Source organism: Ruditapes philippinarum, unplaced genomic scaffold (genome assembly GCF_026571515.1).
Source record: "Ruditapes philippinarum isolate M1 unplaced genomic scaffold, ASM2657151v2 ctg531_1_1_1_1, whole genome shotgun sequence".
In the NCBI taxonomy this organism is placed as follows: Eukaryota; Metazoa; Mollusca; class Bivalvia; order Venerida; family Veneridae; genus Ruditapes; species Ruditapes philippinarum.
In genome coordinates, this window is record NW_026852123.1 from 448,535 (window position 1) to 559,093 (window position 110,559).

Consider the following 110,559-nt stretch of genomic DNA (forward strand, 5'->3'; position numbering starts at 1 on the left):
TAAAATGTTTAATTCTGCATAAGCCTTAGCTAGAGGCCATGGAAGGCAGCTTGCACTTTCCAGTACCATCAATGAAAGGCTCAAGCAAACCGAGTTTGCAAATTTTCAATATTTGCCGATTTGGGCATTTTTAAGGATTCATAAATTTACAATTTTATGACATAACGCCCATAATTTGATATACTTTGTGGTGGACTGCATTTTGATGATTTTGAATCTTTACAATATTTAAATATCAGCGAATGAAACACATGTTCATGAAATAGCCAACTTAAAAATTTGAAAGGTTGCGCAACAAATCAAATTTGACTGTGTTTCATGCTTTTTTCCAATGTGGCTGTCGACAGATAGCAGGTAAGTACACGAGGTATCATGCATTAACGAGAAAAAATAAAGTTAGGAAAGAAACAATACATGTATTTAAATTTGTGAGTGGATCAAAGTTATCACACACATATGGCATATAAAAAACATTAATGAGACAATGAAATAGTCGAAATGACCTTTAAGATCGCATTTCTGGTTTGATTATGATGTGCATGAACGGCTGTGGCAATTTCAACTTTTCGGCCATTTCCGTCAGTCTTCAGGTAAGGACCCCGAACACAATACAGTAGTATGAATACACAGAACGGACGCGGTATTTTACGGAATGCCGTTAGGGCCATTGCCTATGAATGTGTTGATCTGAAACGCGATAGTCGATAGTACGAAGGTGAAAACGCGAAATCACGAAACTACGATGGTGAAAATGCGAAAGCACGATTATGAAAACGCGAAAGTACGATGATGAAAGCGCGACAGTACGATACTACGATGATGAAAGCGCGATAAACTGTCGTGTTTTCACCATCGTACTGTCGCGTTTTCACCATCGTAGTTTCGTGATTTCGCGTTTTCATCATCGTACTGTCGTGTTTTCATCATCGTACTATCGCGTTTTCACCATCGTACTATCGCGTTTTCACCATCGTACTTTCGCGTTTTCATCATCGTACTGTCGTGTTTTCATCATCGTACTATCGCATTTTCACCATCGTACTGTCGTGATTTCATCATCGTACTATCGCGTTTTCATCATCGTACTATCGCGTTTTCACCATCGTAGTTTCGTGATTTCGTGTTTTCACCATCGTACTATCGACTATCGCGTTTCAGATTAACACATTCATAGGCGATGGCCCTAACGGCATTCCGGAATGCCGTTAGGGCCATCGCCTATGAATGGTTTGATCTGAAACGCGATACTCGACAGTACGATGATGAAAACGCGAAATCACGAAACTACGATAGTGAAAACGCGACAGTACGATGGTGAAAACACGATAGTTTATCGCGTTTTCATCATCGTAGTATCGTACTGTCGCGATTTCATCATCGTACTATCGCGTTTTCATCATCGTGCTTTCGCGTTTTCACCATCGTAGTTTCGTGATTTCGCGTTTTCACCATCGTACTATCGACTATCGCGTTTTAGATCAACACATTCATAGGCGATGGCCCTAACGGCATTCCGTAGTATTTTGGTCTAACCTACGCTAAGAAACAAAACATGTAAACATATAGTAATTTAATACTGGGAGTTGTTGACAAGTTTTTATCCATTATGTCAAGTAAATATCAGCCTAAAATAAGTAAATTCATTGATATAAAAGTAAACAATACATTATTCATATACTTATTATTATGATGGTAGAAATCAAAACCCATTATCTTAAGATATTCTTAAATTATTAAATATCGCAACATGTATTTATCAAAAAAACAAAAAAAATTGTTTTAAAACCAAGTTAACATTTACTTAAAAAAAAACATAAAAATTAATTGATGGTGCACTTAATAATTTGCACGTCATAAACATGATGGGCAACCATCATTTGAGGTTCTTTTTGTTGTACAAATGGAATAATGGGACAGAAATGATAATAAGCAAGTTGTCAGCCCAGGTGTGAATATGAATTGTCATAAAGGAAGCAAAGCTTAACAAAATGGTATTTTACTTCCATAACAAATACAATACATACTTTACTTCACTAATTGCCAGAAAACAAAAAAGTTGAAAAACTCAATACTTAACTAATTGCTTAAAAGGGCATATATTGCTAATGAGTACTTTTATGGAAAGTTACTGAGGAATACAAATAATAGCATTTTCTGACCAAATGGACCTATAATTGTAAAACAAAGGCTACTGTTTTTTCCAATGATCACTTACCTATACACACTTTAAAAATTGAACTTAATAGCTCTTTGAAGTTATACTTTTCCTGATATTTATAAGAATGCTTTAGTTTTACAATCCTTATCAACGCTTCTTAAGCACTCGATGTCAACTGTTTTTTCTTAAGAACTCAAAATGACCTTCAATGTTGTTATATTTGTCTGGGTCATTGGGATCATTAGTTCCAGCATATTAAGTGTTTCAAGATTGAATATCGCTTAAGCCGGTGCAGGGGGGGCGTGAGGGATATTACACTTTTACATGATCTCTCATGATAAAATTCAAATAAACCGAGTTTGCAATGTTGACGTAAACGTGTTGTCTGGATGGCTGATGAAGGATCACCCCTTTTCCAGTTTTTTGTTTGTGTTCGCAGTTTAATTAACCCTTTCCCCCATGAGCATATTGTGGAAAATTGCCGTTTTCACTGAAAAGCCTCCTGTTACAAGTTCAAACTGCTATGAAACTATGAAAAATGCTTCAATACTAATCAAACTTGGCACAAATGTTGACTGGACCATTGCCTTTGTAACGACATGCTCAGTCTTAAATTTCATGTTACCATGGCAACGAGGGGGCATCTCAAAATTGCCCAAAATCACTATTTTGCCTCGATTTTTTCCATCAAAATTTATTTCAAAGTGCTGCAACTTCTCAAGGGATTGAGATAGAGTCAAAGGCTTTTCAGCGTTGGTTACACGTTACATTATGATCGACCTGGGGTCATTTTTAGCCTCTCACAAGTCCAAAATTTTCTTGGCGATGAGGGGGACTCCGCTCCCCTTCAAACCCCCCCCCCTAACAGAAGGGGGCACATCCCCCTTCTGGCAACCCCCTGATGTATCTTTTGGATGGGGGCGGCGCCGAAAAAGTGCTCAATTTTTTTAGCAACATTTTTCAAACGAAAACATGTGTTTGGGGCCCGAATAGGACATTTTTTCACTCTTTGGGGTCAAAAAAAGGGGGGGGGGGTCGAAAGTGCGTTGTTTCGCGTATATATGGGGTAAAGGGTTAATCTTTTAGGAAACATAATTTTAGAGCTGCCTTACAGGAAGTGTATCAGTAAGAATTTAGATATGGAGGCTAATAAAAAAAACTTTATCTTTTTATACTGGATTTAATAATTGTATTAACAATTGTGTAAACATTTAAAAAATAGATTTTATGGTAATAGTTATGATATATCAATATGACCGGAAAATTCCCTTGTTACACGTCATTTGTGTACACTTTTAATATATCCACTCAATGTAACATGTTTTAATTGTTGTTTTTTTTATTCTCAATGAGCTCTGATGGATGCACAAATCAAATCACAAATGGCTGCATTTGTATGAATTCACTTTTTTTTATTCTTCGGTTCGCTAATTATTATGGAATACAACTGGTTTACTATTGACGTCGATGATATTGTGATGACGTCCTAATGCTACATCACCAGTAATTATTTGAAATTGATATTTATTTCTTGAAGTGAATAAATAGAGCACCGCACGCTTCACAACATGGCTCCAAGCAACAGCTCATGCAGGTCTTGGTAACCTTGGTGAACACAGCACAGTTGATCTCGCAAATTCTCAAGATTGGTGTGATGTACCAGACGTGGTAAAAAGCAATGGAGGCAAATTCGCAACCCCACTCGGCGGCAATACAGACTCCGTAGAAGAGGGTCAAAAGTTTGTAGCAAAGTCCAAGCCAGCAGTTAAAACATGTGTAAGAAAGCTTCCAGACGCAGTCGATACTACGGGCTCCTTCGGGTTCAGCCAAGACATCTTCAAATTGAACCTGGAATTTTTAATAGCCGTTATGTTAAAATACATAGATATGAATCGCCTTCCTGTCATAATTTCTCAATCTAAAAGTTACGAGTAATAACTAAGTCAACTGTGTTGTTATGTGTAAGGGAAAGTCATTCGAGTCCAATATATGACCAGACTATTTAACAAAGGTTCAAAAATGTTATTCTATTGATAATTGCCTTTTTTGATATTTTCTTCCTTTTGAAATCTTAGTCTATAAATAAAATTGTAAAGTTTTATGTTAGAAAGATTAAAAACTAATTCCGATTTCAAATAGATAAATGAATAAATAAAAATTAAAATTAATAAATAAATCGGGCTTACGTCAAAAAAAAAAGTAGCATAGAATAACAGAATACAAAAAAATGATACCTTTAAATGTTCGTTAAGACCATTGGGATCTCTGTTGACAAGATCTACTTCCATGGTGGTTGCCTTGTTGTCTTGAAACGAGAAGCGAAATAAACAAAGTCCAGGGTAATACTGTGGCCAGCAACGAAACTGAACTTCTTTTTAAGGCGATTACTCGGGTTGTTTATGACATTCACCAATGTTTATACCAAGATATACAGTGTCTTCAAAATGTTTAGCAAAAGCTTTTTATGTTTAATACAACTTAATTCTTATTTTCACTGCGCCAATTGTTAACAACAAAAGATAAACCGATTTTTGCTTTGTATTGATATTAAAGAAATACAAATTCATTTTAGTACTTATTGTATTACTTCTCGTTAGTTAGATAGAAGAAATTCAAATTTTTGATCATCATTCCAATTGTGAAACTCATGATTAATTTTAACAAACTACTTCTTATGGTTTGATATGTAGAACATTCTAGTAAGACATGTTTTTTTTTCCCCATTTCATCTGCATTTTTGCAAAAAGGACATAGTATAGCATTAACAGGCATATTATCATATTGCCCCGTCGTTGCTAAACGTATAGGCGCAGCACCGCATCTGAATTTAGCCAGAGCGGATCTGTGTTTAGCAGGAATATAATTTGTAGAGACATACATTTCTGTTTCATAATCTTGTTTGAAACCTCTATATGATCTAAGTTTATTACGACCATTTCTACTTGGACCAGTCACGTTATTAATACTTTTATTCCAACTAATTATATAATAGTGTTCATAGTTTTATCTTCTACAGTGTTACAAAACATTTTAGATGACATATTTCTGCAATTTATTAACATTCACTAAGATCTAAACCAGACATGTGAGTGTTATACATGAATTGCCAGTTTTTAAATCTAGAATTACTCTTATTACTACATGCCATAAAAATATTCGAGTTCGGCCGATTTGTGTCCATGGTGCAGAATTTATGCCACTGTTTGGAATCAGACCGCCATTGCTTTACATGCGAGGACCCCATGCAGTTTCACCTTACAAAGCTGCTGTGGGAGTGAATTTTCCAACTCCAAAGAAGAACATAATTAGCATTTATAAAGGTGTAAGATTTTATACCCTAATGTGATGCAGCATATGAAATCACAGGCAACACAGTGCTATCATATAATTTACTGAAAACATTATAAGGCATACCATCCATTTATTTTTTTTGCTTTAGCAATTAGCAGTCCTAATGTTCTGCTTGCACTTTGAGCAACAAATTTAGCATTCAAATCAAAGTAAAAAAATCATTTAACAATAAACCAAGTTATGTACAGAGACAACCACCTTTGGAAAGTGGTCTCCGCATTTAAAGTTCTGTTAACCGATGGTGGACGAAAATGCACAATATTACTTTTTCTGGGTTAACAATCATTGTATTTGGGAGAACACCAATCTACTAAAACATTTAACATATATTGAAAGCCTGCTTCTTTTACAGCAATGAGCACAATATCGTCACCATATAATAAAATACAAACTAATTCATTATCATTAATTCACCTTTACCGGTGTTTCTCATTTTTAGAACTAAATCATTGATGAAAATGTTAAAAAGAATAGGTGATAATAATCAGCCTTGACGAAGACCAGAGTTTGTTTGGAACCAGCCTGTATACAGACCATTTACTCGTTCCCTGGTTGACATGGATTTATTCATAGACATGTATGTACAAAATACAATCAATATCAATCATTATTTGAGCCGTGTCACGACAAAACCAACATAATGGGTTTGCGACCAGCATGGATCCAGACCAGCCTGCGTATCCGCGCAGTCTGATCAGGATCCATGCTGTTCGCTTACAAACACAAGTAGAGAAACTGAAAACGAATAGCATGGATCCTGATCAGACTGCGTGGATGCGCAGGCTGGTCTGGATCCATGCTGGTCGCAAACCCATTATGTTGGTTTTATCGTGACACGGCTCATTTGTAGCATGGTAGACCTTCTATTATTTACCAATTCACTTTAACTAGTAACTGATAAATCTTGCCAAAGATTCTGGTTGCAGTGACTGGACATTATATGTTTAATCATGCAATATAATATCAATATATATTTAAAAATCGATTTTTATCATAATTATTTTTGATATTTTGCATGAATTAAGAAGATGAAAGGCACATTATGCTTCAGAAATACATACATGTGTATTGGTTAATTAACATGTGTTTAAGTTATGTTTAAATAATGCTTACAGGGCATGTTAAATGTTTAATAACCTGTAAAATTAGCGCTGAAAATGCAGTTAAATGTATGTGTTGTAAAGGTAGCAAAATGTAAAGAAATTAGTATTTCTATCTCCATACACTAAATACTTATTCAATACAGATATACCAAAATAAACAAAAGATAGTTACTTATCTTGCAAAATAAGTTGCTTTTTTGGAAGCTGTAACAAAATTTTTAAAACATAAAAATACAGTAAAATTTCTGAGGCATAATGGGTCTTTAAACATATGAATAGTTTAGGTCAAATATAAATGCGACTAGAACCTGTGATTCTTACTAATAAAATGACAACGAAAATGTTTTTAAGGTTTTTTTCATCAATTTTAATATTTTTATATGAAAAATATTCACATATATAACAAGTTAATAACATGAAATTACATGCATCAATAAATATATAAATGAATATCGAGAAAAAATATCACAGTCGCTTGTAACGGGGTTTAGTTATGAAATTACTTAGACAAAACGTCATTGTCGACGCATGCGCACTAAACAGCTGCTTGCGTCTTCAGTTTATCTAAGAAATATCTTTTATATTTTCTTGTAAAATTAAGTCCATTATATATTTTACTAAAAGTTTATCCATTAATTACATCATCGCTCTCTTTTCTTTTTCGTCCTTTTTTAAGTTTATCAGTTCGAAATATTATTTTAACACAAAAAGAAAAGTTTGCGAAAACAATGAAGTTTATTTAATTTTAGCTGTCTATTTCTTGAAATGGACAAAGAGAGCACCGCAAGCTTCGCAACATGGCTCCATGCAACAACCCATGCAGGTCTTGGTAACCTTGGTGAACACAGCACAGTTGATCTCGCACATTCTCAAGATTGGTGTGATGTACCAGACGTGGTAGAAAGCAATCGAAGCGAATTCGCAACCCCACTCGGCGGCAATACAGATTCCGTAGCAGAGGGTCAGAAGTTTGTAGCAAAGTCCGAGCCAAAGATTGAAGCAGGTGTAAGACAGCTTCCAGACGCAGTCGATACTACGGGCTCCCTCGGGTTCCGCCAAGACATCTTCGAATTGGACCTGAAGTAAAAAATCGGAAAAACCATAAATACCATAAGTTATCTTTTTTTAAATAAAAATGTTTGCTTTCGCAGAAAATTGCTATTAAAAAGTATATTGTATTGTTAACCGCTTACTAAAAACCATGACAACTATCATGGTCATTGTCAAATAAGAAACTGCTTAAAAATCGAAAAAGGACTGAAAAAGAAAAAAAAACTCTTGCGCGGTCTTCTTTTTTCCAACTGAGATTTTAAAATGTTTTAAGACTTATCAGATACTGGTCGGGGACCATCAACCCGACGCTTTCTGAACATTTTCCGTACAGATTTCATAATTTTTAACCTAGAGCCCAGCGCAAATTTGACACAGTTCAGCTAGGTTCTTCTAACTAACAAACTATTTTGTTAAGACACTTATATCTGAGGCTTGACAAGGAGGGTTTCAAAATTACCTAAATTGTCTATACTACAGTACCATGTGTCCGGATAGATATGTACATGACGTGATTTAATTCAGATAAAAGATTGGGGGATTTGAATTTTGATTTTTAAAATGATATACAATATTTCAGCAACAAATGCTGAAGTTTTGGATATTCTATTGTTTACTCTGCAAATGATTATAGCTGGTATATGAGGATCCCCAAATGCCAACGTCAACATTCTTGAAACAGACATTAAAATATTACCATTTACGGAGGGTGAAATAAATTTATTTGCTTAATTTTAGAAGAAACATGCATTTGCTGTTCAGAAAAAAAAAGTGACTGACTACCACCGAACGATTTTTTTTACTAAATTAAGCATTTTCGGGGCCGTCTGGGTTTGGTGGTTGTCCGGTTTTGGTGGTCCCCAACCAGTACGATCATGGAAAAACATATACAGGTATATATGTGTGTACATGTAGCAGTTTTAAAGAAGTTACAGGGACACTGTAAAGCTCACATTGTAACATTCCACCTGTACTTGGTGACAGAGTTGGTTCCCATTGAACCAACCAACTCCTCGTGAACTAAGTAACTGTATACTAGTATCATCCACATATGATTCTCCTTAACTAACTGTATATCATCCACATATGACAGAAAGTCCCGTAGTAGCGATAAAAAAAGCCAGTGACTGTAGTCAATGACCTTTACAAGTCAACAACGAACGTCATTGGGCCAGAAATATCACTGTTTTACAAATACATATATCAAAATTTAATAAAAAATAACAATTTTCTATAATAATATATTTACCTTCAAATGGGTGTTAAGCCCGTTGGGATCTCTGTTGACAAGATCTACATCCATGGCTGGGAACAAGTGTTTGCTTCGAGGAGAAGGAAATAACTAATGGTCCACCGTTAAAGCGACTGGTACAATGAAAGTGGCAAGGCAAGCCGAATAATTTTTATACACCACTCTTGGCAACTTTATTTAATAAACATTGCTGTGGCGACATATAGTATTAATTATTGTTATATTTCATTTAGAAAAAGGCCAAGACTAAATATCGTGTTGGGTTTATGTACATAACGTATCTTTTCGCTATTCTTTTAAAACTTTATGAAAAGGGGTCGACGGGTTCCAATTCCATGTTTTGTGAAAAGAATAATATAAAGCACATATTGATATAAAAACGTTTGAAATGGGATGTTGATTAAAAAGACAATAATGGACTGCACCGATGAAATACAAAAAAATATCTTCATTAAATACAGTACAAAAAGACACCATTTAGCAATTGAAACGGTGTTTCAATTTACATATTTTTTTTGCTGAAATTCAGTAAAACTTGAGATAATTTGATAATTATGAAAGAGATTTCACACTATAAACATATGAGTCAATATGTAAAATTGACAACCCTGGAACTGTTGGTTTAAGCCCTACTAAGAAGACGACTATGGTTAACCTCATATGAGACCAGTCAGTACTAGTTAGTCCTATGAAGCTGATTCGAGATAATTTTCAAGATCTAAATGGAATGATAATGATACATTACACAAATATTCTCCTCCATTGCCTATATTAAAAGAGTCGATGTGGGCCTCTTAGGGGTAAAATATTGACCGCCTGATAGGGCACTCTACATGCACTATGTTTTTATCGGACCGCTAAATTTTGTGGTATATTACTGCGAGGAAGATTTTACTTGCACATATAAAAGGAAGATTTTAGAAAAAAAAATAAATTAACAAAAAACAAGCGCTATATACAATCTGACTGCCAAAAATTTCAATACAATTTAATACAAATATTTTTTTTCCTTTTTTAAAAACAAAACAAAACAATATGGTTTCTTTTCTTGTACCTTTACGATTTTGTTCTTGTAAATTGTGGTATATTATATGAAAAAATACACATTACTTCAGACCACATAACATTATATTATCCTCAGAGTAAGTTCCAAACATTTAACTTTGCAGGCTGACGGATCGATCACTAAAATGCTACGAGGTCCTCATTGTTGTGTACTGTTTCTGGGCTCTTTAGCTTTTTGCATTGCAAAGAAATGTTGTTTTTTTTTGTTGGTTTTTTTGTTGTTGTTTTTTTAATAGACAAAACGTTGAAAGCTAAAGAAAAGCGTTTTCCAATACGGAAATAAGAACCCAATAATAAATTGTGTTCAAGTATTTGTAACGGTTTATGACGGATTTAGAAGATTAAGGAATTGTTTTTCATATGGGAGCTATTGTTGCTAACATCTTATGAAAATACATGGCCACGACAATTCATTTACTATAATCCGATTATAAGATTATTTGACTTAATTTTCGTCTTAATTTTCAAAAGCAATCAATTTTGACCTGATATAGTAATTCATAGACATGTCGGTTGTAGGTTTATTTGTACGTTATTCCCGAACACACTTGTTCAAATGGTGTTCTATACCCGTATAATTGATAAAGATAAACAAAAATATTAAAATCTATACATAAATTGTATAATATATATTCATCTAAACCTGGGTGACTGATGGGTGACGTATGAGTATTTCAGTCTGAAGATACGATATGGTATAGTCTTTGTTATGCTTTAAAAAAGTTTTTCAGGCTAGTTCCAAATAACACTGCATCATTTACGTAGTATATCTTGCGCCTAAAGCACGCTGCAATAATTGGCAATTCTGGCTGTACTGTATACTGGTGGCATATATAACTTATTATGTCCACGAGTAAGAAAACTAAAATATTACAATTACTTTCACAAGGATGAAAGCTACAAACATTTCAGCTAATTTAATATCGATCTCAACTCGACACAGCTGTCGCTATGCTTTAATTCAATTTAGGTAACTTGCCACTGGTATTTAAGTTTGCTATTTCTATTTTTAAATTGCCTTTTTTTATATTGATGGTTATGATAAAGTATTGTTGAAATCAATCCAGCAGTAGCAAAGAAATAGAAATATTGCTCTATAATATAATGCATACTACATAACTAATCAAGGGCCATAACTTTATGTTGAAGGGTCGGACCAGAACAAGCCGACGATATGCGCATGTCGTATTGGTATTGATGGTTCCCATAGAGTTTCATTGAATTCCAGCCAGTTGTTGCAGAGAACTAGATCTGAAACAAAATTCGGACGGACCGATGGACAACACCAATTCAATATCCTCCTCCCGGTTCCGTTAGTGGGGGATAACTAAAAAATAACAATCATAACAATCAGCATTACTGGAAAATGATTTATTCAAAAAGGATAAAACAGGCTTATAAATCTTAACAAATACTATTTTATTTATACAGTCTCTACTATAAATATTTTAACTTTAAACACATAAAACCCATTAATTTAACAGAAAACATTTTAATAAAAAAAACTCTAAAATCATTTACAACACGTCAATTTTTCTTTTTCATCAATTGACATAAAAGTAGGAAAATCGTATTTAGAAAACCTTAAATATTGAAAAAAATCATTTATAATATATATAATAATATAATTAACTTTTCCTGCATTTTGATTATACAAAAATAATTTAAAAAAAAAACCTTGCTTATATACTTGAAATCAACTCTTTAATTCATAAAATCTACTGTATATCAAATTCTACAACTTTTAAACATTTCGTAAATAAAAAAATCGTGTTTCGGATTACTAAACAAAGCAATGGGTCCGGATTATCTAAATTTTATACAACATATGATCATCTTGTTTGCATTTGATACAAACACAAAAAAATCCATTTATTGTAACATCTCCTGCATGTGAAAAAAATGCAGAAATATTCTTCAAGAAAATTCACTTAAACATGCATGTATAATATTAACACTATACATGTATATATAACGATTTAAATGATATTCTAGGGAAGTAACAACAAACTACTATTGCACTGCAAAAAAAAAACATGATGAAATAATCTACATTTATATATAAATACATATATTTAATTTCTAAAACATAAAAATCAATAATGAAATGATATTGTATAATGAGAACTTTGAAAACGGGAAAATTGATAATAAGAAAAATGGGATGGGTGAAGATAATGAAAATGTGAAAATGATAATTTAGGAAAAACTGGGGAAAGTGATAAAAAATGTGAAAAATGACAATAATGAAAAGGCAGGGGGAAATGATAAAAAAACGGGAAAAGTGATTATAATGAAAAAGGGGGAAATGATAATTATGATATAATGAAAAAATTTGTAGACCTACATGTAAAAATGAAAAAAAAACTGAGATGATGAATAGGTGTAAAATGGGGGAGGGGGTAAAATGATATGGATATGAGGAAATATTAATAAATAACACTGCTGGAAAAATATGAACAACCATTTAGTGAAAACATTGAGACATTAAACAGTCAAACATGCAGAGGTAAATGTTTTAATTTTTATAATTTTTTCCAATTTTTTTTTCAAATCCTTACTGTAAGCAAATATCAATGAGATTTCATTTTCATGTTTAGCAATATGAAACCTGTATTAAAATTCATCATTAATGTTAATACTTTACAGACAAACCTGTCATAAAAGCCAACAAAATACAGACAAACCTGTCATAAAATACGATTCTTTTTTATAATTGTGAATCTCAACTGAAAAATTTCAAGACAAAATTCATGTGCTTCTTCAGACAAAATGATTATGAATTTTTCAGGATTTTATGTGACTCCATGGATGGCCTATAAAAACATGGTATACTGTATTTGTATTATATAAAAAAGATCTCAATCAATATACCATTAATATTGCACTTTACTTGAAAAAAACTTTTCTTGTGCAAATAGCAAGTAATTTTTCAACAAAAAGAATGAAAATAATAAACAGTATAATAACATTCCCATTTTGATAAACACAACTTACTGACTAGTCAAACCATGTATGTTATACAGTTGTATCTAGGTCACTTAAATCCTGGATTTTATGGATTTCTTGCATGTATAAATTCAAGAAGGTAACAATATATATTTCTTTCCAACCTTAAATCTTAGCATTTGATATAAATATAACAAACTATATTTACAATTTGTTTTCAAAATACATATTTCATATAGATTGCATTCATTGTAAACAAACAAATTTAAGTCAACTAAATTATTAATAGCATCACAGAGAAAGTTAATTCAGGTATTTCGAATGAGAAAAAAAAGCACACCACTTTCTAGGCCTTGTTTGCATATTCATCAAATAAATACATTTGAGCCGCTTACAGACCCTATAACAAGAAGAGAAACTGATACCTAACAGCATGGATCCTGATCAGACTGTGTGGAATCCCAGGCTGGTCTGGATCCATGCTGGTCGCAAACCCATTATGTTGGTTTTGTCATGGCACGGCTCAAATATCTTTTGCAACATTTCAATTTTCTGCAACATACAATATAGTAACAAAAGAGTTGTCCTTAATTTCTTTTTAAAAGAATTGTATCAAATTTCAATGAAAGTCAAAAAAATCTATGACATATAAAAAAGGGTCATAGAGAAATCACACCTACAAACACTGACATGGATGAAAAAACAAACCCAAAACAAAAACAACAAATTTCTGGCACTGCAACATTATGCTTATCACACATAAGCTATTCATAAATAATTTATCCTCATCTTTTGGCAACTTTTTTGAAATTAGGCTCAATATTCATCTTTGGTTTCTATTTATAACACTTTACACCACATAACAGAATTTATTCGATACCTTATGTTACATAATGTATCATCCAAGATATCATAAACAATAAAAACAATACATTTGTTATAGGACTATCATTATCTGGAACATCTACATGCTATTAACTCTAGTCGATTTTTCTAGGATACAATCTCGCGTGGCGCCAGGCAAGTAGCGCCAAGTGGGAGTAGTCTTAATAAATCCACAAAACCCAAATACGAAATATCAAGACACTCCTAAAATAATTCTGTTATCATAAACCTTGTCAATTTAAAACTATATATTCAACCATAACATAATTGGCAAAGTTATTGGTATAGCGCGAGCATCTCATTGAGCATTACAAAATCATTTTTGTTGTGTCTTATTTGTGCATGTGCTACAAGTATTAAATGCAGAAAAATATTTACAGGTATATAATAAATAAAATTACACACTGACCTCACGAAACAATATAAACTATACTTTGTGATATTTTCCCCAAAAAAAGAATCAACATAACATTCCAAAGTCTGTACATGTGCATTGACTTGAACATACATACCAGGGTGAAAAGGCGATGAAATTAACATATCACTTCATCCTCAACCTATCGCATGGTATGGAAACAGTTATGTTCCTAAATTGACAATGTTCAACAAGGCAATATGACATCCGATGCACTCTACGGTTAAATTATGTGAATATTGGTATGTGAATGTTGGTCTGTTATTAGGTTAGTATGTGGAAGTTTGCATGTCAATGTTGGTATGTGTATGTTGGTATATGAAAGTTTGCATGTGAAAGCTGGTCTGTCTAAGTATGCATGTTGTAGTTGGTTGTGAAAAATTTGTATGTTGAGATTGGTATGTAAAAAATTTGTATGTTGAAATTAGTATGTGAAAAATCTGTATGTTTAGATTGCTTTATTAAAGTTTGTATGTTGAGGTTGGTATGTGAAATTTTGCATTCTGAGGTTGGTATGTTATTTTTTTTGTGAATGTTAGTATAATGAAGGTTGAAAATGGAGGTTGGTATGATAAAGTTAATACGTGAAGGTTGGTAAGGTAGTAGTATGGTATGTGAAATTTTGCATGTGTATGTTGGTATGTGAAAGTTTGCATTCTGTGGTTAACCATCAATGTTTTATTACATCTAAACAGTTTTTGTTACAATATGAAAAGCTATGTGTACATTTCGTTACACATCTTATTTTTTTTAAATATATATATACGAGGGATGATCAAAAATTAACCGGACTTTGTAAATGATTCTTAACCTGTTAAATGAATTTACATAACAATACACGGAAAATAAATCGGAATCTATCCCCTAAATGATACAAAAAATACCAACAAGAAATATTAACAAAGAAAAAAGTTATGCTGTTATTGGCATGCACATGTAAAGCAATGCGGCGCACGGTATAACTTTAAAATTGACGTTAACGACGTCACAAGCGTATTGTCCTTAATGGAGCAGATTTTTACTCATTCACGGAGTAGGCCAATATGTGGTACAGTCATGCTATTGATGCGGCGGTTCCCCTGCCTATATATATTTCTGTACAAGTGGGTATCATATTGTAGTGTTGTAGAATGAATGGTGATAAAGAGCTCCTGTAATGACGCAAACTCCGTTATTTCCATATGTAACTTGATTGTTGAAAAAATCGCACATGCAATTAACTATATTATGTATTACAAATAATGTAAAATAATGTTGCTGAATGATAATGTATCATACATACGAAAAAAATAACAGAATAATACAACTATGATCAAAATTGTCATTATTTTAAAATGAATAAAACGCATAGCCAATTTGAACAGTGGCTGTTAAATTGTTGACACAATTTCTCCATAAGACTACTGCGTAAAATAAGAAAATAATTGATACAATTGTAAACCAAGAATACAATACATGTAATTAATGCGTTAACTATTATCATTTTAATATCCTCAGAGTTGACTGCACCGTCCCGTAGTTACTGTCGAACATCGTTGACAATGTCCGCAGTCAATCGACTGTCATTTTTCAACGTCTTGGCGATTGACGTCACCAACGTCCTTGAAAATGTCTTATTTCTGTCTCTCCCTTACTTGTTTCTATTTCTCTATTATCCTTTCTTAATCTTTTAAGCTAATCAAAAAAAATGCTGTGGCTTTCTGGAACTTGTCCCTTGATAGCCATAATCTTTTTCTACGTTTTAAACAGTTTCTCGTCTTACATTTGACAAATCTTTCCTATTGATCGATTTTCGAGACATTCCGACGACATAATTTTAACGCGAGTATTTCATTAACATGTGACGTTTGAATTGTGATTGTAAATATAAATATGGTTTAAATGAAGCCATATTTACTGACAACGTCAAAGATATGGTACATGACGTTTTGACGTATTTTGAAATCTAAATTTGCCATATTGTAAAATACACGCAGCATAAAGCGTCTCACGTCAAGGCGAATTTACGCACTGCGCCGGGTGTGCGTTACCATGGTTTTTGAATTCGCTGTTACGGACAAGCTATTTGCGTTATCAGGTTAGATATAGTATCAGTTTACAGGTATTGTTTTCCGATTAAGTGTGATATATAACAATAAGTGATAGGATGAAAATTCTTCAATTGCCAGTCACAGTCCGGTTTATTTTTGATCATCCCTCGTATATTTATATATTTTAACATATATTTAGCAAAAACCCAACAAAACTGATACCATCAAATCAACACTTCATTAATTTAGGGAAAAATTTATCTACAAAGATTTTTCAAAATTAAATCAGGACTGTTATATGTTTCAAAATAATGAGCATAAAGGACTATGCAGCCTGTTTTATAAACACTATATACACAAGGCAGGGCGTTTGAGGGAGCACCACATATCCAGAGGGGGGAAAAGAAAACAGTTAATATATGTGTAATATACTCTATAATAAATATTCAACTTATACAAACATCTATCGCAATATTTCACAACTATTTTAACACAATCTGTTGTAGATTTTTAAAGCTTTAACACAAAATGGTGACTAATAATAAACATATGACATCATATGAAAACATATTTCAACAAACATGAACGAGCCCAATGTTGCATATATACCCAACAAAATAATCTTTACTTTACCTGGCTGAGAATGTAAAATGGCCACGCCTAATTTTAAATATCAAACCCTATAATATTACTACACATCATATAATGTATTTCACGGGAATCCACTCAATTTTTTGTCATGAAGGGACTGGAAATATATTATCATATTTGTGTACCATTTGATGTATGTCTAGACCAATAACTTTTGTGCAAATTTTCAGATCATTCCCTCTCCCAGTATTTCCAGAATCATTTTTTTTTTTTTTTTTTGTGAAATTTTACCCAAAAATGAAAATGTTGCCTCACTTTTCACTCAAATCAGGCTAAAGTTCACACAAAAATTTTTTTTTTTAAATTTAATTCTGAGCATATTTCTTTATTATTCTTGCAAATAATTCCAATTTAAGTGTCTCACTTAATCTATGTAAGAATTTATGTTAGAATTTTAAATTTTATGTTTTTTTAGGTTTTTTGACCTCAGTGGAGCTCCTTTAAGCAGCATGTGAGCAATATGCACATATTATGGTAAAACTACATAACTAGGTAGGCTTATCTGGGCTCCCATCATTTAACCCATTTTTGTTAAATGTTTTTCTGATTTCTTAAATGACAACAATTTTTATAAGTTTTCCTCTTAAAACATAATGTATATAAAATTTAAGTTTGGCTGAAGTATTTTTTTTTTGCTTTGTTTATACACTATAACACACTATAAACACAAATCACCAATATTGCATTTTTGGCACTTTCTTACTTTTGTGTTTTTCTTATTCAAAATATAACATTAATTCATTGTAGATATAAAACAGAACTCAAAAACAAAACAGACCTATCATATATTCTACTCCAACAAAAGATTTTTTCTCAAACAATGAAGTTCTTATATAAAAGAAAATCTGTTGACCTTTACCACTCAAGGTCACTGTTCAAGGTCAAAGGCTGTAATCAAGGTCAGGTGGAAAATCGTTGCTTCTGAATGAAAAATATAACTAAGAACAGGAATGTGTGGCTATTCTTAAGTCTTATTTCACCATCACCGGTTGTTAAGTAGAATGATTGCCATTGAAACAAGGAAAATTATCACCATGGAAACAGGATGAGCTAAAGATGCTGAACATTTATCTGTATTCTCCTGTAAATTATGAAAAAAAGAAAAGAAACTAAAAATTAGTACTGATAAATTGAAAGCAATTAAGTTACATATACTCACATACAGTTCATGAAAAATTCAATAATTATTTATTTTTAATTTTTTTTATTTTTTTACTTTATTTCCTGATTTCACATAAATGTATAAACATTATAACAAATTTTGAAATTCATAAAGACATACAATACAGCATTTTATGAATTTGTATAAACAAACAGTAAAATTTACTAAGAAAAAATGAAAAGAAATAAAATTTGTCATTGAACTAATAATAGTTAAGAACTGAAAAATATAGCATGACAATACTTGGAATCATGATCTATAACATATTAAGCTTTAATATTTTCCCTTATTTCTATTTTTTTAGCCTTAATTTTTGGATAAAGAAAGAAAAGCTCAGTGCTTATTAACTTCTAACAGTGTAAGGGAGGCAACTCTAACAAATGTCAAATATTCTGCTTATTATTTGAATAAACAAAACTTCCTAAAATGTACAATGTATAAATGACAATAGTATACTTATTATAATCAGGGATAAGAAAATTTCGTAATACACTCATCACGAATAATCTATTTATAAATATTTAAAGCAACTTACTGCTGGATGGCTATCATAACAGTTGCTTGTAGATTTCCTGTAGCGTGGTTTCATGTGACAAAACTCATTATCAACTGAAATATATAAATACTAAACATTACTCTATAGCCAATTTCTGTAGAAATTTTGGAATATTATTTTTTGGTATATTAGCATTGTATATTGTTCTCTTCTAAAGAAGGAGTACAATAAATGCACCTGTTCCCACTTCAATGAATTGTTATTTTCCCCAAAATGGTGTCAACTTTCACAATTTGGCAGATTTACTTTACTAGGTATGGACCCATTTTTGTTTTTTTCTAAAAATTCTAACTTGTTTGGACCAATACCAATGCCTAAAAGGTTAAGAAAAAACAAAACACTTCTGACATGAATAAAGGCTAAAGATGTTTTTCACTTAACATGTATTACTTCCTCCGGTCACAATTTTGTTGGTCATTCCTAATATATTCTATGGTAAGAATTTTTTTAAAAATTTGCTCACAATTCTATCTCCTCCATGTTATCCTGATATTGATCCTACTATATCATTCTTCATACATATATATATACAGTAGAACTTCGGTAAGTCGAAGTTGAAGGGACTTGCGTAAAAACTTCGACACATCGGGACTTCGACTCATGAATCGCTCTCAATTCCTGACAAAATTTCGACCCGTGACTAGTCCTAATTATAAGCTCTATAACGAAACATATTTCATGTTTTTCCATCATTAATCTTATCTTTAAATTTTACAATGATAAATATAGCATGTCAAATTACATTTTTCACGACTACCCAAAGAGTTACAAAAGGCGTATGATTACGAAAGGGCGATAACTAAACCAGCTTATAGTAAATATTTCGCGTGTTATTCTCACGCGACACCGGGTCAAGGATGTTTTCAAATGAAAGTAGTGAAGTAGTTCTTACTGTTTACTTTCAAATACCACTACGGCAATTAAAAAAGTTACGATTAAAGCATTTTATCACACATTTTATCGCAAACAAAGGCTGTTTGAACACACGGCTGTGTTATTAACACCTATCACACAAGTTGATTGGAAATCGTCTTCGCAGCCAGATAAGGTGTGAAAAATGTCTCGAGGTCAAAGGTGTCAAAAACAATCCAACGACTTCGACTTATTTGTGGTAAATTGCACTAGATTTACTTTATACGGACCACGAAAAAACCTCGACACATCGAAAAATTCGACACATAAAATTTCGACTCATAAATAGGTTTTTATAAGGAATATATAGGGGGGAAAGTCGGGACTTTCATTTTTATTCGACACATCGAGAAAATCGACTAATCGAAGTTCGACTCATAGAAGTTCTACTGTATATATGAAAGAATTTGACAATTCAACTAAATCAGCTGTTTATATGCTTCTTTCATATTTTTTTTTTAATTATAATAAATAGAAAATTGACCATCAATAGAGGGTGGCCACTTCTGGCAAAGGAGCAAATATTGTAGAATCAGGAACTATCTATACAAAAACTGAAAGCTAAGTATTACTGGAAAAAAACAACACAAAAAAACCCAACAACTTAGTCTATATCAGTTTCAACACTCCAATCACATTTGTCTTTAAGTTAAGCCAAAGTAAAAGAGTATTCCATTACATTACCAAATAGGCACACCATTGATAAATTGTCTATCAAAGACTGATTTTCTAACAAGAAAAGTGTCAATAGGACACAAGTGCCTCCAAATTCCAGTGTTTTCTCAGTCTACAGACAAACTGCATGAAACATGGAACAAGGGCAAATCTATATTCTGTCCATGGGCCCATTAAAACCAATAAATGTACAAAAATTGGTTCTTAAAAATAGAAAGTGTGAACTTAAGTTGTATACCCTACCTTCCCTAGCAGAGGGTTCTATAGGCTCCTGTATAAGATCTTTTGGATTGACAGATTTACGACACTTGTCACAACCGTCTTTTTCCGCATCAGTGATCACCATCACAAGGTTTGTATCCATAACACGATGAACCACAAACTCTCTGAAATAAGGTATTTATTAAATGGTTAATCAGCAGTGGCAAAATCAATTAGCCTTATTGTCAAGCTTTTTCCATACGGACAAGTGAAAATTTTCAGAATTCACTTCGTAAGTTTAATATGGACAAGTAAAGAAATGCTTCTGGTAATATTTTCAGGTAGTTAAAAGAAGATTTGCTTGCAATGGTTACATTAAGTCAACAAAACATTTAATGTGTATGGCTTATTCACCCTCACCAAAAGAAATAAATCATATGGGCGAGCATATCAACAAAGTCAAACTATAATAGATTACACCTATATACATACATGCATAATACAAATATAATATAATATAAACATGTTGAAATTGACATCAAAACTAAACAAACAGATGGAACCACTTTATCATAAGAAATAATCTAATGTTCATGATGGGATTCTAAAAACCACATCAGTGATGGGGCAAGTAATTGAAAGTCAACGACCCAACCCATTCTGCCATACAGAACCCCTAGAACAAACTTACCTTGAGCAGTTGATATTTCTAACTTCACAATCAGTCTGACCTTCAAGATACTCTAGGTCAGAGAAGAAATACTGTGCCTGTTTCTTCACACATTCTCTTGTCTTAGCCATGTTGAACAGCTCATCTTCTAGACCTGTAATTCATATAACCCCAAGTTTCAAATCAAAGTAAAATTAAAATCTAGTCTATGGTTTTAATTACAGACTGAACATGGTTTGAACATTTTTCGAAAAACCTATTAAATTTAAGAATTATATATTTATCTACTTTCATAAGGTTTCAGACACAAACCTTTCTTCCAACAAAGCTTAGCTCTTTTTCAATGCTTTATCTTAATTAAAGGTCAGCTAGTACAGATTATGCTGTGAATCAAAATCATCATAAAACAAGTTTCATAATTGTTTTACCATGTGAAAAAAGCTTAAAGCATATTCAAATTACCCTCAAGCCTACTTCCTGGAACAAATCAGTTCTAGTCACATATTAATTATTATGAAGAAACACAACTGCAACTACTAGTATAATAAGGCCTAGGTCGAGTGACAAGACACCTTAACCACTTGGGCACCTTTTCTCTTATATAGCATTTAGTTTATCTTAACGATATACATATGTCTGTACTCAAAATTAAGAAAACTTGTATCTGTATTATATTTTGAACTTTAGAATACAGTGTTACCTCTTTACAGCAGCACTTTTCAGAAAATAAAAAAAATAGCTGATGAAGAGAGGGGTTTCTCAACAGAGGTTAAAATTAGCGTGAGTGATGATTTTGTTTGTTTGTTTGTTTAGGGTTTAACGTCACATCGACACAGTATAGGTCATATCGCGACGTTCCAGCTTTACTGGTGGAGGAAGACCTCAGGTGCCCTTCCGTGCATTATTTCAGGCACAAACGGGCACCTGAGTAGAACCACAAGGGTTCCGTAAGCTAGCTGGATAGCTTCCTCACATGAAAGAATCCAAAGTCCCTGTTGGGATTCGAACCCACAGCAGTGAGGGGCAAGTGGTTTGAAGTCAACGACCTTACCCACTCGGCCACAGGCGCCCCATATGAGTGATGATTACTTTTAGATGAATTTATAATGTTGTTGATGAAAAGGTTTTTGCTCTACAGACGAACCCTTTCTAGAGGTCACACTGTGACCGCTTTGTCGATGTCAGACTGTATTAAATAAAATATAACAATACATACCATATGCAGGTTCTGTATACATCATACTGAAAACAGAAAATTTAACTGTTTACTTTACTAGTTTTTACTACAAAGAACTACAAAGAAAAATATCTGCTCAACTCTAATTTCAACAGTATTTTAGTCATGTATTTCTCTTCCCTTCTGTTCTCACACTCCTGGAATCTGTACATATTTATGAATTGTATATAGTTTGAAGTGACTTATAGGCCCAATGTAGCAGGGTGTTAAAATATGTCGCTCTAATATGAATTACTTACTTACTTATTAGCTGTTAACATCAAAAATACTAAATTTTCACTTGACTGTGATGAAAGTATGAAGTTCATTTGAATCAGTCTTAAGTCTGCTTCCTAGTCTAACCAGTACTGTTGTCGCTTCAGTGTAGCTTGAACCAATTATTGCTCATTTGACAGGCAAACACCTAAACCACTTGGCAACTGCCCCTAAACCAACTTATTTCTCAACAAACAACTTACTTCTCCATATTCGAGGTATAAATCTTCAATAAATAATATTTTATGTGACAAAAAAGACAAATTTTTAAATGATTCAAAATATTTATGGAAAAAGCACAATTATCTCTAATGCCTTGAGAAAGAAACTGCTGAAGCTTAATTCAACACTCCCTGAGAAGATGGACAGAAACCCTTGCAATTATTCCGTTGCTCCAAATTAAAAAGCTAACCATATTCTATGTTGTTACAAATCAATGGGTTATCTTTTTTCATTAATAACATTTAAGACATATGTATGTTAAATATAACAGTTTAACACTTACTTGTAAATGTTGAAGTTCGTAATGGTCCTGAAAAATACAAAGAAAGTTATATATTTGTCAACAGGCTAAATAACTTGCTTAATTGATACCTAAAGTGAAGGTTAATTTATGTTCCTAGTCTAGACAGAGCTAAGAAATACCTGCATTTGGAGACATTATACCTCCAAAACCAATGTACATTCACCTATATTACAACATTTGCTTACCCCTTAAACTACTGACTTCAATAAATGGATTTGTCGAGCATTTTGGAAACTATCCATTATCAATTTGTAGGATATCAAGATGATAACTCAAAGTAACACAGCCAACAGTATAGAGTTACTGGAGTGGCGGCATGGCCAAAAGGTTAACGCTTCGGACTAGTAATCTAATGATCGCTAGCTGCATGGGTTCAAAACCCTGACAGGGGCCAGTTGTTGTTTCCTTTAGCAAGAAACTTTACACTCATTGCTCAGTACTGGTTGGTTCAAGGAATGGATTTGAAAGTGTGTTAATAAGCTAATAGCTTCCTACACAATCAAACTAAAATAAATTCTGTATAAACTAACAGTATAGAGCCTGGTCAGACTGCACAGAAAATCAGGCTGGCCTGGCTCTATACTGGTGGCAAAGGTTAATCAATTTTAGTTCCAGCAGGTTTAAGGGTTGATTGAAAGATTGTGCCAATAATTTAGCAAAGAAGAGGTCATGGGATCTCCCAGCCCATGTTACACTGACGCATTGATGTGTCAGATTGAAAAATGCCTGATGTCACACCAACAAGAGAAATAAAGGTGTATTACATTGTCATTCATCATACTTCAAAAGTAATTTGTATTATTCTGACTTTTTTTGTATACTTTCTTAGAATTATAATTAAATTTATTATCTCTAATTGTTCCTTATTGAAAAAATATACTTTTTTAAAAATAAGTAAAACAGATATATACTTACCATGTCATAATACTTGACCACCAGTTGAAAGTAAGGAATTCGTAAAACAGGGCAACAAATGGCTGAAAAATAAAATGTTAGTTTAAATAATTAATACAAAATAATTTTACCTTAAGAAATTTGTGAAAAAATAACAATATTGATGTCCAGATAAAATGTATGGGTTTTTAGTTTTATTTTTGTTATTTTTTTTAATTATTACTTTCCTATTTACTAAATGCCTTTATCATTGGTGCTGAAGGTTCAAGGGCAATCCTTTCAGCACTTTATAACATTATATTTATCAACGCATGCACTGTGGATGACAAAAGAAAACAAGAAAATCATTTTTAAAAAGTACATGTATGAGTGAAGAAACATATAAAAACAAGCATTTGATAGTATTGCGGGCAATACAGTAGTCCCCTACCGGTCCCTCAAAAAAGTTCTTTAATTGTCATACACTCCTATGGCAATAATTGCCATTTATAATAATATTATAAATTATGTTTATACAACCTTGTCATATTATTACGATGTGGGATTTTAAAGTAAATCCTATAAGGAATGAAGAAGTTGAAGTGAAAATACCAGTTTCTCGAAAAAAATCTAAGTTCAAGGGGGACATAATTCTGGAAATAGTCTTGCTGGAGTATTTAACCTTCTCAAAAATGTCGAGTGATAATAAGAAACATATATATGAAGTTTGAAGTAGATACATTAGGAAATAAAGAAGTTATTTAAAAAAGACAACATTTTTTCCCCTAAAAAATCTAAGTTCAAGGGAGGTAATACTGATATTTTTGTGCTAGAGTTATAAACCTTGTCACTTATGATGTGGTTGATGACCAGAAACTTATATTAAAGTTTGAAGTAAACACCTTAAGAAATAAAGAACATATAGTGAAAAAGCTGAAAAATTTAAATCAGAAATCTTGAAATTCAGGCTATTTGTTGCCATAGCAACCAGAATTTTCAACATAGGAAGAAAAGAAAAGGTTTGCATAATCTCCAGGCTGCCATCTACCCATATTTCAAGTTTCATAAAAATATTTTCAGTACTTTTGAGTTATCACTGGATCCAGTTTATGTGTTAAATTTGCCATTATTTTCTAGTCTATTTGTTGCCATAGCAACCAGAATTTTCAACATAGGAAGAAAAAAAAAAGACGTGCATAATCTCCATACTGCCATCTATCAATATATCAAGTTTCATAAAAATATTTTCAGTACTTTTTGCGTTATCACGGGATCCAGTTTTGTGGACGGACGGAATGACGGACGGACAGACGGACACGGAGGGTAAACCTAAAGTCCCCTCCGGTAAACCGGTAGGGGAAAAAAAAAAAAAAAAAAAAAAAAAAAAAAAAACACTCACAGAATACAAATATTATTATGGTCGACAAAATGACTTACAATGTTAATATTTGCAGCACTAGTTTCATCATTGACAATGTTACATGTAGCTGTATAATCAAACTGATGTATTCTGAAACAATAAAACAAATTCAAAACTTAATTTCAATAGCTTAACCCATCACTTCATGAGCATTTTGTGAAAAATGGCTGTTTTCATTGAAAAGTCTCCCGTTACAAGTTCAAATTGCTATAAAACAATTAAAACTGCTTCAATACTTATAAAACTTGGCACAAATGTTGACTGGACCATTGCCTTTGTAACAACATGCTCAGGCTTCCATCAAAATTGATTTCAAAGTGCTGCAACTTCTCAATGGATTGAGATAGAGTCAAATGCTTTTCAGCGTTGGTTACACGTTACCTTATGATCGATCTGGGGTCATTTTTAGCCTCTCACAAGACTGCCGCCCCCCTTCAAATCCCCCAAACAGAAGGGGGCACATCCCCCTTCTGGCAACCCCCTGATGAATCATTTGGATGTGGGGCCATGCCGAAAAAGTGGTCACTTTTTTTAACAACATTATTTAAACAAACTAGAACTGTGTCCAAAGGACACGGATGCCCCCACTGACAACATATGTATGGTATATAGTGAAAAAATCAACAAAGGGCCATAATTCTGTTAAATTTGGTCGCAGCAAAAATTCCTTCCTTTACTACCATCTACACATTAAGGTTGTTCATCCCTGGAAGTTTAAGCAAAATCTACCATCCGGTTTAAGAGGAGTTGTGTTCACAAAATTTCTACATAGTATATAGTGAAAAAATCAACAAAGGGCCATAATTCTGTTAAATTTGGTCGCAGTGAAAATTCCTTCCTTTACTTCCATTTACACATTAAGGTTGTTCATCCCTGAAAGTAAAAGCAAAATCTGTCATCTGGTTTAAGACGAGTTGCGTTCACAAAATTTCTACATAGTATATAGTGAAAAAATCAACAACGGGCCATAATTCTGTTAAATTTGGTCGCAGCGAAAATTCCTTCCTTTACTATCATCTACATATTAAGGTTGTTCAACCCTGGAAGTTTAAGCAAAATCTGCCATCCGGTTTAAGAGGAGTTGCGTTCACAAAATTTCTATATGGTATATAGTGAAAAAATCAACAACGGGCCATAATTCTGTTAAATTTGGTCGCAGCAAAAATTCCTTCCTTTACTGCCATTTACACATTAAGGTTGTTCATCCCTGGAAGTTTAAGCAAAATCTGCCATCCGGTTTAAGAGGAGTTGCGTTCACAAAATTTCTATATGGTATATAGTGAAAAAATCAACAAAGGGCCATAATTCTGTTAAATTTGGTCGCAGCAAAAATTCCTTCCTTTACTGCCATCTTCACATTAAGGTTGTTCATCCCTGGAAGTTTAAGCAAAATCTGCCATCCGGTTTAAGAGGAGTTGGGTTCACAAAATTTCTACATAGTATATAGTGAAACAAGAGGGCCATGATGGCCCTAGATCGCTCACCTGAATTATCAAACTCATCCAAACAATTACCTAGACAAGCATTCTGACCAAGTCTCATGACAGGTGAGTCAAAAATGTGACCACTACAGTGTTAACAAGGATTATCCATATTTGAGCAGTGCGACCTAGTTTTTTACCCAGGTGACACATATTCAAACTTGACCTAGAAATCATCAAAACAAACTTTCAGACCAATTTCCAGGATACTTGGATCAAAACAGTAGCAACTAGAGTGTTAACAAGATTTTTCTATTTTTAGCTCCGGTGACCTAGTTTCACATGCGATTTCGAACTCATCCAAGCAATTACCTAGACAAACATCCTGACCAAGTTTGATGATAATTGAGTCGAAAATGTGACCACTAGAATGTTAACAAGGTTTTTCCATATTTGGCGGTGTGACCTAGTTTTTCATCCAAGATGACCCATGTTCGATCTTGACTTAGAAATCATCAAAACAAAACTTTCAGACCAATTAACAGAATATTTGGATCACAACAGTAGCCACTAGAGTGTTAACAAGATTTTTTCTATTTTTAGCTCCTGTGACCTAGTTTTTCATCCGAAATGTCCCATGTTCGATTTATTCCCAGCAATGACCTAGACAAGTTTCCTGACCAAGTTTTGATGACAATTGAGTCAAAATTGTGACCACTAGAGTGTTAACAAGGTTTTTCTATTTTTAGCTCCTGTGACCTAGTTTTTCATCCGAGATGACCCATGTTCGAACTCATCCGAGCTATCACCTTAACAAGCATCTTGATCAAGTTTGATGATGATTGATGCAAAAATGTGGACCGCTAAAGTGTTAACAAGGTTTTTCTATTTTTTAGCTCTGGTGACCTACTTTTTCATCCGAGATGACCCATGTTCGAACTCATCCAAGCTATCAACTAGATAAGCATCCTGACCAAGTTTGATGATGATTGATGCAAAAATGTGACCACTAGAGTGTTCACAAGGTTTTTCTATTTATAGCTCCGGTGACCTAGTTTTTCATCCGAGATGACCCATATTCGAACTCATCCGAGCTATTATCTAAACAAGCATCCTGACAAAGTTTGATGATGATTGGGTCAAAAATGTGACCACTAGAGTGTTCACAAGGTTTTTCTATTTTTAGCTCCTGTGACCTAGTTTTTCATCAGAGATGACCCATGTTCGAACTCATCCAAGCAATTGACTAGACAAGCATTCTGACCAAGTTTGATGATGATTGGTTCAAAAATGTGACCACTAGAGTGTTCACAAGGTTTTTCTATTTATAGCTCCTGTGACCTACGTTTTTCATCCGAGATGACCCATGTTCGAACTCATCCAAGCTATCACCTAGACAAACATCCTGACCAAGTTTGATGATGATTGGGTCAAAAATGTGACCTCTAGAGTGTTCACAAGGTTTTTCTATTTTTAGCTCTTGTGACCTAGTTTTTCATCCGAGATGACCCATGTTCGAACTCATCCGAGCTTTCAACTAGATAAGCATCCTGACCAAGTTTGATGATGATTGAGGCAAAAATGCGACCGCTAGAGTGTTCACAAGTAATTGTGGACGGCCGGACGGACGACGGACGACGGACATTCACCGATCCTAAAAGCTCACCCTGAGCAAGCTCAGGTGAGCTAAAAATCAACAAAGGGCCATAATTCTGTTAAATTTGGTCGCAGCAAAAATTCCTTCCTTTACTGCCATCTACATATTAAGGTTGTTCATCCCTGATAGTTTAAGCAAAATCTGCCATCCGGTTTAAGAGCAGTTGCATTCACAAGATTTCGGGACGTACGGACAGACGGACGGACGGCGTGACGGACGGACAAGTGCAGCGCTATATGCTCCCACTCTGTGGCGGCATAAAAACAGTATTTGGGGACTAAATAGGGCATTTTTTCACTGAGGCCTAAAAGAGGGGAAGGAGTCGAAAGTGCGTTGTTTTGCGTATATTTGAGCTAAAGGGTTAAATGCACATTTTGCCTTAGAACTGCATTGATTTTTATTTCTCAAAATCTTTTTAATTTTGGTGTTCTTTTGTGTTTATTGGCCAATTACAGAACAGAATTATCATTTTTTAGTTTGTAATAATGAAATAAATAACTAAAGCTATTGAAAGTGGTCCCTAGAAATAAATATGAATTCCGACTCCACCCAATTTCATACTAGTTTTTCTTATTTGCTTTTAACAAATGTGAAGTATACTTGACTGATATAGAATCATATTTCATGAGTAAAATCAAATAAACATTCAAATACCTATGAAAGAAGGAGCTATTGTAAAGTTGAAACATTACTTCAGGATCTACCTTTCCAAAGAAACGTCCAACCTAAAAACATAACAATATTAAAATCAACATTTCTTTGTATTTTGCTGCTTTCTTCCATATATATTTTGCTAAATAATCACTAAATACATCTTTACACTAAATTTTCTATTATTCATTAAATCTATGTACATGTATAATGTCAAAATACATCATAGATTTAAAAGAAACTTACATCATAACATGTGTCACAGAAACTGATATAAAATTTATGATTGTTTAAAAAAGTAATTGTTAATTAATGATTAATTTATTCCTTAACCCTTTGACCCTTAATTCAATATAATCAATTTGTCCTTGACATGGAATTTTGGACCAATCCACTGTTTATTAAAGGGTTTTCAAACATGGAAATGCTAAAATTTGTTAGTTACTAGTATCGTGTCTGAATTGACTGTACAAATGAGCCAGTGGCATTACCAAGTCATCAGTTCTGCTTCCACTAATTCTTATCCCACTGAATTTCTTAATATAAACTTGCCCAGCTTCAATTTTTGGAACTGTCCATTATCAATAGTAGAGATATCAAGATGAAAAATTTAAAAATAGCCAGCCAAAAGTATAGACATCAAAATGAAAATTTTCAATGCAGTGAAGAGCATGGTCGAAATTGCAAGAATTTGCATGCTGGACTGACTCTATGCTGGTGACAAAAGGTTAATCACTTGCAGTCTCAACAGAAAAAAGGCTTAAAATTTTAAACTTGCCAACATCGGGAAAACCAACATAGTTTCACTTACACTAGTTTCGTACTGTTCTTGATTAGTTGCTATAAGAAACGCCCCGTCATCAATCAGGTAACATGCCGTGGTTGACGGATCCCCGCAGTCACCTATACTTGTCTGGTTGGATACTTTAATCATGGTATCTCTGATGTGCTCGTGTGTGAATACCGCTCCCAGAACTAAAATTATATTTGATAAGTTTATTAAAAGCCCATTATGCCCAAGAAATACTTTATATTTAAATTTCTCAAAAGCTTTTTTTTTGTGTCCTATTATGGTTTCCAAAACGTTACTCATTGGTCATTTACCTGTTTGTTTGTTTCATTTTACGCCTTTTCCCAACAGTATTTCAGTCATAAAGGCGGGTAGTTTCCTAACCATCGTTCCTGGAGCATTACACCAATACTAGACTACCTTCCTCCGCGCTAAACTACCAAAGCATCTCCCAGCGATCGAACCCACGCCAGAGAGGTAACTGGATTAGAAGTCATTGACTCTAACCCCTCGACCACGGAGGGGGTTGTGGTCATTTACCTGAACCATTATTTGCTTGTTTTGCTTTTTTGAACTTAGTACAGTTATAATTATCTTGTATTTTGTATGAAAGTCAAAATACTACTTTATTTACATTATACCACCTTTAAGATAAATAATTTCACATTCACATTTACATCCTGTTGCTAAAAAGCATCTATTATGCTATACAACTATCATTTAATTATAATACTCACGTTTGCCCTATCTAATGTAGTAAAAAATCCCTCATTTCTGAGGCATAATGTGCCTTTAAAGACTTGGCTTGAGTGACATACACTGCAATTGCGATAAAACACTCATGTTGGGGTCCAGAGTCTCAGAACCATGTTATTACCAGGTTCTGATTTATAACGCTCATCAGGAAAATATCGCATTACCCCACCCACCCCTGATAGATATATAATACTCATGATCTTTTCCTTTCCAATCAACAAATATCAACAATTTTGTGTTTTTAAAACAATTTAATAATGTAAGGGATAACATACCTGCAGCTTTGTAGTTCAGACTTTGACCACCAAGGTTTGAGCCCATCTTGCTGTTGTTAATGGAAATAGACTTGACAACTGTTACTTCACCAAATGAATCATTGGCAGATATATTTTCCGGACTAACTGGATCTAAAATAATGACCACAAAACAATATATGAGCTGCGTCACGACAAAACCAACGTAATGGGTTTGCGACCAGCATGGATCCAGACCAGCCTGCGCATCCGCGCAGTCTGATCAGGATCCATGCTGTTCGCTTACCAACTCTATAACAAGTAGAGAAACTGATAGCGAACAGTATGGATCCTGATCAGACTGTGCAGACTGGTCTGGATCCATGCTCGTCACAAACGTGCTATGTTGGTTTTGTCATGACGCGGCTCATATATACATTTTCATAAGAGTGCATTATATATATATATTATATATAAGTCTGAAAGCAGTTTCAAGAAGACTTTTTCAGTTTTCTTACAAAACTTTTATGAATATTTTCCTGATACTTTAGTTCTTCAAACATTTCACTTCAAACATTTCACTTAACAACAGTTATTAAACTATAGAAGTTTAGAAAATCATTATGCATAGTATTTCAATCATTCAATGTCCAACTTTACCAAAGATATATAGGTCACTGAATATTCATATCAAATGCTGGGCATCAATGTTTAACTTGCCAAGAATATAAGGGGCTCTGAATACCTATAATAAAATGTGAGGCTATTGCCTTACAAACCAAGAATATATAGGACACCACCTAAATGTGGGGCATCAATGTACAACTTACCAAGAATATGGAGCACTGAATATTAAATGTGGGGCATCAATGTACAACTTACCAAGAATATATGGAGCACTGAATATTAAATGTGGGGCATCAATAGCTCTCTTGAAGTAGTTGGCTTTCCATGGATCTCTCTGATCAATAAACTGTTTGACCAAATCTTCCCTGAAATGACCAGAAAATTGTTCTTGTGATTCATACACATCTACAAAATATCAAATCATGCTTTACTATATTTATTACACTATTAAAATTAATGTTAGTCAATATGTTAACAAAAAATCTTATTTATCAAGATCTGTAAACAAATCTGTGAATTAAAAAAATTGAATTTGTTAGTGAAATTAAAGTTAGTATTTTAATATTTCTCTCTGAAATAGTGGCTAAAAGATGATGTGATTGTAAGAAGATGAATAACACTTGGCTGAAATAAAGTTCATCAAACATGCCATATGACATATATCATACATGTATCTACATAAGGTTGAAAAGAATAAAACTGATCCCTGATGGATCTTCATTGCTCACCAGAGCTTTTTTCCTTATATATAAAAATAAACCTTATGAAAGCTTTTTGGCTTAAAAAACACTCACCAGAGTTTCCAGCAAAAAGATTATTCAAAGACAGCTTAATATAATTACATTACTTCAGAGCTTATGATTTGACCCAGCTGTTATGACCTGACTGATCCAGCATTAATTATTTGACCCAACATTTATGATGATCCAGTTTTTCTAATGACTCATCTTATATGACTCCATCCACCTTTTATGATTTCACCCCGGTTTTATGATTTAACCCAATATTTATGACTTGATCCAACTTTTATTATTCAAACCAGCTTATATGACTTAAAACCATTTTTTTTAAACTTGACAACGCTCATAATTATGATATCATCAAACTTTAAGAATTGACCCATTCTACTTAACCCAGCACTATGACTTGACCCAGCTTTAATGACTTGACTTGATCCATATTTTATGACTTTACTTGACTTGATCCATATTTCATGACTTTACCCAGCTTTATTGACTTGACTTGATCCATATTTTATGACTCTACCCAGCTTTTTATCCCAGCTGATCCATCTTTGCTCTCAAGTTGTATTACATTTTGATTACTGTTAATACATTAAGTTGTGGCCTAAATTATATACTCTAGGCAAAAGCTATGCATTTATATAATTTGACCTACTGACCTAGATTTTTACTTCTCATTTCCTATTTTCAACATTGATAGACATATGATCAATGTATGTTATAATAATGTTTTTGTTTAAATAAAATTCGACAAAATTTATTACATCTGGTGGGTTAACTAATTCTCCTCGGTTTGACCTGGTAGCCTAGTTTTTGACTGAGTTATACAAGTTTTGAAGACATTGAATTTAAAACAAAAATTAATTTCTACAGCGTCCTCATTTTAATGACAAACAAGCTAGAGATGATGGAAACAGACATTTAGTGATCATAAAATATTTTCTTGATAATGTTGAATTACTTATATAATATGAAAACATATGCAAACATAAACATCTAAGATAATAATTATATATAAATTCATTCACTCTATATCATTCACACTTACTACGCTTTCTAGTTTCAAACAAGAATAATTAAGTATTCAGACAGGAAAAAAAAGAAAGAAAACCAAACAAGTCAAAATATATTGAATATATATTTGAAAATAAGAAGTGCTCCAAAATTAAAAAAACAATACATTTGTGTTCGAGTGTAGAAAATTTCGTAACTACTCATTGTAAAGCCATTTTCATTCATAGGTTTTGTCTTTTGTTATAGATATTGTTCTTTATAAATGGGTTTTTGTTGTTGTTGTTCCTTGTTGCTTCATCATACTAGGTATATTTATATGAGCCGCGTCACGACAAAACCAACATAGTGCGTTTGCGACCAGCATGGATCCAGACCAGCCTGCGCATCCGCGCAGTCTGATCAGGATCCATGCTGTTCGCTTACAAACCCTATAACAAGTAGAGATACTGATAGCGAACAGCATGGATCCTGATCAGATTGCACAGATGCGCAGGCTGGTCTGGATCCATGCTGGTTGCAAACCCATTATGTTGGTTTTGTCATGGCGCGGCTCAAATGTTAAAACCCATGTGTCAAAATGACTTTACCATGACCAATCATTACATGCAAATATTTTCAAATTATGGCATTATTCTATTATTTGAATTTATAACAATCAAATTTCTTATTATATCTATTTAAATCATGGCGTTATTCTATTATTAGAATTTATAATCAAATATCTAATCTAAATTGTAAAATATTGCAAACCATTGATCTTAGTAATTATATATCGTGCTATAAGAGTTAACACAAATTTGGCAAGTCAAAACTTTAATGAATCCTAGTTGCTAATGATGACCAAAATTTTTTCATCGTCAAACATTATTTCAGGCCAATATTAAGAGTAGATAACTGACAAGGTGTAAGTTTCTGATCGACAGGAAGAGAAATGAGGAATTAACAATTCTAGGAGGAACAGTGGCTATTTTTAGAAATTACTTTCTTCCCCAAAATAACAACCTACTTATAAATATTTAAAGAAAAACTGAATGGTTTCACGTCTATTCAATGGTGTATCTGATTATAAAAATCTTCATCTGTCAATCAAATAGATAAGAAATTTTTTTTAGAAAATATAACAGGATCTTCAAAATGGTCGTGAAAACTGAATAATTTTACAGTAATCTACGTTTACACACGTTCTATAGAAAGCAGACGAGAATAATGACAGTTAAGACAATAAGAACAGAGAGCTGATCTACTACATCGCGACACAAACCGCATACCTATCCGTCACATTACTACACTCAATATAACATTTTCTATCTCGAGGTCGCGGGCCCTCACACAAATTCCTCGTAGCAAGATGCTTGTATGTGCAGCTTGCAACACAAATAGGTAAAATTGTTACAACTATCGTATGTATCAAGTGATCTGATTGGTTTAAAATTATCTATAGTGCATCAAAGTGAGTCAAAAGTTCTGATTGGTTTATAACAATGCTTATTCAACTCAGGATCTCTTAACCAAAATCTGATTGGTTGAAATCTAAAATTAATCCAGTTCTCGGACTGCTTTGAATTATTCAACACATAATTTCATCGCATGATGTCACCTGCTTCGATGCACTATACTCCTTACACATTTCTCTATATCTCACACACTTTATATAACATAGCCCAAAAAATGGTGATTTTTAGAGTTGGCGTGGCCAAGTGTTCATATCAGACTAGTAATCTACAAATTGCTTGTGGCAAAGGCTTTTATCACTTTCCTTTTCAGCAGGAAACAACATCTAAAAATTTCTTTCAATAAAAATCTCTCCAATAATAATAACTTCAAACATGCACCAATGTCAAAAGACTGATTATAATTTATAACACCCATCACCAAATTAAATTCAGATAAAATTCATATATAATAACGATGTAAAATATATGTTCACACAAAAAAATGTAAAAATTTGATTAAATAACATGAATAAATTGAAAAATAACTTGCATAAATGAAAACACGTTAATTGAATTGTTGAATAAAATTGAATTAAATACGAAACTTATCAATGATAAATAAGGTCTTCTACAGTGAAAAAGAGTTCTGTCACAGGAGTGACAATACCACCATCATCTCTGACATAGGACTTTATTTCAGTTCATTTTTCATTAGTTTTCAAGGTGAACATTTGAGCTAAGTAAGAAGATAGACTTTTAAAGACTTTGTAATTTATAGTGCAGTCACAAATTTGTCCAATATCTAAAGTGACCTTGACCTTCAGCCAGCACAGTGAAAGTTAAATTTCTGCACATCTTTTTAATTAGGTGAACATTACAGCCAACTTTGAAGAAAATCCTTCAAGGTCAATAGGATCCATAATAAAGTGGACACAAAATTGTCTGACAATTGATAATTAAATATGACCTTGACCTTGAAGCAGAATAATTCTGCACATCATCTTGTTCAGGTAAACATTACAGCCAAGTTAGAAGAAAATCCTTCAAGGACAGTAGGATTATTTATATAGTGGGAACAAAATTGTCTGACAATTAATAATTAAATGACCTTGACCTTGAAGCAGAATAGCAGCAATATAGGTTCTGCACATCATCTTGTTCAGGTAAGCATAACAGCCAAGTTTGAAAGAAATCCTTTAAGGGGTTAACAATTGATAGAGCAGACGCAGTAGAGACAGACAGACGGACAGACCAACATGACAAAGTGATTCCAGTATAACCTCCACAATTATGTTATATGGTATGGGTATAATATTGGGAAAATGAAAGATGGGTTAAATTAAAACTTGTTAATACTTAATTAAACTTCTTAAATATTTAGAAAAACAAATTAAATAAAAACTTGTACATCTTCAGCGAATTATTGAGAGAGAAAAAAATTGAATTCAAAAATTTCTTGGTCAATGCTAAAAAATTTGTCCAGTGATTTACTGAAAACAAAAAATGAATTAAATTGTCAAAAAACATCTTCAGTGAAATATAGAAAGGAAAAAATAAATCAAATTTGAACTTATCGATGCCAAATTACATCTTTAGTGGAATGAAAACTTCATGAAAAAGTGATATGTTTGTGTCAATTCAATCATACACCTCACAAGAACATCTTTACTTACCTTTTAGGGTATATCTTAGTTAAACCTCCCATTGTCGCAATAAAGGCGCCAATCAACCTATTATAAAGTATAAAGCAGAAATTTACAGCAATCATGAGTGTTACTTTCAATACTTTGTTTGCTTTATTTCTGGTTTTTACACAGAATTTAACACATTTATGGCCATACCTCGCCACCTAACAGATTTTTCTGGATTACAAACCAGAAATTACAAATGTCTCTACTAGTGACCGACGACGAATCCCACATCAGGTCAATACTTTATTTGTTTTCTACGCAGACCGTAACACATTTTTGGTCATGTCTTGAACATCAATCCACCTAACGTGCTTTCCTGGATAACTAACCAGTAATTTACCAATTTCTCTCTGCAAGTGACCAACTACTAATCCCACATGATTTCTGAATCAGCGGTGAGAGACAAATGACCATTGGACTCAAATGTCCAAGAACAAATGTCACCGAGAAATTTTGCTTCACCTGATGACTGGACCAGTGACCCTTGAATAACAAATCCAATGCTCTCTCCATGAAACTGATTATTTGAATGTTGAAACAGTATTGCTTGTGTAAATCATGCAAACTGCACAATACCTGCATTACCATTAACATATCACATTGGTTTTACACATATAATATTGTCCTTAGTGTGATGCATAAAGAATAGACAATGCCATATAGATCCTTCTGTTTTCAAAAGTTGTATTTTACAATTTAAATGGCTACATTCAGCTGCACTAGTCTAGAAAAATCCTCCAGTTACAATTTTAGCATTTGAGCCGCGTCACGACAAAACCAACGTACTGCGTTTGCGACCAGCATGGATCCAGACCAGCCTGCGCATCCGCGCAGTCTGACTAGGATCTATGCTGTCCGCCTACAAACCCTATAACAAGTAGAGAAACTGATAGTGAACAGCATGGATCCTGATCAGACTGCGCGGATGTGCAGGCTGATCTTGATCCATGCTGGTCGCAACCCATTATGTTGGTTTGGTCATGGCGCAGCTCATTTTTTTTTTTCAATAAAAGTTATATCACACAAGTAGAATCCTCAACGTCTTTTATCTTTAAAACCAATCAAAAAGCTTCCTTGCATGACAAAATATAATTGTTCTCAGCAGATTTCTAGGTCACAGTTTTTAAATGTGTAAGTGACTCAAAGTCCACGACTATGATTTAATAGTAAATAAAATGTTATCAATCTTGATCACATGACTCACCCTTCTCCATCCGGATTGTTGTGTAGAAGCGGCCAGAATCCGTCTATAGTTGATGTTACGGAGAGATCAAACAATAAATGATTGATCAATTCATCGTCCCCTGTTAATTCATAAAACAAATCAATAATACTTAAAGAAATGAATGTAATAAATATTAATGAAAAATAAATGATCAAACTTAATTTGTCTCCGAAAATGAAAATAAATCTTTTTCATTCACACCATTATTCTTAACTGACCAATTTTTTTTCTAACATGTCAAACAAATACTGTCATATGGTGACTTTCCAGCTTTAGTTGTGACGACCTCAGCTGCTTCTCTGAATATTACTTCACGCAAAGACTGTAACTTAATCATCCCTATTAACATTCCATAAGCTAGCTGAATAACTTCCTCACATGAAAGAATCTGAAGTCCCTAGCGAGTCAGTAATACCTTCCATAGAAAATAAAACAAATAACGCCTCGGTTAGCGGTGTTCTTCTCGGGATGATAATTTACTGTTGCTCACAAACCTATGTGTTATTTATATAATATAACCAAACATAAACTAGAACTGCCACTATCATGGCGTGAATACCCCCGCATACCACTTTGTCAGAATCAACAGTGGCCATTTAGAGCTCAAGGACAACCTCCCTGCCAAATCTGAGGTTACTAAGCCAGTGCATTGCTAAGTTATGTATTCTACATGCTTCAAATGTCAAAATCAATACATTGCGGACAGGACATTCTTTAGCAATTGAGAAGAAAAGCTTTTTTTTTGTCAAGGTCCCTGTGACCTTGACCTTTGACGCAGTGACCTCAAAATGAATAGGGGTCACCTTATAGTCATGATCAACATCCATACCAAATATGAAGACTGTGGGTCAAAGGAATCTTAAGTTAATGGGTGGACAAACTTTTTGAAGTCAAAGTCCCTATGACCTTGACCTTTGATCCAGTGACCTCAAAATCAAAAGGGGTCATCTACTAATCATGATCAACATCCATGTCAAATATGAAGACTGTGGGTCAAAGGAATCTAAAAGTTATTGGGCAGACAAAGTTTTTGAAGTCAAAGTCCCTGTGACCTTGACCTTTGACCTGGTGACCTCAAAATCAATAGGGGTCATCTACTAATCATGACTAACCTCCATGCCAAATATGACGACTGTAGGTCAAAGGAATCTTAAGTTATTGGGCGGACAAGCTTTTTGAAGTCAAGGCCCCTGTGACCTTGACCTTTGACCTGGTGACCTCAAAATCAATAGGGGTCATCTACTAATCATGACTAACCTCCATGCCAAATATGAAGACTAAGGGTCAAAGGAATCTTAAGTTATTGGGCGGACAAGCTTTTTGAAGTCAAGGCCCCTGTGACCTTAACCTTTGACCTAGTGACCTCAAAATCAATAGGGGGTCATCTACTAATCATGACTAACCTCCATGCCAAATATGAAGACTAAGGGTCAAAGGAATCTTAAGTTATTGGGCGGACAAGCTTTTTGAAGCCAAGGCCCCTGTGACCTTGACCTTTGACCTAGTGACCTCAAAATCAATAGGGGTCATCTACTAATCATGACTAACCTCCATGCCAAATATGAAGACTAAGGGTCAAAGGAATCTTAAGTTATTGGACGGACAAGCTTTTTGAAGTCAAGGCCCCTGTGACCTTGACCTTTGACCTAGTGACCTCAAAATCAATAGGGGTCATCTACTAATCATGACTAACCTCCATGCCAAATATGAAGACTAAGGGTCAAAGGAATCTTAAGTTATTGAGCGGGACAAGCTTTTTGAAGTCAAGGCCCCTGTGACCTTGACCTTTGACCTAGTGACCTCAAAATCAATAGGGGTCATCTACTAATCATGACTAACCTCCATGCCAAATATGAAGACTAAGGGTCAAATGAATCTTAAGTTATTGGGCGGACAAGAAAAAACCGACGGCCGGACGGCCGGACGGACAAGCTGATTCCAGTATACCCCCTTACAACTTTGTTGTGCGGGGGTATAATGAGCTGTGTCACGACAAAACCAACATAATGCGTTTGCGACCAGCATGGATCCAGACCAGCCTGCGCATCCGCTATCTTTTTCTCTACTTGTTATAGGGTTTGTAAGCGATTAGCATGGATCCTAATCAGAGTGGATGCGCAGGCTGGTCTGGATCCATGCTGATTGCAAACGCATTACGTTGGTTTTGTCATGGCGCGGCTCAAATACTATCATCTTCAATAAGAAGGAAACAGCTTACTTACATTTGTATTGAGATGGATTTTCAAGGGCTTCCTGCAGGTCAAGGACAGTTCCTGTCGAGTTCTTAGACAAATAACCTTCAAAGAATTCCCTGAAATTAAACATTTACACCAATATTCAATGAAATTAGCATCTCACACATAGGAGTTTAATATGGAGACAACAACTGGAAGAATGTATCTGCAGGAATGTTTTAAGGTCCATTATTTCTCAAAAATGCTTTTATTTTTTTAGGTTTTTATTTTTGATATCATGCTATGTTATAGTTTCCAAAATGTTACTACAAATAGATGGCCAATAAACCGAACCATCTATTTCTTCTGTTGCTTTTTTGGCAATAAGTCCAGTTACAGTGATTTTGTATGGATGTCGAAATACTAGTTTAAATTTTTGTTATTTTAATGACAACTAATTTCAAATAAAATGCTATCTCCAGATGATAAGCATTTAAAATGCTCCAAAACCATTATTTAAACATTATAAAACTTATGTTTCTAAAGAAGGAAAAAATAATTTGTTTCTGAGGCATAATGTGCCTAATGAATTTATTAAAAACAATTTTATAAAAAACAATAATAAAAGTGGCAGCGTGGCCGAGTGGTAAACACGTCAGACTAGTAATCTAAGGATTGCTGACCCCATAGGTAAAAACACTGTCAGGGGCAGGCCGTTGTTTCTTTGAGCAAGAAATTTTGCATCCATTGCAAAGTACTGGTTGGTTCCAGGAACAGATTTGAGAGTGTTTCAATAAGCTTATAGCTTCAAACACAACCAAACTAAAATAAGTTTGTATAAACTAAACTAATAATAAAAGCAAAGTAACCTCAAAAACTAATTAATGAGCAATAACTCTGTATACAATAATCTATTTTAGGAACCTATGGAATAACACTTACCAGTCAGGTATCAGCAATGCAGTATGGGTATCATTCAATAAACTTTTATTTTCTGTAATCATGAAAAATATAATTTTGTAATAACATTTTTATATATGAAATTACTGTAAAATTTTAATCTAACTGAAATAATAATAACTATTTATTTATACCTTTCAGTAATCAAGATTGTTATTGTAATGCTTAGCCTCCTGTATTTGTGTAATGGATTTGCCTTGATTTGAATTTGGAACAGTCCATTTGAAAATTAAGGGATTTCAGAATTAAAATGCAAAATGCAAGCTAACAATAGAGTACATCCGGGCAGACTGCACACATGTGCTCTACTCTTAAGACATAGGCTAATCACTTTTGGTCCGACCAATTTTAAGAGTTAAAATATATAAAATTTTCATGCATTTTGAGGTGTTATATTTTTGGCTACAAAAAGAAAATAATCACAGCTTTTACTTACTTTCATTGACTGGTGTTTGTATATCAGTTTCAATCATCAGATAATATTCATGGTACTTTGGTATATTCACACCGAGACTAGAAATACAAAAATAAAATTTTCATTTATATTTTAACTAAGAAATAATTTTGGTCTCAGCAGTGTTTATTGGCTATTTAACACCAGTTTTGAGTTTTGATGCGAAGAAATTGACAATGAAGGCTGTACTTGATTTCCCCCACAATGTTCAATAAGTGCTTCTGTTGCTTTTAAAAAATGCATCTGTCACTTAAAATGCAAGCAATCAACTTTCATTTTACAGAACAACTTTCAAACCATATATTCTGTAAGATGACTATGGTTAATCAGCAAGGTGTTCCAAATGAAAATTTCCTATTGTCAGTAATGATTTTAAAAATTTGTTGTGTTTACTACCCAAGACTACTTGAAGAATTGGTAAGTGTTTTATAACATGTGTGTAGTATTTAAGTGTAATCGCTGAAAAGTAACAATCATATGTGCTTCAGAGTTGACCAATAAATTCTTTCCCGAAAAAATTCAGAAATAACCAATATTTTCCCAAATCTCATTTTCATGTCTGATCAAAATGCAACATTTTCACCTGAAACTTTGTTTACAATGTAAACCTTTATACAGACTACAGATACTAATACTGTACACATATGCATACTATGAAATTTTTTAGCCCAAAATGACTGATAAATGCAAAACATTAAGGTTTTACCTGAAATTAGTAAGATCAATTCCACGATAGCTGATGATCCTTTTTCTGTCGCCATTCTCAATATCAACATGTCTCTGTAAACAACATTTAACAACATCATTCAATTAAACAAAATATCTAAAGATGAAGATTGGCAGCTTTTTTGTTGTTGCTTTTTACTGTGGAAGGAGGCGACTGCTTTAGGAGTTATCTTATTTGGGGTTAGAGCAGGGGGTTATTTAAGATTCACTGACAATGTAAAATATTACATCACAACTATCCAGCTTTACTGGTAGAGAAAGACATCACATCAGAGGCCCCTCCTTGCATTTTTTCTGACACAAGCATATATCTGTGTTGAACAATCAGCCTTCTGTATGCAAACTATTCCTCACATGAAAAGACTCCAAATTCCCTAACAGGTTGCGAACCCACAGCAGTCAGAAGCAAATCTTTTTATTCCAGCAACTTTGACCAGTCAGCCATGCAGGCTTGGCATTAAGAAAGAAGTCACAAAGGCACTTTGTACATACATGTATAACATAAAATATACATGAATAATCAAGCTTCCACATTCAAATAAAATCCTGCAGTTAAATTGTATTTAAATGAATTCAATGTGAAATAATCAAGATACAATTCAATGTGATATTTCTGCTACAAGACATGTAGTGTAAAATGAGATATTTTTGCAGGAACAAAACTTCATGAAATCAACATTTTTGGATAATTTACAAAGTTAAAAATTTACAAAGTTCTATTTTCAGTTCTATTTAATAAGCACAGGTAGATAAATTATAAATTTAGTGAACATTCATTTTTGTGAAAACCTTAAATGTGAGAAATTTAAGTTAGCACAATTCAATCCCATTCGAAAATTTCAGACTTTCCAGTCATGAAACTATTTAAAGTACTGACCTGATCCTTGGCAATGGTGTACATTACAATTTCAATTCTATCCTGTTTCTGATCTATCATGTCATTACGAAGCTGAAAAATAAACAAGTTATCTTGTTGTTAACCCTGAGCCTATAAATTTGTAAAATGGACTTGTCTGGCTTTGTATCTGGAACAGTTCATTGTTATTTAAAGGGTTTTTTTATATCAAAATGACTAAAATCAAGCAGAAAATCAAGAAGAAAACAGTATAGACATATACAGTGTAACTGTTGATAGATTGAAGACAGATACAAACTAAATTTGTATAATAGAATCTTGTACTGCTTTGACAGTCTATTATAAAATCAGGGAATTTTAATCTTCTCATAATGCAAGAATTCTGTAGCATGGATGGATTGGCTTCCCTTGATATTTTTTGTTTGTTGGATCTTAAGTCACACCAACTCTGTAAAGGTCACACAGTGGCTTTCTAGCCACAATGATAAAGGAAGATCTAAGGTGCCCATTCATGCATTTTTTCAAGCATGAGGGTGCGCCTGAGTCAAACCACTAACCTTCTGTAACCTAGCTTGTTAGCACCGGATTTGAACCAACAGCATGTGGGGCAAGTGATTTGAAGACGGCCACCTTAACCACTTGGCAATAGCCACTCTACTGATAATTTTGATGATGGTAAGTGATCATCGCAACTATCATATAACTGCTTAACCTTTAATCTGCTGAATTTATTGAATGGACTTCCCTAGCTTTCGTTTTTGGAACTGTTCATTATCAATTTTAGGGATATTAAGATGAAAAATACCAGTCAGCCAACAGAATAGTGCCAGGCCAGACTTCACATATACGCAGGCTTGTCTGGCTCTATACTAGTGGCAAAGGCTTATCACTTTCTAGCAGGTTTAGTGTTAATATCACAAACCATTATATATAACTAGGCAAGTATCGTAATTAAGAATCATTAAAATGGGTAAAATCTGAGTCTTTTAATTTGAAAGAAATATCTATTGTAAGAATCACATTTTAGTTCTTTTCAAGAAACACACGAATAAAACACCATTAACACTTTTATCTTTAAAAACAGTATTTCAAAATGTTGATCAATGCCATTTAACAGATTTATTAATCCTTTCATTTTACAATACAGAGAAGGTGAAGGAAAGTAAAAGTTCTGGGAGCAAAAATAAAACAAAATACTTTTTTGTAAAACAAAGGACAATTAACTCCTATTTCTGGAAGAGAAAATATAAGAATTACCTGCACTGTAGCGTCGGTTTCAACCTCAACTTCTAGGAAATCCACATTCGGTGGGTCTTTCAAGTCATTCTGAACCTTCAGTTTTGGATGGAACACTATGTAACCATTAGCATTTATGGCAAACGTGAATCCATTGGGTCCAAACTGAAATAAAATATCTCATTTTATACAATTTTATATCAAAGGTTTATTGTCATTCCAATAAAATCTCAATATTTCATGATAAGAATTACATGTATGCACATTTAACTAATTAAAAAATATTTGACTGAAAGTTCTGCCTGACTGAAAAAAATGTTCTTTTTAGTGCTTGATTTTTTTAGTTTGACCTTGATGTCACTCAATTTCATTATGTTGTCAATTCACAACATATTTATTACAATACAAAAACAGAATGACAAAAACAAGGGAAACAAATATATAGCAATTGAATATCTAACTTTGTTTTCTGTTTCCTATAACAAACATGTGCATTAAATAACATAGACATTCACTGTTACATTTTTATTGACAAAAGATCATACGGGAAATAAGCATATGGGAAATTATCACATTGAAAATAAGCATATAGGAAATGATCACATGGGAAACGCCCATACAGAAAATGATTACATGGGAAATGACCGTACAGGAAATGACCATATGAGCATGGGGACAATATAAGATATGATTGTACAGTTTTTAAAATTGCTATCAAATATATTTTGCCAGTTAAAGATTTCAACACTTACAGTTTTCTACAAATCAAGAGGTCATATCAAAATATACATGCATATATACATAAATACCTTTCTTAGAGGAGCATATTTCAACATGGCATCTGTTGTTACATCTATACCCATTACACCTAGTATAGTCTGGGCAGTCTGCAAGAAATAGTATCGAAATATTTTCTACTCACAAATGCTAAACAGAATTACATATATTATTTCTATGTGACTTGTCTGTGAGAAACGTGAAATGCCCCTTTTACTGATCTAACGAAAATATCTACTTCAGTTCAAATTTAAAACAATTGTGTTCAATACCAAATTTTCTATGGAACAAACAGATAAATAAGAAACATGAGAAAATAAGAAAGCATGTCTTATAAAGTTATACAAGGTAATTCAAAATATAAAACATACTTAAGGGAGATAATTGCTGTTGGATGAATGATCTCCCTTTGTTTAAGAAATTTATTCTACAACCATTTCATCATGTAAATACATTCCCTTTTTTATATGATGATATGTATGATGAAAAATTTCTGTATTTGTACAGCTTAGCAAAGGTTTATGAAAAAGTCCACATAATATCTTCTTTTTTTTTTAAATTCTCAATATTTATATTAAATACTTACCGAACCATTCATATTAGTTTTGTTGTACACAGGTAGTGTCACAGTTGTCATCATGCCTAGACCCTGATATAAAATAAATGTCACAATATAAAATATATGTCACAAATAACATACCGGTAATATCACAAGAATGTCACAATTGTCACTTGTTGGGAAAATATGAAATTCACTGAAGAATAAACATTTGTAATAAAAACTTACATTTAAATAATGATTATTTTTCTATTTCTTTTAATTTTTCGTTTTAATTGAAATTATAGAAATAAATACTTTTTGTACAATTTTACTATTCTGCAATTTTTAATTTTTTTTTGAAAATCTATTATCAAAATACTAAAATACTCCTAATCAAATGAGACTAAATTTTACCATAAACAAGATTGCATTTGAGAAAAATGCTATGCCACCGCATTAATACAACACTAAATAGTAGTGTAGGAACAGATATTTTTTGTTTCTATACAATTGAAGATTGTCATAATGCATAGATCCCTGACCTATCTAATTCTTATCATCAGATTAGTGGTTGAATCTATTATTAATCCAATAAAAGATCAGAGTAGGAATATATCAATGCACTTGAGTCTGGTGAATTTGGTGGTGAAGGTAATATTTTCACACAGCCTAAATTTCATGACTCTATCAATGGACAACACAGTAAGACACTTTGTTAAAATCTAAATCCAGCTGATATCAAAGTTCACTTTACATCTTAATCTGTGCACATGGTTCAAATTTCATAGCTGTACATCAAAGGACAAGAAAGTAGGTCACATCATCAAAATCTAGATCACCTGATATCAAAGTTCAATTTTACAACTTAAACTGTGCACATGGTCAAAATTTCATTGCTGTACATCAAAGAATAAGAAAGTAGGTCACTTTCCCCTTGGGCAAGGCAAAATTTTGACCCAAGGGTTTAATTCAAAACAATCTTGATACAGGTCCACCAAACAACATTTCAAGTCAAATATCTAAGATCTAGCTTTCTCCCATTCAGAAAACATTTGTTTTATTTTCTGTTTTTACTATGTGTACATAATGAGAATCACTGCCCCCGGGCAGGGCCAATTTTGACACCAAGGGAAAAATTTGAACAACTTTGGTAGAGGACCTATAGATGATATTATATAGCAAAGATCAAAACTCTATGCCTTGTTCCTTCAGACAAAAATATTTTTTTTTTTTTTTTTACTATATGTACAAAATGAAAATCAATGACCCCCGGGGTGGAACCAATTTTGACCCAAGGGCTATAATTTGAACAATCTTGGTAGAGGTTCAATTCGCAAAGTCTAATGCCATATATTTAACCTCTAGCCTTTGTCAATTCAGAGAAGAAGTTTTTCAAGTTTTTACTTTATACATATAAGGAAAACTATCGCCTCTGGGACAGGGCAATTTTAACACTAGGGGCATAATTAAAACAACTTTAGTAGAGGACCCATGATATTACATACCAAATATAAAATCTCTAAGCCTTGTACCTTCAGACAAGAAGTCTTTTTTTTTACTATATGTACATAGTGAAAATCAATGACCCCTGGGGGTGGGGCCAATTTTGACCCCAGGGCTATAATTTGTACAATCTTGCTACAGGTTTACTACACAATGTTTCATGCAAAATATCTAACCTCTAGCATTTGTCAATTGCTAGAATTTTTTTTAAAGTTTTAACTATAAGTTTATACTATATACATATAGGGAAAACCAATGACCCCCGGGGCGATTTTGACCCCAGGGCTATCATTTGAACAATCTGGGTAGAAGTCTACCAGACAATGCCTTATGCAAAATATCTAAACTCTAGGCCTTTTGGGTCTTTTGGGTCTTTACAAGAAGGTATTTTAAGTTTTTACTATATGTACATATAGTGAAAATCAATGACCCCCGGGGCGGGGCCGATTTTGACCCAAGGGCTATCATTTGAACAATCTTGGTAAGGGTCTGCCAGACAATGCCTTATGCAAAATATCTAAGCTCTAGGCCTTTTGGGTCTTTACAAGAAGGTATTTTAAGTTTTTACTATATGTACATATAGTGAAAATCAATGACCCCCGGGGCAGGGCCGATTTTGACCCCAGGGCTATAATTTGAACAATCTTGGTAGAGGTCTACCAGACAATGCTTTATGCAAAGTATCTAAGCTCTAGGCCTTTTGGGTCTTTACAAGAAGATTTTTTAAATTTATTCTTATAATTCCTTTTGGTTGCCATGGCAACCAGATTTCTGCATGGAATGAAATTCTTTGAACAACTTTGGAAGCCCTTCACCCAAGGATCAATCCTGCCAAGTTTGGTTGAAATTGGACCAGTGGTTTTTCACAAGAAGATTTTTGAAGTTCATTATATAATCTATATAACACACACACATACAAACAAACAAACAAACAAACACACACACACACGCACACACAGGTGAATCGCTATATGCCACCGCATCGCAGATGCTGCGGTGGCATAAAAACATTACTTAATATGTATTCAAGAATTACATAATGTACAATCTCAATTTTCCACAGAACATATTTCATGTTATTATACAGTTTATAATATAAATATATATTATGGGCAATGAAAATTTTAAAGTGAAAACTTCATTTATGTATATTGAAATAATTGAGCCGCGTCATGACAAAACCAACATAATGGGTTTGCTACCAGCATGGATCCAGACCAGCCTGCGCATCCGCGCAGTCTGATCAGGATCCATGCTGTTCGCTTACAAACCCTATTACAAGTAGAGAAACTCATAGCGAACAGCATGGATCCTGAACAGACTACGCGGATGCGCAGGCTGGTCTGGATTCATGCTGGTCGCAAACACATTATGTTGGTTTTGTCATGAAGCGGCTCAATTATTAATCAGAAAATAGAATTAGTGAGATGTATAATAAGTCAAGAATAAGGAGCGGGTCAATGCACCACTGTCACAAACTCAATGAACTTTCAGCCAGCACACCTCCTTATTTTTAATGATAATTAAAAAATATTTCAAATTTTATATTGTAAGTTTGCAACTGAAGTTATTTTCTCTTGTCTTTTGGCACTTTGAAAACAATTTCTATTTTAATTAATCAAAAAAATTTGCAGGAGTTAATAGCCTTGTGTCTACAAGGTACAAATATAGCAAATCACAACCTTAGTGCAGTAACACGTTAACTCCTATTAAATTATATAAGAAGTAAGCCCATTACTGCACTAAGGAGACAAAATAATTAAAATTAGTAAATTTAGTAATTTTTTGCATAAAAACATGCAAAACCTTACATTTCCTGTGAATTATTAATAAATTAAACATTTGTTAAACTTGTCCTCAATTGATTTTTTTAAATTTTTTATTTACACATCTGTAGGCATGTAGCTTTAAAGACAAATTAAGTCAGTGATGCACTGAAACGTTCATTAATATACAAGTCTAGTATGATATATAAATAAGGCTACATGCAAATATAAGCAGACCATGCAGATAGGTGGTAAGATGGAAAATGAAAGTATATTATACATAGGTTATACCCAGCCATAAATTTTCAGAATAAAATAAATATTTCAAAAATTCAAAATGCACTACTTTGTTAGGTATTAAAAAAATTTCATGTAAGGCACAGGAATTTTTGGTTAAAGTTTTGGTTGTTTTTATTAAGATAAGTGATATCTAAAGTAAAACTTTGTTAAAGAAGAAATATTTCTGGTAAAAGCAATTTCGCAGAAATTATTACAGATAAAATAATTATGGTCATCTTTTGATTTGTATAATTGCGTTGGTAACATCAGTCCATAATAAACCAAACTCAATATATTCATCATAAAATTTTAGTAGTACATTTCAAGAAAATAGGTTTCTGCTATATAATCAACCCAAATAATAACCTTAAATTAATAAAATGACTGACACCTTCGATATTTTACCATATTTTTCTATATTTTCTTAAAATTTACATAAAACAACCACATAATTATTAAATGTCCTTATTTACAAGACTTGTACTAAATGTATACTTACAAAACCTTGGAAATTTATTTCACCAAATATTTAAGGAATTAAATTCATGTAATGCAACAACTAAATTCTAACAAAGCCTAGTATAAAAGATTTCTCTTTAAATAAAATATATGCATGTTTTGCAAGGTGGGTTTTAGTACGGTAGGGGATTGGCCGTCTACCTAGCAATTATGGATGGGCATACAAATAAGTAACTAATGCAAAATAGTAGAAGTAACTTTTAGGGAAACACACACAAAATCATTTTATGAATCAGTTCCAAGCAAACAAGATAATGAACTGCAAAAATAAATAAATAAAATTTATTAATTAATTAATCAAAATCATTTTCTATATTAAAGGATGCTTTATATCTAATTTCAACATAAAACGAAACAAAAATTCTCAAAACTGAAGTTTGCATATTAACAACACTGCAGTTATATACATGTATTTTCAGTCTTGTGTTAGACAGTGTTTATAACATAAACAAAGGCAGGTGTACATTCAAATTACATCATTCACATAACTTCTAAGCAGTACTGATTGACTTGTAATCATAATTTTTCATCAATGTCAAAAATGTCCCACTTTAAAAATGAAATTTTTTTTTGAAGATTTTCAAAATCCTAACCAAACATTTACTGCTATTATATCTCCTTTTAACTATAATGACAACATCATTTTTTTACAATATACATGTAGGTTTACTAAGGACATAAGACACCTAGACACATTACATATATCTAGCAACAGATTTTATCCGGAACTTGAAAAATGTCGAGATATTTCCGTCTTAATTCCACGAGGTTACAAACAAGCTTTTAACACTTTAGCCTCAAAACTACCATTCATAACAGAGTACCCAACAAGTTGAGCATATAAAAGATAAATTTACGAAGTTGTATCTGTTAAAGTTTGTTTGTACCTCGGGATTAGATGGAAAAAACCCACATTTGCCGAGTTCTGAAGTATCTCTTTTTTTCCAGATCATTTTACTCAAAGCACTGATTTTATGATAGTTATCAATGGATTTATATACATATACTTCATTAAAAAATATACGAATTTACACACAGACACTTTCTAAAGACCTGACTTCTCTGTACTAAATACTTTTAACATTTTAATGACAGTATAAACAATCAAAGCACATGAGGTTTGTAAAGCTGATATTGCTACCAAATCTTACTCAAAGATGAGATGAAAATTCCTAAATTTTGAAACTAACTTAAAAAGGTCAAGGATATTGGACACAGAAGTAATATTTCAATACATAGAAATTTTGTCAAGAAGTAAATTGTGTTCAAACATGAATGCCTAGTTTTAAGAAATTCTCTTTATTCGTTTTAAGAACAAAGATGCAATTGCCCATTTTAAAGGTTATTTTAGAGAAAGACATGCCCAAACAGACTTGTGAAAAAAAACAATATGTCTGCAGTCCCATCTTTTCATCGATGAGCAGATAAAAATGATAAATTTCTCTTTAAATATTCAAGCTATAAGGTGTTTTAGAGGCCTGCTTATCTTAAATCTATTTTTAGCATTTTCATGAATCTCTAATGATGATATGCAGATGAATAGGATGTTAGAGATGACACTTAATTATCACAAATAAATATCTGTCTTAGCAACAATGATATCTATAAAATACCAACTTTGCTAATAACTTAAACCATTTCCTTAACAGCACTTTTCTGGTAGTGTTTTTCAATTGTGTCGAAGATGTGCGGTTTGGTTATATGGTACAGAACTTAAACACTCTTGTGATCGAATAAACAAGAGGGCCATGATGGCCCTGAGGTCGCTCACCTGTATATAGGCCCCCCCCCCAACCCCACCCCCCCCCCCAACGTTGCAGAGCCAATTTAACCCAAGGGCTTTTATTTGCACAAACTTGGTAGACACTCATAAGAAGATGTTTCATGCTAAACATTTAAGCTCTAGCTCATTGGGCTTTTTAAAAGAAGATTTTTTTTTAAGTTTTTACTATACACATATAGTTAAAAACAATGACACCCTGGGGCCGGGCCAGTTTTGACCCCAGGGCTTTTATTTGAACATACTTTGTAGACACTTACTAGAAGATGTTTCATGCTTAATATCTAAACTCTAGCTATTTGGGTTTTTTCAAAGAAGATTTAAAGTTTTTTGCTAAACACATATAAAGAAAATCAATGACCCTGGGGCGGGGCCAATTTTGACCCCTGGGCTTGTATTTGAACACACTTGGTAGACACTTATTAGAACATGTTTGATGCTCAATATCTTAGCCATAGCTCTTTGAGTTCTTTAAAAGAAGATTTTTTAAGTTTTTACTATATGCATATAGGGAAAATCAATGACCCCCCGGGGCGGGGCCAATTTTCACCCCAGGGCTTTTATTTGAACAAACTTGGTAGACACCCATTAGAACATGTTTCATGCTAAATATCTTAGCTCTAGCTCTTTGGGTTCTTTAAAAGAAGATTTTTTAAGTTTTTACTATATGCATATAGGGAAAATCAATGACCCCCCGGGGCGGGGCCAATTTTGACCCCAGGGCTTTTATTTGAACAAACTTGGTAGACACACACTAGAAGATGTTTCATGCCAAATATCTAAGCTCTAGCTCTTTGAGTTCTTTAAAAGAAGATTTTTAAGTTTTTACTATATGCATATAGGGAAAATCAATGACCCCCGGGGCGGGGCAAATTTTGACCCCAGGGCTTTTATTTGAACAAACTTGGTAGACACCCATAAGAACATGTTTCATGCTAAATATCTTAGCTCTAGCTCTTTGGGTTCTTTAAAAGAAGATTTTTTAAGTTTTCACTATATGCATATAGGGAAAATCAATGACCCCCCGGGGCGGGGCCAATTTTGACCCCAGGGCTTTTATTTGAACAAACTTGGTAGACACTCACTAGAAGATGTTTCATGCCAAATATCTAAGCTCTAGCTCTTTGAGTTCTTTAAAAGAAGATTTTTTAAGTTTTTACTATATGCATATAGGGAAAATCAATGACCCCCGGGGCGGGGCCAATTTTCACCCCAGGGCTTTTATTTGAACAAACTTGGTAGACACCCATTAGAACATGTTTCATGCTAAATATCTTAGCTCTAGCTCTTTGGGTTCTTTAAAAGAAGATTTTTTAAGTTTTTACTATATGCATATAGGGAAAATCAATGACCCCCTGGGGCGGGGCCAATTTTGACCCCAGGGCTTTTATTTGAACAAACTTGGTAGACACTCACTAGAAGATGTTTCATGCCAAATATCTAAGCCCTAGCTCTTATGGTTTTTTAAAAGAAGATATTTAAAGTTTTTTCTTTCGGTTGCCATGGCAACCAGAGTTTTGCATGGAATTAAATTCTTTGAACAATTTTTAAAGGTGACCACCAAAGGAACATTCCTGTGAAGTTTGGATGAAATTGGCTTAGTGGTTTATGAGGAGATGTCATTTAAAGTAAAAGTTTACGGACGGACGGACGCCGGACGGACGGACGCCGGACGAAAAGCGATCACAAAAGCTCACCCTGTCACTTTGTGACAGGTGAGCTAAAAACTAATAATAAAATAAATAGAAAACGGAAATTTTTGCAGAAAAATTATAGCTTAAACTCTTTGCAATTGTCATGCTATGTTGTTGTTTTTTTTTGTTCAAATCTGCGTGTGCTAGTGTGCGAATGAAATTATTTTGCTGTACCACAACGCTAGATAATCGCTGCCAGGAGTTTGTTAAATCAAATTGACTTCTCCGTTTCTCTTTCACAAAAAACTGATTGAATATGTAATACATCTCCTGTAAGAAATACTTTTTAAAGACGCCATCGTGAACATTTTTATCATTCCTATATTATTCTTGTTAAACAATCAATTCAACACGTAATTTGTCGATACCTCGTCCAGTTCCTTGCAAACAGCACTGTTAAGAGACCATGTGATCTAAAATGGTTTACTGTAAGGATTGGGGGCGAACATTGATGTTACAGAAAGTGTAAAGTGGTAAAGCTTACCATGCTAAATATCTTCAATGGACTTGTCAATTTTTCAATCTGGACAAAAATTGTTCTTCATTTTTGGGGGAAATATCAAAATTAAATACTGACTGAGTAGGAAACAGTGCAAACCATGATAAGACTTCACAAGTCTCAATGAGCTGGCTGATCATTGGTTTAACCTGGTCACATGGGTAAAGTAATTGCCTAAAACAGGGTAAGTAATAGATTACTGTTACCCTATTGCCCTGCTTAAGAGATTTTAATATTGAAATACAACATCAGCCAGCAGTTTATTAAAGAGTCTGGTTTGACTGTAGATCTAAACAGTCTCTGTACAAGTACCATATACAGTAGAACTTCGGTAAGTCGAAGTTGAAGGGACTTGCGTAAAAACTTCGACACATCGGGACTTCGACTCATGAATCGCTCTCAATTCCATGACAAAATTTCGACCTGTGACTATTCCTAATTATAAGATCTATAACGAAACCTATTTCATGTTTTTCCATCATTAATCTGCTATTTACATTTTACAATGATAAATATAGCATGATAAATAATTATTATTATGCTAATTATTTGGACTACCCGTTGACGTATACAATAGAGTTATAAAAGGGGTAACAATACGAAAGGGCGATAACTAAACCAGCTTATAGAAAATATTTCGCGTGTTATTCTCACGCGGCACCGGGTCAAGGATGTTTTCAAATGAAAGTAGTTCTTACTGTTTACTTTCAAATACCACTACGGAAATTAAAATAGTAACGATTAAAGCATTTTATCACACATTTTATCGCAAACAAAGGCGGTTTGAACACATGGCTGTGTAATTAACACCTGTCATACAATGTGATTGGAAATCGTCTTCGCAGCCAGATAAGGTGTGAAAAATGTCTCGAGATGGAAGGTGTCGAAATAATCGAACGACTTCGACTTATTTGTGGTAAATTGCACTAGATTTACTTTATACGGACCACGAAAAAACCTCGACACATCGAAAAATTCGACACATAAAATCTCGACTCACAAATAGGTTTTTATAAGGAATATATAGGGGAAAAAGTCGGGACTTTCATTTTTCTTCGACACATCGAGAAAATCGACTAATCGAAGTTCGACTCATAGAAGTTCTACTGTAAGTACAACCATTAGCACTCTTTATCTTAAGTTGTACATGTATTCAAGCTACCTTAATCCTATGTATAAGTTTTATGTTAAATATTCTGCTTCATCTGGGGCTAGGGGGCATGGACAGTAGCTTTAGCTTGAACTTTCCAGTACCCTCTATGAACAGGCTTAATCAAACCCTAGCAAGAAACATTTTCAATTTTGCTGTCTTAAGACTTTCTTAAAAGATTCTTTTTTTCAGTATGTTTTACTCTTGAAATTTAAGCAAATTTGGCAAAATTAGAAGTGGGTTAATTCAACTCATTTGAGAGATTAAATTTGTCCTGCATAGACTTCACATAAGAGTGAAAAGATTTATTTCAGTGAATTCAATATACAGGTGACATTTCAGATCACACTACTCCCAACAGAGATACAAAGTGTTTAAATGACAGTACGAAGCATTTTAATAAAATCCAAAATCAAAATGCATTTTTAAGGAATCCAATATCAAAATGCATTTTTTATAGAATCCAATATTAATATATTTTTATGAATTCCAATATCAAAATGCACTTTAATGGACTACAATAACAAAGTACATTTTTTTAAAATCCAACATCAAAATACCTTTTTTTTAAAACACAACATCAAAATGCATTTTTATGAAATCCAATATCAAAATACCTTTTTTTTCAGAATTCAACACTAAAATGCATTAACATGGAACCCAACATCAAAATGCATTTTATGGAATCCAATATGAAAATATAATTATGTGGAAACCAATATCAAAATGCATTTTATGGAATCCAATACCAAAATATACTTTTGTGGAAACCAATACATATCGAAATGCATTTTTTATGAAATCCAAATATCTTTTGGAACCCAACATCAAAATGCATTTTTATGGAATCCAATATCAAAGTACATTTCTGTGGAATCCAATATCACTATACATGTTTATAGAATCCAACATCATCTGATACAAAGCTAAGCAAACAATATAATGTGTTCTATATAACAAAACTTAAAGCAGTTTAAGTCTCGTTCAGTGCAAACATCTATGTACAATATTTGATTTGATATCTACACATATAATTCACATGGGGGGATTGATTCTATCACATATAGGATAGCCATTTATACTGTCACAATAATCTAAACACTAATGACTTAGCTACACTGCATCTTGTTGTTGTTGTTCAGAATTTCTTCTCCTATCATTCATTAATTAGATGACCTGATGGAAATTATCACCTGTTCGATCATCAAAATTTACCCTACAGAGTTTCTATAACAGACTGTAAACATTTGAAATTGTCATAATTTGTTGTTTACCATATTTCTGAATCTCTAGATTTATGTTGCCAACAGTAAAATGTCTGGTCTCACACCATATATACAGTACTAACAGGCAGCCTGGCCAGGGGCTGGCCTTGCTCCATAATGATGACACTGAACCATTGGACAGCCTAACTTCCAGCTGCAATCCATTTTATTTACCAAACATTGTCTCCATGGATTTTTCCAATGAAAACAGTGTGAACTTAGGAACAGGAACATAGCTCATGAGGGAAAAGAAGAAAACAATTTTCAATGTTAATGATCACAGATTAATACGAAGTTGTTTTTTGTTTTTTCCCCCACATAAGGGTAAGATATGAAATGTGGGCCTTTATTTTTTTTCTCCATTTTCTCCCTATCTGTGATGCAGTGTAACTAAGTCTTATACAAGAGTGTGTAACTACTGAGTGACACACGTATCAAATACCAGAGTATCATTGTACAAATTGTTCCATTTGAATTGTTTTTTGTTATAAAGGGCTGGTGGCCTTCCTATCACTGGAACATACTCCTTTGAATAAAAAAGATAAAACAAATATTCTCCATTAAGTACCATACCAGAACGATGATTCCTTACCAGGTTTCTTCACCCCAAATTTCTCATGACAGAAATGGTCTCCTTTTTTCTTACCATTTTTTTTAAATTAACCAAGAATACCAGTCAGTCACCAAGATTTAATAATAAGATGCTTTAAAAACTGCCATAATTGCACCATTGGTGCCAAAGTTTTTTCAATCTATCCTTGCGTAACTAGTACAGTAGATCTATACAAAATATGTTATTTGTTGACCAACCCCCTTCCCCTGATTAATAATTATATATTATAAGCAATTTGTCTTCTATATATGAAACTGCCTGATGTTAACATTTTGCAATTTTTTTAGATTATAATGATTGCAAAAACAAACGAGCATCTGACAGTATAAAGCCAGGTTAGACTGTCACAACATTTCAAAGTCAAGCAAGTTCGGCTCTACACGGGTACCACATAGACTTGCCATTTAACGCTGCAAGCACTTGTGTAGCGACAATCGTAAAATATCTATATATAAAACTTGTGTCACAATGTTCAGGCATACTGACTCTATAATGATATACAGTATAAACTATAGTATTAAAATCAAGCAGACTGTTAGGTTAATTTTATTTCATGGCTATAAATAAACACCTTCATCATCAAACACATGCATTCTCCATTAAACCCTTAACCTGCTGAAACCGTAACTGATAAGCCAATGTGGCGCCACCAGTAAAGAGCCCGAATATCATTGCAATCTGACCAGGCTCTTTCCTATTGGCTAACCAAATATTCATATTGATTTAAGCAGATTAAGGATTTTAAATAAATGAGCCGTGTCATGACAAAACCAACATAATGGGTTTGCGACCAGCATGGATCCAAACCAGCCTGCTCATCCGCGCAGTCTGATCAGGATCCATGCTGTTCGCTTACAAACTCTATTGCAAGTAGAGAAACTGATAGCGAACAGCATGGATCCTGATCAGACTGCGCGGATGCGCAGGCTAGTCTGGATCCATGCTGGTCGCAAACCCATTTTATTGGTTTTGTTGTGACGCGGTTCAAATGTACAAACAATCTCAAACGACTTCCAAAGTCCAAAATAAACAATGGTTTGCTTCAATAAATGCAGGACTTCATTATGCTGTAGGCGAGGTAACAAAATAATGAAATCGAGCTACCAACAGTTTAAAGCCAGATCTGTAAGCGTAGAAATTCAAGAAGGCTTGATTCTATACTAGTAACACAGGCAAGGTCAGTTTATAATTGCTTGTAGTATAATAGCTAATATTGATATTAAACCCATAAATTTTGTATGATCTGCATAATTTTAAGAGAATTTCAATCTTTTGTTTTCATTTCACCTTTTTGCTAAGGAGTGCATATTCAAGATGCATTTGAGAATTTGTTTGTACATGATAAAAACTGTTATTTTCATATCAAAGACATGTCGAAATATAACTGAAATGAACAAAAACAAAGATGGCAGCAGATGGGCATACCTGAAATTCTGAATACATGGTATTAGTAGAAGAAATTGTGACGTCATAGCAGCACAAAGTGACCAAATCGACCCACAAAAATATCAATACAAGAGACATTGCTTTATTATTACTTTTTTTTTATTTTGTGTTAATTTTTCTGCCTGGAACTTTTAAGTGTCTGTGAAACTGACATGGTACTTGGTTTGGTCCTCTTTTCTTTACACTCCCTCTCTCCCTGCCTCCCTCCCTCCTTCCCCCAAATCCCCATCCCCACCCCCAAGAGGTCAAATGGCTCATTCATTATTGATATTTTTGTGATGCAATTTCTTTTTTACAAATTGTCAATGTATTAATATAAAATAATAATAAAAAAAAGAATTAATGAAAAAAAAAATATAATGAAAAACTCCCATTCCATTAATGTAACACTTTTTTCGTCATTCCAAAACTGAGTTTACCCTAATGTCGTGTTTAATTGAGAACTGGACCCTCTCCTCAAACTTAAGGTTGTACTTTGCCAGGGCCTCAACTTGTGCCTTCATATAGTCCTGTATGTTACACAATACACATTACACATTAATCCACATATTTTTATACATATTTATTCATAATGAAAACACAGGTAAACAAACATTGTAAATGTGCAAACACAACCAATCATTAAAATGTACCTGAAATAAATAATAAAATAATTATATCTTGTAAATCAAACATCTGAAAATTAAGTGATTGATTAAAATACAAGTAAAACATAAAAAATAAAAAAAAAATAAAAAATGCAACAAAACTTAACAAACAAAATCAGCTTAAATGAAACTAAATAAACAGGGGAAAAAAATGTATATAAATCAAACAGAATTTTGCACATACTGTATTGCTTTCCTAAATAAACCAGCATAATTCAAATGATTATGAAAAGTGCTTAGCTAAATAAAATACACGCTGCAACTATCTAAGGTGCAACCCTTTCCTTCCACATTCCAACCATTCATCATACAGCCAAATATGTTATTAACCCGAACTCAAAATAAAACAAATTCCATTCGTGCTCTTAAAATATCCTTATCCCAAGAATTGCTCTTAAAATAACACTATTTTCAAGAATTTTCAATTCTAAATCTGCTGAATTTCTTCTTAATACCATTTCCGGAACTGTCCATTATCAATTCTGGGGACGTTAATATGAAATTTTGATAAGGCCAGCCAACAGTAGTCTGACTGTATGGATAGGCTGCCCTAACACTGTTTACATAATGTTCAAGCATTCTACGAGGTAAAGATGGCTACTTTTGCGGTCAAGTGTACATAAAAGTGTAACATCTTTTACTTTTCAAAAATAATATTAAATGCAAGGGTTTACAAATGCATAACCTTTAAGCATGTTAGAAGAAAACGTGTTCACAAAACACAAATGTCCCATATCATATCTGTTAACAAATAAACTGAAGCAATATTGCATGTACCTGAATTTTGAAAATTGGACCTTAGAGACAAAGGTCATTAAAGGTAAATGTCAGAAGTCAATAAAACTGAATGTAATTCTATATATAGGTTTATAATATAATGGGGGTAAAGCTGGGACAAAGGTAAAATAAAAATTTCAAACAGAACTTGGGGGAAGGAGGTAAAATCTCTCAGACTTTTCATGCATATACTATGATAATATTTTAGGAATTCTGCAATCGGTATTAAAACAAAGCAAACTATAAAAAAACTGTGCTTTTTTCCTCCAATCAAATTTTACTAAATAACTACTTCTCAACAAAATTTGCTTCTGTGAAATTATTTAAAGACAATTTTATCATATTTATTAAATTGTAATTTGAAAGTGCTTATCAAAACATCAATTCAATTTATTGTATGGTTTAAAGCTGAAATTTAAAGAAACCCAAATAATCAGATAAACATTTTTTTCATTTCATTACCTCAACCCTTTACCGGTTGATAAGTGATAAGTCTTTGCCACCAGTATAGAGCCAGACCCAACCTGCACATCCATGTAGTCTGACCAAGCTCTATACTGTAGGCACATGTAGCTCAATAATTTATGAACTTTGATATCAAAAATCCCTGCAACTTTAAATTGTCTGTTCCAAATTCAAAAGCTTGGCTATTCCAATACACAAATACACAATTTAGAAGGTTAAAGGTTATATTGTTATACTTATGTTGAAAAGCACATTTTTTTTCTCTGGCAATTAACCATTAAATAGCACACTAGCAAACTGAAATCAACAAAATCAAACGGGCAACATACCACTGTGGGTGAAAAACACATCATGCTTCATCTACAGGCAAAACAAAACATACAGGCATAAAAAACAAAATATAACAAAATGTTGAGAAACATAAGAAAATAAAATATTTATTTTAAAATTTGTTTAAAGCAGTCTGTTCACAACTGACATAAGAAGAAAATAATTTCATCAACATTAAAAAAAACAACATGGATATGATCATACTATAAGAATAATAATTAACATTAACTAGCAATAGTGATTTATAATCAAGACTAAAAAAGACTTAAATACATGTATCTGAATCTGATGCCATTTTGATAAGGATTTTTATTATGATTTCCAGTCAGAAATTAAATTTTCTAAATGATGTCTAAAATGTGATCAAACTACTAAAATCAAATTATTCAACTTCCAAAATGTATCAAATAAATGGTTTGTACTTAACATTATCCATGAATATTCACAATACTAATAATAAATCACATTTTTTTTTAGCAAAAATTTATTGATTATGCACTATTTTCCCCTTCATCTTCTTCTCTAAAGATACTTGGTGGTTCCTTCAAACAAAACCTGAAAATTTCTAAATAAATTGTCCATAACTGCTGAAATATAAAAAAAATCTATATATATAATTGTTTTGGGGGAAGTTGAATCAGTCCCCAGGGTACCTCTCCAAACGTTATTTCAATACAAACTAGGTATACATTCCACAATATGGAACAATTATAATTGACAAATTTTTATTAGTTCAAAATCCAACTTGAAACAAAAATGGATCACATAGATCATGTTTAAAATTATTAATCACAAGTCCTTGACCAGCATCATAATAACAGAAAAATTGTGTAAATAGTAATGTTTATAAATTTAAAATCACTCCAAACTGCTTAATATTACACCTGAAAAAGAGCAGAAAAATTACATATTATACAAAATGGTTGAATAGAGTTTCTTCCCTTGTTTCTTTTTCGCCTATTAAAAAAAACAACAACAACAACAATAACAATAAAAACCCACTGTGTACACAAGATGTCCACATTTGCCCACAATACACTCACACAAACACAAACTTCAAAAAAAGGAAATAAAAAAAAATTAAGTTTTTTCATCTCTTAACAAAAACAAAAAAAAAATCACTGAAAATTCCTTCTAAGAAGAAAACAGTCACAACTCCATTTTTTTACTCAATCTCCATGAAAAAAGAGAACAAAAACAATTATATGAAGATCAATTTCACGAAAGTGGACAAAAACAAAGTGTTTAAAGAACAAAGCTTCAAAATACAAGAAAAAATGATGAAATATAAAAGTAAATTAAACAACACAATTAGTAAGAGAGCACCATCGCAATATGTGAAGGCGAAGTTATACTGGGGCGGAAATAAATGTGATCTACGTTACAGTTAACTTAAACCAGTCATCTATAAAAATAAAGATTATACGATCATAAAATACTGACTCACATCCCGAACTAAATTCTTCATTTCTTTTTTATACTTGGATTTTTGGCATTTTTAAAACATTTTTGAAATAATTTGATGAAAAAAAATTTAAAACCAAAACCAAATGCATATTTTTATATAAATTATACTTATTGATATTTACCAGCATTTATATTTCTAAACAGCTTTCCTTTTCTTGTTGTATAATTTCTAACCTGTCAGAATCCAGAAATTTCAAAATTTATATACCAGTAAGGAAAAACGCTCAAAATACATAATATGGTTGTCATAAGTACAAGATTTCCTTTCTTTGTCATATATTTCTATGATCAGTCAGTATTTTATGAGAAAGAAATTTAAAACAGCTAGTTTGTAATGACTGAGAGGAGCCTGTATATGTGTACCGCATCTTGATATACGCCCTGGTAAATACTCGTCCATAACTCATGCTTTGAGTGATATAATGGTAATGGTCGAGAAATCACATCTACATATTCCTAAAATAACGTTGGTTTAAAACAATAACGTTTGTTTACAACAAAAACGTTTATAGTGTTACTTTATAACAATAAAGTTGATTAATAACAATAATGTCGGTATAAAACAATGAGGTTGTTTAATAACAATGACATTGTTTTATAACGATACTTTTTGTTTTATAACAATAATGTAATAACAAATAACATTGGTCTAATATAATAATGTTGATTAATAACAATAACGTTAGTTTAAAACAATGATGCTGATTTGTAACAATAAAGTTGCTTTATAACAATAACGTTGATAACAATTCAGCAACTATAAAAACATCAGTTTTTTTCTTAAGGTAAGTATCACAATAATTGAGTCCCTCGTAATATTGTTGCTAAAAAAATATCCACACAATATAGACAATTTTAAGGCAAATTTTCAAATCAAAACACACTTTGATCTGCAATTACTGAACATGCATTTTTTTAACTTTTTAAACTGGTTTTGATTTTCAAATTATCACAGTATATCATTTTGAAGAATTTCTTATCAATAGGTAACTTAATCACATAAAACAAATATAAATGATGTGAAACTAACCTGAACCTTTGACCTTACAGCACCCATGGCAGGTATCTGAGAGAAATAACCTAAAAAGAGACAATTTTATGTACATACAAGAACATTGGTGGCACTGATAGATCCTTGCACTTAACGGCCAAAGACCTTTGTTCAAAATTAAGTTTAAAGTTATAATAACCAACATTTTAAGCCGAATTGCCTTTAACTATATATGTAACTTCATTACCTGGCACCAGCACAGTATAGGTCATATGGTGACTTTCCAGCTTTAACTGGTGGAGGAAGACCTCAGGTGCTCTGCCATGCATTATTTCAGGCATAAAAAGGACACCCGAGTAGAACCACCAACGTTCCATAAGGTAGCTGAAAAGCTTCCTCACATGAAATAATCCAAAGTTACAGTCTGGATTCGAACCCACAGCAGTGAGGGGCAAGTGGTTTGTAGTCAAAGACCTTAACCACTCGGCCACAGACACCTCTTAAATATACATAATCATCATCTTTGTAGAGAAAACAGATAACATTAAGTAACTTTAAGATAAGATAAGATTACCTTTATTAGCACAGGCCATCCACCGTATAGCTGATACTGGATTAGCTGTGGGTCCAACAGCATAGGTAAACACGCGGTACATCTGAAATATTATAATTTTCTCTTCTCTTTGATTCATATCTCTATACAAATTATACAATTCTCCACTTATAATGATATCGCTTTTATATAACAATATATCACAAATAACGATGCTGATGCCAAGGTTCCAACTCTTGTTTCAAACCTCTATACAAATCATACAGTAAGCAATACTTATAAAATATAGTTTATTGATGTTGCTGCGACTCGTTTACAAATTGGTTGCCTCTCAATAGCAATATCCACATATAATATAAATTTGCTGTTTCCCTGAATATCGTTATCAGTGGAGTTTACAATATTCTTTACTTATATATACATGTAATTACTATTCAGTTTGCATTGTGAAAACAAAATATCTTGACATTCTAGATTGTCACGATAGTCTTCACTACATATCCACCCATAAAGGGAACAGTATCAAAGTGGTTGAGGTGTCATCTTCTATACCCTAAGATCATGGGTTCAAGCTCTACCAAGTTTGCAACCATGTTTCCTACAACAGCAGCAATGCTGGTTTATTGAAGTATTCAAAATGGTAAATCTAGTCTACTTGACCAAAATTTTACATTTTCACCACTGAGGAATTAATAGTGACTTTGCATAGATTATATAAAATCACCATATTTATCTTTCACTATTTAATGATAAATTAGTTCACATTCAGCACAGCTGCTTCCCTTCACATAATCATCATCTCTATTCTCTATGCCCAGAACTTAAAAACATAAACCACAGGTTTGCCTTTTCTACAGAAGAAAAACTGTATTCATTTATGAGGCTTTGTGCAACTTCAAATGAGCCGTGTCATGACAAAACAAACATAATGCGTTTGCGACCAGCATGTATCCAGACCAGCCTGCGCTTACACCCAGTCTGATCAAGATCCATGCTGTTCGCTTACAAACCCTATAACAAGTAGAGATACTGCGCAGGCTGGTCTGGATCCATGCTGGTTGCAAACCCATTATGTTGATTTTGTCGTGACGCGGCTCAAATGTCTTCGATAGTTTACCTGGTGGTCTTTAGGATTGTACTTTTTGAACACATCCTCAGCTAAATCAGACCCGCCATCAGTGAGCAGCATGATCATTCTGTTACAGTCAGCGCCTCGTCTACCATTTGTCTGATTCTTTAACTGTTATATCATATATAGACGATATTGATCAAGATGAAAGAAATCATATTATACGAGCCTCTGGCAAGCGTGGTCAGTAAGTTTAATAAATTAAGTAGCCGAAGCTAAACAAATGTAATATTCTATTTATGACATATCCAAAATAACAACATTTCATAATACAAAACTTTTTCCGGTTTTCATTGATGCTTATAGGGTAATGTTAACATTTATTGTGTCTTTCATGCTAAGTTTGTACAATGTTAATGACGTCATGTCAAAATATATGCACAGCTTAGCAATACTGTTTTGATGTTGTCGCAAAAATATGTATGTAATAAACATTTAAAATATAAATTTTAATAAAATGTATAAATTTCATTAATACGGATTTATTTTAGTTTGATTGTGTTGAAAGCTATAAGCTTATTAAAACACTCTCAAATCTGTTCCTGGAACCAACCAGTACTAAGCAATGAAAGTTTCTTGCTCAGAGGATCATTAGTATGCACTGGACCGGGTTTATGATTGTGTAACAGCAACTGTCTCAAAACATGTCTATTAATGATTAATCTAATAAATGGCCATGTTTATTTTGTCAGTCTGTAAAGTTATATTCATTGTAGCTTAAAAGAAGAGTTTTCAGTATAAATTAAGACAATATTATTGAACATGAAGGAAAACTTACCTTGACAAACTGTTCAAATGCAAAAGTCAGTCCAGCTTTATAGTTTGCCATTCCCCCTGCCTCAATTCCATTCACTTCTTCTATCAGTTTCTGCAAAATGAAAAAATTGCATGCATTTATATCATTAACCCTGAAATTGCATAATTAAAGACTCAAGTCTTACCGCGCAGTCTGATCAGGATCCATGCTGTTGCTATCAGTTTCTGTACTTGTAATAGGGTTTGTAAGCGAACAGCATGGATCCTGATCAGACTGCGCGGATGCTGGTCGCAAATGCACTATGTTGGTTTTGTTATGGCGCGGCTCAAATTATTTCAAGTAAAAGCCAGAAACTGAGTAAAACAATCTTTTGTTTGCTAGTTGGATAGTAACTTCAGATGAAAGACTCTGAATGTCACTGTTGGTATTCGAACCCACAGCAATGAGGTGGTAAAAAGTCCAAGCCAGCTACCATAATCATGGTGCCAGGAGGGCATCTTTAATATCACTCTTGAAAGCTATAACTTGAAAATCAATCACAATTTTTTTCAGTTTCTTTAGCAATAGCTAATGAATACACTGTACTGAATATAAAGCAGTATTATAAAAACATACCTTTTTATTTCTGTAGTTAGCTTGTACAAAAGTGCCATTAAAACACCTGGATACATTGTGAGCTTCTTTACTAAACTGTAATAAAAGCAATAAATAAAAAAAACTGACTAAAAAAAATAAATCATCAAATGTTTGTTAAAAAAAATTGATTTAAATAATTTACAAATATACTTTTATACATACATATGCAAATATTTATATGTTATACAGATGAGAAAATAAGGAAATCATCTATAAACAATAAATCCAACCGTTTATTTGTATAAAATCAATACTTTATTAATTTCTAAGGAATATGTATGTTCGTTTTTTTCTTGTAGTTTTTTTTTCTTTTGCCATTTGCCTTTGACCGTTGATTTTTTAACATAATCTTCTGTTTTTATGCTTCATGATTATTGTTTCATTATCTGTATTTTCCTATTGTACAATGCCATTGAATAAGATATACCTAGTAGGTCAAAAAAGACTTTAAGAAAATAAACAAGTTGTAAGTACACTAAGTCTCTAAGAAATTGTAAAATTGCTTTGAAAAGGGTATCAATGGGTCAACGTTTTCTTTTTATGGCTGCAATGCAACTTTTTATTACAAATTTATAAGTTCTGCACCAGGAATATCCCCTGTTGAGCAATAACATTGGGTCAATTGTAGACTAAATGATCATTATGGAACATTGAAACAGAAAGCTGACAGTGTATATGATGAACTCACATGTGCTATATTAACAAAGTCATTTTCTCCCAGGGTGTCTAGTAGTGACTTTACAGCGACTTTAATCAGTTCAAGCGCCTGGCCAAACACACTTCCACTCCTGTAATATATCATAAAATGCCTTTATTATACATATGTTTATAATTACATTTATAGAATCATATAGGATAATAGTACCTGATACATGATATACATGTATATAATTCTATATATAAAATGATACACAACCTCAAATTATCCTATAAATATTTGTTCTTTAAATAGACTGATAATAATGTCTACATGTATATAATTCTATTCATAAAATAATAAACATGCAAGAACTTAAATTGTTATACTTAAAACATATCTTGTTCGAATAGACAGACAAGTTTTTTATTTCTTATCTTATTAACAGAAGTAATTCTATTTTAGGCAGATCTTTATTCAAAACTGGTACCATTATTTTTTTATATATTACAATCTAACAAGAAATTCTAAAATCAGATATAACGCAAATAACATCTCATAAATTATACTGAAACAAAAAAGAAACTTTCTCCAAGTTTAAATATGTGTTAGTACAGTTTTTCAATCCTTTTGAAACTCGATTTTTACGTTGAATAAACATATCAGGCTTTTATACGGGGATTAGCTGACCGATTTTGCAAACAAAACGAGTTTTACAAGCTACTACATGTATATAAGTGTGTACATCTAAGTGGTACCCTTGAACAACTGGCACATACTTTGCGCAAATTTCTTTTTTGGTTCAGTATATTTCACATGAGAATAATGTCAAACTTGCAAAATATTATTAACCCCCACCCCTGCACCCCATCCCTTAATACTCCCCACCCCCATCCCTGCACCCCAGTCCTTAATACTACCCACCCCCATCCCTGCAACCCATTCCTTAATACTCCCCACCCCCATTCCTGCACCCCATCCCTTAATACTCCCCACCCCCATCCCTGCACCCCATCCCTAAATACTCCCTACCAATCCCTGCACCCCATCCCTTAATTTTTATTAATTATTTTTTATTTATTTCAGAACTATTCTAATTTACACACTATTTTAAGACACATGTATAGTGGATTATCAGATTCTACATTTGAAAGCAATTAAATAATTTAATCATAACATAATGTAGTGGAACACCTATAAAAAAATAGTACATTAACATTCCAGTGTAAGTACTTCCAGTTTTATAGCTTAAGATACAATGTACAGCAGGAAGAAATAATATACACCTACGTATCTATCAAAATCAACATATCTTTTGGAGAACTCGACCCCTGGGTATACCTGTAATATAAGAATTGATAATATTTCATTTCATCAACAGTTACTGTAATTTTATCAATTCTCTAAATGGTGTTCAGGATGACATATTGCCTATATTGTACAGAAGTAGGCCAAAATACTTTAGTAAATTTAAGTAAGACATAAAGTTTGAAACTTAATAAACATTTTTAAAACATATGATGCAAATATGAGCCGCGTCACGACAAAACCAACATAATTTGTTTGCGACCAGCATGGATCCAGACCAGCCTGCACATCCGCACAGTCTGATCAGGATCCATGCTGTTCGCTATCAGTTTCTCTACTTGTAATAGAGTTGGTAACCAAACAGCATGGATCCTGATCAGACTACGCAGGCTGGTCTGGATCCATGCTGGTCGCAAACCCATTATGTTGGTTTTGGCGTGACGTGGCTCATATGTTTAGCTCTAAACCCCCCTGGCAGCAACTGATTCTACCCATACTTCTAGTGCAGACCAAGGTCAGCTGACAAGTCTGTGAGGTATGATTATAGTCTACCCTGTTTGTTATTCAGAAAGTAAATATTTTGAAATTTTTCGTTAAAAAAGGATGAATAATTTTGTCCAGAATGAAATATGGAGAAGTCAATTAAATATATCTAACATGGTAAAAGGTAAATATTGAAATTCCTTAAACCAACAATGGGCAAAAAGTAAAACATACGTTTAGGAAGGCAATATTTAAATAAAATTATATAAGTAAAATATCAACATTTACAATTAGTTTTAACAATTTAAGTATCTCACAAAAAAAAACATTTCAAGGCAGTCTGTATTATTCAAAGCTTATTGGTTTAATACATACAGACTTATTTTGTATTATGATCGTGTATCTTCAAAAGTTCAGTCACATTAAGCATTTCACACTGTATTTATTTGGAGAGAAATAAATGGTTTTTAAGACGTTTATTTTGTTCACAGGTAGGAAATCTGGGGGGAAATTACAGCATTTTTTTTCAAAATGGGAAGAAAAAACATTATGTTAATTGAATTTTAGGGGGAAACTGCATGATTTAAAGGATTTTTTTCCTTTGGATAACTGCCCGAAAACAACCCCTGCCATGACCAGAAAATAAGCCATGCCCATACAAAATTTTACCTGGTATTTGTAACATTTTATGATATGCCAACACTTTTATTATTTTTTTACAATATTGTTCATAAAAAGCCATGGCTACATCCAAGGATTCCAGATGTTTCACTGAAAATACTGAGGATAATTTGCTTTTACAAAAAGTCATGTACAATGGTATTCTTCAAGGATTACTGATAATTTTCATTTTGAAATTTTTTTTATATGTATAAAAAGTTATTAAAAACACAATTTCTCAACAGTTCTATATCAAAAGCACTCTTTAATAGTCTGCTTTCCTGTAATGGATATAAGAAAGCAGTTAAAACTTACCATGGTCTACGCCGAACGTCGTATAAATCAACTTCATCACCGGTTTCCCATCTGCTTGCTGCAAGATCAGACAGTATATCATTAAGGTACCACTTACAGCTGCGAACACTAGACATTTTAAACATTTATTCTATATTAAAACATAAATCATGTCTGCTTTTTGGACAGACTGAATTTCAAAGAGAGAAAGATAAAATGATCAATATTGAAAATCAGTCTTGAAGTCTTATTCAAGTATATTCTTTCCATTCAGAATATATGATTATGTATAATCTACAGTATATGATGCAAAGTAAGAATATGCCAATTTTTACAATCAGGGGCCATAACTGGCTTAATCTTTAATTAATTTTGCAACAAATTACCAACAAAATTACCAACATGCGTACATTCACATGATGAAAAATATTCTTAGAAAGTTTCATGGCCCTAGCTGTTGTCGGAGATAATGCTTCACATGTATAGAAATGCTTTTAAAGCTAAATCAGGGGCTATAACTCTGTCTGCCTTCAATACATTTGCGACAACTTAACCATGTCTGTAAATTCACACCCTGACAAATAATTGGTACATGTGTCACAGTTTTTTTATTTTAAAGGGATATTCAGGCAAATTAATGACAAAAATATTAAAATGATCTTTTGTACTCAACTCGCGCTAAAATGACATTTCTAAAAGTTTCAGCATAAATTTCTGTTTAAATTCTATATATTTTGGATTTGAAGCATAAATATATCTATATATGTTGAGCAAAATTTAGACGCCAATAGAATCACCGAATAGTTTTAAAACAAGTCAGGTGACTTGAACAAATCCTTAAAGTTACATTAACAGATACTGTGGATATTGTATGATTAAAACAAGTCAAAATCATTCATTTGACATGTTCGTTAACGTTTTCAGAGTTCACTGTGACAACTATTGTGAAATCCTAGCGCTCTAACCTGACCCACGCGGGTCAGGTTAGGAAAGCACCATTTTATTCTATATATGGAGAAAAGTTTTGTTCCTTTCACTGTCTAATATATTCATTTTGAGGGCAATCACAGAATAAGGAATGAATAATTCAAAACTAAGAAATGAAAATTTTGCCTGTGTCTCCCTTTAATATTGAAACCCCTTTGATATGTATAGACTGCTCCTAATTCATTTTAGCATATAAAAATTTAGACCACAAATTCAGCTGTTAAGTGTTATTGGAGACAAAAACTTGGCCTATGTCATAAGTCAATTGCATAAATTTTGTAAAGCAAATGTTGATATCATTTTGTGTGGTTGCAATAAGACAGTAGAGGTCATATGGCGACTTTTCACATTTACTGGTGGAGGAAGACAGGTTACAGGTTTCCCTCATGGTATTTTTTCAGGAATAACCAGGCATCTGAGTAGAACCACTAACTTTACATATGCATGGAAAGAATCTAAGTCCCTTGTGGGATTTTAACTTAAAGTGGTGAGGGGCAAGTGGTTTAAAGTCAACAACATCTGCCATAATAATTTCAGCCACGGGCTACTCTTAGAAATGTTAAATAACCTAACCACATAATTATGCATGTAAAAACAGTCATATCTGATAACAGCTAAGTAAACCACTTTACCAGGTAGGGTTCGCATAAAACCACTCTGGCTACCAAAGTATTGCCACAGTATCTCAGGATCCTTTTTATAATTCTCAGTGAAAACCTTGTCCAGAGCTGCTGACCACTGCAGACCATTCAGTATCTCAACATCTGAAAAACGCCAACACATTTTACATGATAAAAGACTGGTAAAATAAGTCTTGTGAATACAGAAAAACTCAAACAATATAAAACATAACCAATATTTAATATTCTCTGCAAAACGATCATCTTGCGATGAGAAAAACAACATTTGAAGTTAATTTTACACCAACATTTTTTATTTTTCTCTATTTATAACAGGAAACTATGGATAAAAGTTCAGGGTTATATATGTCCTGTTAAGATACAAGTAGTTATCATTGTATAAGAGGTAAACCCAACCCCTGCTGACTTTTTTAAATGGACTTTCCCAGCTTCCATTTTTGGGACTGTCATCAATTTCTAAGAAGTCAAAATTAAAATTTAGAAGTGTAGAGCCTGGTCAGGCTGCAGGGATGTGCAGGCTGGCCTAGCCCATTACAAACGGCAACCTCGGGCAGTCTATTTTGGTTTAACTGACAGATAAAGGTTAATGCCATCTTGTAGAAGATCTAATTGTAGATTGAATCAACACAATAAAGTGTCTAGAACCTCAAACACTCTTCATTATCCCCAGTTAATGAACATTTCTTTTTATTTATTGACTAAATATTTCCCTTACAAGTTATATACTACTGTTTATAGTGACAACAAATATCTTTTATATCACGTTTCTTTATTGACTTCAACATCCCCCAGATATTATCTTTTTATATTGACAATATAATCCCTTATTTATTACCTTTTTTTATTTTCATCAAATTTCCTTAGATATCACTATTTTATATTGACAACAAATGTCCTTAGATAATAACTTTTTATATTGACAACTCAGATTGTCAGTAGTAGTGTTAGTAGTTTACACTCCTGATCATGGCAGTAAGCCACTTTGAATTCACCAGAGCACAGTTCAGCCACCGCATTGTTCCTGGGAAGGCTGTTAAGCAGTTTACCAGTACTAGTAGCTTCATTTTTGTTAAGGAACTGATCAATTCTGTACATGCCTGACCAGAAGTACATTGCGAATGACCATAGAAAGGATTTCATGATAAACCACATGAGAGTGACCTGTGCCATCCAGGAATTGAACCTGATATTGCCTAATTTACAGTTCAATACTCTACCTATTGAGCTAACTGGACGGTGACAGCTTAGATACATTGTATGATCCTACCTTTTTACATTCACACATTATCACATACATAATTATTACCTTTTTAGAATGACAATATAATGGATTAGATTTAACTTTAAATTGGCAACATATTCAATTTATATTGAAATCCTAACATTTAATATTATAGAATTACATCATTCAATTTACTGTATATATGCCATGCCTTACACATAAAATATTTATATGTTACTAAATACAACATCAATTTTTAAATTATTATACATTCACATGTATAAATAATGTACATGTATATGAGATAAGCAGGGGAGATAAGCATGTTTTTGCTTTAAGCAACTAAACACATGATTGCAACAAATTATGGGTGAAAACTTAAAAACTCATAGATATATGACAGTGCAGTTTGGGGAAATTTAAATCAAACATAATACTTTAAACTTAAAAAAACAATATCTTACAGAATAAATTTCAATTTCAATATTTTCCTATTAATTTTGTGAAAGAGATTTGGAATGATGTACATTAAAACTTCAGACATGAATAAAAAGTCTCATTAAAAAAAAAAACGAAAAAAAATTTCCCCAAAATTAAAAAAAAATAATCCTGAACAGCTGCATAAAAAAAATATCAAAATTGAACTATTCTGACAAGTTTCTTAAAAGGAAAGGAGGGTAATATAAATAAAAACTTTTAAGTCATGTACAAAATACAGTTTGTAGTTCTTTCCCAAAATTTCTCAAATTTCCTGAACTGCCACATAATATTTCCTTTTTTCCAAAAGAGCAGGAAAAGCTGCTGAAAAATTCCCATATCAAATTGTGCACTTAAGCTCTGATATTCAAACAGCATGAAGAACATGTTAATATGACCAGCCACATCTCATCTGAATGAAGGATATATTACCATGACATTTAATCAAATAACAGCACTGGGACTTGTTTTATCTAATTAGCAAAATTGTCATTTTTCATGAATATGGCAATATGATATTTAAATTTTTCATAACTTTGCAATACATGTAATTTCTCTAAAACTAACAATTTTTAGGGATTAAGTGTATAGCTTTAAAAATATTTGACATTTCAAAGAACAAAATTTTGGATACTTATTACAAGATGTTGACATTACCTCCCCTTACATAAAACACTCGAGCAAAGATTACTTCCCTTTAATAATAACATTTACATAGAAAACGTCTATAAAAAGGTTATGTAAATCATCTAATTCGCAAGCTAATTTCACATTCAAGCTCAAAGGTGCGATCAATATCTACTTATTTACATATCAAAGAACTCTACTACAGTTCTTTTAAAAATACATACATCTACATGTACTTATATATACGCAGCAAATTAAACACGAGGGTTTTATTCTATTTTTACTACAAACAATAACTGTGTTGATAAAAGGAAAGCTAGAAAACCAACAAGATATTCTGCGTTGTCGCCAAAAAATATAAATAATTGTCAATCTGGTTTAACTGGTTTTTAAAATAAAGATTTTCATACTATTTTACGACCATGAAAGTATCCCAAGGGTCTATTTTGTTCTCCCAGTATTATGGAGATAAAAATCTATTTTCTTTAGAAAAAAAAGGAGCCTTGCATAATATGATAAAGAATGTGCCAATACTGAATTGCTGATGGGCACATTAACACTAACATAATGAAACTTTTGTGTATATCAACTTAAGCATGAATAAGTAAACTGACCAAAAAATGTTTACATTTTATATCATCATATAAATGTACAGTAAAAAAGAAATTGGAGAAAAGAAGAAATGTAAGAAAAAAATAAATGCAGTATCTTTAAAGAACTGCTCAGAAAGATTTAACAGCCGTGTGGTTATGAAAAAATGAAAAGACTGGAAATGCTTTCATCATATTTTTTTTTTATTTTTTTTTTTTTAATTTTTTAAATAAATCTTTTTTTTTAAATAAATCAATAAAATTCATATTAAAGCAAGACATTTAGATTAAGAGAACATTTATATCACAGGCTATGTATGCATTATAATTAACTTTTTATTTTTTTATTTTTTTTTTTGCAAAACCCAAAACCAGTTCTTTAACTTTTGAAATTTAACTGAACTGTGCTACGTTGCTAAAGTGATCATATAAAACCAGTAATATTAATTATATGTATGTATTTATATTAAAATAAACCGTAGTTCATGCTTTGGTTGATATACAGTGAGGAATATTTCAGTAATAAATTGTTGATTTTCCGTGGTAGGATTTTTTATCATCACTCTCATGCAATGACATGTTTGTTCTACTGTATATATTACCCCTCGGAATTTTTTCCTTCAACGACCATTGCGGTACTAGTTTGACTATTAAAAGATATCAGCGAAGATAATATGTCAATCGAAAGCAATACTATATGGGTATATATAAGCATACAAAATTGGACACAAAACATTTTCATTGAAAGAATTTTAACTCTATGACTTTTATGTAAAACAAAAATTTTATGTTCTATAATTAAACAAAGAAAAACTTGGAATAAAAGCAAGCCTCAAATGGGTGCACACCTCTTACCAAAATACCCAAACAATACCTAAATACCAGAATACCTCCCTGATAGTGGTAGAAAATTGGTCCTACTCAGATGCCCACTCATGCCTTTTCGGGAATACTGGTGGAGAAAGTCCTTGGGTACACCGACCCCCCTCCCAGACAGGCTGTTGTGGGCATCTGAGTTAGACTGCTAATTTCTTGTAAGCTAGATGGATAGCTTTCTCATATGAAAGAATTAAATGCTCATTTCAAACTAAAATGCACAGCAGTGGCAAAAGGTTTGATATCAAAGGCCTTAACTTCTCAATCATGAAATAATGCAAAAAAGAGCTTATTTTAGTGAAAAACTAGCCACTTTCTCTTTTGATACTTTTTCAACATATTTCTGCCGGCTAAATTTATTATTAATTCTTATTCCAGCTTCCTATATATAGATATTATTCGGCATGCATGGGGTATTCCAGTGTTTTACTAGTGTTCTGGTATGTCGATAAAATTTCAAATTTTTGTTTTTGGAACTATGCAATTTAACATTTTCTTGTGAAAAAAAAAGCTTTATTTAAATGACAAAAGCATTATAGGTACTTCTTTTCTCATTGGTATGGACTTGCACTATGAAGCTTTTCTTGTAAAAAAAAAAATCAAATATAAAGTTGTATCATGTGTGACAAAAATGCAAATAAAATATTTTGTGTCAAAGAAAGTATGCCGTCTTTAATTTGTTCAAGGGATAAGACAGTTATTTCAATAATAGAAAGTAAAGCTTGGCCAGCAAAACTTCTTAACTCTCTGTGTGCTTTCATAACAAAATCAGTATGATCAAAAACAACCAAAATGTAAGAGTTTAGAAACGATTGCCCCTAAAATATTTTTAACCTAAAACTATATATTTTCAAAGTATCTTAACAAATTTTGACAATGTTCATGTAACAAAAATTTTGATTGGTTGTTTAACTTTTTTTGACTCAATGTTGCAATCACTTTGATTGGTTTATTCTAAAAAATTAAAATTATGACATGAGTTTTGATTGGTTAAATAAAGGACTCAAATAATTGCTGATGTAATAAATGTTTTGATTGGCCAAGCTGTACTAAAATTCACTCCTGATCAACACAGTTATCAAACATCAAACAATACATAACACAAGAAACCAACTTGACCAAAAATAAGAAATTTTTGTAATAAATACCAAGGCATATAAATTTATCAATAAATTACCAATTTAAATCATAGACCATTACCCTTTAAAGTATAATGCAATAAGGATGTGTTTGTAAAACACAAAATTCACCTGTCTGTTAATAAACAACAAAGTTTCCTGAACTTTGAAAATATGGCAATAGAGCTGTCATGTACAGAACTGTTCACTAATTAGGAGAGGTATTGTGTATAAGCAGCCTGATAGTTTAATTGGTTTAAACGTACCCAGATAGTCCCACAGAGTCCAGTCCTGGTCAGACTGCACATTTTTCTCACCCAGTGGCACAATGTTACATTTCAATACATTAAATTGAAGCTCATGTCCATAGATATAATATGTTTAATTGAATAAGTTAAAGTATAAAGGCTTTAGCCTATATCATAAAAATCTCATGGTTATGGCTGAAGTCAAAGTTTACCCCACAGACACAAATGCAACTTAACTATTGCTGTGGGTAAACAACTATAACACTAGACATCTATTCTGAAGTTCAGAAGTAAACATATATTTCATGTCTCATATTTGAAGCCAATGCATTATGAAAGCTTTGACACACCAACTTAATGGTACCTATAGAAATTCATTATTAATGGTGCCAACAAATCAATGAATATCTCCAACTTAAATATTTCACCGTCTCTCTCTTATCAATATTTATACAATGTACCATTACTATCAATATACAGTGTAACCTCAGCAAAGTGACCCTCTGTACAGCAATAACCTCTTTATAACAAATGAATTAAATATTCACCTAAACTAATACTAAACACTGAATTTAACCTCTCTTGAACAATAACCTCTAAACAAAAGCCAATATTTCCCTCCCAAAGGGTGTTGCTCTGCATAGGTTCTACTGTATTTTTAAAATTCAGCATACATGTACAAATATACCAAGTAATTCAAACTAATCTGACCTATATTAATTGCCTATCAAATAAGTAAAAAAATGGTCTACCTCCATCATAGATCTCGACAGGAATGTGAATGCTGGAAACATTTGGAATGATCTTCTGTTTGAACCTCTCACTGTATACAAGGCCAGTATTGTTAGGCAGTATCTCCTTTGCTTTTAAACATGTGAAGTCCTCTTTCTATACAAATATGAAGAAAATCATTATGATTTAAAATATTTAAAAACAATTCTATCAAAAAATGTGAAGAAATGTAAGCCTCAATGATAAATTTTCGAGGGCTTTGAGCGAAATGAGTGTAACTCACATGACATAAAGAAGGAGGTACAACTTTTTTGCAACAAGTATACAACTTGTTTTTAAAAGGCGTAAAAATATAAATGACAAAAAGTAGTAAACAATTACAATATTTATTAAAAAAAAACACCTTAAAATCATGTTATTTTTAATATTATTTATCTACATGTAATGTCACATCTGAAGTTTAATTAAACAATAAAGTGTTAAAGTACATCAAAAATAACAGAAAATATACAAAACAATGTATACTAACAATATGTTATTTAGCTTTGGAGATGAATTTGTACAAGGAACACCTGCTATATCAGAAAGTTATAATTTATAATAAACATTTATTTTTTCAAATTCAGTACTTTCACATGATGTTTATCAGGATACAAACAAATGTTTGACCAATTATAGTAAGCCCAATAAAGAAACATGATGAGGAAATATAAATCATTCAGATTTTCAAAGATATAAAATAAACATGTATTCATAGTTACCTTTATATTATTATTCCACGTATGATTAGCTGCGGCCTCCTCCGCTGCCCTCACAGAATTCTGAAAATTCATCGTTACAATAATATAATTTTTATTACCCACATTAACCCTAAGCCTGCTAATGGCAACCTATCCTACCCATGCTACCAGTACTGACCAATGCAGACTATAAGCCTGCGCATCCGTGACCTCTAATCATGGTCTTCACTATTCCCTATTCAGTCACTACATATTTTGCAATTTTCCGTTAAAATGATACATTGTTTTGTCCAGATTGAAAGATGGACAAGCTAAATTTAAGATCTACTTATAACTGAATATAAAGCATTAAAAATGGTATCTTGTAATAATTATAATTATATTTGATCTGCTTCTAGTGCCAGTGAGCAAATTTATTTGTTGTCTGAAACACTCAACAAACCTGCATACATATAATTGTATATCTGATCATTTTAATGTACTCCTAATTTGCAATTTCTGAAGCAGAATCCTAAGTATATAATAGCTGACAAAAGATGATGGACCATTTATTAACCTTTTCCATAAGCCAATGTTTATAATAAACTAAAACACCACAAACAAAATGGTTACTTACGTTCAATGCTTCCATCTTAAGTAAGAACATGCTTCTGAGGGAATCTGCGAAATTTTTGACAATGGCATCTGTATCCAATTTTTCAAATTTCAAACTAAATTTTGCATGAGCTTTGTTTTTACTGTCTGTATTATTATACGCCTGAAAACAAAAATAAACAAAACCACTAAGGATGTTTCTAAATTCAAAATTTCACCATTTTCATGTTGTAATAAGCCGGTGCTAGGGGCCAGTACAGTAAATTGCATTTTTCAGTACTGTTAAAAAAAAACGGCTCAATCAAACCAACCCTTCAACATTTTCAATTTTGTCGTTTTGGGCATTATTTAGGGATTCTGTTTTTCTCTATTTTATACAAGTACATACTCATAAAATGTTTGCCTTTCACAATAAGAAATTCAATATTATACTCCCTTAAGAAAATTCAACACACATCTTAGATGGATAATGGTTAAGGGTCATCAACTATGACAACCTTACTAACATGACCACCTGTACTAAGGGAACTGACAATGTTTATACTTACAGCAACAACCGTGTCAGATGCTGTAACTGTGTTAAATCGTCCCACCAATGTTCGAGACAAATTTTCAACCAAATTTTCTAGCCTGAAAACAAAAAAGAGCAAATTTATACATTCAGCATGATTTTACCATATATTCAAATAAACCCTTCCAAGATTCAAGCACTAAACGGCATTTTCACTTTAGAACAGTATTACAAGTGATATTCTGTGAAGTTTTGTAAATTTTTTATTTTTGGTATAATTTCTTACAATGTAGTATAGGGACACAATCAGGTCACATGTCAATATAGGGCACCATCAGGTCATATGTCAATATAGGGCACCATCAGGTCACATGTCAATATAGGGACACAATCAGGTCACATGTCAATATAGGGCACCATCAGGTCACATGTCAATATAGGGACACAATCAGGTCACATGTCAATATAGGGACACAATCAGGTCACATGTCAATATAGGGCACCATCAGGTCATATGTCAATGTAGGACATAATCAGGTCACCTGTCAATATATGGCACAATAAAGTCACATGTCAATATAGGGCATAATCAGGTCACATATCGATCAATATAGGGCACAATCAGGTCACATGTCAAAATAGGTCACAATCAGGTCACATGTCAATATATGGCATCATCAGGTCACACATGTCAATCAATATAGGGCACAATCAGGTCACATGTCAATATATGGCATCATCAGGTCACACATGTCAATATAGGGACACAATCAGGTCACATGTCAATATAGGGCACCATCAGGTCATATGTCAATATAGGGCATAATTGGGTCACATGTTAATATAGAGCATAATCAGGTCACATATCAATCAATATAGGGCACAATCAGGTCACATGTCAAAATAGGTCACAATCAGGTCACATGTCAATATATGGCATCATCAGGTCACACATGTCAATCAATATAGGGCACAATCAGGTCACATGTCAATATATGGCATCATCAGGTCACATGTCAATATAGGGACATAATCAGGTCACCTGTCAATATAGGGCACCATCAGGTCATATGTCAATGTAGGGCATAATCAGGTCACCTGTCAATATATGGCACAATCAAGTCACATGTCAATATAGGGCATAACCAGGTCACATGTCAAGATAGGGCAAAATCAGGTCACATGTCAATATAGGGCATAATTGGGTCACATGTTAATATAGAGCATAATCAGGTCACATATCAATCAATATAGGGCACAATCAGGTCACATGTCAATATATGGCATCATCAGGTCACATGTCAATATAGGGACACAATCAGGTCATATGTCAATATAGGGCACCATCAGGTCACATGTCAATATAGGGACACAATCAGGTCACATGTCAATATAGGGCACCATCAGGTCATATGTCAATATAGGACATAATCAGGTCACCTGTCAATATATGGCACAATAAAGTCACATGTCAATATAGGGCATAATCAGGTCACATATCGATCATATAGGGCACAATCAGGTCACATGTCAAAATAGGTCACAATCAGGTCACATGTCAATATATGGCATCATCAGGTCACACATGTCAATCAATATAGGGCACAATCAGGTCACATGTCAATATATGGCATCATCAGGTCACACATGTCAATCAATATAGGGCATAATCAGGTCATATGTCAATATAGTGCACCATCAGGTCACATGTCAGTATAGGGCATAATCAGGTCACATATCAATATAGGGCATAATCAGGTCACATGTCAGTATAGGGCATAACCAGGTCACATGTCAATATAGTGCATAATCAGGTCACATGTCAATATAGGGCATAATCAGGTCACATGTCAATATAGTGCAACATCAGGTCACATGTCACTATAGGGCATAATCAGGTCACATATCAATATAGGGCATAATCAGGTCACATGTCAGTATAGGGCATAACCAGGTCACATGTCAATATAGTGCACCATCAGGTCACATGTCACTATAGGGCATAACCAGGTCACATATCAATATAGAGCATAATCAGGTCACATGTCAGTATAGGGCATAATCAGGTCACATGTCAATATAGTGCACCATCAGGTCACATGTCACTATAGGGCATAACCAGGTCACATATCAATATAGGGCATAATCAGGTCACATGTCAGTATAGGGCATAATCAGGTCACATGTCAATATAGTGCACCATCAGGTCACATGTCACTATAGAGCATAATCAGGTCATATGTCACTATAGGGCATAATCAGGTCATATGGCAATATATGGCATAATCAGGTCACATGTCAATATAGTGCACCATCAGGTCACATGTCACTATAGGGCATTATCAGGTCACATGTCAATATAGGGCATAATCAGGTCATAAAAAAATATATATATATATAAAACTTGCAGAGTCAAAAAGATTATAGATGTAGATGGGGGAATTTATACAATGCTAAAATTAATAATACATTTCCATTTCAATTTTTTAATTTTAAAAAATCTAAAACCATTTGTGGTACATTTATATGTATGTAGCTTTAAAGGAATTTTCTGACAACACTCTGAAGTGTTTGACCATTTTAACATCAAATTTTAACTTCCGAATTATTTTTTAGCTCGACTATTCGATAAGAATAATTAGAGCTATTGTAGTCACCCGAGCGTCGGTGTCGGCATCTGCGTCGGCGTAACCACTTATGTTAAAGTTTTTGTAATAGTTCAACTATTTTCAAAGTCCATTGACATATGGCTTTGAAACTTTGCACACTTGTTCACCATCATGACACCAACCTGTAGACAGGAGGAGGTAACTCTATCAAGCATTTTGACAGAATTATGCCCCTTTTTTTGACTTAGAATTTACGTTAAATTTTTTGTAATAGTTCAAATATTATCAAAGTCCATTGACATATGGCTTTGAAACTTTGCACACTTGTTCACCATCATGACCCCAACCTGTAGACAGGAGGAGGTAACTCTATCAAGCACTTTGACAGAATTATGCCCCTTTTTCGACTTAGAATTTATGTTAAAGTTTTTGTAATAGTTCAAATATTTTCAAAGTCCATTGACATATGGCTTTGAAACTTTGCACACTTGTTCACCATCATCACCCCAACCTGTAGACAGGAGGAGGTAACTCTATCAAGCACTTTGACAGAATTATGCCCCTTTTTCGACTTAAAATTTACCTTAAAGTTGATGGTTATCTCACAAAATGTTTAACCTTAGTTACAAACTGAAGAGCCTGTAGCTATGAAAGATGAAGAACCTAACTAGCAACCCCATTTCTGACATCTGACCAAGCTGAAACTCTACTGTTGGTTAATTAAGTGACTTCAAAATCTTAATTTGATTGATAATGAACTAAAGGCTATTCTACCATTCCAGCAGTTTATGCAGGGGTGTCAAAATTAATTTTTTGTTTTGCTTAGGTTGTCCCACAGCCTCATGTTCATTGCATACAAGTCAAAATTTTCCAGAATTTACTTTATAAATATCAAACAAACAATAAAGAAACTGTTTCAGATAAAACAGAAAAGTAACTCAAAATCAAATTTCACTAGCCATGTAATAGGTTTAACTTAAAATATTAAATATATCCAAAAGAAGTACATTTATACTGAAATATAGTGTAATTATTTTTTTTTTCCTAATTAACTAATTTGTAGTATCAAGACAAGAGACTGTTATGACATAATTCTGCAGGGATTTGTATCACATGGCACATAAATGACAACCTATTTTCTCTAGTATTACATACATGTGTATTCTTCTATACATGTACAAATACATGTATATATGATTATATCTTGATAACAACACAGACAGTTTAATCCCTTAAAACTGCCTCCTTCCAAATATTTGACATTCTAAAGTCATTTTTCTTAATTAAACAATGTCCTATACAGAAAATGTGTACCAGAATCAATACTGGTGTATATTAGTATGGGAAAACTACAGGCAGGCTGGCAAGAGATCAATATCAGCCTGGCATTATAAGTATTGCGTAATCAATGCCATGTGTCAGCTAGAGGGAATTGGTTTTAATTAATGCCGTGCTATCGGTACCTTGCTGATAATCAGGAGTATGGGAATCAATCATGCATGATCAGTTATAATTATAAGCCCCTTATTACATCATAAATCATTAATGATATGATATGAAATTTATTTGTTAGTTCACAATTTATGCAAGGTACATGTAATGTCTAGTAAATATGTAAAATTTAAATCTTTTATCAAAATTGACATCATGATGCTTGCTTTTTTTTTTTTTATTGCGTGGGTGGGGGGATAGGTACAGGGAAATGAATATCAGTATGAAACTCTGACCATGTCAACTGAGTTTTAAAGATATACATTTACATGTATTATGCTCATATTTGATATTTAAAAAAACCCTGATAATTACTATACAGTCTTTTTTTAATGTAAAATTAACATCTTTTGAATAGAAACAGACTGAAAGAAAATATGTTACGTTTTAAACTTCACACATGCAGCTTCCCAAACATAGTTTACACATTCATTTATTCAAATTAGACATATACCGGAAGAATTTACAACATTTCAATAAATTTCTAAAATAAAAGTATTCTGCCCAAAAATAAACATAGTAAATCTTTAACTGAATAGTTCAGCATCAAACATGAAAGGTGCTAATTTAATTATGTAACATTTTTTTTGTTCAGCAATAATCTGCAAGATTATAAATGTTTTGCAGTATATTCACGAACTTGATAAAGACAAATATTTTAAAACTCTAATAAAAAACAAAAATGTTGGTAGCTATCAAAGTGGCTAGTATAAATCATAACTTACAACATTGTAAGGATTTTTTTCTTTTCCTTATCTTTTGTTAAATTGTAGATCTCTTTATAAAATTCATTTAGGAACTCCTTATCTGAATTTGTGTTGTCCCAAACAGTAAGTCAACTTTAACATGGTGATATACATTCTTGCTCTCTATGTTAAACAATATGGTTCTATTTATGATATTTTAAATTGAACAAAATACAACCTAGTAGCCATTCTGAAAGGCAGGGTACAGTATTTTCTGGGGCACAGATCAGTTTTTCTTTGACATAAAAAGAGGGACATGGTCAATTATTACAGTCTATGCATATAAATGTGTATGGATAATACATCAGAGGGCATAATTTGCTATTTTTAGTTTAGGCAAAGTGGAGAACATGCTGCAGTTTTTAAAAAAAAACCAAAAAACAAAAAAAAAAAACAGTTGGTAAGAAATGTGCCAGAGCAATTTTTTAAGATAAAATGGGATTTTTATTTTTTATTGTTTAATAAAAGTTTCATAAAAATTAAACTTCTCAAACACATGAAAATCAATTCAAGTGCTTATCAATATTTTGTTGAATTTTCAACAATTCCAAAATAAACAGTTGCTTAGTTTTAAATTACTTTTTATAAATGTAACATATTGCAGTATGATTTGCTGTATGGTTGACTGAATCTTTTTATTATGGCATCAAACAATTGGTGTTGACTCAATAACCATATTATGGCATCCAGCAATTGGTGTTGACTCATAACCATATTATGGCATCCAGCAATTGGTGTTGACTCAATCACCATATTATGGCATCCAGCAATTGGTGTTGACTCAATCACCATATTGTGGCATCCAGCAATTGGTGTTGACTCAATCACCATATTGTGGCATCCAGCAATTGGTGTTGACTCAATCACCATATTGTGGCATCCAGCAATTGGTGTTGACTCAATCACCATATTGTGGCATCCAGCAATAGGGTTGACTGAATGTAACCAGGACATTTTTCAGATGTTTGGAGCTGTTTTTGGAGGCTGTAACCGATTCATCATAGTTACGCTTTCTGTTAAGTTTTAAACTTAGCCATGAGGCCGATTTCTAGTTTTCGTTTGACAGGTATTACGATTGAAAATGCGTCTACAGTTGGACTGTTTATCTAATAACTTCAATTATAAATGTTAAGAGAAATATCGTATGGATCAAGAGAACCTTACTCGCTCTGCCGGAAGAGTTTGATCAACTTTTTATGACCCTACTAAATTTTTACTTGCAAATTATGCGAGCAAGTGGATTTGTCAAGGCCTGACGCAATTTAATATTGTGACAGGACAGGTACGATGAAGACAACGCCGTAAGAAAGTACACCTTTAATTGTGCCAGGAATCTGGTAAGCTTGTATTCATTCATGAATCACTCCGTAGAGTAAAATAGGCATATAACGATATATATTCTATTAATAAGCTAAGTTTCAACATATAAAAAGCAAATTTCTAAAATAAACTACCTAATAATTTAGGTGAAAGTATTCAGCACTTCGCCGAATTTACATACATGTGACCTTTTTTCCGATGATCAAGTGAGAGTTTTTTCTTAAAAAAGAGGGAGATTTTAGAATTTGCATTAAACAAAGAAGAAAGTTCTGATATCAAAAAGGAGATATTTTTTTTATTTGTGAAAATACCACTTATCTTAAGAAATATCTTTGAAAATATGGCTGAAGAAAGCGGGAGTCTCCCGCTAAGTGGGAAGGTTCACATGAATGCCAAAATGTTTGATCACATGACTACATGATAACTAAATTGACCTTTACAGGTTAACCTAAATATATATTTAGAACCGCTAAATTTTACAAATTCAATACTTTTCCCCCCAAAAGTTATAAAATGTAATTTGCTGAATTATGTTCTACCACTTTGTTTAAGTACCAAAAAATAAAACAGACTTCATGAAATACGTCAGTCAGAAGGACATGTCCGATAAATTTTGATTAGGTCTGACAATTTTTTATTCCTGATCTGTCCGACCGTCCGGCTTTTATCCAAGTCGCATGTATACAAAATGGCATCATTTAAGGTGCCAAAACGGGAAAAAAACTGAAAATCTATGTCAGAGGAGCGCGCAGAACAGCATTAAAAGAATGAAAAGAATAGACCCGAGACAAAATTTAATGAAAACTGGAAGCAGGACCATGAATCGATGGTGTATGACAGGGAGGTGGTGAAAATGCGCTGTACAAAATGTACCCATTTTTACAGTGAAAAATTAAAACCGAAAAGTGTCTTAGAAATACAGTTTTCCTTTGATTTTGATTAACTTTCATTCAGTCTGACAGATTTGTTTCGGTCTGACAGATTTTCATGGTTTGTCAGACGGAATGTCTGACACTTTTTTTTTAACTTTCAGAAAGTCTGTAAAAGTAAATAAAAATGAAACCTTGCATTTGTATAGAAATTTTGTCACATGTCCACAAAGATGTTCTAAATATAGTACATGCCAGTAATCTTAGGAGTTCCCACGAATAACCTCACAAAAGGCATGACTCCTAACTGTCATGGTCAACATCAGCTTGTTATACATTAATTGATGTCCAGCAGTATAATAATTAATATATAATTGCAATATTACTGACAGTTTAAAAACTTTAAATTGTCTAGAACTATATTGAAATGATTGCTTTATCGGATGAATGCACAAGAATTAATAAGGAAAAGGATATTTGCAAATTAAAAGAAGATTTTTATTGTTGGTCTTATTGAAGTGATTCTGTTTAGGTAAGCTATGTTAGGTTAGGGCCGTTCAAGCGTGGGCAGCTTCTCCAAAGAAAATAATTTTAAAATCATGCAGTTTTCCCAAAAATTGAATTGACAAGAAGTTTATTTCTTCCCCTTTCACAAAATTACTTTATTATTTCCCTTCCTGGCACATTATTTAAAATTAGGGTTGGGTAGGTATGAAGGAAAAAAAATTTTGTGTGCATAATAATGAATTATCTGCATATATGTATAATGAACTATTAAAATTAATTTATTAAGTGCAAAAGTATATGTTCATGCATTACCATATTCACAACTGACCATCGTCTATATAAAAAAAGCCCTAAAGCGCACAATTTGTTGGGCTACTATATATTGTACTCCGAAAGAAAAAAAATACTTACATCCCCTAAGAACCTGAAAAAAAAACTTTTGGGTAGGGACAAACTTGTTGGGGAGGAAGGGAAGGGGAAACAAATTATATCTTATTTTACTTTTAGGCCCAATCAAGTTCTATAAATTATTTCAAATTTGTAAACAATACTACTTTCACTTACAGAGACTAGACTCTTTAAATAAATTGCTCAACAACGTAATTACTTATTGCAATACAGATTTGTTAATTGTATACCAACGAATGTAAAATACATTCATCATATCAAAAAGGCAATCGAATAAGAATAGCTGTCACCTTAATAATGTTATGAGTTAGAATAGACGTTCAGTCAAAATGGACAAGCTCTTTGACTATTCAGTTTAATGAGAAAACTTACTGTGCTTTTTTCGGCAGTCCCTCTGTATCCACAAAATATAAAGAGTTCAATGAAAACAATAAAAATAATAAATAAGATCCATAGATTGGTTTGTGGTCCGCCATTTTGGATTCATCGACTGCTGAAGCCTCGTTTTCAAATATTTTAAAACCACGAACTGCAACTCTGAAAAGAAAAAGCCAAGTTACGCATGACAGGAAGAGTTGTCGTTCTTATTTAAATAAATAAGCCAAATTATGAAATGTAATAAATATTGTAAATCAAACTACGGACTGTAATGTAATTCAAACTTATTTCACATCTTGTAACCAAATTTGACGATTGAACTTGCGGCAATTGAACTATGGCATGATGTATTCTTCAAGTTTTTTATTTTTTTTTTCATTTTCAAAGTTCAAAAAGAAAATGATATAAAATCCATACTCAGTAGGCCGATCAGACTCGAAATAATGTGCCGGTTTACACAGGTTATTTTTCTACATATTGTAGGGCCTATCTTTTGACAATGTTATTCTAATTACATAGAGGATGAAATTCATTTTTCGAGATGAACACAGAACAGAAATGAGTTGTTTGATCAGATTGAAAGTTCAAGCAAATATTTATAAAGTTAATGTCCTTGGAAGATCTCATTATATTTCAACATAATAGCTTACCACTGATAAACCCTCTACAACTAACCAGGGTCTTTCAAATAGAATTTGAAAGACCCTAAATTACCACATATATATTATTTTTTATTTAACTTTTTGAATTTTCTTAGTGGCTTCACGTGCCGACATTCTTCGCCCCCGTCTTTTTTTTTGTTGATCTTATTTTTTACTGTGATTCTATGTCATGTTACTAGATTCATGATTAATAATCTATTCTATTCTTTATTTTTTTGTAAAACCAAGCATTCAATCTTCGTCTGCAACGAATGTGTTTTTTTCTTTCTTTCGGTGACGTCGAAATAAGCGATTTAACCAGCCAATCCATTCCAAAATCACCTTGAAAATTAAGAAATTTTAGTCGATGGTTCACCATTCACTGCTGAGTACAATACAGATTTTATTGGACTCATACACAACTGCAAAATCTATATAAGACCGGGCCAGCGCAGCTGTGTACTCGTCCAACTATTCTTGTTTTCTACAGTGCCTTGTTAAAATTCAGAGGCCATTCCTTACAATAAACTATTGTAAAACTAAATACCCCAAATACCGGAGTAGGTCTACCCTGGGACCAAAAATAGTTTTGGTCCAAAGTCTACCATTAAAAAGCAATTAAAACAGAGGTTAAATTACGATTATGAAAATCGTTTTTCATCTGTTCCAATTATTAATTATTTTGTCAAGATAAGAAAAAAAAGAAGAAAAAAATCAGTTCTAATAATTTTATTTTCAACACGGTGTAAACTTCTCCTGCAATATTGAAACGATAAATATTGTCGTTCGCATGGAACAAGATTATTTTGTATAGCAGAGTGTTTGAACTGTAAACAAGCAAAATTTATTTCTTCTAATTAGCTATATCTGAAGACGGAAAAAAAATTAATACAATCTAAAATAGAATTTAAATTAAACATCGGCAAATAATATAAACATAAAAATGAACGGGCCAGTATTATTAACTAGTGCTAATCATGGCAAACATGTTGTAAGGATTGTTAAGTTTTGATAAAAAGCTATTTTGTATTTTGTAATAACACAGATTAATACATTTTCGCAGTGTCTCTAGCTGTATGGCTTGTGAAGAGTGATATTGCCATTGTTTTTGAAAACATTGGGATATCAAGCCTTGCAAGAATTTCATCTCGGTAGCGTTGGACATTCAACTTCCCTTCGAAAACGACGAGAGACGAGCTAAGTGCGAAAGCCATGTGCAATGTCTGCCCAGACCAAGATACCCCCCCCCCCCCCAAAAAAAAAACAACAAAAAAAAACACGGTAAAAACATACGGTCGACATCCATGTGGCGCAGGCGATTGCGCACAGTTGGGCAGGTTGTTAATGTGTACCAGGGGTGGCAGCTGCAGCTGTGGCAATTTGGAAACGGATGCGCAGGTGGGTGTTCCGAATATAGAGGTCTTGGGCACGTGTCGTGGATGTCCACTACGTAACCAAACTTCTTTTTTTCATTCTGTTGCTTGAAAACGTTGCCTAAGGTGTCGAATAGCAAGAGTAGAAGATACAATAGTCATTGCGACGGCATTCATTGTCATACCAGCATTTATTTCGACGTCTTTTTCATATTGGTATGAAAGTCTATAAAATTACTCTGAAAGGTTTACAATATACACAAATCTACTGGTCCATGCCCGCACGTGAAAATCGCGTTCTTGTGAAATTTGTTTTATCGGACACATAATCGTTCGCCCGAATATATATACAGCTCATCTGACATTTTGATTTTTTTCAAAAACATCTAATCTAATGTTAGGAAAAATGGTGAAAATTCGCCGATATATAGACCTTATACTTTTTTTATACAAAAAGTAGCATCTATAGGCTCTTGATAATTAGATATTGTACATGTATTGGTACAGTTATATTCTCTTTCAAATTGACCTGATATAAATAATGGCACAACCAATAGCTGTTTAAGCGTTTTTAGTAAAAATAATTATAAAATATATAAATTGTTATTTAATTTAGACTATGGGTATGTAAATATTTGTATTAATTAAGAATTAATCTACCTCACGGGGGAGGAAGTGTTACACGAAGGATGGAGTTCTTATGATAACTTGTTCAGGAGTTCTTGTGATAACTGTCACGGAGTTCGTCGGAAAACATCTGTATATACCAAAAAAAAACACTCGTCAAAAGTGGTTATTTTCATCGTTCAAAAATGAGTTTTAGGTGCTAAATTAAAATTTAATGATTAAGCTTGTCTTACATCTTGTATTATGTGTCAAAAACTAATACACAGGCCATTTTTAATCGCCTCTTGCTTCAAATCTGGTAGTTTTGAGTAAAATTTCCAAATTATTTGCCAATTCACAAGTTTTGACCGGTTTATTTCTAGTCTTCATCCTTGCCATACATAATTACCTAATTATTATGCAAAATTGCAAACATAAAGCACCGGCTAACAGATTTATACCCGATTTTTCAAATGTCCCGGAGTTCTTGTGATAACACTGAAGATGTCACAGAGTTCTTATGATAACTTTTGTTATTGCCAGTGTGTTTCTTGCGCTAAATCACGGCACGTTTTGGCGTTTATTATCTTTCAATAAGATTGTAAATCATTATGAAATGCAGTACGATCATCCTTTGCACAAAAAATGTGGATAAAACGTTGGATAAGTGTCTGCAAAGGATAAATAGGTGATAGGCTATCATCTACAGTAAAACTTGAACCAGCGTCCACTGATATTCAGCAGTATAATGGCTTAAACCTCAAAACAAAAATGTCTCAAAACGTACACGTTGTTCTCAGCTTCACATGTTTTAAACAACCACCTTTCTTAAGCAGACAATATATAGGCATGCTTCCCTTACCTTAGGGCTAAGTAATTTGCATCATTTATACCATAATAAATAAGTATATAACCAGGATAATTTCCACACGGTCACCCATGTCTTAAATCAAAGCACTGAATGTACTGATGGGGAGGCTATGACAGAATGTTTCAGACTTATAGTTTCTTTTCTTTTTGCTTAAAATGTGCTGTTATTTCAATTATTACCAAAATAAGAAGATATGCACATTGCGCCATTTATCCTTACTGTTGTGTTCAACCATTCATATATATATGGTTTATATGGTTGACTATTCATTTTGTTAATATTCCAGAACATTTCATTGAGGTCTACATTCGGACTGTTAATCATGCAAATTTTGAAAAACCTAAACTGCCATTTATAAATGACATACCAGCAAGTATGACGACTGTTCATTATAAGATCATAATACCATTTTACAACTGACGGTTCCTTATCAAAATATTCTAGGACTGTTCATCATAAATACTTTGTCATTTTAATATCATTGAATGATAATAACAACTGCAAGTTATGCAACATTTTTATTGAACATAAAAAATATACTTATTTACATGTACCATAATTAAGATCAATAAGACACCACTGTCTTGTGATTAGTATTAATATTCATGCTCTACGGACAGAAAGTTTTTGTTGAAACTTCTCCAAATCCCTCCAGAGGCATGCACGTCGCGGAGAAGCTAGGCACACGGCAGGTCAAGGTCAAGTCATCTAAAGTACCAGAGGTGATTGGTTGACCTGTCGAAACTTACTCTGGAGGTTTGGCGCTAATAAATGCCGTTTCTGTTGTCGTCAGTCAGGAAGTTGATGCCTTGACAGTATTGTCGTCTCCTTTACCACTAACGAACGAAGAATGGGCTACCAGGAAGATTCTGCTTGAAAAAGACGTCCCCGATGCTATAATCTCGGACATATGGTTATTCCGGCGCCGAGTATAAATGAACTTAAAACACACACACACTTTTGTTGAAAACAAAACAAAAAAAAAACAACACTTTTTCTGTAGTAATTTTTCAAGTGTTGTAAAATGAATACGAAATTCGTCTTATGCCGCCAATTATTTTTAGAACACAAACATATAAGTTCTTTTTATTTATTATTATTTTTTTAAAGCTTCTTATTCTTTAATATTTTCATGTATCTCATAATCTGTATTGAAAATTTTATTACACATGGACTATCAAATTATGATTCGTTGCCCTAGAATTGAATAAACTTTCTAATTACACAATACGGGGTCATTCATTTGATTGAAGACTGATCTTTGCGTCTTTCTCTGAAATACTATTTCCCTTGTTAAAACATATTTGACCACATATTTCTGTCATTTAACTCTTCACTTTACTTCCGATTTTTGTTTACCGAAACACATGTTTCTATTTGTGTTTTCTATTCGAATCTATAATCAGTTTAATTGGATCACCGCCGGGTAAACGACTACTAGGTATTTTTGTCATGTTTTTTACCCCAAATATTTGAATGTTAGGGATCTGTCAATTGCCAGACACATTTTTAAAAGATACTTTTATGTTAAAAGTTTGATTAATGAATTATGTAATATGAAAATATAAGTATTGCTTTTTTTATTTTGCTAATATAAAATGTAATCTTGCGGTGAAATTTTGTTGAAGAGTCCTTACGGATTTTGTAGTTAAATAGTTTTTTTTCGGCGATACATGGTTTAAGAATATAATGTTTTCAACCTATATGTTCATCACCATCAGTGAATTTTTAGTTAAATGTATGCAAAATATTTACTAACAGCTATATGATATAGCGGTTTATGAGCGTTTTCCGCGTACAGCCTCCTGGGGTGTACTAATAAGTTAGTTTTCCTTAGTTATCACGCAAGCATGATCCATGTCTCTGATGTAAGCGACAGTTTACCATTATTTGTCTTTAAAAAATATTAAGGACTATTAATGGTTTATAACAACAAAAGAACATGCATGATATTGAGACTACGGTTTGCAACGTTCTAGTTAATGACCCGTCATAAACAGTTGGTCGCTGCGTAGTAATTTGAAAATTGTTATCAAAGATAATAAAGAATATTTGCCACCTAATTAAAGCATTTACCTATAAATTTTCATTTATGCTTTTTGTTTAAAAAAATATTGATAAAGTTATTATATAGAAGGGTTTTCATACCAGAACTATTTATTACCAACGTACGTATGCCTAAACCTGATTACCGCGGCAGTATGACGTCACGGAGTAGTGATTTTGAAAAAATAACAAACAAAAATCAAGAATTTTTCAGAGAATTATTATCTGATATGAAATAAAAGAATGAAAATATTTTCATATTGTAAATGTCTTTGATGAGTGATCAGTCAGCTTAGAAAAAATCAAGGTACTATTTTTTGACCTGATTACCGCGGCAGTAAGATTTGACCGATGGTAATTACATTGGGGAGGCATAGCCTCCCCAAAAAGTACGATGCATGATAAAAACTCAACTGCGGTTGACTCTAACAACCGATCTCTCGAACAAATTTTAACTGTCCTTCCAGGTTCGAGCGAACTAAGTTTGACTAAATATTTTTGTTATCAATTACAGCAGAAGTAGCAGAGTTTCCTCCACTCAGATTACATAGGGGAAATACTCATCAAACATCAACAGAAAAATATACATGAAAATACCATATTTGAGTATTTCAATACTCATTTTTTTCACGTACATAAATGCCCTACTGGTTTCATAGCAGATCCCGGCCCCAAATCGCACTTTTTAACAAATAAAATAAAAATCTGTCTACCGAAGAGTGCAAACTTTGACAGAACAAAGTTAGGTACCTGTCCAGCATTACCACGTTTTAATGTTGCTTTTTTATTTTACATTTTAATGGAATAAAGACCTGAGATGTAACACCTTTGCTCACCATTATTCAAAATTTCATAGCAGTTTATCGGACCTTTTTTTTAATATAATACAGTACCAATAAGCAATGTTAAGCTGGATTTTTCAAATAGATATAACTTCCCAAGCTTTTCCGTGTCGTCTGCAAATATATTGTTTAAAAGTAGTGATTTAACTAGAATGGGATTTCAGTTATTGTGCATGGGTATTTAAACTAGAATTCCCCAGGTGTTGCTTGTAAGTGTCTCAAGTTTTCTAATGTAACTTAAAACAACAGACAAAACTTTAAAACATATTAATCGCTGTGCTATTATAACTGCTGTATTACATAGAAAACAAATGTTTCTCTGATTGATGCAGTAACATAGATGCTTAACTGATAAAAAAAATAAACTGTATGCCTGAATGAAAATGATAAAGGGCCAGAATACTGCTAGGAGCCGGAAACTGCTAGGAAACCAGTACATAAATCTTTTTTGCAGTCTACGAAATCTGCGTCAAACAAGAAAAAAACTATGAAAAAGGAACGAGGGTAAGAAATAATATCTCTTGAACTAAAATTCACTCAAAACCAACATTATATATCCTATTTTTGCGGAAAGGATGAGCGTACTACATTTCATAATGATTTACAATCTCATTGAATAATAAAAAACACTAAAACGTGCCGTGATTTAGCGCAAGAAACACACTTGCAATAACAAAAGTTATCATAAGAACTCTGTGACATCTTCAGAGGTATCACAAGAACTCCGGGACATTTGAAAAATCGGGTATAAATCTGTTAGCTGGTGCTTTATTTTTGCAATTTTGCATTATAATTAGTTAATTATGTATGGCAAGAATGAAGACCAGAAATAAAAAGGTTAATACTTGTGAATTGGCAAATAATTTGGAAATTTTACTCAAAACTACCAGATTTGAAGCAAGAGGCGATTAAAAATGGCCTGTGAATTAGTTTTTGACACATATTATAAGATGTAAGACAAGCTTAATCATTAAAGTTTAATTTAGCACCTAAAACTTATTTTCGAAAGATGAAAATAACAATTTTAACGAGTGTTTTTGTAGTATATACAGATGTTTTTCGACGAACTCCGTGACAGTTATCACAAGAACTCCTGAACAAGTTATCATAAGAACTCCATCCTTCGTGTAACACTTCCTCCCCCGTGTACCTGTTAATTAAAATACTTAAAAGTATTTGTTACGGTTTAGAACTGTTCACTATTTAGGGGAGAAAATGTGTAAGCGGCCAGATAGCTCAATCGCTACAGCCGCGGTACATTGTTCTGTGGGTCACAGGTTCCAGTTATGGTCAAGCTGCAAGTTTTTCTCATCCTGTGACTGAATATAATCCAGAGTTTAATTCACTATGCTCTGTTAACATCAGAAATTCGAGGACAAATATAAAACGAGTCACGGGTTCGAGTCCTGGTCAGGCAGTTTCAGTCAGGGTTTAGAAGTGGCTTTTCAATTGACACATGTTTGATTCATTTAACAGATTGTATTAAATTTGAAATGACACTATACTGCATGCACATGAAACTTCAAGCATCTGCCATAGGTAATGACATTCTTACATGGTTCAAGTCTTGTCTCTGATGGACAGCCAGCTGGTGGATATGGTCGGTACTCATTCTACTACTGCTCTGAGTATCTATGGTGTCACCAAGGGTTTCATTTTAGGTCCTCTTTTATGTCTTATATATGTCAAAGACATGTCTGTCACCCTAAGCAATAAGCTTTTTATATGTGCTGATGACTCAGGTATCCTTGTATCTGGTAAAATAAATCTGAAGAAATTCTCTCTTATGGCATGAGTTTTTTTTAGTGATTGGTTAATTGACAATAAATTGTCTTTGCATCTTGGCAAGACAGAGTCTATTCTTTCGGATTCAACTTAAATAGGATCATGAGGATCCTAGCCTCAAGGTCACATGTAATGGTACTGATATAAAGTACACATCTTCTATTAAGTATTTAGGTGCAAGTCTTTATCAAATATATTTTGCCGTCGCCTTTGATGCTTTGCTTCAATGTTTTTCTTGTGTTTCAGGCAAGATCAGAAGAGTTGTTTCCCTTTAAAATTCAGAAATCAAACAGTTTACAAGAGTTCTCTCCCTTACATCATTCTGAGATCATAACAATTTCAACAATAAAAGAGCTTGTATTCTATGATAAAAAGGATGAAGTCTGTGAACATTGTATGAAAAATATTAACCACATATTTTTGGTATTTATAATATCTGAAATCCCATACACTTTAAATGGACAACTCTAAATCCATTGTACACCAATTCAGGGATCACCTTCTTTGTACTCCTGGTAACATTTTTAATGATTAAAACAATTTTTGAAAATTTCTACCAAAATATAAGAAATCTGAAGGCATGTTTCTTGAGGAAATTTACCTATTTTTTCCATCTAAATCTTTATGTCTATATGTTTTATCAATGCAATGATTGACACTATTAAAACTTAACAACAAAGTGTTGTCAATTCTATATGAATATTAAATTTGAAAGTTGACTGATCATATTTGTGCCTGCGTGACGGTCCAGGGCTCATCCGGAAGGGCGATTCAGGCGAAAACTTCGCCGTGTATATTCCAATTTCGCTCTTCCGATTGATCAAAGAGAAGTCAACATCGCCGATAAAATCTTAATTCCCAAATAGTAATTACTTAGCTATGTAAAGAGCAGAGATTGTATCCGCCCATATGACGACCGCTAATTCTCATTATCCAATCAGAGCGTCGCTTTATACTACCCTTCTACCTGTAAGCGAAGCGATAGACCGCCTACTCTTAACAGTAAATAATGAGAGCATCGGCCCGAAACGGTATAATTGTGTGATAGTTTTGCGAGTTTAATACGGGATTTGGCGATAATTATAAATTGTTTTTTCCCCGATTATCTAAACAAGTACAATCTTCCCTAATTGATGTACACGATGCACTTCGATGGTGGGTTTTTAACCCGAGTAAAGGCGATGTGCAATGGATTTTTCACGGCTAGATTATCACAAAACTGTTAGTCAATTAAAAATAATCAATTTCATTAATGATCAGCAACCAGATTAAAAACTTAATCATAGTTTTGAATGATTTCAGTCTGTTAACATCAATTTTTACTGTAAAATTGTTATGTCGCTCACGTCATGGCTACAAGGCGAAATGCCGTAACCGAGCAGTAAGAAAGTTACTGATTCTGATACGCGAAAATTTAAGAAAGCCAATTCGCAAAAATTTTGCGATTGGTATGTTGTAGACAGTAGGGGTGTTTGGCATTGTTCTCTTTGTAGAAATGCCAAATTTGACACAGTTTATACGCACGTGGGCAAGACATCCCGGCTTAACTACATATCGGTCGTATATCATGTAACGTGTATATAACAACAACATTTGTCTGGAAAGAAGTGTTCTTATTGTTTCAAAATAAATTCGTAAATATGACGCTCAGATTAAGATTTATCAATATTGTAAATTTTAAAAAGCATTATTTATAAAGATATTACCGAATTTAACATTTCATGAAAATAAAGGGAGGTAATTAGAAATTAATTTTCTACAATTTCTCAGTAAAATTTTTCAATAAGAAATGAATGTATGTAATTTTAGTGATCAAATATAATGTGCACAAATGTTTGCAGTACATATTTTACATATTCTTTGATGTTTGAAAATTGTTTTATAAGCATAATTATATGCATATAAATGTGACATTACAACATTCAGGAGTTTGAGAGAAATTTCTGTTACCATAACAGAATAGAACAGATATTATTAATCAATATCCAATGTGACTTCATCTTTTCTTTTAAAGGTGAGGAAAGTAAAGTAAAAAATATGAAATTGATTTTATCATCATCCTTTCTTACACATTATTATCAACAAATGTACATGAAAATATATAAACACATATTTAGAGAAAGCTTAGATGCAATTGCCTGATCTACTACTAAATAATTAATCTACTTTTAATTAATACTACTATTAATTAATAAACTGGAGAAATATTATAAGTGATGTTAATTGTGTTTATATTATAATTAAAGAATGTATAGCCATGCATGTTAATGCATACACATTGGGTTGTTTCCCTTCTCCCTAATTTTCGCGAGGTCGTCACTTCTCCCTAAAATTTCCCCCCAGGATGAGCCCTGTGCGTTAGCATAGAATTACATGGACAGACTCAGAAGCCTGACCACTATAGTATTTTCAAGCACCAATAGGAAGGAAATACGATACTGGCATCAGTGATAACTGTACAAACATCTAAAGTATATCACGAGGTGTAAAAATGTATAATGAAAATGAAAAATACTCATATACTACAACAATCTATGTCTAATATGTCTATTCGATTATTATTTGTAATTTAAGTATAATTTTCTGATTTTGATGTATATGCTATTTTCACTTTATATTTTCATGTTGCATTTGATCTGTACTTAACCAACATCAGAGACATGTTATCTATATCTCTGCCAACATGTTATGTATGTTATTACCACTAATGTCTCTTCACACTGGCCATAGCTTTCGCAGAAGCGGTGGGTCCTTCGCAGAAGCGGTGGTCCATCGCAGAGGCGGTGGCGTATTCGTCGCAGAAGTGGTGGATAAAATATGGCCGTTTGGTGTTGTCGGTAAGTTTATTTTATGTTTTTATGCTTTACAGAAAACACCTAGTGAGACTGGAGCCCATACATATACTATTCCAACTTGTTACACACACACACACACACGCGCACGCACACGCACATACACCACACCCACCCCACCCCACCCAACGCACACACGCACACGCACACACACACACACACACACACGATGCAATTCTTTGTTTTTATGCACTTCTGTACAGTTTGACGAGGGGACGCCACTTTTGCCTAATTTTGGTTAAAACACGTACGAGTGTGTGCAAAACGACCCCTTAATACACCGGCATAGCATGGTATGCATAATACTTACACAAAACAACCATATTTTTTTTTTGAAATTGTAATTTTGTGTTTATAAGATAATTGACAAAAAATGATTACGACGGCGGTGGATTCGATTGCGGCGCAGCGAGGTGCGCTCGATACCATTATAACAAATCAAGGGTTCAACTTGACATATAACGCACCTTTCAATCGAGTACAACATTTTTCTCACTTTGACCTCAGAAAAAAATCACAGACACTTGGGGTTTGGAGCTCAAAATGCCTTTAAAATCCAAATAAAATGCATATTTGTCAATCCCAGCACATGTACTGATCATATATATCAAAAAAACTTAATATAAGCCGTTTTGAAAAAATTTCATATTTCAACATCTATAATAAATTATGGTATTAAAAGTAGACATTTATAAATAACGTCTATGATACTTCATATATCTGTGCCTGTGGTATACATATTCTTATACTTATTTAATAAGCGCAATAACATGGTTTCGAGCCTAGGTTGTTATACATCAGACTTTTATTTAACCAAACTACCTAAACAGATCACATAGCCACGCGGCCTCAGTTACTAAAACATATTACAGTCAACGACCGTTATATAAGAGCCACCCGCATAAGACGCAACAACATTATTTAAGATTTTTGACAGATTTTAGAGCCATATATAAACAGTTGTACATAAACATAATTTCTTCATAAATAAACAGCAGTCGTGTTATATCATTAGTTATAACAACCGTTTATATAAGGCCATATAACCTGTCATAAATATTTATAACGAATTTTAAGCAAGCCAGCATCAATTTTAGAGGAATAAAGCGAGATTTCTTTATCAATCGACAGCAGCCGTGTATATTATTAGTTATAAAGATCGTTGACAGGTTATATGGCCCTATATAAACGGCTGTTTGTAAATATAACCCGAGCTCGGGTTATATTTACAAACAGCCGTTTATATAGGGCCATATAACATGTCAACAATCTTTATAACTAATAATATAAAGATCACGATTATTCAATGAAAAGCGACGTTACAAACTTTATAATACTGCACGTTTGTAACTTCGCTTTTCATTGGATAAACTAATGTTTATATTATTAGATATAAAGATTTATTTTTTAATTTGTAACTTCATGTTCTGATTTCACACACATGTACAAACATTATAACAAATTGATTTATATATTTCATTATAAAAACTTTTTAACATACAATCGACTCCATTCATAAGGAACTCACTTACAACGAATTATCGTTAATAGCGAACTAAATCTGACATCCCCGATCAATTCCATCTTTGTTTTATATCAGATCACATCGTTTTATACAAACTCGTACTGTATGTCAGTATTTTTCAGGTTTTTCGTTAGACGGATATGTATATGGGTTTTTATAATACTGTACGTTAGTAACGTCATTTTTCATTGGATAATCGTGACATTTATATTATTAGTTATAAAGATCGTTGACAGGTTATATGGCCCAATATAAATGGCTATTTTTAAATATAACCCAAGCCGTTAGTTAAGTTATATTGCAAACAGCCGTTTATATACGGCCATATAACCTGTCAACAATTTTTATAACGAATTTATAATACAGCAGGCATAAATTTTAGAGAAAACAAGTAAGATTACTTCATAAATCGACAGCAGCCGTGTATATAAAATATATAAACGTCACGATTATCCGATGAAAAATGACGTTACAAACATGCAGTATTATAAAGTTTTTTTATAATACTGCACGTTTGTAACGTCGCTTTTCATTGGATAATCATGACGTTTATATACACGGCTGTCGATTTATAAAAAAAATCGCGCTTTAATCCTCTATAAATGATGCTTGCTGTATTATAAATTCGTTATAAATATTTCTGACAGGTTATATGGCCGTATATAAACGGTTGTTGGCAATATAACCCTTACCTGGCAGCTCGGGTTATATTTACAAACAACCATTTATATACGGCCATATAACCTGTCAAAAATCTTTATAACTAATAATATACACGGCTGCTGTCAATTTATCAAGAAATCTCTTTTTTCTCTAAACTACATAGTTTGCAGTATTATAAATTCATTATAAAGATTGTTGACAGGTTATATGGCCATTTGTAACATCGCTTTTCATTGGATAATCGTGACGTTTATATTAATAGTAATAAGATTGTTGACAGGTTATATGGCCCTAAAGAAATGGCTGTTCGTAAATATAACCCCAGCCGCTAGGCCAGGGTTATATTGCAAACAGCCGTTCATATAGGGCCATATTACATGTCAGGAATCTTTACAACGAATTTATAATACAGCAAGCATCATTTTGTTTAGAAAAAGTAAGATATGTTCATAAATTGACAGCAGCCGTGTATATAAATCTATATACACGCCACGTTTATCAAATGAAAAGAGATGTAACTAACGTGCAGTATTATAAAGCTTATATACACAGCTGCTGTCAATTATTTAAGAAATCTCACTTTATTCCTCTAAAAATGATGCTTGCTGTATTATAAATTTGTTATAAATATTTCTGACAGGTTATATGGCCGTATATAAATGGTTGTTTGCAATATAACCCTCACCTAGCGGCTTGGGTTATATTTACAAACAACCGTTTATATAGGGCCATATAACCTGTCAAAAATCTTTATAACTAGTACTTTATTATAATGCCTAAACCATATTTCCTTTTTGGTTTCTTTCTATGGGATAAGTGAATACTTATTTTATTCACGACTCCAGCTAGTTTCTGGAAGGCTGGTGTCTCCATACCTCCAACCAAATCACTCACCAATCTGATTTATTTGAATACTCTTGGAAGATGGTCAATAAAGGATCTAAATAAATTTGTGAAGTAATATCAGAATCTGATTGACATTTTTGACAAAATCTATTGCCATAGCAACCAGTCTTGCACATTTTTTTTCTTTGGAAGACTTGATCTGCCAATGGACATACCTATGGAGTTTTAACAATATTGACCATGTGGTTTTAATGTTGTATAAAGTGTTGACACACAGACATACAATGCACAGTGAGTTATTACATACTAGCTCTCCTTGAGCAAGCACTTTGGGCTCTGGTGAACAAACAAAATCAAAAGTAAACTTTAATTTCACTGGGCTAAGGTATAAGTCATAACAACACAAAACATATTTTGACAAAGAAATTTATTTTTTACCTTTTCAAATTATCTCTCTTTTTTACTTGTTTTATTTATAATGCCGAAAAATTACACAATAATTTGTAAATACTTTTTAATTTGTTGCAAACTTAACAAATTCTTTTGGATGAAACACTCAAACAATAATTTTAAACTTCAAACAAAATATTTATACACAATTTAGAAACAAAGTTATTTAGCAATATTCATATTTTATAACTTCTTTTATATAAAGAAGTCAACAGGATTTCTTTCACTCTTTGAAAGACTTTTCTTCATATAAGATCTTACTAATCACAATAAATTTATCATGAAATTCTAGGTCATATCACACAAACATGAAACAATTTCTAAATAAATGTTTCCATTATTTAAAGTACTGAAGAAGACTGAATGAGTAAGGTCTTACTAATTGCTCTTCTTAGCATTGTGGCTGATGAATGGTTTTTTTTTCAAATGGACAAAGGTTAATCACTTTTGTTTCCAACTAATAAAGAGTTAATAATTTTTCCAATTTTTATTTTTTTTTTAAATCCTTTTCATGCATCTGGTGGCAAACTGTTTTAAAATGCCATGAAACTCATTTGCATAAATTATAAATAGTTCTTGCACTTAACATGTTGCAATAACTCTTTCAAGATGTATTTTAAGCTGAACATTAAATAACAAGAGCTATCTGAGGAACAGAACGCTCCACTTTTATAATAGCAGTATAGTAAAATTTGAAGATAGTACAAAACGTGGCAAAATTGCTTAGCAAAATTACATGGCCTTGATAGTTTTATAGTTTGAAGTGAATAATTGAGATAGGAAAAATGATTTTTTAAGGTTAATTTCCCTTTAGAAATACATTCAAATTAAATTTATTCTGAGTTTAAAGTAAATATTATCATGTATTCTTATAAGAAAGTTTGGCTTGAATAGCTTTGAAAGTTCCTGAGAAAATGTACCTTAAGCTACAAGTGACCTTGACCTTTGACCTTTTGTCCTAAAAATTGTGGTCTAGTAGGTAGAACTTTCAAGGTATTTAGCTACATACATGAAAATTGTACTTAGAACTTATCTAGTTTATCCAAATACTAATTTTCTATGAAAAAGTATACTTAGTATTTAACGACCTTAAATGTAAATTAATTTTCCAAAATGTTAATTAAAATGTTTATCAATGCAGCCTCGCCAAGTGGGTTATGACAATAGGTTTGTTTTTGTTTTGAAAAGTGGAGCTAATAAAAGAGAATACATTACAAAAGTACATTTGTTTTCCATAATAAATCAACAAAAGGTATAATTATTGCAGTTAATGGTTATTTCCAATTAAAGAAAGAACATTATCATGTAACAATTGCTCATTACCAAAAACATAACAATAAAATTTGTGGTTCAAAATATTTCAAGTATCCATTGAAAATTTTATGAACTTTAATGCATAGGTATAAAAAATCAGTAACATAAAAAAAACTTAAACATTTTTAATTTTATATGCTTTTCTAGTGCTTCTTATTTTGCAAATATTTTATGTATCTACTTTAAACAAAACTTTAGGATTCATAGCTGAAATTCTTGAATGAGATACAGATAATATCTGCCAAAAATGCAAAAATGTTAAATCTACATGAGAAACTATTACCGGTACTTTACAAAAATATCAAAATTCTTCTGATATAACCACTCAAACATTTTTTTTTATTAAAAAAATATAAAATGGGTCAAATACAGAAAAGGCCAGGTTGCATTTGTATGCCAAATATCATGAGGCTGTGATGTTATGATTGACCATTAATGTCAAAAATTCAAAAGTCGGTCAACAGGAAGTGGATGAGCGACAGACCTGAAATTGAATCTTACAGTATGGGATATGTGTCAATGCTGTCTGCCAATTATCAAGAGGCTGTGATAAGTTAAGTTACTAAGAAATCTGTTACAAAAATATCCAACCATTGACCATTAATGTCAAAAATTTAATTAAGTCAGTAAACAGTCCCACGGTATGGGACCATGTGTCAATGCTGTATGCCAAATATCAAGAGGCTATGATAAGTAGTTGCTGGGAAAACTGCAACGAAAATATTTTCGCCGCCTGACATTCACCATACTATAACCCGGTTTTGCACCTGTGCAACCCGGACAAAAATGCTAAATTTCACTGCTTACTTTCTATGATTATGTCACAGTGGCATAGAGAATACAAGGAGTATAAGAAAATCAATGACCTTCATCTTACATAATATATTCATAATATCAGTCACTAATGAAAGGAGATTTAACACTGTTAGTATGACAAAGCTAAAAGCAAAGAATTACGAGTAGGAACATCTAAATAAGCTTTAATGACCTTGACCTTATAAGATTTATTTATATTATCAGTTGAAAAATGATTGAGCTGTAAAATACTGTAAGTTTAAAAAAGACAAAAAACAAAGCATTCCTAGGATTTGGAAAATTTATTTTTAGCTTTAATGACCTTGACCTTAAAAGAAATAGTTATGATTTCAGTACATAAATGTAGAAACTGAGAAACATAGAAAGTAAAGTGTGCCATAGGGAGCTTAAAAAATGTCCCTAGATATAGTATCAGTATTAGTAACTTCACTTAATGAATTGCAAACTATTAAACTATTCTCTATTCATTTCACTCCATATGACTCAGGGGGCATAATAACAATGAGGGCTAAAATGACATGAGAACACCGGGGCCCTACAGTAGTCTTTTAAATTTTCCTGTTTAGCTTACTTGGAAAGTGTAAAGATTTTATAGTTTATTTTGTAATTGTGAAAAACAAAAACTGAACTATAAGAAAATCTCAGAATTATTCTTTTAATCATAAAACAAGAACTGTTCTTTGAATCATCAAATGGGAAATTTAATAAAATATATCACTTACAGATTCGACCAATTATAGAATCATTTTTTAGAACTAAGGTCTAAAATCTTGGAAAAAAATATTCCAAAACCAGCTATTCATGTAAACTAGAAAATAAAATCCTGGCATGTGAATCTTTAAAAGAACATAAATATAACATAAAATTTACAATTTGATGAACATAGAGCATGTTTATTATGCTTGCTACTGTTTATTTCTTTTAAATTATAAATAAAATTTGATGTTTACTGGTTTATAACATGAAACAGCTTAAGTTTTCAGCCAGAAATAATTTTCAAATCATGTTAAATAACCTATCCTCAGACTAAACAACAACATTCAACAACAAAGTTCTTAATATACCTAAACTTCTTTTACTATGACAACAACAAAACAAAACAATAATTTCCTCAATTAAGCCAGAAATTATTCTAAACAAACTAGCAATGAAATTCAAAAATGTGAAAAATATAGAACAAAACAATAATTTCTTCAGTTAAGTCAAAAATGATTTAAAAACAAAACTAACTAGAACATGTACTGCAATTCAAAAATTTGAAAAATATGGATCAGTGGCATCTGATCTTTGACCTAAACATATGGCCTTGACCCTATGCTGACATGAAATTTAAGTAAGTTATTACTACAAATGTTTACATCAAGTCCTCTGTTTGTTTTATTTGGGTTTTCAGTCACACCAGCATTATAAAAGTCATATATGGCGATTTTCCAGCTTTTCTGGTGGAGGAAGACCTCAGCCCCTAATTATATCATTAATTTTGGTCAAATTTAAGGTGCCAATTTATATTATTGGTTAAATTCAAGGTGCATATCTGTGCATTTTTTTCTTGATAATACTCAATGTAAAACTCAAGTCCCTTAAAGATCTAAAATTATACTAGTATGCCAAAGAGTTCAAAACTACATTGTTGTACATATATATACTTTCAACATTGACCTTGAGGCACAACAATGACCTTGACCTCAATCATGTTATAACCATTTGTCAAAATATTGACCTTGAGGTACAGCAGTGACCTTGACCTCAAAAACGTTAAAACATATTGGCACTTATTGACCTTTATGTATAAAAGTGACCTTGACCTCAAACATGTTATTGAAATATCACATTTAGCCACTTGTCTAGACATCAAGGTTGTGGCACAACAGAGACCTTGACCTTAAACTTGTCTCCTTATCAGAGGCAATTATCCAAAACTTAAAATTTAGAATTTTCTTCACAAAATTAATGTCTCCCCATTTCAAATAACTTACTTACTAAGCAAACACTACACATTATCTAGTATAATTTAACGATTAAGAAAGAATATTTAGAACATCTTTCAAACTAAATTGTGTCAAAACAGCAGTCAGCCAATTTGTTCAGATGTAAACAATGTCTGTTTGGAATTCAGATAGGAGGACAGCTTTATATTCATTAAGTCACTAAGTATATGTAGATTACACAGTAAATTTATCATTGTCATAAAATAATGCAATCATATATTCAACAATAAGCTAAATGATGCAATGGTATTCATCTAATGCTAAAACACATTCCAATTTCAAAACTGCGCATTATCTGCACTTTTCCAAGATAAAACCTTGTATTTCTAAATCTTTAACATATTTGTCGTTGCTTTTACTATATCTTTAGTCTGGGACATAATATAATGGGAGAAGCAACTACCGTCTAGATATGTGGTCTTTCATTGGTGATAATTGGTCTTTCGTTGGCGTCCAACAGACAGTCAATCCATAGAGGTAGTGTTAAAATAATTAATTTATGTGGTTATTATGAAAAATACTAAAAATAAATGTTCATATTATCATGATAACACAATTTGAACAAAATAGGACTGTTACAAATCTTATGCCAGTTGGCTTGTATTTATCTTAGTTTACAGTATTTTCTAGTGACAAAAAAGCCCAAACCGTTTCACAATGATTAATATCACAAAATGGCTGTGTATGTCCTTGAATGGACATAAAGAGAACATGACCATTATCCCTAATTGCATGATCCAGTTATATTATGTCATAGCTTCAGACAAAAGAAATGTCATTTCAATTAAAATCTAATTAATAAAAAGTGGAACTTCTCTCTTTAACGCATCCTTCTCACAGATACTTTATTTCTTAAAATTAAGAATTTAAAGCTTTTAAAACACACATTCACATAATTTTTCCCTGTTCATTTCAAAAGATGATAATTGGTTAATAACCTAATGCAATGGAGAATGTTAAATTTGTTTCCAATCACATTAAAAATAACTCATTGATTTTGTTCCATTAATCTACATTTCCTACATTTAACAAAAGGTAGTGTAGACTCAGTTAGGATAGGAGTTTCATAAGATTGATATGTTTAAAAAGTATCAAATAAAATACAACCAGATTTTAGAACAAGAGGGCCATGATGGCCCTGAGGTCGCTCACCTGTATATAGGCCCCCAGAGCGGGGCCAGTTTAAACCCCAGGGCTTTTATTTGAGCAAACTTGGAAGACACCCATTAGAAGATGTTTCATGATGTTAAGTTTTTACTACACACATATAATGAAAAACAATGACCTCCGCCCCCCCCCCCCTTTGGCAGGGCCAATTTAAACCCAAGGGCTTTTATTTGGACAAACTTGGTAGACACCAACAAAAAGATGTTTCCTGCTTAAAATCTAACCTCTAGCTCATTGGGTTTTTTAAAAAAAGATTTTTTAAGTTTTTACTATACACATATAGTTAAAAACAATGACACCTCTGGGGCGGGGCCAGTTTTAACCCCAGGGCTTTTATTTGAACAAACTTTGTAGACACTTACTAGAAGATGTTTTATTCTTAATATCTAAACTCTAGCTATTTGGGTTTTTTCAAAGAAGATTTTTAAGTTTTTGCCATACACATATAAGGAAAATCAATGACCCCCGGGGCGGGGCCAATTTTGACCCCAGGGCTTTTATTTGAACAAACTTTGTAGACACCCATTAGAACATGTTTCATGCTAAATATCTTAGCTCTAGCTCTTTGGGTTCTTTAAAAGAAGATTTTTTAAGTTTTTACTATATGCATATTGGGAAAATCAATGACCCCCTGGGGCGGGGCCAATTTTGACCCCAGGGCTTTTATTTGAACAAACTTTGTAGACACTTACTAGAAGATGTTTCATGCTCAATATCTAAACTCTAGCTATATGGATTTTTTCAAAGAAGATTTTTCAAGTTTTTACTATACACATATAAGGAAAATCAATGACCCCCGGGGCAGGGCCAATTTTGACCCCAGGGCTTTTATTTGAACAAACTTTGTAGACACCCATTAGAACATGTTTCATGCTAAATATCTTAGCTCTAGCTCTTTGGGTTCTTTGAAAGAAGATTTTTTAAGTTTCTACTTTATGCATATAGGGAAAATCAATGACCCCCTGGGGCGGGGCCAATTTTGACCCCAGGGCTTTTATTTGAACAAACTTGGTAGACACTCACTAGAAGATGTTTCATGCCAAATATCTAAGCTCTAGCTCTTTGGGTTTTTTAAAAGAAGATATTTAAAGTTTTTTCTTTTGGTTGCCATGGCAACCAGAGTTCTGCATGGAATTAAATTCTTTGAACAATTTTTAAAGACAACCACCAAAGGAACATTCCTGTGAAGTTTGGATGAATTTGGCTTAGTGGTTTAAGAGAAGATGTCATTTAAAGTAAAAGTTTACGGACGGACGGACGGACGCCGGACGAAAAGCGATCACAAAAGCTCACCCTGTCACTTTGTGACAGGTGAGCTAAAAATGTAAGACAAAATCTGTTTCGAAAACAGCAAACAATTGTGATAAGATGACCCTAGATCGCTAACCTGACCCATCAAACTTATCCGAGCAATTTCTTTGACAAGCGTCCGGACCAAGTTTGATGACACTCTAGAAATGCGACCTCTAGAGTGTTTTTCCATATTTGGGCAGTGTGACCTACCTAGTTTTTGACCCTAGGTGACCCATATTCGAACTTGACCTAGAAATCATCAAAACAAACTTTCAGACCAATTTTCAGGATATTTGGATACATACAGTAGTCACTAGAGTGTTTACAACATTTTTTCTATTTTTAGTTCCTGTGACCTAGTTCTTAAGGAGATGTCCCATGTTCGAACTCATCTGAGCAATTACCTAGACAAGCATCCTGACAAAGTTTGATGATGACTGAGTGACTGAGGCAAAAATGTGATCACTAGTGTTAACGAACAAATGTGGACTGATGACAGACATTCAACGATCCTAAAAGCTCACCTTGAGCTAGCTCAGGTGAGCTAAAAAGACAAAAACTTCCAGCTATTTATCAGTATGCAAAATCTATGTTCATCAACTTCAAAATTTCTTAAATGGTTTGAAATACTAGTGGACGACACTTTTAACTCCTGCTAATTTATTTCACAACTATGGTAAAATAATTGTGAATTTATTGTTTTATAATATTATACAGGAAGATAATTTTCTTATCGCAATTGTCAAAAAAAATTCTCAAATTCTGGAAAGGGATATGCCAAAAAACTATGCATCAGTTTGAGAAATGAAAAAAATACAGATTTGAGACTGCATTTCATGGCCATTTTGCCAGATTTTCTACAAGCAGTAGGAAAATTCACCTTTTTAAGAGCAACCATAAACTGGTCTGGTTCCAAAAAATATAAAACAATTTTTTAAAATTCTGTTACACAGTCTAGAAAGAAGTTGAGAAAGAGGTTACCAGACGTAAATGAGATTAGCAAGCACTAATTTTGTAATTTAATGACAATTTATAAAATGAGAAGATTTCAGCACTGTAAGAAAAAGTAATGTTTTCAATATAATATAAAAACGCCAGGGACATGATGGCCATAAAGTTGCTCACCTAAGAACCATTTCTAGACAAATTTCTAGTTTCCAAAGGCAAAAGCTTAAACATTGAAAAGTAGGTCAATGGGTCAAGTTGAAGGTCATTCAATACGAAAATGTTATTTTCACAAATTATTGTACTTTGGTCTAAGGCTTAAGGCTATAGCCTGAAAATACAAAAGTTTATCACTAGTATATAGACACATATACTCAAGGTCAAAGTTCATATCCAAACAATATATGTTTCTGATATCTGAATGTTAAGGTAATGTTAAATCAACAGTAGGTTCAAAGCAATTTGATATTTTGCACAAAATTAATAATCTTTATTGAGAATCACACAATCATGATGCTGTTTCACAGTTCTAGATCAGAATATTTTATTTTTTAGATCAAAATTGGCCAATGTTGTCAGATATTATAATTTTTAGAAAAAATGTGAACTGACATACGATGTACAACAGATGTTGAGTGATTAGAAAAGCTCTTGCACTTTGTGCCAAGGCATGCAAAAAAACCCCCCAAAAACAAATAACATTGTTGTTACAAATAAGAACAAAGATGCTTAAAACAGACACTTTTATGCAACAACCAACTGGTCTATACCTGGACGTTACTAAAATACTGATTAATAATAATAATAATAAAAACAAACTTTAAAAACTGAAATAAGTTTTGTATCAAAAGAAAATTAACAGAAATCAAATATTACTGGACATTACATGCTAAACAAGAACAAAAACAAAATTTAATGCCCCAACTCAAATCTGATAACAAATTGTAGCGAAATTTCCTGAATTAAGAAGATTTAACCTTGAATTTTAATGATATTTAAGGGATCAAGGTCCTATTTCAATATATTGACTCCACCCCCCATCCCCCCCAAGTTATGGTTGTTGTCAAATATGAAAACTGAGGCCGAGTACTAAGTCTCAAAATAATAGAATAAAGACAAAATAGTAAAGACTAAAGTTGTCAACATAAAAAATCAAACAACAAATAAGAAAAAACTACAACCAAAAAACATTTACGGATCCTGTGACGTTAAAATATGAGCCACGCCATGACAAAACCAACATAATGGGTTTGCAACCAGCATGGATCCAGACCAGCTGGTCTGATCAGGATCCATGCTGTTCAATTACATACTCTATAACAAGTAGAGAAACTGATAGCGAACAGCATGGATCCTGAGCAGACTGCACGGATGTGCAGGCTGGTCTGGATCCATGCTGGTCGCAAACTATTATGTTGGTTTTGTCATGGCGCGGCTCATATATTTTTTTAGCTGAATATAGTCTCCATTCCTTAAAGCAAATCTTGTATTAGAAAACAAGGCAAAAGTGAAATATTTCTCACCATTTTGACACAGATAATTTCATGAAATACGAGACATAAAATATTTCTTCCTTGAAACTTTCACTTCGATTAAATAATTAATGTTCTTCACTTACAGGGTGTCATTAACTTTCCATGTAATTTTCTAAGAATCCGGAAAATCTGTTTCAGTAATATTTCAACTCATGCCCTTTTGAAATAGATTGAAAACAACTAGGATAGGGGGGAAAGAACTCAGGTGCCAATAACCAGGAAGATTGATAAAAGTTTGTTTGTTATGTATATTGCAGCTTAGATAGCAAATAACTTTACATATAATGTTGCTTATTAAATT

General features: G+C 32.8%; 3 protein-coding genes and 1 long non-coding RNA gene across 8 annotated transcripts; all 4 read right to left on the reverse strand.

Moving 5' to 3' along the window:
- Nucleotides 1–3,341: 3,341 nt before the first annotated feature.
- Nucleotides 3,342–4,542, reverse strand: LOC132749768 (caveolin-1-like). The gene is made up of 2 exons (XM_060739666.1): nucleotides 4,393–4,542; nucleotides 3,342–4,006 (listed from the first exon to the last, which is right to left on the reverse strand). The coding sequence occupies exons 1-2, from the start codon at nucleotides 4,444–4,446 to the stop codon at nucleotides 3,683–3,685; spliced, it is 378 nt and encodes a 125-aa protein (XP_060595649.1). The 5' UTR covers nucleotides 4,447–4,542; the 3' UTR covers nucleotides 3,342–3,682.
- Nucleotides 4,543–6,955: 2,413 nt separating this feature from the next.
- On the reverse strand, nucleotides 6,956–9,092 carry LOC132749777 (caveolin-1-like). The gene is made up of 2 exons (XM_060739677.1): nucleotides 8,912–9,092; nucleotides 6,956–7,689 (listed from the first exon to the last, which is right to left on the reverse strand). Exons 1-2 carry the CDS (start codon nucleotides 8,963–8,965, stop codon nucleotides 7,366–7,368), a joined length of 378 nt encoding a protein of 125 aa, XP_060595660.1. The 5' UTR covers nucleotides 8,966–9,092; the 3' UTR covers nucleotides 6,956–7,365.
- Nucleotides 9,093–11,647: 2,555 nt separating this feature from the next.
- LOC132749933 (uncharacterized) lies at nucleotides 11,648–14,915 on the reverse strand. Its single transcript, XR_009628479.1, has 2 exons — nucleotides 12,667–14,915; nucleotides 11,648–12,634 (listed from the first exon to the last, which is right to left on the reverse strand). It is a non-coding gene; the product is annotated as an uncharacterized LOC132749933 (long non-coding RNA).
- A 1,519-nt stretch (nucleotides 14,916–16,434) lies between these two features.
- On the reverse strand, nucleotides 16,435–86,837 carry LOC132749939 (voltage-dependent calcium channel subunit alpha-2/delta-2-like). Of its 5 annotated transcripts, none has more exons than XM_060739900.1 (39): nucleotides 86,695–86,837; nucleotides 78,410–78,491; nucleotides 77,884–78,024; nucleotides 77,289–77,348; nucleotides 76,548–76,683; nucleotides 74,156–74,200; nucleotides 70,629–70,760; nucleotides 69,031–69,088; nucleotides 67,555–67,605; nucleotides 66,316–66,415; nucleotides 65,607–65,681; nucleotides 65,013–65,102; nucleotides 64,223–64,345; nucleotides 63,127–63,208; nucleotides 62,592–62,641; nucleotides 56,259–56,342; nucleotides 45,407–45,469; nucleotides 44,853–44,930; nucleotides 44,065–44,208; nucleotides 42,829–42,900; nucleotides 41,932–42,005; nucleotides 41,208–41,284; nucleotides 40,754–40,805; nucleotides 39,860–39,948; nucleotides 37,617–37,716; nucleotides 36,395–36,451; nucleotides 34,557–34,652; nucleotides 31,787–31,896; nucleotides 30,947–31,078; nucleotides 29,937–30,100; nucleotides 29,129–29,199; nucleotides 25,414–25,486; nucleotides 24,019–24,080; nucleotides 23,083–23,109; nucleotides 22,302–22,327; nucleotides 21,107–21,239; nucleotides 20,458–20,600; nucleotides 18,607–18,680; nucleotides 16,435–17,990 (listed from the first exon to the last, which is right to left on the reverse strand). In XM_060739900.1, exons 1-39 carry the CDS (start codon nucleotides 86,796–86,798, stop codon nucleotides 17,892–17,894), a joined length of 3,429 nt encoding a protein of 1,142 aa, XP_060595883.1. In that variant the 5' UTR covers nucleotides 86,799–86,837; the 3' UTR covers nucleotides 16,435–17,891. The 5 variants fall into 5 exon arrangements, with proteins under 5 accessions (XP_060595883.1, XP_060595875.1, XP_060595868.1 ...); XM_060739892.1 differs by lacking the exon at nucleotides 56,259–56,342 and adding an exon at nucleotides 58,295–58,384; XM_060739885.1 differs by lacking the exon at nucleotides 56,259–56,342 and adding an exon at nucleotides 61,925–62,017.
- Between the last annotated feature and the right edge of the window lie 23,722 nt (nucleotides 86,838–110,559).

Bases quoted from the DNA above. Each gene is read 5' to 3' on its own strand.
- LOC132749768 (XM_060739666.1), bottom strand. From the start codon at position 4,446: ATGGAAGTAGATCTTGTCAACAGAGATCCCAATGGTCTTAACGAACAT. The intron at 4,007-4,392 runs GTATCATTTTTT...TAAAAATTCCAG, and splicing joins GTCTTAACGAACATTTAAAG to GTTCAATTTGAAGATGTCTT.
- LOC132749777 (XM_060739677.1), bottom strand. From the start codon at position 8,965: ATGGATGTAGATCTTGTCAACAGAGATCCCAACGGGCTTAACACCCAT. The intron at 7,690-8,911 runs GTAAATATATTA...TTTTTACTTCAG, and splicing joins GGCTTAACACCCATTTGAAG to GTCCAATTCGAAGATGTCTT.
- LOC132749939 (XM_060739885.1), bottom strand. From the start codon at position 86,798: ATGGCGGACCACAAACCAATCTATGGATCTTATTTATTATTTTTATTG. The intron at 65,103-65,606 runs GTATGTTTTTAT...TTCATTTTGCAG, and splicing joins CTAACTACAGAAATAAAAAG to AAACTGATAGAAGAAGTGAA. The intron at 22,328-23,082 runs GTAAGTGTTAAA...TTCTGTTTTCAG, and splicing joins ACGAACTTCAACATTTACAA to TATGATGTATACAGAACCTG.